The sequence below is a fragment of the Lepidochelys kempii genome, chromosome 11, assembly GCF_965140285.1.
Source record: "Lepidochelys kempii isolate rLepKem1 chromosome 11, rLepKem1.hap1, whole genome shotgun sequence".
NCBI classification, from domain to species: domain Eukaryota; kingdom Metazoa; phylum Chordata; order Testudines; family Cheloniidae; genus Lepidochelys; species Lepidochelys kempii.
Window position 1 is genome coordinate 20,289,573 of NC_136390.1, and position 133,010 is coordinate 20,422,582.

At 41.5% G+C, this 133,010-nt stretch overlaps 1 protein-coding gene across 3 annotated transcripts; it reads left to right on the plus strand.

Annotated features, from left to right (window-relative positions):
- Nucleotides 1-59,002: 59,002 nt before the first annotated feature.
- Nucleotides 59,003-121,436, plus strand: SPOPL (speckle type BTB/POZ protein like). 3 transcript variants are annotated; one of them, XM_073305372.2, is made up of 11 exons: nt 59,004-59,199; nt 87,798-87,934; nt 88,123-88,244; nt 88,521-88,672; nt 92,734-92,861; nt 101,849-102,026; nt 102,128-102,183; nt 105,714-105,836; nt 112,703-112,845; nt 112,947-113,000; nt 114,517-121,436. In XM_073305372.2, the coding sequence occupies exons 2-11, from the start codon at nt 87,857-87,859 to the stop codon at nt 114,659-114,661; spliced, it is 1,179 nt and encodes a 392-aa protein (XP_073161473.1). In that variant the 5' UTR covers nt 59,004-59,199; nt 87,798-87,856; the 3' UTR covers nt 114,662-121,436. The 3 variants fall into 3 exon arrangements, with proteins under 3 accessions (XP_073161475.1, XP_073161473.1, XP_073161474.1); XM_073305373.2 differs by lacking the exon at nt 59,004-59,199 and adding an exon at nt 76,532-76,583; XM_073305374.2 differs by lacking the exons at nt 101,849-102,026; nt 102,128-102,183 and having other exon boundaries at nt 59,003-59,199.
- Nucleotides 121,437-133,010: the final 11,574 nt, after the last annotated feature.

A 133,010-nucleotide genomic window follows, 5' to 3' on the forward strand; every position in this document is an offset into this window, starting at 1 on the left:
CATGTGATCATACGACACCATAAATCTCTCTAATTTATTTTCATGGAACAGACATTCAAACACAAGGGATATATTTTTTTTCATATTTTTCTATAGATGTTTCACAAGTACATTTGAAGAATAAAGATTCTTCAAGCTGAAGAATAAAGATTAATAAGTCCCTCAAGAAAATACCCATTGTCTCTAATTTACAAACAAAAGTTCCCAATTTATATGATTTATTTTCATTGCTACATTTCTTTTCTGTGCAGATGTTGCTGCAGGATCCCCTTCACCCTGTCCAAATTCCCTTCCTAAAAGTGTGTGCTCGCACATGCATGCAGTCAAATCTCCACCTTTGATGTAAGGAAACTCTATTAGCTGGCAGTAGTAATAAAGTTGATATTTCCTTTTCAGTACTCAAGCTACAAGAGGGCAAGAAAGAGAACAATTAGAAACTGATAATCCTCTTGATACAATAACAGTCCCTCCCTCAGACCATAAGGTTATATACAGTCTACCCCTTTGGTGTTGCTTTTGATGTTAAGACATGAACAAACCCCAAACTCAAGCTACCTTCAGGTGAAACCACTTGAGTCAGCCAAATCCATAAGAAAGCCACCGAATAAGTAAAAACAATAGTAACAGTAATTAGTAATAATAAAGATTTATATTTTTGTACCATCCAAAGGCCACCGTCAGGACTGGGGACCCATTATGCTGAGCAATGTACGCACAGAGATCTAAGGAAAATCCCTAGTTGCGTATGGTTTCCACCTGAAACCTTAACAGCTCATAGTCATAAGAATCTTTTCCCAGGTTTACTCCAAACATAGCCCCAGGTTGAGGAACAACAGCAAAGTCTGACGGAATTTCAGTAATTTAGTAAAACATGAAATAAGGTGAGATTTGCCTGGTTTTGGATTTCTTGCTGAAAATTTCCCCCTAGCATGATGACACCAGAGAGACTTTCTTAAAATAGATATGTCCTCACCTTTTCTTACTTTGTAGTTCATACGAGGAGTAATTGGTATTTTTAGGCTAAATTGCTACATTTCCAAATACTGAAAGATAAATTTCCTCTGACTGTCCAAAATGACTGAATGCCATGTCATTTTTAATAAATGTGTGGGAAGATGCTTAGAGTTGATATAAGAAGTACTTGTGGCACCTTAGAGACTAACCAATTTATTTGACCATAAGCTTTCGTGAGCTACAGCCCACTTCATCGGATTCATGCAGCTCACGAAAGCTTATGCTCAAATAAATTGGTTAGTCTCTAAGGTGCCACAAGTACTCCTTTTCTTTTTGCGAATACAGACTAACACGGCTGTTACTCTGAAACCTAGAGTTAATATAATGTCTACAATTAAAGTGTAACCCTACACAAAGTATAGATTTTTGGAATTCTGACAACTATACTTTGATATTTATGCAAATAAGCTCTTTATTGTACTGCATCTGTTGCCTCAGTCACATAAAGTGTTAGCTTGTTGCAGAAAAACATACGTAATTACATTAGGTTGGCTGCCAAGAAATAATAACTCTAAAAGTAAAACCTATTGATCAGACAACTGGTACATCATTCTGCATGTCATGTCACAGTTGCTGCTAGAGGCTCTGGGATCATTCCTTTGTTGTACTTCTAGTTTTTCATAGTTTCACGCACTGATTTCCTTCACTCCATATAGTAGTGTATCTTAATGAGGTAAAGAAAGCACCCTCATTTTTTCCACACTAATAATGACAATTGTTTAAAATCTTTCTTTCTCTCACTCTTTCATATATGTAAGTCTTCATATATAATACAGAAATATACAATCTCTGCAGTATCAAGTGGATTTTCAAATTTGGGTTTGGGTATACAGCAGGGAATTTGACCAATCCTAAATAAGGAAGGAAGGAAGGAAGGAAGGAAGGAAGGAAGGAAGGGCAGATGGTGTTAAAGTATTGAAAGTTTAGCCTGTAGTCATGGCACAAAAGATGACTGCATACTCAGCCACCAGGATTTTCAGAAGCCAGCTACCCCATAAGGTAATGGTAGCCAGCTATTGTTTTGCCACTGACTTTAAAGGATGCAGGATTTAATCTTAACTTCTCAATCATCAGATGAGATGTTCACGCTTCCACTTCCATTTAGTGAATGCAGAGAAAATTACATGTTACAAAAAGCAACTTGAAAAAGAGTACTTGTGGCACCTTAGAGACTAACAAATGTATCTGAGCATAAGCTGTAGCTCACGAAAGCTTATGCTCAAATAAATGTTTTAGTCTCTAAGGTGCCACAAGTACTCCTTTTCTTTTTGCGGATACAGATTAACATGGCTGCTACTCCAAAAAAAGCAACTTGTTTTCTTAATCCCTTCTTTGAATGGATGTTACAGTCAAAACATTCTCACCTTGCTTGCAAAGCTGCACAATTATCAGGTCAATGTCTCCATTTCAAAGATAGACAAGCAAAGACACAAACATAGATAAAAGTCAAAACAAAAAGGAAAAAGAAACAAGAACAGGAGCACTAAGGCTTTGTCTATACTGGAATTTCCTTGGCAAAACTTTTGTCGTTAAGGGGTATTAAAATAACACCCACCTCCCCCCAAAATGACAGACGTTTTACCAACGAAAAGCACCAGTGCGAACAGCCGCTGCCATTCATGGTGGGGTGGAAGTTTTTTGTCAGCAAGAGAGCTTTCTCCTGCTGACAAACAGCAGCTATACTGCACGCCTTCCAGCGGTACAGCTGTGTTGCCACAGCCGTGTCGCTAAAAGCGAGGTAGTGTAGACAAAGCCTTAGATACTACAGAGGTGGGTGCTATAGAACCCCTTAAAAGAGAAAGGCTTTTACAGGTTCCCAATCCACAACAGAGCCCTTATTTGTAGGAGAAAATATAGATAGATAGATAGATAGATAGATAGATAGATAGATAGATAGATAGATAGATAGATAGATGTACATAAAACAAATCAAGGTTACAGCCAAAGGGCTTATTCACAAGTATTGATTTTAAAGTAATGTAAGCCCTGTGGTCTGAATCTCTAGAAGGTAAAGAGTTCTCTGCTCCCATCTGTTGGTGAACAGGGGAAAGAACAGCCACAAAATTGCTTCATCTGCATAAGGAATTTACCCAGAACTCCAGATGGTCAGCAGCTCCACAGGGGAAGGAGCTCTCTTAACAGAGGAAGTTAACAGGGGAAGTATGGCTACTTAACAGAGAAGGCTACATTTGCATAAGATTTCTACCCAGAATTCCTCTAGAATATCTTGGGAGTCACCATACGGGTGCACAGACTCAGAATTGGTTGGGTAGTGGAAGTGAACAAGAAGCAAAAGGGATCTTACTTTGTGACAAGGATTTTACATAAGGGCTCTATAAACTAGTGGTGTGTCTTATCACTGAAAATTTTATGCTGTAGGGAGATAACGCAGAGGACAACAGTAAAGCTGAATGAACTCTGGTGAAATTCTTCTTTTCCATACACTAAATAAAGATGAAATCACTGTTGGTGGATTAGCTGGCAGACCTGCAGGACGAGAGCACTTAGTCCTTCCTGAGGGGCTGGAGACAGCCCTGACTTTGTGCACCTCAGGATTCTGGCCCTATACTACCCACTGATACCAAAGTGTAAATGGGGTTGAGCAGATGAGTAAGAGAGAATTTATGGGGATAAAGTAATATCTGCCTGCGGGTGAGGAACAGAGTTATCCTAGGGGAACGTTTTAGTTATCATTCATGTAAATATATTGTTATTGTGTTCCTTTTTTCATACACAGCCTCAGTGCTTGCAAGTGGGGTAATATTGCCTATTAGGGTGCCCAGGAAAGGTATTTAGTGATCCCAGAAATTATGAGTGGGGCTTGAGCCAGTGCTGTTTGTTAGTTTTAAGAGGGTCCTTTCTACCTAACAGAACCCAACTCTTGTTGCTGCCAACAACACAGAAAGGCTACAGTAGTGTGTCAAAGTGTATTTTCCAATAAAACAAAATATATTAGAAATCCATTTTATATTATTTTTTATTTTAAAATATTCTAAAAACAATTGTCTGAGTAATTAAGTCTGCCAACACCTCTAATTTGGAGAACACATCATATTTATGGTCATTCCTAAAAAGAAATGCAGAACCTTCCCCTTTTACATTATGCTCTGATGAATAAACCCGTTAAGATCTCATATTCCGATTTCATCTAGACAATACAGTGTTTAAAAGTAAACATGTTCTGCTAAATAAAGTACACGTGGTTTTTTAGGGCTTGATCCTGCAAGGTGCTGAGTACTCAACTCCCACTGACAACTGCGGATGCACAGGGTATCACTTCATTGCAGGATTAAGCCCCTAACAAATTATAAGTGTTGTGCTTTATTTTGTTCCATTCCATTTACTAGTAAAAGGAGCTTATTTAGATTGTATCTTTCTTTTATAGGAATCCTGACATTTCCGATGGAACTCAACACAATACAGCTTTTGGGCCTGATCCTCCAAAGATGCTACAGCTGAAATTCACTCTTCTGCAGAAGGTCAATGCAAGGCTGATGCACAACTTAAGCCTTATTTTAGTGCTTAAATGGGACTTACACCTTGAGTTGGTGCTCTGCACAAGGAAAATACCTCTCTACACACAGACTTTCCACTCAAGTCAATGGGAAGTCTGTGTCCAGAAGATTGGGGCTCTATTTTGCCTAGTATGTTTCATGCACATTCTATCCCAAAAGGCATCTAATAAAAAGGCCCCAATCCTGCAATGGGATCTGTATCAATGGATTCCTATCATTGCAAAGATTCCATTTCAAGTCCAGGGCACTGAAGCCCAAAATCAAAATTATCATTACTCAGAATAGTTCCCTTGACTTCATTGAGACTAATCACATATATAATTACTGTTCACAGGTAAGGTGTTGCAGAATCGGGCCATAAAGAAATGAGAGAAATGCAAAAGCAAGAGGAGTTTAGGTCTAGAACATGACTTACCTTGAAATGTTGCAGTTATGCACATGCTTAGCTTTTCTCATGAGAATCATTAAGTCAACAAAACTACTCACATGTTTTGTTAAGCATGTACCTAAGTATTTGCAGGATTGGGACTTAGTTTATATGTATTTTAAAATACCTGAGAAGCTAATATTTAGAAAATTTTAAAAAATAAACACTTTTCGTGAAAATCAGAGTTTTGTGCTCCCTCTGCTGGCTATTCAGAAGAAATTTACCAACAAACACTCTTCCCCAATGCTGATACCAGTGCACCAACAAAGATGATACTGCATTTGCCATGAGTTTGGGCAGATATTTCTAAGAAAGTGTTATAAACAGAAAGTACAAATAATGAACATTATACAAAATGACTTGACAGTGTCTTTATAAAATGTGGGTTTGTATGAAAGAAAATATAATCTTATTATGACTTTGTGCTAACCTGTAAATTAACAACAATTGAAACTGTTAGCTGGGAATTTACTCTGGCTTTCAAAAAAGAAAGAGCTGAGCTCTTTATCAAACATGGCTGACTCTTAGATAAGTCATTTTCTTCCATTAAAATAAAGGAAAAGTTTTCTAGAAAATTGTACATGACTTTCCTGTTTCCACTACTGTTTCTCCAAACCCCTCATACAAAAACTGAATATCCCTGCTCCTTTCCCCCAGCCCTTGACTCCTCCTCTCATCACCTGCTAAGCTCTTGTGTTGGATGAGCACTCTAGCTAACGGAGGTTGGATGGGGCTCATTCTGAACAGCAAGAGCACTGCAAATGGGTCAGCCAAAGGGAGTTGATATAAAGTAAGAGGAGATGTTTTCTTCCCACAGCAGCTGAATGCATTTTCTCAAATAGCAGCCCCTGCCAGCCTGAGAATGAAGGACTGAGCTTGAGTGTCTGGTGCATTGTACTACAGCTGAACTCTGGCCCAGACCCTGAATATTTTGTTCATATTTTTTGCATGGAACTTATTTTGTTAGCAAGGTTCAATATTTTTTGCCCAGTGTCCCCCACTCATTAGAATGCACAAGAGGAGTTTGGCTGCAATGTTGGTCAAGGTGCAGCCCCTGAGACAGATGCAGTCTACAGAGTATGGCCCATAGCAGCCCTCAGCTATAGTTAACATGGGGTGCAACTCTTGTAGCTGACAAGCTTGCAGAGCTCCAAAGTGATATTGATTAGAGGATGCCTGACCTTGCTGGGATCTGTTGTCTTAGCAGACCAGACCACCATATTAGAGATGTGTGTGGCTCCAATCTACTCCATTTCATTCAAATTATGTCCTCCCTTGGGTTTCTGGTATGTTGCCAGTGGGGCCTCATTCAAAGTTTGGATGCCTTATCCTACTGTATTTATCTTTAATTACATCTGATCATCTGCTTCCAGAACTAAATAATTACAACACAGCCCTCCAGGACTGACTGTTTCCTGCGATTCCTGAATTTGCTTTTTCAGCAGAAGACACATAAGGTATATGAGAAATAAAGCAGCTATTTAAGAACTACTTCCCCCTTTTGAAAGAAAGGCTTTAATAGGAAATGAAAACAAGTACCATATAATGTGCTGTTAAATAAAATCATGATGCCCACCAACATTAGAACTGAAGGGCAGTTTGCTAAATGAGAACATATTTAAACAAGCCTGATAGTTATACAAATATTAGTTCACTCTCTAAGGCAGATATGGAGCGTAAAACTAAAAAGATACAGTATCACTGAGCAACTATCCATGAGAAATTGATCATTATCAACAGTTAATGCCTACTTTATCAGCTAATGGACTGGGGAGAAATCAAGTGTGATTAATATTCCCCAAAACTAATCACAATCAAACTATGGCAACACTAATTATGCAAGGGGGTTACTACAATCTAAGAAGAAATAAATGTAAAACCATAGTTACCGCTTTAGGAACATTAACAAATACCTTTTTAAAAGTTGTTGGATGTGTCCTATTAAGTTAAAAAAGGATTGCCATTGTTACTCCAAACAGAGGCTCCTTTTTGTGCCTTCAGAACTACTGGGATTAATTTAATCTGTAAATTGAAGTAGCAGGCAGCCTCCTGACCTCAGTAGACCAGGGCAGGGCAATTAGCTACTTCTCTCTGATGACAGTGGTAGAATTAAAAAGAGGGAAGGTGGCTGATGACCCACTCCTCTTCTCTGAAAATAGCAATATTCTCCTGACTTCTCTTAAAACCAGATCTAAGTCTCATTTAAGTCCATGTAATGGCTCACACTGAACTTTAATAGGAATTGGATCAGGCCTTTATTCAGACATGCTTGCTTCTACTATGTGGCCCTGACTCAGTACAGCAGTACGCTCATATTTAAATCCATCTCTTCTCCAGAAATCACTTGGGCACATACTTAATTTAAACCTAGGCTAAAGTCTCATTGAACTCCTTGGGACTGAATGACATGCTTAAAGACAAGCATATGCCCAAGTGATTTCCTGGATGGGGTTGCTTTCCTGAACTGGGGCCAAGGTAATTTATCTTTTTGCACTGTGGTCGGTATTTTGACTTGAAATAATAGCATCTGAAAAAATGGTGCATTATTTTCTGTTTTCAGATTAATAACAGATCTGACTACTTCTTTTAAAAGATATTTTAATTTTACACAGAAAAAATAAGACAAGTACTGGAATAAATGGCAGTGCATCTGTTAATCCCACACGACTAAGAAAGAGGAAGGATGAGCCCAAATATATCAATTTTACTTTGAAGGACTTACTAAAACTTAGAATCTAAAGAAGCTTATTTCCCTTGGAGACTATTTTTTTATATAGTGATATCTGACATCAGTGTAACCAAGGACGTTTCCTCTGCCGATACAATGATGCGCTTCAAGTACTGTGCTAATTACAGATTTGGCAGAAAGTAAACTCCTCCACATTAGTGAGTACGTATTAGTCACTATGAAAAATCCAGAATACAGATCAACAATGTAGCCCAAATGCCACAAAGCAAAAGGAAGGGGGTCATATGACCACAGCCATCAATTGCAAAATGATCCGATCCCTCTGCAACTGGCGGGAGGAAATCTGCAAACGAAATGTCAAATCCTGCCTCTAAACTCCCTTGTCCCAAGAAGCCCCCATATTAATACAAACACTGTCAGGCCCCCACCCATTATTAAAAAGAAAATCTCTCTAAAGGAGAACTTTTCCCTATGCTCCCAGTGCACTTTTGTCTGTCTATTGTTAGTCCCCATCCTAAATCGTGTAAAATCTCTCTTTTTCTGTCTCTATTACAGAGCTAAGCAGGTTATTAGAGCTTAATATCTTTAACCACTAAACAAACACTTACCTTTGATGTAGGTCTTACGTCCACTCCTGTTCCCATATAAAGTAATAGGAGTTTTTTAAATCTTTGGAAGTAGGACTGGACCAGTAGAGAAGATGGTAAATATACTGAAAGCTGGTGGTTGTGGGGACTAATATCTTTTATAGGACTAATTTCTGTTGGTTAAAGAGACAAGCTTTTGAGCTTACACAGAAAGGTGACAGACAAGAACTGGTGCTACTTCTGCTGTGAGCTATGTGGTTGGATTTCATTGTACTTAGTTTAATGATTGCATTACAATTTAAAATGCTAGAAAATCCTATTATTAAGCCTAGTGCTCGACCTGAGATAACACAGAAACCTCTTTTCTTATTGGTGCCAACTTCTAAAATGTCAAATCATATTGATGCAAGTCTGATGCTCCAGAGAATAAAGTGAGAGTGCGAGAGAGAGACAGAACATGAAAAATCCTCATTTTGCTGCTTCTACCTCTTTAGGTACTTCCTAAAGCTCCTCCTCTACACAACCTGGGGCTCATGCATACTGTCATCCACATTTCTGTCTACATATTTTTATAGGGAACTGCAATATCTAAGAACCAAGGGGGGGGGGATCCTCTGGTGATGGGTTCATTAGTAATGCCCTAGATAGAAATGCTTTATTATTGTCTTTTACTGTTACAGTTAGGTAATGTCCAGATTCCCAGCCGGGTACATGGTCACATTGCACTTGACACTATTGTCATAACCGTACAGCTAAGCGTAGCTTAGAGTTCCTCCTTATCTGTAAGGGATTAAGAAGTTCAAATAACCTGGTTGGCACCTGACCAAAAGGACCAGTGGGGAAAGAAGATACTTTCAAATCTTGGGGAGCGGGGGAAGGCTTTGTTGGTGTGTTCTCTTTGGAAAGCGGAGAAGCATCAGGTCAAAAAACTCCTTTTCCTATAAACCATCCTGTACAAGTCTCTGATATTTTCAGAAAGGGGCAGTACATTGTTACCCGGGCATTATCTCTTGCCACAGGTAAACAAAGGCTACCCACGAAGTGATTATTGTTACCTGGCCAGACACCATCCACAAATGTACAGCTTTGCTGGTACAAAAGGTGGAAGACTTGTAAAGTCACATGAAACTGGACAGCTGGTTAGATATGTTTCAGAGTAGTAGCCATGTTAGTCTGTATCCGCAAAAAGAACAGGAGTACTTGTGGCACCTTAGAAACTAATAAATTTATTAGAGCATAAGCTTTCGTGGACTACAGCCTACTTTATTGGATGGAACATATAGTAAGAAGATATCTATATACATACAGAGAAGGTGGAAGTTGCCATACAAACTGTAAGAGGCTAATTAATTAAGATGAGCTATTATCAGCAGGAAAAAAAAAACTTTTGTAGTGATCATCAAGATGGTCTATTTAGACAGTTGACAAGAAGGTGTGAGAATACTTAACATGTGGAAATAGATTCAATATGTGTAATGACCCAGCCACTCCCACTCTCTATTCAAACCCAAGTTAATGGTATCTAGTTTGCATATTAATTCAAGCTCAGCAGTTTCTCATTGGAGTCTGTTTTTGAAGCTTTTCTGTTGCAAAATTGCCATTCTTAAATCTTTTACTGAGTGGCCACAGAGGTTGAAGTGTTCTCCTACCGGTTTTTGAATGTTATGATTCCTGATGTCAGATTTGTGCCCATTTATTCTTTTGCGTAAAGACTGTCTGGTTTGACCAATGTACATGGCAGAGGGGCATTGCTGGCACATGATGGCATATATTGCATTGGTAGATGTGCAGCTGAACGAGCCCCTGATGGTGTGGCTAATCTGATTAGGTCCTATGATGGTGTCACTTGAATAAATATGTGGACAGAGTTGGCATCAGGCTTTGTTGCAAGGATAGGTTCCTGGGTTAATGTTTTTGTTGTGTGGTGTGTGGTTGCTAGAGAGTATTTGCTTCAGGTTGGTTGGACAATGGAATAAAGGGGCTACAAGAAACACTCCTGGGCAGGGGACCAATATTTGCAGCAGTCCTATCAAAAAGAAAGTGACCGAACATTTCCATTATATAGCCAACCATTCTATTAGAGGGCAACTGTACGTGTACTGACACCTTGCTCCACTTTTCATAGGATTGTCTCCCTGCTTGCTATATCAAAGCATTTGCCCCCCAATCTATAGCTAGCGTGGAGCCCTCTGTCTTCTACCATAGTGTTAGCAACTGATCTAATCATTTTATTTATATTTCTTGCTGACCTGATTTTTCCCGATTTCATTTTTAAACCTCAAATGCCTTAAATTAATCTTGCACAGAGTTTGTAAGCCCGGGAAACTCATTAAGTTTGAAAGAGATTTCCTATAAACACAATGGATAGTAGTAGAAACAGTGAATGTCTTCTCCCAAGTCTATTTCCAGTGAATTTCAGAAGGTTAAATACCTCCTGACAAATGTAACTGACTGTTATCAAGTCAAAAACCAAGAATGGAATGAAAGATGGCTAAAGAAAAACTACACATGATCAGTAGTTTGAATTCAGGTGAAAACCTCCTTTTGGAGGTTACAGTATATTTGTTGCATGGGAAATTAACCACACACTTGTCTCTAAAATTAAGGGGTGTTGCAGAGCCCTATCCTTGTGTGTACAACTGATTTCCTTAAATAAACTCTTTTCTTACTTAGTGGTATGTTATGAAAGCAAAATAAATATTGTTTGTACATTTAAAGTGAGAGTAATACTTGTAATCATGAAAGTAATACTTAAGTTATAAGAATCTTTATTTATATGCTTAAGTTGTTTGCAGTGTGAAGCCATGCTAATATAATTGATCATAGTGGCGACATATGACTCCTCGTGTGATGTAAACAGTTCAGTCTGATGAGGACATCCCCTTTCTACTGCAGTGATATTAGAAGAGCGCCCACGGTATACAGGGGTTGCTCATGTTGTGTACCTAATGCAACCTTTTGGGCTTGCTGCGTACAATGCAATCAAGTCATGAGAGATCAGATTGTGAATTTAAGGTATTTCAGGCTGCTGCAATTACTTGTGGACTCCACACATCCATACAAAAGAGTCATTCACTTCCTAACTGCTTATCTGTCCTTCACTAAGTACACTAAAGGGGGAAGGCAAAGGGGTTTGGATTTAATGGAATGCACTGTGCATTGGTCATGTAGGAATCAGGACAACTCCTGAAGTGAAATTGTACAAACTGCAAGAGTACTCTGCCAAACAATGAAGGAATAAGCACATTCTCATGTGACTAAACGAAGACCTACCATGTGTGTGGAATGAACAGTATGGGACTGGATAAGAAGTAGCACCTACTGAAATACGATATAACTCTTTACATTTTTTCTTTAAATTTTGCAGTGAAGTAATATGCTATATTCCAAATACAATGGGGGCACTTACTGTTTCTACTACTATCCATTGTGTTTACAGGAAATCTCCTTCAAATTGGGATTGAGATACAGCAGTGTTTCTGTTCACAATACCAATGCCAGTGAATGTAGGGGCAATAGAGCTGTGATGTGAGCTTCTGATGAATATTGTAGTTGCATTTTATAGCCCTATTTTCTAGGGAAATGAATGATATTTATTGTACTGCAATAAATGTCTCAATTTCTTGCTGATTATGAAGAACCTCTATTCATAGTAATAACTCCTAACCTTTCCCTATGTCCTGTAGAGAATGAAGGTCCAGATACCCATGTGAACAGCTGGAAGTAAAAGGATTATAAAAAACGATCGGCTGTCTTTAAACCAGTGGGAAATGCTCTTGATCAACGGCACATAGTGTGTTATATATCAGTCAATAAACCCAGATGAGGGGCTGCCTACCAGTTTGCTAACTTTCTAAATAAATAGCTGCACATTCGTTCTGTAAAGCCAGGCAAGTCCAGTACAAGACTCATTGATTAAAGGGGTACTGAATGGATATTGAATTGAGGGAGAGAGGAGCACACAGATTTAGCCATTACACAGTATGTCATTTACATGTTCCGTTTCTTACCACCAATACGTTACCTGGAATATTCTGAGCTGAGGAACTCTACTGCTAATAAAAAAGGGGTGCCAGTCACCAAACTTCCCCCTATTCATTTTATGCTGATGTTAGCAGTGTTAGGGAACACAGAGTATAAACAGGCCTGTGCAGTAGTGTAATTAATTTCCATGTGTAAGCGGGGAAATAGTCCTCCTATTGTGGGGAACTTTCCTGGCTTCTGTACTAACCTGGTGAAGTGGGCTAGTGAAAGGATCTGAGTCCTCGCTCCCACTTCCTTTACCCAGTGGCCTCCCTGCCCTTGAGGACTCCCCTTCTACTCTCCTGTCTGGCAGAGTCCTCGGAACCCCAACAAGGCTCGGCCCAGGATTCCTGGGGGGCTCGACCCCCAACCCTGCTGTGGTCACCTAGGATGGGGCTAGGGTGTCCCCACTCCAGGGTACTCTCTCTGCACTGGGCACTTCTCTGACCCACTGACCATTACATACAAGTTAAAGCAAATGCAAGTTATTTAATTAACAATTAATTTTAAAAAGAATAAGGAAAAATGGGAAAGGTTAAAGGAAACACATCACCCCGCTCTGGGGCAGGGAACATCACAAACAGTGTCTCTGGAATGTCAGGGCAGTTCACAGTCTGCTCCTTGCAAGTCCCAGGCCTTCTTCTCAGGCCCTGGCTGTGCTGCAGGGATGCTGTGGGTTGGACACTCGCTCTGGTGGTGGCAACACGCTCTCAGGCTCTAAGTGGTAGGACCCTTCTGCCCAGTGTCGCCCCCGCCCTGTCAGGGTTACAATCCAAGCCTGACCTGCAGAGCCTCTTGAGGCGTCTCCCTGTACTGGGCCCGCTGCCCAGGGTCCCCCTCTCTCTCCCCAGCTCTGGACTGCTCCAGTCCCAGCTGCATCACTCTGTCTCTGCACTGCTGCTGCTCTGCCTCCAGCGCCCTGGGCTGCTTCTTTAGCCCCTCTGCCTCTGGTTGCTACAGCTCTGCTCCCAGGACAGGTCTGCTCTGCAGGCTGCTTCTGTGACTCTGCTCCCAGCACTGACCTGCTTCGTGGGCTGCTTTTCTGGCCCCTCTGGCTCTGGTTGCTGCAGCTCTGCTCCCAGGGCAAGTCTGCTCTCTCTGGATCTGGCACAGCTCTGCTCCCCAGCTTAGCTTGGGCCCCTGCTTTCCCCTTACCTCGGCCCCACTCTGTCTGACCCAGGCAAATCCAGCTCACACGGAGGATGGGACCTCCCTGGCCTCCTGATTCCCTGATTAGCCTGCCCGCCCTGTCATTCAGGCTGACCTGGAGCATTGGCCTCTCCCCATTGTTCCTGGGGACTATCAGTCTCAGGGTCCTGATTTCCCATAGACCCTTCCCCTTTTAGTACTGGGAGCTAGCCAACCAAATCACCCCCACTGACTGTTAGTAAGGGGGCAACAGTCCCCTTACACATGCAGGTTGAGCCAGCTTGAGCACCTGTTCCGGGTTGGCTGTTAACAGCAAGGTTCCACCTATTACACAGCTGCAAAAATTTGCCATGGAAATCACACCTTGTTTCAGAATTCTCCCTTGGAATCTCAGCTTTCACTTGTTAAAATAAATAAGCCTTGAGGCCTTATGGTTATGAAGAAAACAGTAATCTAGTGTAAATTGATGCAGTGGTGCCCACTGCCTAAGCCTCCAAAGAGCTGACACAATGGCTCCGAGTGGTGTAAACTGCTCCCATTCATCCCAGTCAGCACCACATGCACTGGGAGATCCTGTGGCTGCAGGACCACGCAATTCAGCATTCCTGTTTCCCATTTGACATTTTGCTGTAATCGGTGCCCAGCATTTTTTTCTTCTTCTTCCTGACCTGCTGGGATCTTCCTGCAGCTGCTCCTTGTTCTCCAGATTTCCTAACAAGGTAGAGTTCATTGGAGTGCAGCATATAGGCTCACTACAGTGTTCCATTGAGCCACAGAGCAGGATGGCTGCAGAGCTGAAGCTGGAGTCCAGCTTGCAGTCAGGGAGCAACGGAAGCCAGAAGTGTAGGCTGGCACATAGTGGATGCTCACCTACCGTGGCGATAGGTACAAGAAGGACCCAGATAGACTAGGTTCCAGCTGGCCTCTCTGGGATGGATAAGTGGGTCTTTACAAAGTATACCAACGACTTCTATAAAAAAACGTATGAGGATAGGCAATCTTGAAACTTTCTTCTGCATAGCACTTGAGATGTTAATTACAGTCTTATTAAAAGAGGCATTCTGGAGATTATGTACACTACCTCTTTTTCCTTCTTTGTTATTAGTAGTCTGACTCTGAAAGCTAGTTTAGACTCTTCTAACGATTATCTAGCTCTGTTTAAGTGTTTCTGTGCAGTACATACTGAGAAGACTACCAAATTTTTTTTAAAAAATCACTCATATTTAACTGCAACAGCAATCCTATAACCTTACTGCCGTTCTGACAAGGCATTAGGCTGAAAAGATTGTGCATATAAATTACATATCCATTTATTAGCTAAAAACTATTAAAATCATCTTGCAGCATGGACCTTTAAGAATTGAGACGTTAAAAGAAAGTAAATTATGCAGCTGTGCAGGAGGAACAAAAATGAATGTTTACTGATCTTAAAGTTGTATGGTGATTCAATTCATGCAATTTCACTCTACAAAAATGTTTCATTGTTTCAAATGCCATTAATATATCCATATTAGTTGAGAGTTTGTGTCTGTGAGATGTTTAATTTCTCCTTGTCAACTTTTCGATATTTGCACTAAATACATATCAAATTCACTTCCAAGATCTTCACTTCAGTCAACCCAATTATGTATATGGCTTGTTGTTTTTTCCACATCACAAATAATTTAAATGAGACCTTTCATAATAGGTATAAAACATCAATGTATTGCTTGCAAACAGCCTGAAATAAAGGTGCTAAATGGGCTCTATGGCTACAGAGGGATTTCAATCTAACCAAATTAACATGGGCCTGATCCTGCAGAGCTCTGAATGACCACAACTCCCAGCTATGTGCTAGAGGATGGACTCTAGAGTAGGTTCTTGTAGGAATGACACAATTGGGGTGGGCCTCTCCACCACGTCCAATCCCACTGAGGGTTACCCTCTGATCCCACTGAGAGTTACCAAAAGAAACTACACCATCTGCTCAAGAAACTCCCTGAAAAAGCACAAGAACAAATCTGCACAGACACACCCCTGGAACCCCGACCAGAGGTATTCTATCTACTACCCAAGATCCATAAACCTGGAAATCCTGGATGCCCCATCATCTCAGGCATTGGCACCCTGACAGCAGGATTGTCTGGCTATGTAGACTCCCTCCTCAGGCCCTACGCTACCAGCACTCCCAGCTATCTTCAAGACACCACTGACTTCCTGAGGAAACTACAATCCATCTGTGATCTTATTGAAAACACCATCCTAGCCACTATGGATGTAGAAGCCCTCTACATCAACATTCCACACAAAGGTGGACTACAAGCCGTCAGGAACAGTATCCCCAATAATGCCACAGCAAACCTGGTGGCTGAACTTTGTGACTTTGTCCTCACCCATAACTATTTCACATTTGGGAACAATGTATACCTTCAAATCAGCGGCACTGCTATGGGTACCCACATGGCCCCACAGTATGCCAACATTTTTATGGCTGACTTAGAACAATGCTTCCTCAGCTCTCGTCCCCTAACGCCCCTACTCTACTTGCGCTACATTGATGACATCATCATCTGGTCCCATGGAAAAGAAGCCCTTAAGGAATTCCACCATGATTTCAACAATTTCCATCCCACCATCAACCTCAGCCTGGACCAGTCCACACAAGAGATCCACCTCCTAGACACTACGGTGCTAATAAGCGATGGTCACATAAACACCACCCTATACCGGAAACCTACTGACCGCTATACTTACATACATGCCTCCAGCTCTCATCCAGACCACACCACACGATCCATTGTCTACAACCAAGCTCTACGATACAACTGCATTTGCTCCAACCCCTCAGACAGAGAAACACCTGCAAGATCTCTATTAAGCGTTCTTACAACTACAATACCCACCTGCTGAAGTGAAGAAACAGATTGACAGAGCCAGAAGAGTACCCAGAAGTTACCTACTACAGGACAGGCCCGACAAAGAAAATAACAGACCACCACAAGCCATCACCTTTATCCCCCAACTAAAACCTCTCCAACGCATCATCAAGGATCTACAACCTATCCTGAAGGACGACCCATCACTCTCACAGATCTTGGGTGACAGGCCAGTCCTCGCTTACAGACAGCCCCCCAACCTGCAGCAAATACTCACCAGCAACCACACACCACACAACAAAAACACTAACCCAGGAACCTATCCTTGCAACAAAGCCCGTTGCCAACTCTCTCCACATATCTATTGAGGGGACACCATCATAGGGCCTAATCACATCAGCCACACTATCAGAGGCTCATTCACCTGCACATCTACCAATGTGATATATGCCATCGTGTGCAAACAATGCCCCTCTGCCATGCACGTTGGCCAAACTGGACAGTCTCTACGTAAAAGAATAAATAGACACAAATCAGACGTCAAGAATTATAACATTCAAAAACCAGTCGGAGAACACTTCAATCTCTTTGGTCACTTGATTACAGACCTAAAAGTGGCAATTCTTCAACAAAAAACCTTCCAAAACAGACTCCAACGAGAGACTGCTGAATTGGAATTAATTTGCAAACTGGATACAATTAACTAAGGCTTGAATAAAGACTGGGAGTAGATGTGTCATTGCACAAAGTAAAACTATTTCCCCATATTAATTCCCAGAGGGGCAACTGGTAAGTACTCCATATTAAAAAATATCAATTTTTTAGTAGGACTGGCAAGAAAGAGAAAGGTTGCAAATAACCCAGGGCACAGTGGCTTAAGCAGTTACTCTTCAAGATAAAACAGTAGCAGTTCATAGTTTGACCCCTGGGGGCATCCAAAAGAGGGTAGGGCTCCTCAGGCCTAGTTCTAGAGGTGCCTGTTCCAGTCCATTTCTCTATTAAAGGCAAGTAAGTAACCCACAGGTCCTTTGTGTGTCTGCATTGGGGTGCTCTGTGTGGTCCCCCTGCTGCTGCAGTAGCGCTTCCTGCACAATTCCTAGAATGAAGTGGACGGAGATAGCTTATAAATAATGATCGCCCTGCCCCCATGTTAACCTGATCCAGTTGTTGTTGTTATTCATATCCATTTAAAGTCATTATAGTTAACCGAAGGCATGAAAGATTTACTGGATTCTGAAGACCTATCTTGGTCAAGATAAACACTCTCATATTCTAATCCAGACAATAGCTGAACTGCCAGAACTTCTTGCATCTAACAAACAGGGGTATAAATCTAGCCAAAGCCTATTTTCTTTTGAGATTTCATATGCTTCCTGGTTTTACTTGGTCTACAAAAACTGGGAGAAAGAATTACCTGGCTCCAGGTCAGAATCAGGAAGGGCAGAGGCACACAAGAATGGGAAATAATAAAATTCAATTAGATTCTAAAATGTTTGTCATTTGTTTTTTTTGAACTGGGTTGATTCAGATTAGGTCTGTTTTTGAAGGTCAGATCTGTTCTTCTTTTATCCTAACCACCTATCACTATTTAAACATATGCTTAAGACCTGGACCTATAAAAAACAAACATTTTAGATGACTCAGAAGCATAGTACTACTGTATATGCTGCACCTACATCCATTAATATTGTGTTTGATTTAGCACAGCCATGTTATAATTGTGTAAGTTCTGTATCATTAAAAATACTATTGACCAGCTTAGTTGAGCGTTCTAAGAATCCATATAAATTATCCTGATCATTGAAATAATACAAGAGAGCAATTTTTGCTGCCATAATAATATAGTCTCTGGAAGAATTGTCTTTTCATGGGTACATATTACATAATGAGATTCTGCTTGCATTTCAGAGTAAAAACTGAACTAGGTGAATGTCAGGAAAGAACCCAGCTATTTTAAAATCATAACTACCCATTCACAGCCAAACATAATTCACTTTCATTTGCTAAAGTGGCAAGAAAAAGATTTAAAATTTCCTAAAATGTCTTAGACCTATTTATCTTCTTCCTGGCTTAACACGCTTCCTCCCTTTGTAATGGGAGTTCTAACTATTATCTGCTCTTGTCTCTTATCCCATTATCTGGCACTTCTCCAGTGATATCAACCTCAACCACTTCCATTTGCCACTTCTTCCATTCCACTCCTCCCTGAAATGCCCTCCCTGAACTGATCCCTAACAACCACCACCCTTCAAATTGCTTCTCAAGGTCCACATTAACCATGACACTTGCAAGCTATGAGCCAGCTAATAATGGCTCAACAGAGGGGCAACTAGCAAGTACTCCATATTAAAAAAATATCAATTTTTTAAAAAGTCTTTGTATGGCTTATTCCTCTTCCCCTCACCATTCATATGTTGCCTGCCTAGAATACTGAGTCCTGCCATGAATGCAGGGGACTAGACTAGCTGACTTCTCAAGGTCCCTTCCAGTCCTATGATTCTTAGAGACCAAATCTGCAAATGCTCAAGAATGTAGTTAACTTTACTCATGAGACTAATCCCATTCAAGAGTTTAAGGGCTTGCTCCTGTGAAGTGCTAAGTACTCCTTAGGCGTTACTTAGGGCCCTAAACTCCCACTTCTCTTAACTTGCACCTTTTAGAATTAAGCACCAAATGCTTGCAGGGTTGGGCCAACAGATTGTAACATCTTTGGGTTAAAGGACTGAGTCTAACTATACATGGGCTGACAATGCCTAGCACATTGTAGGCCCTACCTTAATGGAAATAATGAACAATAATGACTTCTCACATCAGTCAAGATAGCTCATGTCACATGAGAGTGTATTTGCAGGATTGGGATTTGAATGTGTAATTGTACAAAAGAACTCAAGGCAAATGTTGCACAGTCTCAGAAAATGTAAACAATGTGCCGTAATTTACCAAAATCTTGTCCCTTTCCATCTTCACTCCTTCTACTCCTCCCCCGCCTCCCCCAAAAGAAAAGCCCCAAAGGAAGAAACAATGCCATGGGTTGGCAGAGGAGGATTGGCTCTTTAACACTATAATATTATGTGATTAAACAGTGTAGCTGGCACTGGAAAAACAGCAGCAGCAGCTTCCAAAATTAAAACAAGTAGCCTTTCAGATGGATGAGCCCTAGCACTTACAGGCCCAAATCTGCAAACATGCCTGTGAGTAGTCACAATGAAGCCAATGGGACTGCACATGTGAGTAAAGGTTTCAGAGTAACAGCCGTGTTAGTCTGTATTCGCAAAAAGAAAAGGAGTACTTGTGGAACCTTAGAAACTAACCAATTTATTTGAGCATGAGCTTTCGTGAGCTACAGCTCACTTCATCGGATGCATACCGTGGAAACTGCAGCAGACTTTATATATACACAGAGAATATGAAACAATACCTCCTCCCACCCCACTGTCCTGCTGGTAATAGCTTTTCTAAAGTGATCATCAGGTTGGGCCATTTCCAGCACAAATCCAGGTTTTCTCACCCTCCGCCCCTCTCCCCCACACAAACTCACTATCCTGCTGGTAATAACTCTTCCAAAGTGACCTGAGCTTTGGATGAGCTATTACCAGCAGGATAGTGAGTTTGTGTGTGTGGTTTTTGGGAGGGGGGTGAGGGGGTGAGAGAACCTGGATTTGTGCAGGAAATGGCCCAACTTGATTATCATGCACATTGTGTAAAGAGTTGTCACTTTGGATGGGCTATCACCAGCAGGAGAGTGAATTTGTGTTGGGAGGTGGAGGGTGAGAAAACCTGGATTTGTGCTGGAAATTGCCCAACCTGATGATCACTTTAGAAAAGCTATTACCAGCAGGACAGTGGGGTGGGAGGAGGTATTGTTTCATATTCTCTGTGTATATATAAAGTCTGCTGCAGTTTCCACGGTATGCATCCGATGAAGTGAGCTGTAGCTCACGAAAGCTCATGCTCAAATAAATTGGTTAGTCTCTAAGGTGCCACAAGTACTCCTTTTCTTCATGTGAGTAAAGGTACTCATATGCATGCTTGCAGAACCAGGCCCTGTAACTGCACATTGTACCACCAATGAAAATTAGCTCAACATAAACCTGTTTATAGGACTATGTCTCTCCATAGGCATGACTATAGTACGAATCTTAGAAGTATACCTGCAGTATGACTGTGGCTGTCCAGATGGCTGCTGCTCATGCTGTATTTTACAGGAAGAATGAGAAATGGCAAGTGTTGGAAAGAAAAGAAAGGCAATACAAATCTACTGCACATGACTTGGAATAGTGGTCTGAGGTCTGGTCTACACTAGAAAATTAGGTTGGTTTAACTTCAGTCAGAGGCGTTTAAAATCACCACCGCTGAGCAGTGTTGTTAAGCCAAACTAAGTCCCCATGTAGATAATGCTAGATAGCACCTCTTGGGAAGTGGATTACATACACCAATGGGAGAACCCATCCTGTCGGCATAGGTAGTGTCTACGTTGAAGCATTACAGCAGCAACACTGTAGCATTTTAAGTGTAGAGAGGCCCTAAGGATCTGCGTATTATGAGATCTACACACATCTGTAGGATAGAGAAACAATGTTTGCTCAGAACAAGTAGCTATAAAACTCATATTGCAGTAAAGGAAATCCACACAAGATCTGAATGTCACGGAATGTATAAAGCACAGGAGTAAGTGAGTTAGCCTCACATATAAATAGAATGTGGGATTATTTTCAGGAAATAATATCCTTGTATACAGAACTACATGATTAACTAATTGTTTATGCTAAAAATGATTTGCTTCTTAAGATCTAAAACCTTTAAAGATTTATAAACTATAGTGTGTGTGTGTACACACAGGTATGATATGTATGTAAATAAAATGTTAAGTATATGTTTAAAGTAAGTTATTTGTCAACATTATTGAATCTATGTCCATACAACCATTGAGGGCCAAATTTTGCCCTGAGGTGTGTGAATGCAACTCCCACTGAAGTCAGAAAAACTCATGTACATGGCTATCTATGTGAAGGCCATGAACTGTGGTACTCATTTTCCAGAGGCAGATTAGGGGTTTGTGGGGCCCTGGGCCAGAGCAAGTGGGGGCCCCTTCCTACCCCTTCCATGTGACCTGCAGGCCCCTCCACCCTCCCACCGGCGCTCCTGCCGGGGAAAAGTGGTCAGGGCACGGGGGCTTCCCCTGCCTGCCCGGCACTCCTGTTGGGGAGTGGGGTCGGGGCACAGGGGCTTCCCCTGCTCCCCGGCAGGAGTGCTGGGCAGGCGGGCAGAGCGGGGCAAGCCCCCCACGCCCTGTGCCTGCTCCCTGGCAGGAGTGCTGGGAGGGCAGGGGAAGCCCCCATGCCCTGACCACTTTTCCCCAGCAGAAGCACCAGTGGGAGGGCAGAGGGGCCTGCAGGTCAGGTAGAAAGAGTAGGGAGAGGCAGAGCAGGTCGGGGCAGCACCCATTTTTCCAGGGGCCTCCCACAAAGCCAGTGCTCCTGGGCACGGGCCCCACTGGCCCAGTGGCTAATCCGTCACTGCTGGTTTCCGCAAGCTCCTAGGCTGCTTTCCCCTTATTTTTCATTTGTAGTAAGAGAGGTTTTGAGATTGATCAGACACCTGAGCTTCAGTGTAACACTTCCTCTTGACATCTGTTTATTGCTTTTTCATACTAGAAAGTACAGGAATAAAAATATTATTTTAATTAAATGAGGGTTTGGTATTTGATTTTTAATAAAAATGTTTCACAGAAGTTTCAAAAATCTTTTTGTTTTTATTCACCTAAGGTGCAAACACATTTTAAAATACTTTAATATTTGTAGCTAAGCACATATTTTGAATGTCAACCTATCAAATACATATAAACAAAGGTACTTTGCCTCCGGATCAGGAAAAATATATATACTGAGTGTGTAATGTTGAATGAGATCAAGAAGGGAACTAAATCTAATAAAGCAGCAATAACGGTCCTATGTTGGGAAAAGGTTTAGGGAAGCAATTTCTCAACATCTTGAGACATTGCTTCTTGAAACAGCTACTTCTACAGCACAGTAGAGGAGAGACTATTCTCATTTTCATGCTTTGTCTACATTAAGGAAATTTGCACTAGGGTAAATTTAAGTCCTGTCTATATTAAGAAAAATATACTGGTATAAAAACATGCTTCTGTACGTTGCTGGCTAAAGGAAAACTGGTGTGTAAATCCCACTTTATGCCAATGCAGTGTATTTACATAAGGGCTTTGTATATATGTACGTTTCTGTCATGCAGATGTGGTCGTAGGATGCAAGGAATTTGGTTCAAAAAGTAACTATTTTCAAACACAACACCACAAGTATTAGTGACTACAATGCCATAAGCTATATAGCTGTAGTTGATACTCACTCCACAAAGGGATTTTAACCCATGCATCTGGCTGTTACCAGTCTCCCATCCCACTTACAAATTCCCCCTGTGAGGTCCTGCAGAGTTGAATACAGTAGAGCCTGGCTCTATTGCACACAGGAGGAGACTTTAGAGTTCCTCCACTAGGCCCTTTCATATCTCAGTTCTCTGAACAACCACCCTACGCAATACAATGAACTAGTCTTAATCTCATTGCTTGGTTTACACGAACGCCTCCTGAACTGCTCCATGCTGGGGGGCGGGAGGCAGTGACATCCTTTCGGTAAAGCAAACTTCTGTTTGGAGTCAAAAGGGCATCCAACCTAGTGAGGGGTAAGTTGGGTGGCTCCCCTGCTGGGAGAGCGCATTAAAGACAGCACAGGCCAAGTCCCTTTAAGATTTCCAGCTCCCATAAGACTTTGGTGGCAAGCCCGAGATCTCGCAGGATTTGGAACCATAACAGGAACCCTGCAGTCAGGGCCACTTTCTGTTTGACAGTTTGTCTAGCAGTCAGGAGGACCAGAGCATGCAGAGCAGCTCTGTTCGGCATGGGTCATAGGCAGCTGACTGGCAACAACCTAAATCTGCTCGATTGTGCTGGGCACATGGGCAGCACAATGTGTGCCAGGGCTAAGTAAGCATGAAAGGCAGCGATACCCTGTGATGCTACAAGACCAGGTGGGCACCAGGATGGGCTAACTGACACATTGCAGCTGCTTGATGCAGGGGGCCATTTGTTGCCTATCCCGGACCAGCTGGAAAGGTCAGGAAGGAGAGAGAAAAGAGCAAGAGGCCAGGAAGGGAGCCATGTCCTAAGCAGCCAGAGATGGGGCAACTTGTGAAGATGATGCAGTCCACTTCAGATCGGTTTGGAGCACTGGAAAACAAGGGTCAAGCGCAACAGAAGATACCCTGGCCCCTGCAGCAGGTTGAGTTCACAATCAGTCACAGTCCAGTGGGAGTGCATGGGAAAGATCCAGTGGTCCAGGTATTTGGGGTTCAGCATATTCCCCTAGTGTGGCTGCATGGTATCAGACAGGCAGTTCTGATGTGAGGAATGGGCGGGGTTCCGGATGGCTTCAGGCTCAGGCCTCTGGGGGTACATATGAACAGAGGGTCACAGAATAAGCCAGCTGCCTGCAGGTATACAGTGTGGGAGCACCCAATGCCCAGGCACTCTAGCTGACAGCCCTCCATCTGATGACTCCTCATTTGACAGCCTTACAGCTTCCAGCATCACAGCCATTTGCCCCACAGCCTCTGGTTTCCTTGTTCCTGGCCCTAAAGCCTCAGGATCCTCACTCCCTGTCCCACAGCCTTTATTGCAGCAACCCAGAGGGTCTACGAATGTTGGTCTGAATATGGGCTCATATGCAGCCGCTTCTGAGCCATTGGTGGCACATCTTCTCAAATCAAAACATGAGAAGATATGGTGGAGGGAGTATATGGATATATTTTCCCTGCTGTTCAGGGAACCTATAAATGGAGGAGAGGAATAGGGCCAAAAGGAAAAAGATAGGAAGAGGCACCCAACATAGAGAGGAACTGCAGCCTGCATCACCTACATGTGGGTGATGGTGTAGTTATGGTAGTCTATGGGCCTGTGCTAAAATATTTGCTTATTACATGTAGGTCATATAATTCATTTTCAGGCACTTCAGGGCTCTTGCATGATGAGCATGATAGAATGAGAGCCGCCCTGAATGCCTCCTTGCATTGGGATAAAATTGATCAGGAACTATGACAGGAGTGCATGGCTCAAGGGCACCCTTTAATAGGACCCTGCACCAATAGTAGACATATACGATAAAGTCAGGGCATGAGAAGGGTGACAAGTTTTAGCTTAAGGCATTGAAACCTGACCAGCCCAGGCCTTTGTGCTGGGAATACAATGAGAGAGGAAAAAATCTGTGCATATGGTAGGTTTCGGCATGAATGTGGGCATTGTGGAGGTAGGCACACATCTTCAGGTTTCTGGCATGTTAAGTGCATCTTCCCCAGGGAATGTGGGCAGCAGCCCAAGCCCATGCAGAGTGGGGCTTGAGGCAACATGGCTGAAAAAGGGATTATAGCCAACTAATTTGGATGTTTTAGCCCCCCTTTTAAGGCATAGTCCCAAAAAGGAGAAAGGGATATACTTGTAGGATGGTTTTGTTCATGATTATAGGATTCCCTATGAAGGGGAGAGGGTGTACGTCATGGCAAATAATCTCTGATCTGTTAAAGGCATAAGGAGCCCAGCTAGGGACAAGATCCAAAAAGGAGGCCAGATTGGGCAGGGATGCAGATCCTTTTGACAAATGCCTTTCTGACAAATCTCCAAATCTCCTTTTTTCTTAAGGAAGTAGCTGGTGAAGGTCACGTCATTCACCATCTCTCATACCCTAAATGTGGATCGGTAAACAATGATATTAACCCCAAGCAGTGCACCATGTGCTATGTGTCATTCAACACATTGATTCACATGATCAACTCATGTGGTCCTGTACTTTGCTATCAAAGACCGACATGAAGTTGGCCTTCTGCCTCCTGCTCTATCCAACAGACTTTCACCTCTTGGGCTTTTTTCCCCTGATCATCAGTTTTATGTAGACAAATGTCCAAGGGCTGTGCTATTTTATGGGTAGCCTTTGAAAAATTCAGTACAATAATGGACTAGGTGATCAGGAGGCACCCAGAGTACCCACAGGTAATTCACTACCTGGATAATTTTTTGTTTGTGGGGACGGCCAGATCAGATGAGTATGAAAACTGTTTGGGGTTTTTCAAGAGCTGTTGGGAGAATTTGGTGTCCTCTGACCGAATGAAAAAAACTGAAAGCCTTGCAACCACATGACATACTTAGGCACTGAGCTTGATACAGTCCATGGCAGTCCCGCCTTTCTAGGGACAAGCTCACAGCACAAAACCATATGGTTAGCCATAGCAGCAGGACCAAAGCGGTTTGTCTGAGAAGTCTCCAATCTCTGTTGGGCCATTTGAATTTTCCACACAAAGTCATAGTGCCCAGGCATGCCTTCTGCATGTGGTTTGCTACTGTGACAATTGGGGCAAAGGTCCCACACCATTTGCTATGGGTCATTCTGGAGATGAAGGAAGACCTGGTGACCTGGCACCATTTCCTCACGCACTGTAAAGGGATGTCCATCTGGAGGGATGTTTACATGTTAGAGGTTGACCTGCAGGTCCACTCAGACGCAACAGCTGTGAAAGCTTTTTTATTTCAGAGGCACTAGAGTGCCTGGGAGTGCATGGAAGCTGCAATTTTGAGGAACATCCTCATTCTGGTGGTAGTCATCTTCTGGGGTGGGGAGTTCAGGGACAAGATGATCAGGTTTTGGTGCCACAATCTAGAGGTTGTCCATATGCTAAAGCTGCCAGGGTAATGAGGTTGGTGAGGCCTTTCATTCTCCACTGGTCCAGTAAAAGATATTACCTCACCTACCTTGTCTCTCTAATATTAATTTCACTGTCAAGCATGTGCCTGGGCTGAACAATAGCATCGCCTATGGTTTTTCTCGTTTGCAGGTTGACAGATTCTGAGCACGGGAGTCTGAAGAGGTGCCTGAAAAAGATATCAGCAGCCCTATGGAATCTTGGTTGCTAGAAGCAGTATCCATGGCCAAGAGACCACTTAAACCACACACCTTTCTGGCTTACATGATGGTGTGTGAGGAGTTTCAGATATTCCAGGAGGTTGTGGGTCTATCCATGCCCTAGCCTATACCCCCAATTTGTTGGTTTGCGATCTCACTACCTATGCAGGGGCTTGCACCACTGACAATAGCTAACCAGTTAGTCAGGGTGCCTTTTGTAGAATATCAAGGTTGGAAGGGACCTCAGGAGGTCATCTAGTCCAACCCCCTGCTCAAAGCAGGGCCAATCCCCAACTAAATCATCCCAGTCAGGGCTTTGTCAAGCCTGACCTTAAAAATATCTAAAGAAGGAGATTCCACCACCTCCCTAGGTAACGCATTCCAGTGCTTTACCACCCTCCTAGTGAAAAAGTTTTTCCTAATATCCAACCTAAACCTCCCCCACTGCAACTTGAGACCATTACTCCTTGTTCTGTCATCTGCTACCACTGAGAACAGTCTAGAGCCATCCTCTTTGGAACCCCCTTTCAGGTAGTTGAAAGCAGCTATCAGATCCTCCCTCATTCTTCTCTTCCACAGACTAAACAATCCCAGTTCCCTCAGCCTCTCCTCATAAGTCATGTGTTCCAGTCCCCTAATCATTTTTGTTGCCCTCCGCTGGACTCTTTCCAATTTTTCCACATCCTTCTTGTAGTGTGGGGCCCAAAACTCCAGTACTCCAGATGAGGCCTCACCAATGTCAAACAGAGGGGAACAATCATGTCCTTGATCTGCTGGCAATGCCCCTACATATACATCCCAAAATGCCATTGGCCTTCTTGGCAACAAGGGTACACTGACTCATATCCAGCTTCTCGTCCAGTCACCCCTAGGTCATTTTCTGCAGAACTGCTGCCGAGCCACTTGGTCCCTAGTCTGTAGTGGTGCATGGGATTCTTCCGTCCTAAGTGCAGGACTCTGCACTTCTTGTTGAACCTCATCAGATTTCTTTTGGCCCAATCCTCTAATTTGTCTAGGGCCCTCTGTATCCTATCCCTACCCTCCAGCGTATCTACCTCTCCTCCCAGTTTAGTGTAATCTGCAAACTTGTTGAGGGTGCAGTCCACACCATCCTCCAGATCATTTATGAAGATATTGAACAAAACCGGTCCCAGGACCAACCCCTGGGGCATTCCACTTGATACCGGCTGCCAACTAGACATGGAGCCATTGATCACTACCCGTTGAGCCCGACGATCTAGCCAACTTTCTATCCACCTTATAGTCCATTCATCCAGCCCATACTACTTTAACTTGCTGGCAAGAATACTGTGGGAGACGGTGTCAAAAGCTTTGCTAAAGTCAAGGAACAACACAGCCACCGCTTCCCCTCATCCACGGAGCCAGTTATCTTGTCATAGAAGGCAATTAGTTTAGTCAGGCACGACTTGCCCTTGGTGAATCCATTCTGACTGTTCCTGATCACTTTCCTCTCCTTTAAGTGCTTCAGAATTGATTCCTTGAGGACCTGCTCCATGATTTTTCCAGGGACTGAGGTTAGGCTGACTGATCTGTAGTTCCCAGGATCCTCCTTCTTCCCTTTTTTAAAAGATGGGTACTACATTAGCCTTTTTCCAGTCGTCCAGGACTTTACTGCAGGTCTTTCAGATCGCTGTCAAGGATTCATGGTCTGCAGGATTCTGGAGGATTCAGATCAGGCTGTCAGGATGCTAATTACCTTGCACGTTCTTAGGAAATTAGTTAAGGTTCTTCCTCAGATCTGCTGTTTGGGGGTGGGGGATTAGGCTGGACTCTTCAAGGCAGCTTTTCTGTTGGCTTTCTCCAGTGCCTTCCAGGTCAGTGAGCTGGTCCCTTCAGCCAGGGGACACTCTTCTGGATGGGCTCTCAAACTAAAGAGCATGAAGTGGGAAGCAGACACCATCTGACTCACAGTCCACAGGTCAAGAACTGATCAAATTGGGGGTTGGCAAGGCTATTGCTCACTCCACTGTGGTGAAGGGGACCTGTGACCTGTTCTGGCACTGTGGGCATATGTGGCTCAATGGCCACCCAGTGGGGGTCCCCTGTTCCAGCATGGCAACTGTTTCTTCCTAACCAAATTCCAGTTTGTGGGAGAGTTTAGGAAGGGACTGTCATTTTGGAGCTTGCCACCCAGAGAGTATGGCTCCCACTCCCAAATAGGAGCTGCAAGAGTCACTACCCCATTGGGTCTGTATGCATGAGAGCTCCAGGCTCTAGAACATTGGCAATCCAGGGCCTATACGTCCGACACTCAGTTGCCTGATGGGAGGCCAACACTAGTGATGGGCTGTAAGTACCACAGCTTTTAACCATGTCTGCTTCCTTCCCCATGTCTATCATAGGACATAACAGTGTACACTCTAGGCTGAGAATATGGATTTGTGGGCACAGCATTTGCATGGGGCATAGAAGAGAGCATGTAATTCAGTTAGGCATTTGCAGCCTGGTCTTGGGCGGGATGCGATTTTGTCATTGTCCACTGTGGCAAGAACAACCTGGGAACATGCTCTGCATTCAAGATGATTCAGAGGAATATTGGACTGCTGGCAGATGTGTTTCATGGTGTGGGGACAGTTTGGTCGGAGATGCTGGTCTGCAGTCCACCCACAAAAGGTGGATAGGGCCGGGGGGTGGGGGTGGGGAAGTCCAACCAGAACGTGGTGGGCAACTGGCAGCCCGTGGACCACAAGTGGCCCATCAAGGTAATCCGCTGGCAGGCCACAAGACAGTTTGTTTACATTGACCATCCGCACGCACGGCTGTCTGCAGCTCCCAGTGGCCACGGTTCACCGTTTCCATTCCCAGCCAATGGGAGCTGTGGGAAGCAGCGGCCAGCACGGTCTCACGGCCCACCAGCAGATTACCCTGATGGGCCGCACGTTGCCCACCACTGAACAGAAGGTATCAGCATGGCTGGAGTCATGAGGTGGCTTGGTTATCTGGCATGACTGCATAGTCCAGAGTGCAGCCAAGCTTTATTGAGAGGGTGGCTAGTACCTCACTGGTATGGGTCCTGATTTGTTCCTGGATGATCTGGGTATTGGATTGGCCAGACTCCTAGATAGCCAGCATAAGCTTGGCTGCATAAGCATCTCCTTGTGGCAGGTGCCCTGTCAAGGTTCCTCCCCCACTCTGAACTCTAGGGTACAGATGTGGGGACCTGCATGAAAAACCTCCTAAGCTTATCTTTACCAGCTTAGGTCAAAACTTCCCCAAGGTACAAAATATTCCACCCGTTGTCCTTGGACTGGCCGCTACCACCACCAAACTAATACTGGTTACTGGGGAAGAGCTGTTTGGACGCGTCCTTCCCCCCAAAATACTTCCCAAAACCTTGCACCCCACTTCCTGGACAAGGTTTGGTAAAAAGCCTCACCAATTTGCCTAGGTGACTACAGACCCAGACCCTTGGATCTTAAGAACAATGAACAATCCTCCCAACACTTGCACTCCCCCTTTCTTGGGAAATGTTGGATAAAAAGCCTCACCAATTTGCATAGGTGACCACAGACCCAAACCCTTGGATCTGAGAACAATGAAAAAGCATTCAATGTTTTACAAGAAGACTTTTAATAAAAAATAGAAGTAAATGGAAATAAAGAAATCCCCCCTGTAAAATCAGGATGGTAGATATCTTACAGGGTAATTAGATTCAAAAACATAGAGAACCCCTCTAGGCAAAACCTTAAGTTACAAAAAAGATACACAGACAGAAATAGTTATTCTATTCAGCACAATTCTTTTCTCAGCCATTTAAAGAAATCATAATCTAACACATACCTAGCTAGATTACTTACTAAAAGTTCTAAGACTCCATTCCTGGTCTATCCCCGGCAAAGACCCAGCATACAGACAGACGCAGACCCTTTGTTTCTCTCCCTCCTCCCAGCTTTTGAAAGTATCTTGTCTCCTCATTGGTCATTTTGGTCAGGTGCCAGCGAGGTTACCTTTAGCTTCTTAACCCTTTACAGGTGAGAGGAGCTTTCCCCTGGTCAGGAGGGATTTCAAAGGGGTTTACCCTTCCCTTTATATTTATGACATGCCCAGTGCAGGAATTAACTGATTTAGGCTTCCTATCCAAAAAAGGTAACATAGTGAACGCTCCAAGGATATCTCCTTATGGCAGCAATGTGTCTAATTTCTTGGGGGTTAAGGCACACCATGGGCTGGGACGCTATCTGGGATGGGGGCAGGAACACCTTACTGATGTTGTTTACGGTGGTGCTGGCAGGGGTTGAAGTCCCCTCTTGCCTCAATGTCCCAAAAAGGGAGAGGAATGCTAGTGGATGGGTAGAGTAACCTAGAGAATTTCCTATTATGACGACTGGCACCCCAAGAATTGTCAAAGGATTGGTGCCCCAAGGATCAATGGAGTGCGAGTGACTGTAGGGGGCTGTCCCCTTATGGGAAACTTGGATATAATTTGACTAGTAAAGTTGCAGCCTGGTTAAAACTCACACCCTGGTGTCCTTACCTTCTTCCATGTCACGAGCACACCAACAAACAGATGGAAAGAGAAGAGTTCTTGTAACAGCTATATCTTCCTAGTGTGTTTTGACACGAGGCTATTACACTGCTGTTCCACTGCATTATGCGCCTTCTACAGCTCAAAGATTTCACATAGAGAGCTCAGTCAATTTGGTAAGAAAAGATTTTGGCTTGGGGCCTTTTACAGCTGTTGTGGTAGGCAACTGGCTAACTCTAAAAATTTAGAAAGAAAAAAAAAAAAGAGTACTAGTGGCATCTTAGAGATTAACCAATTTATCTGAGCATAAGCATCTGATGAAGTGAGCTGTAGCTCTTGAAAGCTTGTGCTCAAATAAATTGGTTAGTCTCTAAGGTGCCACTAGTGCTCCTCTTTTTATTTTGTGAATACAGACTAACACGGCTGCTACTCTGAAATCTAAAACTTTAGATCACAAACATCTCAGATGAGTGTCCTCCCTGTAATTTAGTTGGTCAGAATGCAGTTTAGAATTTCATTCTTCTTTTTTATGCAGTGTTGTAGCGGTGTTGGTCCCAGGATCTTAGAGAGACAAGGTGGGTGAAGTAATGTCTTTATTGGACCAAATTCTGTTAGCTCGAAAGTTTCTCTCTCACCATCCCACCTTCACAAAATACATTTTTCCTGGTGTGCTTGTTATTGGTATTCTGGCATCTAATTGTCCCGAGGTGGGTTGCCGGAAGATTGATGGAGTGCTCTGAAATGACTCATTCTGCATTAGTGTGATAACTGTCAGATGTCACTCATTCAAATAGATCCAGATGCCCACTTTTCCTCTCATGCTGGAGGCCCTACCTCATTGGTTGAATGTTGTATGAGAAACAAAGATAAGCGTTACCAGTAATTATAGAGATGCATTTACGCTATTCTAATTAAGGTGGTATCAGTGGTTTCATTAACCTTTAAGTTGCTGGTATTTTTCAATGTTGTCATCCAAATGAATAAATAACGTTTAAGAAAAAAAAAAAAAACACAACCAGTGGATTTAGTGCATATAAAGAAGCTAGAATTCAGAACACATCCCCAGTGCCAGAACAAGCATCTCCCCACAGTTCTCTTACCTGGAAAGACACAGAGCTCTTCCGGGACCAGATCCTCAGCTTGTGTAAATCGCTAGTGCTTCACTAGTGCTCCACTGTATTCAATGGCACTATGGCTGTAAGGCCAGATCAGTTTTTATTCCATTTCACTTCTTGGCCTCTCTGCTGAGACTAATAATCAGGATCTCAAAGTGAAGTTTTTGCGCAGTCGGCACCTGTCCAATAGAAGCTGATCAGAAATCTCCAACATATTTCCAATAGGCCATTGAAAGGAAATTGGATGATAGAAATTGCTACTGACATAGGCCCAAATAAATAAAAAACAAAACTAAACATTCAGGAATACAAAAATAGAAATTGTTTCCTTTTTTATGGTTCAACTTTTAGCTGTCATGAAGTTGCATTTTTTTAAAATCCAGCACAAAGCCTCCTATATTATTGCTGCAACTGACCTCTGAATGGAAAACTTGCTCACATTTAGAGAGGTTATGGAAAGGACATACATGACAGAAACAATGGTTTCTAGAGTAGAGGAACTAAATCTTCTGAAAATAATGTTTGCAGATGTAGCTGTGATTAAGCGAGGGAAGATTTTTGTGTCTCCATATTTCACAAACACTTCAAAAACCAAGATTCATTCTTCAGAGGCAGTCTGTGAAAACACTTCCCAAGAGCATATGAACATCCAGGAACAAAACAGAACTTCTGGTGATGTTGTGTTTTTTTAAGACTGTTTCTGCCAACAGCCAGCAGAGTACCCAGAAGTCACCTACTACAGGACAGGCCTAACAAAGAAAATAACAGAACACCACTAGCCATCACCTTCAGACCCCAACTAAAACTTCTCCAACGCATCAAGGATCTACAACCTATCCTGAAGGACAACCCATCGCTCACAAATCTTGGGAGACAGGCCAGTCCTTGCTTACAGACAGCCCCTCAACCTGAAGCAAATGCTCACCAGCAACCACACAACAAAAACACTAACCCAGGAACCTATCCTTGCAACAAAGCCCGTTGCCAACTGTGTCCACATATCTATTCAGGGGACACCATCATAGGGCCTAATCACATCAGCCACACTATCAGAGGCTTGTTCACCTGCACATCTACCAATGTGATATATGCCATCATGTGCCAGCAATGCCCGTCCGCTATGTACATTGGTCAAACTGGACAGTTTCTACGTAATCAAGAATTATAACATTAAAAAACCAGTCAGAGAACACTTCAATCTCCTGGTCCCTCAATTACAGACCTAAAAGTAGCAATTCTTGAACAAAAAAACCTTCCAAAACAGACTCCAAGGAGAGACTGCTGAATTGGAATTAATTTGAAAACTGGATACAATTAACTTAGGCTTGAGTAAAGACGGGGAGTGGATGTGTCATTACACAAAGTAAAACTCTTTCCCCACGTTATTTAACCCCCCCCCCCGGAACGTTCCTCACACGTTCTTGTCAACTGCTGGAAATGGCCCACCCTGATTATCACTACAAAAGGGTCCCCCCCCACCCTTGTAATAGCTCACCTTACCTGATCATTCTTGTTACAGTGTGTATGGTAACACCCATTGTTTCATGTTCTGTGTATATAAAATCTCCCCACTGTATTTTCCACTGTATGCATCCGATGAAGTGAGCTGTAGCTCACGAAAGCTTTTGCTCAAATAAATTGGTTAGTCTCTAAGGTGCCACAAGTACGCCTTTTCTTTTTGCGAATACAGACTAACATGGCTGCTACTCTGAAACCTAGTTTCTAAGGTAATTCCATGATATCATCCTTCAAAGTTTCCAAGCACATGGCTAAAATAGCAAACTATCACTCTTCCCTCTGTTTCCCCCTGTCACAGGTTCCACTCACCATGAGCGGCACCTCCTGCCAGCTGTCCTGGGGATTACTTCTGCCAGATTGCGCTCTCCCTCCCGTGTTTTCTTCTCCCATCTTGTCTCGCTCTGCCGCCCTGCTCAGTCCCGGGTCTGCAGCTTCCTCTCCATGGCTTGGCCCTCCTGCCAAGTTGCTAAAGTCCTCCCCTTCCAGGAAATTCAGACTTTCCAGACTGGCTGGCACCTCCAACATCCTTTGCCACTCCCCAGTGCCTGATAGGGGAGCCAAGGTCTTCCCTTTACACTGGGTTCCAGCCATAGGCCTCGACTTTCAGAAGTGCTGGGGGGTGCTAGACCCCTGGCTCTGCCCCAGATCCCACTCACACTCCACCCCTTCCCCCAAGAACCCACCCCACTCTGCCTCTTCCTGCCCCCACTCCACCTCCTCTCCCCTCCCAGTTCCACCCCTCCCCCTTCTTCCCACCCAGTTCCACCCCTTCCCCAAAGCATGCCACATCCTCACTCTTCCCCCCAGCCTCCTACACACCACAAAACAGCTGATTGTGGCAGGTGAGAAGCACTGGGAGGGAGGGGGAGGCACTGATCATCAGGGCCACCTGAGGTGCTGGGGGAAGGTGCTGATAGGGGGGCTGCTGGTGTTCAGCACCCACCATTTTTCCCCTGTGGTTTTCAAGCCCCAGAGCACCCATGGAGTTGGTGCCTGTGGTTCCAGCTCGGAGACCCTGTAACAAGCAGCCACAGTCCCTGTACAATCCTACCTCTTGCTACTGTTTTCCTGGCTTTCCTCCTCTCTGGGTTTGCCAGCTTCCAACTTCCTTCACTCAGGGAGTGACTGCAGCCTACATCCCAGCAACACCCCCTGCGGCCAGCTACTCCACTTTTTACAGGTCCTGCCTGTTCCAGCACAGATGAGCCTGTTCTTAATCAGCTGCCTCTAGCCTAAATCTCCCCTGCTTGCAGCCTAATTAGCTGATTGGGCCCACCTGGCCTAATTCAGGTCTTGCAGGGATAGGGTGAGGAATCCACCACATCACACATCTTCCCCCTTAAGACTGCACCCGGGGTGGGCAGGTATTCTCTAAATCACCTACTCCTTACCTCTCACAGCTGGGCTCTCAGGTCACCCCTTTGATGTTGTAGGTCCCTGACCATGAGCCACAGCCTGTTCTCTTCCTCCATTGCATCTCTACACTTTTTCTCCAGGGTCTGGGTCCTCACAGTAGCCTGTTTCACCTCCACTGTCGTTCCCATTTCAATCTGGGCCCCTTCTGTCCTAATCAATTTATCTAGCAACCCCCTTCTTCCTGTCTCACTGGGGTCCATGCCTTCCTCTTTCCTACTCTGCCCTTTTTTAAGAGGGGAATGCCTCTTTATATGGCCAACCTCACAGCACCGAAAACAAATCCTTTGCCTCCTGTTGGCTGTAGGTGTCCCTTTGGCCTATGACCAATTTACAACAAGTCACTTTTTTCATGGACTAGTTGACTTATATAACTGAACTCATGCTGAAAACCAAGAGCCAATAACAACGTAACTGGGGAACATGGGTGCTGAACTAAACTAGCTTCCCTGTGAACAGGCAAAATCCCTGCCTCCCTTCAGACACTGCACATACACATGCTAGGTTAGAGGTCAAAACTAATTCTTTTACTGGGGTTTTCTTTAGGTTTAATTATACCTAATCTAGCTATTTTTAGGGATTCCTCCCAAAAAGAGACCACAAAACCCTTATTTGTACCATAGATTAGAGCTCATGGATGGCACATGACTCCTGCATTTGGGGAGGCTGAGCATGAGCACGGAAGCTCCCTAGAAATGTGGGGGAGCCACCGGTGCCTGGACAGTGGCCCAGCACCCTGCTCCACCCCAAGGCCCACCCCTACTCAGCCTCCTCCCCCAAAGGTCCCGCCCACGCTTCACCCCCAGGCCCTGCTCCCACTTGGCCCTCTCTCCTGAGCCCTCCCTGCCCGTGCCTCTTCGCTCTCAGGTGACGAGGTGTCTGGTTTTCAACCAGAACACCTGGTTGAAAAGGGACCCTGGTGGCTCCAGTCAGCACCACTGACCGGGTCATTAAAAGTGCAGTCGGTGGTGGTGCTGCAGGGCTAAGGCAGGCTAGTCCCTACCTGTCCTGGCACTGCACTGGAAGCGGTCAGCAGGAAGCGGCCAGCAGGTCTGGCTCCTAGGCGGGGGGGCCACAGGGTTCTGCGCACTGCCCCGAGCACCTGCTTCGCACTCCCATTGAACAGTAACTGGCCTCTTCACCCCCTGCACCTAGGACCCGGACCTGCTGGCCGCTTCCGGGGTGCAGTGTGGTGCCAGGACAGACAGGGAGCCTGCCTTAGCCCTGTAGCACCACTGACTGGGAGCTACCTGAGGTAAGCCCATGCCCCAACCCCGAACCCCAATCCCCTTCCCCAGCCCTGAGCTCCCACCCCCAAAACCCGGATCCCTCTCCTGCACCACAAACTCCTCATCCCTGGCCCCACCCCAGAGGCTGCACCCCCAGCCCAGAGCCCTCACCGCCCTGCACCTCAACCCCATGCCTCAATCCACAACCCCCTCCTGCCTCCCAAACCCCTCATCCCCAGCCCCATCCCAGAGCCTGCACCCCAAGCTGGAGCCCTCACCCCCTCCCACACCCCAACTTCCTGCCCCAGTCTGGAGCCCCTCCCACACCCTGAACCCCTCATTTCTGGCCCCACCCTGGAGCCCACACCTCCAGTTAGAGCTCTCACCCCTCCCGCACCTTAACTCCTTGCCCCAGCCCAGTGAAAGTCAGTGAGGGTGTGGGACAGCGAGCCACCAAGGGAGGGGGAATGTAGTGAGCGGGGGCGGGGCCTTGGGGAAGGGGCGGGGTAGGGGGAATGGGCAGGTAGTTGGTAACCCTACTTTGCCTCCTCCCTCCCAGGCCCCCCCGCCTGCCGCTCACACCTCTTCACCCTCCCTCAAGCACCCCCACCCTCCACTTGCATCTCTTCGCCCCTCCCCTGAGGCTTCCCTACCCGCTGCTCATGCCTCTTCACCCCCTACCCCGAAGGGCCCCCTGCCCGACACTCGCACCTCTTTGCCTACGCCCCCGAGAAGACCCTCCCCCATCCCTCACAGAACTTTGAGCAAGTACAAAAACTGGGGGTTTGGGGGAGGATTCACTGCCCTCAGGCACCCCTAATTGCTGCCTGCTGCTTAGCAGAATGCTCTGAATGGCTCTGGGCCAGATGGAGGTGGCAGGGGATCACATTGTCCTGGCCATTGCAGTTGGTATTGCTCAGCCACCCAGCTTAACTGGCACTGGCCCATGAATGGCAGGGGGGAGGGGCCTCAGGGGAAGAGGTGGAGCGAGGGCGGGACCTCCGTGGAAAGAGGCAGACCCGGGGCGGGAAGAAGAACAGCATGGGCAGGGCCACGGGGAAAGAGCAAGATGCAAGAGGGGGGCCTTGGGGCGGAGCGTGGGCAGGGCCACGGCCTGCGCGCCTTTTCAGCGGCAGCACTCCAAAGGCAGCAGGCCGGTGGCATGCCTCCGAAGGGAGATGCGCTGCATCCCGATTGAGGAGGCTTAGATTCCCCTGGCCGCTTATGCCTGCCATCCATGTTGGAGCAAATGAGATCCATTGGGCTTGCATGAGTCAGCAGAATAGCCCTGCCTCTCTGTTCAGACTCCTAGTGTGTTCTTATCTCCTATCATGTTCTTCTATGGTGGGGGGAGTCACGTTACCCCTCCCTCTGCAGCAGCCAGTTTACCGTTTGCTGCACCTGCCGCTCTACCGTGCAGCATATGTCCCCTAGAGTCCGAAGAGAAATTTTGGTTGGGTCACCTGCACTTCAGTCTGGAGCATGGACATTTCTACACGCCAGTCCATTGGGGTGTTTCCAGGGCTTAAAGTCAGCTGGAGCCATCTGGAGCAGAGCTCCGTTAAATATTTTCAAACCCACCCTAGCTCTGGCCCCTCCTGCAGGGCTGAAAGTCCTGAGCCCCGGGCCCCCACGTGGGGCAGAAGCCCTGAGCACTGGCACCTCCCACAGGACTGAAGCCCCGAGTCCCAAATTGCGGGGGCAGGGAGGGGGTGGTTCCGGAAAATAATCTCTGAGATTTTAAGCCCTGGATGTTTCAGTTGTGGAGAGAGAAGTAGGAGATGTTTGAGATGGGAAAATACATAAATGTACAACTTGAGGTACTCCATCTTTGTTTGTTTGGATGGTTAGTTTGGTAATATGTACTGGGTCATGGTTGGGTGATGTGTTTCCGATATTGGGGGGGGGGGGACCCTGAACTAGCAGGATTTATGAATTCTAAGATAAAATGATATATGATTCATTCAGAAGCTTCTCTCAACATCTTAGAAGCTGTTCTCTACTATGACATATTGAGAGACTCCAGTACAATTTGTCTTTTCAAGCTGTCCCTGAAAGAAGATTCTGGTGGATATTTTTTAAGTGCAGAAATGTGTGCTGTCTTCTTAGCTTTCAGTTTATATCCAAGTTATAGAACAGAGAAAATTTTATATCCTGTCAGTTTTAATGGCATTGGGACTACTTTTATAATTGTGTCATTTGTGACATTTTGTGTGAGCAGAATCACGCTGGTTTGTAAAACTGTGACATGTGGAAGCCATTTGCAGCCATTTAAAGAGAATTTTCTTTCAGTAATCACTGAACAATGGGTCACAAGCCATCCCTGTGTAAGTTCTCCTATGGAGGGTCTTGGAAACTGTGAGTTTCCTCCATTTCTCCCATCTGGGAGATAGGATTTGCCCCCTAGCCCTGTAGCAAGGGGTTCTGCCCCCTAAATTTTCAGGTGTCCTGTGATCTGTGAATCTCAGGATACTTTCAGGAGTCAGAATAGAGGCCCAGTGCTTCCACGCAACTGCCTGGACTTTTTTCTTATGTGGTGTCTTCCAGTAACTGCTGCAGAATTCCTCTTTGGAGTGTAACCGCATGAGGGAGTTGCTGCTGGCTGAACCAACATTAAATCCTGGATTAAATTCTGTGTGAAAATTATCCGACACCCAAAAAGAGCATGCCATGTCCAGCAGCTGCTCTCTGGCTCTCTCTCCAACTCCTGCCCTGCCCACTCAGCATTGGAAAGCCCCACGCTCATGAAAGACTTTCCACAGAAATCAGACGTCAAGAATTCTAACATTCAAAAACCAGTCGGAGAACACTTCAATCTCTTTGGTCACTCGATTACAGATCTAAAAGTGGCAATTCTTCAACAAAAAAACTTCAAAAACGGACTCCAACGAGAGACTGCTGAATTGGAATTAATTTGCAAACTGGATACAATTAACTTAGGCTTGAATAAAGACTGGGAGTGGATGGGTCGTTACAAAAAGTAAAACTATTTCCCCCACCACCACCACTGTTCCTCACACGTTCTTGTCAACTGCTGGAAATGGCCCACCTTGATTATCACTACAGTCCCGTCCCCCGCGCTCTCCTGCTGGTAATAGCTCACCTTACCTGATCACTCTGGTTACAGTGTGTATGGTAACACCATTGTTTCATGTTCTCTGTGTATATAAAATCCCCCTACTGTATTTTCCACTGCATGCATCCGATGAAGTGAGCTGTAGCTCATGAAAGCTCATGCTCAAATAAATTTGTTAGTCTCTAAGGTGTCACAAGTACTCCTTTTCTTTCTTCACAGTGTGTAAGGTAAAGAAGAGCAAATGCTGCACAGTTGCTGCTCTCCTTCACTGCCAGCTTAAGCCTTCTCTACATTGCAACATTATGGCACTGCCAGCACTATTCCCTCTCCTAGCTTGCCTCTAATACATCATGCAGCCAGACACAAAAGTTAGCCGTGGCACACAACATGCACAACTCTTATGATTGCACTTGTTCTGAGTAAGCCCTTGTCTTCACTGCTAGGCTATGGCTACACTGTCACTTTACAGCACTGCAACTTTCTCGCTCAGGGGTGTGAAAAAACCTTCATGGAGGTGGAGTACCAGGAGTGCTGGGAGAGCTCTCTGCGAGAGAGCTGCCGCAGGAGTGCTTTGAAGTTTCGAGTGTCGCCATGCCCCTAAAAAGATGTATTTTTTACCTTGGGATAATTAATACACATGAGCTGCCCCAAGACCAAAAAACACAGTGAATATGAGGCATTTTAATCTTACCATGAGGCAGACTTGGTGAGGTCAGTGCTACGGGTCTGGTGTTTACCTTGTGGCAGGGATACAGAACTGATCTCACCAAATTTACCTTACGGTAAGACTAAAGTGTCATTTCTTCATTGTTTTGTCACTTGGGGTAGCTCACATGCATTAGTTTTGCCAAAGTAAAAAAAATACACGTTTTTTTTTTTAGCAAGGAAGTCAAGGCCTAGTGCTAAGCGTGGTGTTAACCAGCATGTCACACTACATAGCTGCAAAAAGAAAAGGAGGACTAGTGGCACCTTAGAGACTAACCAATTTATTTGAGCATAAGCTGTAGCTCACGAAAGCTTATGCTCAAATAAATTGGTTAGTCTCTAAGGTGCCACAAGTCCTCCTTTTCTTTTTGCGAATAACACGGCTGCTACTCTGAAACCTACATAGTTGCAGTATCACTGTAACCACAAATGCTGCTGTATGAGCTACATTGGCTCAAATTGATCCTTCCAGATCAGTCCCATGCTGCACCAGTCAACCTTTCAGGGCCTGTGTGTATTCTAATGGTATGAGGTCAAATCTTCTAGAAAGTCCCTCATCTGTACAAAAATAGCTGCACAAACCTTGCATAATGACAGGTTTCAGAGTAGTAGTCGTGTTAGTCTGTATTTGCAAAAAGAAAAGGAGTACTTGTGGCACCTTAGATTGGTTAGTCTCTAAGGTGCCACTAGTACTCCTTTTCTTTTTGCACAAACCTTAGCTCTCATTGTGGGCCCTTTTTTCTCCAGCATTTGCTACTGTGGGATGACTGCATTCCAGCCTACTTTGCTAAACTTTCCCACACAGATAATAGCATATGTCTCAATGATTGTAAAACACTCTGAGATCCTCTGATGAAAGGCGCTATTTAAATGCAAAGTACCATGATTAATAATACTTGTTATTTCAAGTAGATATTTTTATAGAATTGTCTTTTTAAATAAATCAACAAAAACACAATGCCCTTGAACCATAGTCTTTTCACAGGTAGAAACATCTGCCCCTGCTGAGAGAACATCACACACTAATTGCTTTCAATTTGCTATTGTGTGATTGTGTGCATTTGAAGAGAAAATAGCCAAACCTTTAACTTGAGGTGAAAGGGCCTGAGGTGTGGTACATATGCTTTTGAGATAAGGCCTATATACCTCTGTTTCCAGCTGATGTCCTTCTGGCAGCACATTAACACCTCCCTTACTCTTTGGGCACAATTATAGTTCCTATAAAGGCTTGCTCCTCAGATGACAGAAGGATGTCTAAAGGGAGAAATGATGCTCTAGAAACATGACTGGAATAGCTAACTAGGGTTTAAAACACATTTGGGAATTCTTCCTCTTGCCTAGGTCAGAGACCACATGGTTAATGATGGGGTTGGTTAATGTAAACTGGCATTGGAAATGACAGTTATTTTAAGTTGGCTTTAGAGAAAGCCTGCTTGTTAGAAGTTTGGTCAGCCTGGACTGGTTCAGAAGTGACAATTTGTCCTCCTAAAGGCACTCTATTGATGCTGTTTAATGGACAGTGTGTTGGAACTTCCACAACCTCTTTCAGGGTTTGGAAGTCAAGGATTAAACTCCTTCACTGGACTGAAGGAAGGGAATCAAAGATGTTTTCTGGGCTGTCAAATGGAGAGATTAGGACCTCAGTTGGGCAAGGCTATATAGAATCTAATGGCAGAAAAGAAGCAGCTGAATATAATAGGGTATACAAAGTGAAATTGGATTGTGTTGACCTTTCTGTTCACCAACTCAGAGGTGGAGGCTTATTTTTTCTAGTCAAGGAAACAATTGAAATCTGTATAAAGGACCCGTCTTTTTCAACTGATCATGTGAACAACCCTGAGAACATTGCTTGTGAAGATGCATAATGTGTGTGCACTTGTGCAATGGGGAAGTATAGCCTGAATGAAGCCTCTCTGCCTTTGGTCTTCAGTTTCAGTGAATGTTTCACCTTCCCAAACACAGCCAGGGATTTACTCTGTTCTCTGAGCATCAGTGCTGAGGGATTATCACAAAGATGAAGTTATGTCTTCAGGAAGGCACATCTTTGCAGGAAATTCTGGGGGTTGGTCATTCACAAGAGGCTTTTTCATCACTTGAAGTCTCTATGCCAAGAGTGGCGCACCTTCTAAAAGATGTGCACTAGCTCAACCAGAAGTTAGTCATGTTGATGCAGATATTACTGGTTTAGTGGCTAGGGCACTAGCCTAGCACTTGGGAGACTTAGGTTTACTTCTCGTCTGCTCTGCCACAGACTTCCTGTGTGATCCTAAGCAAGTCACTTAGTCTATGTCTCAGCTCCCCCTCTGTAAAATGGGGATAATAGTTCCCTACCTCACAAGGGTGTAGTAGAGATAAACTCACTAAAGATTGTGAAACACTTTGAAATCTAGTAATGAAAAGTGCTATATAAGAGTTAAGTATTATTACTCTGTGAAATTCTATGGACTATGTTGTGCAGGTCAGACTAGATGATCACATGGCCCTTTCTGGTCTTAAAGTCTATGCATATTCATCAAAAATGCATCTTCCTTTAGGCCAGAAGTGAGAACTAGGGGATGGGCACACGTTTTTTATAGGACTCACCATATCCATCAAAATTTACAACCATAGATTATGTTGCCAGAATGGCAGACAGGCAAATTGGGACCTAACAGTCCCTTTAAACTATAGGCTGGTTGATGTGATTTTTCTGTTGATACACTCTGACCACCTGTGCCCAGCTCCTTGAGAGCAGTTGCAGAGAAACCATATTGAAGAAAAGTCAGAGAAATTAAAAGGAGTACTTGTGTCACCTTAGAAACTAACAAATTTATTTGAGCATAAGCTTTCATGAACCACAGCTCACTTCATCGGATGCATTCATCTGAAGTGAGCTGTAGTTCACGAAAGCTTATGCTCAAATAAATTTGTTAGTCTCTAAGGTGACACAAGTACTCCTTTTCTTTTTGCGAATACAGACTAACACGGCTGCTACTCTGAAATCAGAGAAATTAATGTCCTTAATGGTTGATAAAGCCCAACTGGTCAAAAAAGAGAGGCTGATCAAAGTGTTAAAACCAGTGATCTTTACTATCACTCCAGTCACTACCAAATTATTTATTCTTTCATAGACTATTGGCTGAAAAATAAAAGCAGATGTCTACAACAGTCAGATACCAAAGCCACAAATCAAAATATTTTAAACAGACACTTTGATTAACTGAACTAAAGCTTTCTCTTGTGCCAATTCATCTCAGTTTCTTTTCTGCCAGGTATCACTGATGATCTATGCCTTGCCTCTCAAAACACACTGATCATATTCAGTAGTGTCCTTAAAATTATCATTAGCGAGACATGACTCAAAGAACCTTGGATTGCCTCAAGCTATACTATGTATCTGTGACTATTGCTTCCTTTCCATCTCTTTATTTTCAACCTGTTGTTATTGTATGCATCCAATGAAGTGAGCTGTAGCTCACGAAAGCTTATGCTCAAATAAATTGGTTAGTCTCTAAGGTGCCGCAAGTACTCCTTTTCTTTTTGCGAATACACACTAACACGGCTGTTACAAAGCCGTGTTAGTCTGTACTCGCAAAAAGAAAAGGAGTATTTGCAGCACCTTAGAGACTAACCAATTTATTTGAGCATAAGCTTTCGTGAGCTACAGCTCACTTCATTGGATGCATACTGTGGAAAGTGTAGAAGATCTTTTTATATACACCAGGGAGAAACTGTTGAATTGGAATTTATTTGCAAATTGGATACAATTAACTTAGGCTTGAATAGAGACTGGGAGTGGCTAAGTCATTATGCAAGGTAACCTATTTCCCCTTGTTTTTTCCTACCCACCCCCTCCTCGGACGTTCTTGTTAAGCCCTGGATTTGTGCTGGAAATGGCCCACCTTGATTATCATACACATTGTAAGGAGAGTGATCACTTTAGATAAGCTATTACCAGCAGGAGAGTGGTGTGGGAGGAGGTATTTTTTCATGCTTTGTGTGTATATAAAAAGATCTTCTACACTTTCCACAGTATGCATCCGATGAAGTGAGCTGTAGCTCACGAAAGCTTATGCTCAAATAAATTGGTTAGTCTCTAAGGTGCCACAAGTACTCCTTTTCTTTTTATCTTAGACCTTGTTATACCAAACAGATGTTTTGGATTACAAGCCTACTTTTTCACTGTGCAGTTTGAATGCATCTTTCAAAAGTTTCATTCATGGCTGTCAATGACTTTGAGATAACACACTTTATTTTCAAGACTGTTTTCAGGATCAAATGACAATTCTGTTCTTTACACAATAGCATAACCATCTTAATTTTAGGGGGAGAAAAACAGGAGTGATTAAAGGAAATTTATCCAAACTCCACTTGCTCTAAAAGAACACTATCAGGATCAATGTAGATTTTATTTTAACTAACTTCCTTATCTGTGTTAATAATACCAGCATAGAGTATTGAAGCTGAAATAACATAATATGTTAGCTCTTGATGGGGCAAAGACTTACCATGTTTTATGCATGTTAGTAGTTTCATTCTCATTGCCATAAAGTTAAGCATATGCTTAAGTACTTGTATTATCAAAGCCTAAATCTTTGCTTAGAGATCTGACAGAGAATTGGACTTGCAACTGTTGCTCTGGTGATGCTCAGCCACATTTGGAGAAGCAAGGGTATTGCTATGACGTTTAAAATGAAATTGCTGCAGTCTCTTGTCTTGAGCATGTTCCTATACGCATGCAAGACATGGTCTCTAAAGAAACAGGAGAGTAAGAGGCTTTCTGCTGTTGCAATGAAATACTACAGGTGATTGCGGGGTGTTAGCTATATGTCACACATGACTACTGAAAAGATAGTCACTTCAATTTACAACAAAACCATGGAGTGATACTTCATATCATCGAGGCAATCAGAAGTACAAACCCTGAGTTTGCAGGACATGTGGGTGACATGAGCAGGGAAAGGTTGCTGAAACAAGTTTTGCAGGGGATTGGGCAAGGTTCAACAAAGTGGCTGACTGGACTGAATGTGATATGGTGTACTTCTCAAGCCTATGTGAATACTGGCTAATGACTCCCACGTGTTGCGTTTACTGTTTGTTGTGATGCCACTTTATGGTGCTTTGCACTATGAGAATAATAATCAATTAGTCTGTGCAGGCCTGGGGCCTCAGATCTGCAGTTGGATCTGTTTGGATAGACCTTTGGATCTGCATGGAGCCCTTAGTTGGGGCTCCCTGTGAGAGCAAGCATTCACTAGTGTGGAGCCAATTGCAGGATCAGGGCCATAATGTCCTCTTTGCTATTTTTGCTGGCTGTTATTTACTTTTTATACTTCATTAGGCTTATACAACAAAAATACACTAGTCAGCTTGACATCCTGGCTAGCCCCATTCTCATCGTTTGGGTTGCAAATACTGCAGGGAAAGATTTAAATTCAAACAAAAACTGTTTTTCTTGAAATTAATTCTAATATATTTATTACTTATAATAATATATTATAAAAACTAACGTTAAGCCAAAACTACTTCTCAGGCTCTCTTTGAGAGAAAGAGAAATAATTCTTTATCAAACATATTTACCAAACAACTTTATCTGAGTCCATTATTCATTACATAACAAAAGATTATCACAAGCAGTAAGAAACTACTGTAAACCATATGGGGCCCACAATTGTCCCTGCAAATTAACCTATGTTTTAATTTTTTAAAGTTATTTTATAAAATTCATTAAAAAACCCCTCATCGTAAGTTGGCACTTGTGGAGTGTGAGGTACATATCGAACTGATCACATAGCTGAAATGAAATTCCTGGGTCAGGCAATGTAATCATAGAAGCAACAAAGAGAAGGATTCCTCCTGGAGACAGCAAAATGTGATGGCACCTGCTATCACTGACAGAGTGAAGGGCCTGAAAGTCTTTTTAATATAAATGCCTAGTTTCAGATTTTTATAACTGATCATAAAAACTCACTCTAAGCTGAAGGTCTCTGCCAGAGAGCATTTTTTTAAAACAAATGTTCACAAAAATATGTACGGCCATTTTTAGTCACCATGTAAGCAGAAAAAAATAGCAGAGTATTCGCCCTGTACACCTTTTCGAGGCATAAACACCTCACCTAAACACAACGTTCTTTTTTTAATTAAAAGCCCCAAACATATTGTAGATTTTAAGCGATGTAAATATGCAGCTTTGCTGAACAGCAATATGAAGAATTTATGTTCAGTTGTAAGTGCTGCACCTATAAAAGTGAATTAGTAAATCACATTCCTGCCAATAGGAAATGGGCTAATTAGTGGTTAAAGGAGGAGGGGGAGTGTGCCAATTTTGGTTTCACAGATCTCAGCAATGTGGCATTGCATCTTGTGGTAAACAGAGGCAGAACAAATGGAAGAGAATGGGGACGATCTTATCTAGGTTTTTAATACCATTGCCATGGTATCAGAGCACCTAGGGGACATCTGCACAGGGATAAAAGGCCCTCGGCATGGCCGTGGCTGACCTGGGTCAGCTGACTTGGGGTTGTGGGACTTGGGCTGTGGGGCTAAACATTGCTGTGCAGCCCACGCCTGAGCTCTAGAACCTGCCACCTTTCAGGGTCCCAGAGCTTGAGCTGAAGCCTGAGCCCGAATGCCTACACTTTTTTCCGCAATTTTTCCGCCCGAGCCCCGGGAGCCCGAATCAGCTGAGCCCGGCCAGCCAGGGTTTTTTTTACCCTTGTGTAGACATACCCTTAGAGAGAGAGAAAAAAAGAATTGTATTCAAAAAGAGTTTGTGTTCCCAAGCAGGCTCACTGTCAAGCAAGCAAAAGTGTATGTGTGTATATGTGTGTCCCGTGTCTAGTTACATAGGGGCACATTTCCCACTCCTGTTTTCATAAATACTACCACTTACAAGTGACTCGGTTAGAGAACATAGAATCATAGAATATCAGGGTGGGAAGGGACCTCAGGAGGTCATCTAGTCCAAACCCCTGCTCAAAGCAGGACCAATCCCCAATTTTTGCTCCATATCCCTAAATGGCCCCCTCAAGGTTGTATGTCTCTTTAAAAAACTCAAGGGGTCCTTTCCCAGAAAGTTTTGAATTATCTGGTGGGATTTCCTGCATGTTGGAAGATTTAAAAAATTTCAAGAGATTTTATACAAATTTTGTGTCATGAATCTGTAGGTCCGGTGAGCTGGAACAGCTCTGGAACTGTCCCTTCGGGTCTCACTCTTTCACTAAGGTAAGCCACTTGGCTTCACTGCCTTGGACCAAACTTTGGAGCCTTCAGCACCTCTGCATGACACCGTGAGCTCCCTTCAGCAAGTCCACCTGATCTGGACACCTGAGAGATACCCCCACCTTCAGCATTTGCAGTGACTCTCAGCCAGTGCTGTAAAAACAGTAGGATTGATTCAATGTCTGGAACACAGAGTAGAAAGTCCTTAGCACAGAGAAAAGAAAGTTACAGCCTGGGCTATTCTGATTACCCAGAGCCATAGCCAAGTGGTGTGCACCCTTTGCTTTGGCTCTGTCTCCCTCTCTGTCCTCTTTGCTGCAGTTCCTGGGACAGTCCCATCTAGCCCCTCTTCAGTCCTTTGTTGTCCAGCTGGTCAAACACAGCGGGCTTCCTGCAGAAGGGAAGGGCCATCCTGGTCATTAGTTGCTAGGTAGCAAATGTCCCCATGTTTGGCTTTTCCATTGTCTTCATGGACCTGGGCCTCAAATGCAAGACAGCTAGGCGTCAGTCACACCTGCCTCTCTGGGCCTCTGCAAAGAATAAAAAGCCCTCTTCCTTGCACCTAGTAAACAATGTAGCATATAGGGGAATCTGAGGCACTGCAGTATTCATACAAAATATTACATAAAATTCTCATTCCGTCACACTCTGTTCTGTATCATTTATCTGTCTCCACATTGCAAATGGGACCCCAAGGGGTGTGTGTGTGTATCTGTGTGGTCTGTCTTCCACTCTTGTCCTAGAGAAGAAGGGGAAGCATCAAGGGATTTCTCTTCCTTGTCCATCCTGGAGGGAAGGCAGAACCATCAGAGGGACAGATTGTCCTTTAAAGAAAGAAAGGGATGTAGGACTCCTGATTGGGACCTCACTTCTCCCAGCAGCTGCTGCTCTACCTACTAGCTCGAAAGGCTTGGAGCCCCAGAAACTCCTCAGCAAGGCATCAGATCCTCTAGCTGCTCCCACTTCAGGTTCCCTTGCCTATTGGGTCTTCACCTCACCAGCCAAGGAGGAGGGGAATACTGTGAGAGCAGCTTTCAGAGTAGCAGCCGTGTTAGTCTGTATTTGCAAAAAGAAAAGGAGTACTTGTGGCACCTTAGAGACTAACAAATTTATTTGAGCATAAGCTTTCGTGAGCATCCGATGAAGTGAGCTGTAGCTCACGAAAGCTTATCCTCAAATAAATTTGTTAGTCTTTAAGGTGCCACAAGTCCTCCTTTTTTTTTTGTGAGAGCAGGGCTCCCTCAAGCTGGGATAAGGAAGCAGGGGATGTTTCCTTAGTACTAAGTAATACAGCAGGCTAAGTTGCCGGGAAGAGATCTCTATTCAGTATGTTGAATGGCAGGTATTATGTGCTGAGGCTCTACAGTTAAAGAGAGAGCAAGAGCAGCTGCGTCCCCACCTACAATCCCGTGCCTCTGATGTCACACCAAACTAGGTCTCTTCTGAAACTTCTGTTCTGACCGTCTTTCTCCGGGTCTACTCATTGTACCACTCCTCTTTAATTTACGTTATCCTCTGAGGCTAGTTACCTGTGAGATCTGAACTGTATAAGTAATCAATCAACAACAGAAACGTGAATCATTCGTTAGAGATGGGTTTCAGAGTAAAAGGGACTCCAACGAAAGACGGCTGAATTGGAATTAATTTGCAAACTGGATATAATTAACTTAGGCTTGAATAAAGACTGGGAGTGGATGGGTCATTACACAAAGTAAAACTATTTCCCTATGTTTATTCCCCGCCCCACTGTTCCTCACAGGTTCTTGTCAACTGCTGGAAATGGCCCACCTTGATTATCACTACAAAAGGTCGTCCCGTCCATCCATCCGTCCCCCCGCTCTCCTGCTGGTAATAGCTCACCTTACCTGATCACTCTTCTTACAGTCTGTATGGTAACACCCATTGTTTCATGTTCTCTGTGTATATAAAATCTCCCCACTGTATTTTCCACTGCATGCATCCGATGAAGTGAGCTGTAGCTCACGAAAGCTTATGCTCAAATAAATTTGTTAGTCTCTAAGGTGCCACAAGTACTCCTATTCGTTAGAGAGTTCGTCTTACCAAATATAATAGGTACAATCATACTCTAGAGGCCCCCACAAATAGTGAGTGATCTTGCACACAGCACCCCATATGCTGGAATATCCAGGCTTAACGTAGTGAGTTACGAAAGATTTTCATACTTAAATCTGAATATCTGTGAGTTATTTAGATTTAATTCAGCCCTTAATGATATTTCTGAACCCAGTTTCCTATTAGGATGATTCTTTTAAACTGTAAACATGACGAAGGCTAGTACTTATTCTTCTTTGTAAGACTGTCACAGTGTTGAGAAGTCTCAGCCCCAGCACTAAGCTGTCTTGTATGTTCTCAAAGCAATATGTGGCCATTTAGCTGTATGACTCCTATTAACATCACTAGCAGCAGAGCGACAAAAGCACAGTATAGCACTTTGATAATTTAGGGGGAAGAGGGTAGGGTGGCCTACAAAATCATTTTGAACGGAAATATTTTTAACATACATAGGTTAATCTGACTGAGCAGAATCACAGAAACTCATCCTTTGATGGTAACTGGATAAGGCTAGTGTAGATTGGTTCAAACTATTAATCTTTGTTTAAATTATACAAAAATTCATTTTGCAATACCCTCTTGTTCAAAAGGGCTACAATATATTTCTTCAATGCATAGCTCAAATCATATCTTGGCATTGTTTCTCGAGTTGATCTGAAGTTAAAAACAGCTGAGCGTAGACCACGAATTAACTCATTAGAATTCAGTACCATTTTCATGGACAAAGATATCTATCTGGCACCCATAACCAGGTTATGCTACTGAACTATTATTTATAAGTAATTTATTTGAACAAAATAATGTGTTTTATGTTTAATTGTTTTATAGATAACTTCGGTTTTTTAAGATGTGACCATTGTAGAACCAGCAGGCCTGATTTTCTCTCATTTACACAGTCTAACTCTCTTGAAATCAGTGGAGTAACTCAGGTGCAAAACTGGCAAGAGAGAAGTTCAGACCCTAAACTCCTAGTATTTAGTGAAAAATGTTGAAAGACAATCAAGACGGAAATCAGTCAAAACAAGAAAAATGATTTATCTTTGAATTTTAAGAACCTGGGGCTTTTTATGGACTTAAATATGGAAATCTTAGTAATTCTAGCACTAAAATAAATACAGGGAGAAATTTGCATATGAGAAGATACAATACCATCCAGTGCAACTACTAGAGTCATGGCTTTCTTTTGTCCAAAAAAATCAAAAGTGTCAGTAGATTACTTCAGAAAAATATTCATTAATTTCACCTTTGATAAAAGTGTGTTTTTTACCTTATCTTAACATAGCATGAATGAGAGTTTACTGTTTAATTTTCCTCACCAATTAGCATTTATGTTATGTAAATTTGATGTAGCAGTTGAACATAAAATATCTAAAATATCAGATATACCATTCATCCAATTACAGTATTATAGAATGATTCATGGGGCAAACAGGAGCTGTCAGATCATTACACTTTATGTCTGTGAACAGAGTCTGACTCAAGAGGCCAGTGTCTGTTTTAATTCATTTCTCCTGACCACTAGTTTTAAACTTTCTATCTCGATGGCATATACAGTATTGAATGATGAATTCTACTTATATTACATTTTTCCTTTAAGCTACTTGAGTTAATGCTGTTGTTCTAGGAATCTGAATGTTCACATTCTGATCTATCAAACCCCAGAGTTAAAGGAAACTACCAGAGTTATGAATCACAATATGTCATGAGATTTAAAATGCTTGTCACCAACAGGACAAAAATTACAAGAAAACATAAGCAGTGGGATACCTCTTATTAATGAGAAATATAGAACTTACAACAACATTGAGCCGTAAGAAAGATATTAAATCTGGACTAGTGGCAGTAACAGTCTATGATAGGCATCAAACACTAGGGAGATATTTCCATTGTTTATGACTTCATAGCAGCATTCTAAGGTTTTCCACATGAAATTTCAATTTTATTGACTCCTTGAAATGTTAGCCCTATTTAAAAATGAATTTCAACAACACATTAGTGTATTTACTTAAAAATAGATATTTCAAATCCTGAAAGCATTTCTTGAGGATTAGACCCTCTCCATGGATGTGAATTTGTTTTATGGGCTTATGTGGGACTAAATTAGTGCATAGGACCTGTGCTGGCCTTCCACATGGGGTGAATTTCATTCTTAAAACTTCGGCTCAAAATAAACTACTTATAGATAAAACTTTCAAAAGTACTTAGGTAACTTAGGATCCTAAATCACTTCAGTGTTTTTGAAAATGTACCCTATGTCTTTTTAAAGTAGTAATTTTAGTCTGTGACAACATATTCTTCTGTCAGATACCTAAATCAAAACACTCAGGAATTCTTAACAGAACTTGGCATTGTCACTTGGCATTGTCACTTGGCATTGTCTTACTGTTTTACACTTATATTGTACTTTACAGAGTAATTTTTTTCTAATCCAAAGAATTTACAATTTGAGCCCAGTCCTGTGTGATCAATGGAGCATAAGGACACTGTGTCTCTCAGGACTGGGCCCAAAGTTAGCCAAGACATGGTGTAGAAGTTCAAGATAAGGTGAATGAGGGGCTTATTGATGAGAAGGTAGAAAGGATTCCTCCTGAAAGAAGTGCTGTGTGGGGGTGTTTCCACCCCACACAAGTATTGAAAGAGTTAAGGGAGCTTGAAAGTGCTAGTCACCTCACTGATTGCACCTGGAGAAGGGGTGGTCAGGTGAGGACGGATTTAACAGAGGAGAGAGAAGGTCACTAGAGAAGGAGACATAGAGGAGAGGATGTAGTGAGTGTCTGTTGCCTGTGAAGGGGCTGGCTGGCTGGAAGGGCAGAAAAGCAGAGGTCTACTCCCCAGATGACCCTGAAGCCTGAGGAAAGATCAGGGCCACTGAAGGGTGACGGCCTTCCTGATTACCTGGCAAGGTGGAGAAATGGGCCAGCCCAGGACACTGGATGGAGTGAGGCACAGGAGCCACAAGATAGAGGTGATGATATTGGGGTGTACCTGAGGCTTGCCTGAAAGGGAGAGTGCGTGGTCAGCAGAGTGAGAGCTGAGGACGAGAGAGATGTGAGAACACTGCATTAGAGATGAGGATCCTCTTGTGAGGGAGAGGGCTGGCCAGCTGACCCAAACAAGGGCTGAAGATTTAATGGCCTTCTACTTTTGTTGAGCTTATTAAAGGACTCTGTGGCCCTAGAAGTGGTCAGACTCTTGCAGGTGATTTGACCAGAGGGTCAGACCATGCCTATGGCTAGAATAGGCTGAAGAATGGCAGGGAAACTGAGGCACAGATGATGCAAGGTTACATCCAGCCACTGGAAGTGTGCTGGAACAGCAACTTTGGTACAACCACACTTATGGATATTGCTTAGGGCTAAAAACCATTTCAAGGGGTAACATGACAGAAGTCCCAATGTTCAAAATAACCTACTGCTGAAATACATATCCTTTCCTCTAAGGTGAGATGTATGTGGGGATTTTTGGTCTCCCCTAAACATTACTTTGGAGTACAACATGAAAGCTGGCAATAGGATCTTTGTTTAATGACCTAATACTTAGATGTCATCAATGCTATTTGTGATGTCACTAAGCCGTTCATAAGACGAAGGTCTAAACATAATTCTAGACATGTAAATGATGAAGCTTGTGTGCCCACAACAAATGACTTAGGCTTTGTTGTGGTAGTTTTGCATTTGCTTTCTTGGCTGAATGTGACTCAGACTTTAAACTGTTCATAGCTATAGCCAGTCTCTCTTGTCACTTGTATTGTGATGAATATGAAGTTTGAATTAGCAGAGTATATGATGAGCATATGCTCTGTTTACTTGGGCTCCAGTGTCAAGTCTTTTAACTGTAAACTAAATAAAGCTTGCACTCTTTACTGTTCCTTTCTGGTGTATGAAGTCTGCTTAAGTGTTCTCTAAAACAAAGTTTTTCCCTGCTTATATAGGGGTGGTGTTTGGTTTTTGTTTGTTTGTTTTTCACATTTAAAAATATCAGCTCTTGATTTCCATTTTCTTTAGGACTGGAAGGATATAGATATCACAACAAACTTAAAACTGAAATGTGGCTTTCTCACTCTTTAACTACAGGAGAAAGTTGAAGTGAGTTTATAAGACCAACAATAGACCTTGTCTCCTGTCCACTAGAGAATTTTCTAGACTTCCCCACCAAAATCAGGAATTTATTCTGTCTCAGGTGACTTCCACCAGGTGATTCCTTTCCTAAAGAATCAAGAGGTTGTTGTTCTTCTTCTGATAGTTCTGATTTGCAAGTCTTTCTTTTAACTTTATCTAGGGGGAGTGGTATTGACCCCCTGTATTTAGATTGCCTGCCACTTTTCATGATGAAAAATTTCCCCACTCTTTGTTTTTGTGGTTTGTTTGTTTGTTTTGGAAATACCTCCATGGTTTGCAGCAACAATTTGAAATTTGGCAGAGTGATAACACTGTGATCAAGGACTGCCCTTGCCTATTTCTGTGAATTTGTTCTGACTTGGCTGAGTTATAACTTTAAGATGCCAAATATTGCTGTGTGTAGTCTGCACTATGCTGCTACAAACTAAACATTCAAACTGCACAGAGCATGCTCCATCCCTAGGGAGTCTCCTCGTGGAGCCTATCATGTTAAGCTTCCTCCCTAGCACTTTCCTAAATAACCACATGGAACCATAGCCCCAAAACACAGGAGGGGTGGGATGGGAGTCACAAGACAACCTCCCCACAAATCTCGTTTTCTGGCAATACTCCCCAACCTCCACCTCCTCTTTCTGGGGAATTAGTATATATTCTCAAAAGATGTTGCCTGACTGCTTATCTCTAATGTTCCCTCAACCAAACCATTTTCTGTTTTCCCACCCTAGCTTAGAGCCTTTAGACAGAAGAGGATGCAAAATATTGCAGGAGTGTCCTGCAACAGATTCTCTGCCGATGCCTCCCAACGGCTAATAGCACTAGGAGCGCTAAAGGGGCGGGAGAGTAGAGAGAGTGTGGGCAGGAGGATGACAGAGCACAGCTGTATGGATTGTGGTGTGGATGACTGAGCTGTAGTAGATTCTGAGGTACTTGCATGTGTCTGAATATCTGCTTGATAGGATGTAGGGGAAAGGAAGGTATGCGAGACTTCAAGGGGTGGTGACAGGGAAAGACCATGTGCAATTTTGGGATGGGAGGCAGTAGAGTACATCTCCATTAGAGAAATTTTGAGGGGAGCAAAAGACAGCCTGTAATTTTTTGGGGGGAGCGAAGGGTGTGGAATTGCTGAAGAATGCATGTTATTTGTTGTAGCAGCCAAAGTCCCCAGTGAGGATTATGGCTCCATTGTGCTAAGCACTGTCCATACATGTACAGTAAGAAGAAACGACCCCTGCTTCAAAGAACCTGCTATATAATTTAAGACATAACCAGTGAGTAACAAACACAAAAATGGAAGGGAGGGGAGTTGCCCTGTAACCCTTTGTTACAATGTGTCAGTCACATTGAAACAAAGTGGCTGGGCCATAGAGGATAACTGCCTATTCCTGCTGCTAGCTAATGCTGTTCCCATATTCGCTCTAGTGGTACATTTCTTTATAGTGGTGAAGTCCCAGCATTTGAATGCAACTTGTATGCAAACTAATAACTCACGCATTACAGCAGAACTTTTTTCCCTTTCTTTTAGGAAGAAACCCTAGAAAATTACCCACAAACTGTTTAAAAGAAAAATATTCAGGTTGTACAGTCAAGCACGGAAAGTTGGGAAATGCCTTGATAGGATGTTCATGTTCATGCCCCAGGTAGCTGCAACTGAAGGCAGATGTGGCTCTTCTTGCAGTAAGGCAGTGTGGTCTGGAAAAATGGATGTGCAATTGGGAGTCAGGTGGTCCTGAGTTCTAAATCTGTTTCTGTCACTAACTCATTAGATGGCCTTTTGCAAATCACTTCACCTTCTCTCTCCATTTTCCCATCTATAAAACTGTAGTACTAAAACTTAACCACCTACTACTCAGAGGTGTTGGGAGGATTAATTTTTTAATGTCTGTTCAGTGACTTGAATATATAAAATGCTATGTATCCTAAAAAATGGCATAGGTGTCTCACATTGGGTGCCTAAACTCAGTGGAAACTTTCACAAGTTTAGGCTTTCATCTGTGTGCCTGAGTTATCTATCTGTTAAGAAGTTTTTCTTCACAATTCCACTCTGATATATGGGGATAAAGTATTTGTGAAGCACTCAGATATTATGGAGATAAGTGCCCCAGAAAATCTACTGAGGAAATGAATAATTCTGTGTAGATGGTGTGCAGTAAATAAGGTAAAGGACTACTTCCAGAATGATGAGGTTAAAAAGAAATATTGAACAGCTAGCTATCTCATGCCTTCAGCACTGTCACTGTGTATCCTGTACAGCAAGGCAGAGGTCCTGTGAAAACAGTATGCAAATACAATCAAAATACAGCCAAACAAGCAAGGTGAATAAAGGTTAAATTGCCTAATTTGAGTGTTTGACTTTGCAACCTTATTAACATTTCTTTATATTAACATTTCTTTATATGTAATTTATATTAATAGCATACAAATTGTCAACTCTGTTTTCTCAAGACTGCATTTAGAATAAATATTTCCCTTATTCACGAGTTTCTTTATAAAGAAACATACTAAATTTCACAGATCTGGAAAAAAATCATTAGGATACCCTAGCCTCTAAAATTCTGCTCCCACTGCAAAGCTGCATCATTATATAAAACTGAAAGTAGTTCAAGTGGAATTTCTTAGACTTTTGAAAGTGCTCATAAGACAGGGAAACTTGGTTGGGATTTTTCTGGGCCTCTTTTGCACAGATCAGGCTCTGCATTCAATCACAACAATGACAAACTCATGCATAGATCTGTCTGTGCTAACTATATTCATTTTCTTTCGAAAGTATATAGGGTGCAACAAAATAAGACATTTATGACGTACCACAGTGCTTCTATGAAATACTTCTTTTGGAGAACACAGGAAAAGGGATAAAGGTTCGTTATGGTATTTAGTAACTGCCACTGCTCAGGTACTCACTGAAAATGCTAAAAAATAATTTGCTTGAGAAACAGGAGATGAAATGACTACTTTCAAACTTGGCTGAGACTTTTTTAGATTATAGTTTATAAAATCTAGCAACAGAATGTGAAAAATGTTATTATAGCAACAACTCTTTATACTGGTAATATTACCTTTTTAGATACTGCCTTTCACCAAACAGGCTCCCAAAGAGCCTTACTGTATACAATTAATACATATAGTTTCACCTCTGAAATGCAGATAGCTATGGGGTAAAGAATGACAGCTGCTTACACCCTAATCCTGCAAATCATATATTGGTAGCAAGAAATCTGTTCCTTATCCACTTGAGAGCTTTGGTTAAAAAATACAATTGTGTTTGATAGTCAAATTTAAACCTAATTGAAACAGAACAGTTGATGTAAAACATCTTCTAGCTAAGGCAGAAGCCTAGACTACAGATTTGACTACATATGTGAAAATATCCCAATGGAGCATGACTGAATCTTGATGCCATGAGACAATATTTTAAGCACTGTGATGGCCTGCAGTATGGTCTAGGCCCTGGGAATAGGTGTACAAACTGTGGGGGGAGCCCCTCTGAGGAGGGAGGACACAAGGTGGTTAGCAGGGGCATGTGAGGACCTGATGAAGTAGAACAGTCCTGTATCCTTGCTATTTTCTGAGGACAAGGAGGCAGCACCTCTCCAAGCGCAGGAGCAGGTGCACGACGAGGAGAGGTTGGAGACCACACTACCTGTTTCTGGTCTGGTGTGGAGGGGTTGGAGCCTGAGCCTTGCCCCACACACCCTGCCCCAGATACTGGGCATAGGAGCAGGGCCTGGGCAGCAGCAATGCAGAGGAAGTGGCTGGACCGTGAAGTCAGCAGGTGCAGCCTGGTAGGGACTGTGGCCTGGGGAGGGGGAAAAAGGGGCTAGCTGTGGCTGCAAGAGGGGTCAGCATCCTGGGAGAGTGAGAGCAAGGGTGTGGCAGGAGTCAAAGCAGGTGTTTGGGGACAGGGCTGGACTTGGGAGGGGAGAAAGAAGGGGGTGGTCATGGGACATGAATCTTTAAAGTTGGGGTGCAGCAAAATAAGTCTTGGAACCTCTGGTTTAGGGCACTAGACTGGCAGGCAGGAGACTTGGCTTCTGTTCATACTCTGCCCCTGACCTGCTGAATGACCCTGGGCAAATTACTTCACCTTTTTCTGTGTTTCCCCTCCCACTATTGGTCTGTTTCATGTAATTAGACAGTAAACTCTTTGAGGAAGGGATTGTCTCCATTTTGTGTTCTGCACAATGTCATAAAGGGGCACTGATCTTGACTAGGGCCTCTAAGTGCTACTGTAATGCAAATAATATTGACGTGGGTCGGCATCATCCTGACACATCCTAACAATATTTCATTTCAATGTAATGACTATATTTTGGCATACACAGAGGACTTCCACACATGCCATGTCAATGATGTAATGGGATGATGTGCCAGGGACATAATGAGTGGATGAGATGTCATGCACTTTGATGTAGCACTGAGATGAGAGAGAAACTGGGAAATCTGAACTGGAATTGGAGAAGGCAAATGGGATGGTGGCTAAAGATCCCATTAAAACCAATAAGAGACCCTCAATCTTGCATGACATTCTTGGCCATCTTGTTACATTTTCCCATATATCAGGTAAAATATCATGCATATGGGGTGGGGAGAGAGAACTTCCAGTTATAGTTTGGGGGAAGGTGCACTGTATTAACAGCCAGGAGCCTCTAGATTGTAGTCTCACCTCTTCTATTGTCTGCTGTTAATATTTTGGTGTAGCTCACAACTCGTATTACTCATCACAGACCTTAACTTGACTAGGATTTAAAGGTGCAATGTTAACTAATGTGCTCTCAAGGTCTATTGTAGACTAGGCATGCAGCCTTTACAGTGTGAAAAATTGATCAAATTAAAACCTGGGCTGGTCAAATTAAAAGCTTATGCCTGGTTTACTACACGCAGAGCTGGGCCTAGAACACGTCTCTAATATGACAGTACTCCCCTCTAGGAGCAGGGTCAGGTATCAGCCTCAGACTAACACCCAGGGGCCTGCGCTGTGGAGCGGAAGATCTTGCATTCAAATCCTCCAGTTACTCATGCAGGAAAAAACCAGAATAATCTCATTACTCAAGGCTGTCTGCACAAGGGGGCAGAGCTAAGGTCACAGGGGAAACCTTAATTCTGGTGTTTGCTAACCCACAGGGTGTAAAAACGACCCTCTCTAAGGTGGCACTTTTGAGAGGTCTGGGCGCCTCCGGGTCTTGCTAAGGAGCCTTCAAGTTACAGGTCACCTCCTGCATGGACTGACGCTGGACTGGGCATGACAAGCAGTCCCCAGCGCCTGTGGCTGGGGAGGGCCCCTCAGCGAGCTGAGGCTGGTGGGCCCGAGTGGGAAGCTGAGTGGTAGGCGCCCCCGAGACACAACGCCGCCCACCCCGTGGATGTTACGGGAGCGGGGTGCCGGCTGCCTGGACATGGCCTCAGCCACAGAGGGTGAAGGCCGTAACAGGCGGGCTGTGTGCGGGTGGGACAAAGCTCAGGGGCTGGAGAATCGCAAGCGGCACCAGGCGCGTTGGGCCGGCCCCTCTCCTGCCGTCTGGCTGGCAGGGCATGCCCGGCTCTGACTGGGTTTCCTAGGCAGCGTTGCCAAGGAAACCGGGCAGAGACCGCCCCAAGCCGAGAGGCAACGCGACCCCCAGGCTCGTGACAAAGCCCCCGCTCGTCACACCTGCGGGCCCGGGGCGGACGCCGCGTTGCGGGCTCTGGCGCCGCCGTTAGACTGGCGGGCGGAGCGCGCGCGGGGAGCAGAGCCCTCGCCTGCGCAGCACGTGGCAGCGCCCGTCCCCCCGAGAACCCGGATGTGAGATCATCCCTGCACGCAGCGTGACCCCCTCCCTGCCCGGAAGTGAGGCGGCTGGGGCTGTACGGGAGCCGGGAGGTGTCGGGCAGGGGTGGGTTGGGGCGGGGGGTCTGGGCTTCGTCCCCGGCGCTCGTAGCAAGGAAGGTTGTGAGGGGGCGGAAATGTGGCTCCGTGACCGCCCTGCCTCGCCGCTCCCCCCTCCCACCGGGCACCAGTGACCGCCCGCCAGCATGAGACCCGCCGCCGAGCCGCTTAGCCCGCGCCGCGCTCCGGTAAGTTCCCGAGCCCCAGGGATCCTCAGTCTGCACCCGGGAGGTGGGGGGGGGGTCTCCGCCCTTGGCCTTTGCTAGCAGCCCGGGCTCTGTCGCCCGCGCCCCCCCCCCTCCCCCCCGCGCTCGGGCCGCCGGGGCACACGGGCTCCGCAGGCAGTAGGGAGGCCCCGCGTCCCGGGCCAGTGGCTCTCCGCGCCCCTCCGCCGGGGCGTGCCCGGGACTGCCGGGGGCAGGTCTACGCACCGCCCCCTCCCGGAGACCGCAGCCTTCCTCCCCGTGACAGCGCTCCTGCGGCAGCGAGCTCTGACTGTCCCCGTCCCGCCCCCAGGCCCCAGCGGAGGGGCCGCGATCTCGGCCCTTCTCTCATAGCGAGGCCTGGCACGCTGGACCCCAGAGGGGTAGGGTGCAGGGCCTGTGCCCTCCTTCCCTCTCTCCTCCCTCATCCCAACACTGACTGCCAGGCAGGGGAGTGAGGCCTTGCCCCCAGTCCTGCACACTGGCTGGGACTCCACTCCCCTTCCCCTAGCAGCTGCTCCCCAGGATGGGGGGATTGTGCAAGGAAAGCGTGTGGAGTTCAGCTTATTTGGGGGGGTGATGCAGGGTAGAGTCATAGAGAAGGGTCAGTGTCCCCCCGTTCCCCTACTTTTTCCATTACTTACACGTCCCCCAAGGAAAGCACGGGGGAGAGGGTCTTCTGGCTTTTCCTCAGATACCTCTTACATTTCTTTCTGCTTGTAATCTATCACATACCCAACCCTTTTCTCCTCTTATCTAGGGGTCTGAATAGGCAATGAAAACTGTGGACTCCTTGTTTCAAATGTGGAGCTTCTGTTCACATTGGGGTAGTAGCTTGGAAACAGGGCAGGAAGGTTCCTTGGTTCCTTTTGCTGAGCTCTTGATACTTGTGCACCTGAGTGCTGCAGCAGCTATTTGGTGAATGAGTTCTATTCTAACAGATGAGTTAATTTTGGGAATTTTTTTAATGAATAGTGACTGTAGAAAGCACTGGTCTGCGTCCTTCCTTACCCCCAAAACAAGTTGTATCAACCTGATCATTAACCTAGGAGGTAGAGCGCTGGGGGGGGGCTGAGAAAATTCCTCAGACATTCTTGTCAACTGTGGAAATGGCCCACCTTGACTATCGCTACATAAGGTTTTCTCTGCCAGCCCTCACCTCACCCCCACCACACACATACACACTGGTATTAGCTCATCTTAAGTGATCACTCTCCTTACAGTGTGTATGGTAACACCCATTGTTTCATTTTCTCTGTGTATATAAATCTCCCCACTGTATTTTCCACTGAATGCATCCGATGAAGTGAGCTGTAGCTCACGAAAGCTTATGCTCAAATAAATTGGATAGTCTCTAAGGTGTCACAACTACTCCTTTTCTTTTTACGAATACAGAGTAACACAGCTGCTACTCTGAAACATGATAGCTTAGTTTACTTTTAAAGTGCAGTTTTGCTCTGTAAGAGTATTTATATTTTTATTCCTATTAATGCCTAGCTCTTATATGGTGGTGTTCATCCATACGTATCCAAGGGTTAATTTAAAAAAAATCATTTGTCTGATGTTTGAGGGTCAGTGGCTTTCAAATTAAATGTGTTTACATGAAACAAAAGATGGAGTTTCTAGCTGTCAGCCATGCAAAGTCAATGTGGGATCTGATATCTAAGCTGGTTCTTTCCTACTCTTTATAACACTTCTGCAGAATAAATTATGCAGTCAGTGTTTCATGTGGTTTGAACAGTACAAAGGAATTCTTCTGGTGCTGGAATTGAAGTTGAGGTATCATGTGGGATAACATGGGGCTTTTTTAGTTAAAGTTTTCAGACAAAACCATCTATTTCTAAAGGCTTTTCTGAGATTGATTTGTTCCTATTTTCATAATTCTGGAAAGCAATCTGTTTTACTTAACTGTTCTGAAGGAATAAAACAGGGTGAGCATGTTAAGGGGGCACAGGAAATTTAGAAATCACACAGATGCCTGAAATTTACTTAATGTTCTTACAGCTAACTCCTAGGAGTCCTATACCTGAGAGTAGGGAAATACATTTTTTCTCTAATTCTTGATTTGTTCTTTGCATTTAACAGCGTGTTTGTATGACTGTTTCTGCTGCATAGTCATTTTTCTCTTTGTGTGGATCTTTCAGACAGCCATAGGGGAAAGAGAAACATTTTAAAATAATATTTGTAAAACCACAAAACACTGCAGGGACAAGTATAGTATCTGAAACTACTTCTGACTCAGTCCTTTGAAACTGACTAGATCTCAAGTTGACATATTTTTAAAATATCCAGAAATATTCTTCTTTGGTCTTCGTGCCACACTGAATAGCCATTAAACAGACTTCTACCAGATTTTAATTTCAACAACAAATAATTGATTTCAGAGTATGTAACTTGTTGAATTTTTAGTTACATAATCAAGGCCTTATTTAACTTGTGATATTGCAGAAATTGTAGATTCTGCAATATTAGGCTTCCACTGCAGTTATGATGGTGGGAGACCCGGGGCACCCCGCTCTCAGCCGTGGGCTGCCAACAGCGGGAGCCCCCACTCTCAGCCCCAGGTGGCCGACAGTGGAAAAGTGCAGAAAAGTAATAATGGACTTTATTACCGCAAATAATAAGGTTCATTATTACTTTTCCACAATTTTCCATCTCTTGTCTACAACTCAGCTGCAATTTTTTGATAATCATCCTGCAATTCAAGTAGGGCCATATGCATGATTATCCATGAAGACCATGGTCAATTAAACCTGTCGGTAGCTATCCATAAATTTATATGCCAGCAAAAAAAAAAAAGAAGAAACAATGGCAAAAATCTCCTGATTATTAAAAATAGGAAAAGCTTGTCTGTCTTTTAAAAGTCAATACATACTGATTACAGTTCTTAGAGGGATATCAGCTTGAAGGCTAGTTATTTTCAGAAAATTCAATAAAAGTAATTTCAGTTAAGTAAATCCCTTTGCTAATTTTTGTGGTTTTATGAGTATCTGAACTTTCTGAGCTGCAAATAAAAGAAACTGACTTATGCAGGGAGAATAGTTAAACCAGTTACTGTCAAATGCACAAAGTAAATGTTTTAAAAAATATTTTTTCAAATATGTTTTGTTTATTGAAATAATAGGCGTTGGATTCAGTTTTGAGTAACGTTTAAGTTGATGATTTCTCTTTCTACTGACTCTTGCTTGTTTTTGTTTTGTTTTGTTTTTTGTCTCCTGTTTGAGCTACAAGCTTTTTTAAAACCTCAGCCTTTTTGTATTGTACTTCACTTTTCTTTTTACATCCTGCACCCTTGCAGAACTTTGTATTCTGAAACTGTTTCTTACCATAGTGAGTTCTAGGTGCTCAGATGCTATGGTGATGGGCTCTATATAATAACACGAGTTACAAGTACCAAGATTCCTCATCATTTTCCCATTCTGTTTTTTCCACTGTACTGGTCAGAAGTAGATTTGGGATGGCTTTTCCTCTAGTAGCATTCTCTGACTGGATCATGCTATTGAGAAGCATTCATGTGTTTTTGGAAAAGGAAATTCTTAGGCAAAACTTCAATAACGTTAAGATTTTCTGCCAGAATAAGGCATTCTAACTGAGGCCATTAGATGTTAAACTAAGGTAACTGATTGCAAGCAATGTCAGACTAAGTATTGCTTTTGTAAAATACCCTGATTTTGTGGAGTATTTTTAAGAATCAATGTCTTTTTTTTAAGCCATCCTTCTTTGCTTTCTGGGTATCTTCTTAACTTATTTAAAATTTTATATATGCAGCTAAATATAAATGTATTTATTCATATGTATATAAATTACTTGGGAATTTTACCCAACACCCATGACCCAAGTCTAATCGCCAATCAAAACGTATGGAGCCCGGAGCCACGCCCTCTGCTGCTGCTTGAGTCCCTCCCTCACCACATGGGCAGAAGACCCTGGTAGAGGCCTGTGTGGGACTATGACTACACTGAACACTTTACAACAGTGCAGCTGTGCCACTGTAGCTGCACCGTTGTAAGGTGCACAGTGAAGCTGCTCTTTATTGATGGGAGCTCTCCCAGTGACAAAATAAAATCACCTCCAACGAGGGGCGGTAGCTTTGTCAGCGGGAGCACAGCTCCCGCTGATGAAGCTGTCCACACCAGCACTTTCCATCGTTAAAACTTTTGTCGTTCAGGGGTGTGTTTTTTCACACCACCGAGCGATAAGTTTTAACAATGGAAGTGCCATTGTAGACACAGCCTATTTTTTAAAATCCTGCTTCTGTCCTGCAATATCCACTCCCGCATTGTTTCTTGCAAGTTTATCCCATTCCCACCTGCAAAAACCTTAGATCCCGCAAATCCCACATGCTACAAAAAAAATAAAGTCAGTTAATATATAAAAGGAATTCAGGCACATTTTTTACTAGTAAAAGAATAAAACAAATCTTGCTTAAACCATGTAAAAATACTAACTCCTGTTATAATTTCACATCTCTTTCTATCCCTTGGTTAAATTTAAGTATTGAAACCTTTATTTTAAAAAAAACAAACAAACTTGCTTTACATTGCTGAAATTCTATTTATGACAAACTGATGAGAGATTTAGTGTTTTTCTGCGAATTTCTGCCCTCTGGTGAGTTTTTGTTTTTTTGCCCACCCAATACCATCCACAGCAAAGTACATTTTACCTGCTCCTGTGATTATGGCAGTGGATCTGGCTGGACCTGCAGGATTCCAGTGTTGCTGCAGGGCTCTAGACCCTGGCTTTCCACTGGCTGAACTCTGCATCCTGCTATTCCTGCCCAGCCCCACATACACCAATCAATTATGTTGCCCTTCCACACACACTATCAATTACTGATGTCGTGTCAACAATAAATTGATGGATTTACCCCCTCCCCTCAAATTAATTTATTCAGATTGCATTCAAATTAAGAGTCTTCTGCTGGTGTGGCACTAGTGGGGGTTGGTGGGGCTAAAGATTCGCTCCTACACCAGACCCCATTCTACCCAAAACTGAGCATCAGCTTGGAGGACTGCCAGACTAGCAGGTGTCTAACACCCCATTTTAAAGATGTTACGCATCTTGGACTGTACGGTCTTTGAGGCATGAACTGTCTTTGTTATATGTTTGTACAGCATCTAGCACAGTGGAATCCTAGTGCATGATGGGAGCTTCTAAGTAAGTGCTTGACTTACTGATTTATACCTCTTTATTCCACTCGGAACTTACGGCCTTCACTACTGCTTTTCGTGATCTCTTGGTGCAGTCCTAGCTTCTCCTCGTGTAATCTTAATGATGTTCAGTTCTACTTCTGTTGTGCATTTCCAAGTTGTGCTTGGTCTGTCTTGTTGCCTCTTGCCCTGGGAATTCTAGTCCAGTGCCTGTCTTATTATATTGTTTGGTTCCTTCCTCCATGTGTGCCCTAGCTATCTCAATTTCTGTTCCATAATTTTCTGTCTTCAACTGTCTGATATTATGGATTGTGTAAGGCAGCCGCTTATAAAAATTGGGAGTTTAGATCATAGCATCTTGATGAGCCTCCAAGTTTCATTGTCCTGTAGTAAAACAGATTTTTACAATGGTATTAAATATTCAACTTCAGTTTGGAGGACAAGATTTCTGTTTCTCCAGATTGGCTTTAGGGTTACAAAGGCATGTTTGGCTTTTCCTATTCTAGCTCTAATATCTTTCTGTTCCACATGTTTCGTTTACAGTGCTGCCAAGACGTGATGTCAGACCTGTTGTGCTAATTGAACCTACAAATTTACCCTAATTGTGAGCTCAGCTGTGAAAAGTGAAAGTTCATAAAGTGGACAGGGATGGTGTCCCTAGCCCTCTTTGCCAGAAGCTGGTAATGGGCAACACAGGATGGATCGCTTGATGATTACCTGTTCTGTTCATTCCCTCTGGGGTACCTGGCATTGGCCACTGTCGGAAGACAGGATACTGGGCTAGATGGACCTTTGGTCTGACCCAGTATGGCTGTTCTTGTGTTCTAATAACCTATGATAAATGTTGAAAGGAAAAGGTGAAAAAGGGGGGAGACAGACTGAATTAGTACAAGTGAAAAGGTTTACTGATATAATTCAAGGACTGTGTTAAGAATAATGGCTGGTAAACAAGAAAAGTGGGGACTGGAAATCCATAAACCAAAATTGGTATGTTGGAAATTAGGCCCAATTGGTAGCTGAAATAATTAAGAATGTTCCACCCATCGCTCACTTTTGAGATCCTTAAGAGGGGAATTTTTGGGGACAGATGTGAATTCTGGCTGACTGAAAAACAAGAGAAGGGGAAGGAGCAAGCTTCACCATCGTGACTGCCACCCCGGGCCTTCTTTGGTCAGGACATCTTTCAGAACTAGAACAATCTGGGCCAGAGCGAGGGACCTCAATGACATCTCCACTGGCTCTGGCTAAATCCCAGGATGTGAGACTTTGTCACAAACCTCCCTGCCCACTGTGTGTTCTTTTTCTTTCCCACCTTATTTCTTTTTTCCTATTCTTTTGCCTTCTGTTTGATAAGAATCTGGCTCAATTGGCCGAGACTATATTTTGCAACACTGCAGTAAGCCTGTGACCAAAGAGACAGCTAAAGGCAATGCCCTGAACAGCCAGATATTGGTGCAAGTTTGCCTGCTTTGGGAGTGGCTGATAAGACTATGTGCTCTGCTTGTATTTTTTCAGTCAACAAAGTTGCAAGTGAGAGTCAACACTAGAGACGGAAGCTGCATTTTCCATCTCTGTTGTTCTTTTCTTTCCCCTGTTGTGTGTTTGTCTTGTTTTGCCTTCTAGGAAACAGGATCAGACTTGAGCAGCAGCAGCAAAAATGTCCACTTCAGCCCATCTCCCCTAACTTCTTTTTGGGGAAAAGAAAAGGACAGTTATTACCATCTTTAATACCATCTAAGACAGGGGTCCCCAACGTGGTGCCCGCGGGTGCCATGGCATTTTTGTGCACCCGCAGGACACCCCGGTGCCGAAATGCTGCCGAGAAGTGTTGCTGTTTCTTGGCGGCATTTCAGCAGTAACGCTTATTGCCGTTGCCGCTTCTCGGCAGCGGGGTGTCTGGGGCCCTCCACAGTCTTCTGGGAATAGCAATATGCTATTTCCACAAGAAAGGTTGGGGACCACTGATCTAAGAGACTGACAGACCAGAGGGGTTTCTTTTTAAAAACTCGCTCCAGCTAAAGAGAAAATGAAAACCTTATTTAATATTTTTCGTTTCAAATGCTTTAACTGTTTTCCTTTATCTGTATCTTTAATAAAAGGTTAAAAAAATAATAGTGTGGTTTCTATGGTTCTAAGTAGATTGATGTCTCTATTACCAAACCCTGAACCCTGTTTAAAACTACGGTTTCAGGGTCATGCTCACACTTTTGACTCTTTGGGCCCATAGTCTCTCAGAATTAATATAACAGACCTCATCTATGTCAATTCCAGTAAGTGCCATTGGTGATTTTTGTTGTGTTGATTCTCATCATTTTTGTTTTCTTGGTGTTGATTCAGCCCTATTAGTTGTGCATAAGCCTGGAGATCGTTTGTTTTAGCTTGCCTGTCTCAGTGGGTATGGGACATCACATTGATGTCATCTGCAAAGACGAAGTCTTCTGGCTTCTCTGTGAAAGTCCATTGTATCTGTCTCGGTTGTTCTGTGGTTTTCTCAGTACCCCATCCGTTACTAATAGATGAAGGTCTTGAATTAGGTGACATAAGACATCCTTGTCTGACTCTGGTGGTTACTTCTAATGGCTTCGTCGATTTGCTGTTATGTATTACTTGACGTGTCATATTTTTCATAGAAGCTCTGAATGATCAGTGTCATTTTTGGAGGAATTCCATAGTGGCATAGTTACTTCCATAAGGTATGTCTAGCCACTGTGTGAAAGGCTTTTTGGAAATCTATGAAATTCATAGAGTGCGACTGATATTTGATCATCAACGGTTCTGAGATATGTAGGATTACTATTTGAGCTATGCATGATTTCTCCTGTTCAGCCCTGCCTGTTGTTGTCATAGCCTTGAATCTACAGCTTTCTTTGTTCTGTCTAGAATGATGCATGTAAATATTTTAATTGGGATGGACAGCAGTTGAATGCCTCTCCAGTTTTTACACTGACTGAGGTCCTTTTCTTTGGCAGCTTCACTGTATGACCATTGTTCCACTTGTTTCCTATTTTTTTCTTTTCCCCATATCTTTATAAGAGGCCTTTCAAAGTATCTTCTGCCTTCTTTGAGTCCTCCTTAAGCACTGCTGCAATAAAAATAATTAATCCCACCCAACGAATGATTCTGTGGCAAGTTCTTTTTGTTGGATCCTTTCACTGCCACCCCAGGAGACTCCTCTGCATGTTGGAGTGACAGAAACCTCTCTCGTCTCCTTTCCCCCTGTCCTATCCCACATATCCCATTGCTAAGTTGTCTGGGTTTCCCAGAATACTTTGTTTTCACAACAGTCCGTTTAAGGCACCTTACTTCCTGTGCAGTGGCTGTCCCCTTCAGCAGAGGCAGTGACACCACACTGCCGCAGCTAGTTGTGTACACATTGGGGCAGACATCACTGCTTTAATTTCCATTGATCCATGTTTGGAAGGTAATGTTTGCACCATAAAGGCTGGAAATATTTTTTAAATGAAAGCCTCAATTTGGTAGAAATTTTTCTTCATCCTGAGAAGATGACTACTCACTGTAGCTTAGTAGATTTTTTTAGTACTGTGCTTGCATGTGCATATAAGCAGAGTGTGAAGCTGTGCGTATATAATGCAGAAATGTCTGTTTTAGGGACAAGGTGGGTTAGGTAACATCTTTTTTTGGACTCACTTTTGTTGGTGAGAGAGACAAGCTTTTCAAGCTCTTCAGGCTCTCTCTGTAAGCTTGAAGGCTTGTCTCTGTCACCAACAGAAGTTGGTCCAATAAAAGATATTACCTCACCCACCTTGTCTCTCAAATATCCTGGGACTGACCCAGCTACAATAACACTGCACACAAAAATGGAAGATGATATTTTTAGGGGTCATTTTCAGTTATTTGTAACTTTGGCAATTTTTTTAACTGCAGTTTTATGCTCAGTTTGGGAGCAAACTTTTAAAAATTTTTTAACTTGGTTTGCCTATTTTTGAGAACATTTGACAGAGCAAAAGACCCTATGTTCAGTGACCTGGTAAAAGTCTCTTAAAAATGTACAAGATATAATGTATGTAAATTATTTTATGTAATCTGTTAACTGACTGCCAGTGTTCTTTGGATTTGTGTAGGCATGTGTCTCTTAGGAAACTTAGTAGCTAGTGTAATGCATTTCTCTTTGCTGATTCAGAAACTCATTGCTACTACAGGTTATAGAAAGATTGACTCTACGAGATTAGTGAATCTAGTTACTTATCTACATCACTGTACTGGCTTGTTTCTCTCAAAAAGTGACTTACACTTTCCTGTCAAAATGAACAGCTACCTTTCTGTATTTCTGTAAAAATACTTTGTTGCAGAAGTGGCCAAAGTAAAGTGGTGTAAAGCATGTTAACTAGATGCACAGTTTGATAATTTGACCTTTATTTTAATTTATCAATACTACTTCCTTTCCTGTGCTGTTTTTCCAGAGGCTGAGGCAAGGCTGTGTTGATTTCAAGTGTACTCTACACAAATTGAATTCCGGTTACCTGGACAGAAGGATTGCCAAACTGAGTTGCCTCAGATACATTGGGGGTAATCAGTGTGTTCTTCCCTGTTTTTGGTGTTGGAGTGGATAGTTCTAGGGAATGTAAATTGTGAGCTCGTGAAGGGTTAGAACATGTTAAACTTTTTTAAAAAGCATCCTTTTTAACAGACATTGTCAATGAGCTAATTATGTTTTGTTAAAACCAAGCCAGGAGTTTTGAGTGTTTCTGCTCTTTGTCTACACTAGAGCACTCAATTAATTGTGCTTCAGTTAATAGCATCATATATACCAAAATATCAACAACTGAGTGTTTCCACCATCAACTGGTGTAACATTTGTCTTTGCGTCCATCCTTGGGTTGCCCTACACCAATGTGAGGTGTGGGTTGTCATCTGGTATACAATTTAACCCAACGTTTTTACAGAGGTAAACTCTCAGCTCAATTGACTATGCAACATGCTGACACAACTAGGGCTCTGTCAATTCTGACAGATCAGATTGCTGCCTCAGTTGGCAAACCTCTACACAACAAAAAAATTCCCTGCAACAGCGAGACTCCAAGCCTGGGTCAACTGATTCAGGCTAACGCTATGGGGCTAAAAATAGAAGTACAGGTGTTCCTGCTGATGCTTGAGCCTGAGCTCTGAGACCCGTCCTCCTCTCTAGGTTTCACAGCCCAGGCTCCAGCCTGAGCAGGAAGTCTACACTGCTATTTTTAGCTCTGTAGCACAAGCCTGCATCAGTTGACCCAGGCTCTAAGACTCATTGCCACATTTGTTTTTTCTAGTGTAGATGTACCCATAGTTTACAGGCTGAGAATCCGCTCTCTGAACTACTGACACCATATCCCCTTCCCTCTCTCCTTTTCTGCAGAGGATCTCTGCCTGAGACTGCACTGTTTACCTCTTGGTCATGCCCTCTCACGTATGTCTTCTTTCCAGAGTTAGGGTTTCAGCTGGTAAACCACCATTAGCTGAAGATTTACAGCGTTGGGGCACGGGAGGAGGGGAATCATGGCTAGGGAACATTTCTGGGATAATGAGGGGGACTGAAGGGCCAGGCAAGGCAGAGAAATTGTCACTCTGTACATGGACAGCTGTCAGGGCAGACAGATTGTTCATTTGATGTTGACAGTACACCAGTTGTTCCTTTTGTATTGAGATAAAGCCGAGGACCCCGTTGTGCTAGGCACTGTGCAAACATAAAATAAAAAGACTGTTTCTGTCCCGAAAAGTTTAAAGGCTGTGTTCCAGTGTGGCTGCAGCTTAATCATTTAGTTTCTTAACTTTGAATGGACTAGTCATTGAACTGAAATAGTTGAGTAAACTGAAATGGAAGAAAATATTCTCTGTGCCTGCAGAAAAGGCTAATGGTATCTAAAACAGATTTAGCACTTCAACAAACTCTGGTTCCAGGTACTTAGCCACTGCCTGCCAGCAGCTCAGGGGTTTGACTTCTTCCTTTAAAACTTGACATCAAATATGTATTACTTCATTTTTTTGGATTAGTCCATTTCTATTTTAATTTTCAATAAGTTTAAATTAAATACAGGCTGATTTTTTTTAAACTTAAACTGATTTAAATTTTTTTAAAAATCTGATTTTTCTTTCTTTTTTAAAAAAACCTGTTTTTATCCACCCTGTTCAGAAGTTATATTTAAGTTTACAATCCATTTTTGTATGCCTTTAAAGATTTTTATAAGGTCACACAGTTTTGTTTTGTGTTTTTTTAAAAAACAAACAAATTCTTGCGAAAAAATCTGGAGTTGGCTTGCTTGACCATTAATTGTAACCTGAAGCAATCATTTACTGTTTTCACTGTAGAAAAGTGTATATCGCTACAAAATAAAATTGCAAATGATTTGTTTGAATCTGTCTGTACAATTTAAGAACTCTGTTAGATTTTGAACTCTGCATATATCTTTACCAAGTTGCAAACTCCACTTTGAAGGTGCATGCAGCCCATTGTCTTTACTGTTGTCCTTTTACCTCCATGTTGGACTGAAATTCCAACAGGAGTACTGGCAAAGGTGTAACAGTAGAGGATTGATAAACCTTGATGGTGTCCTATTCAAACAGGAAGCACTCTGGAAAAAAGGCTGACCCCTTCCTTTCACAGAGGAACTGTTTTCTGGGGAGAGGTCACCTAGCAATTAAATCACCTGGGGGTCACCTATTATGGCTGACCAGGGAGTCACCTGACAGAGGAGACTGACTAGAAGGTTATAAAGAGGCTGCTCTGTTTGTTTTCTCTTTGGCTATTTTTTTTACTGTCTTAAGATGAGGAAACATGTTGCAGGAGCCGAGTGAGTCGAGGGTGAAGGGGAGATGTGCTTTTATCTATGTGAGCATATGGTCCCGCAAGCACTTCTAAGGGAAGGATGAGCTAGAGAGGGAAAATGTACATAAGAGTTGGGTTTTTTCCCTTGTATTCTCTGTGATTCTCATTATTAAAGGGCAATGCTATATTTGAATCCTGTGCAAACTCTGTTCGTTCTATACCTACTATGTGCCCTTTGAAGAGATAAAACCAGAACGCTCACATTTGGATGGAATTCTAAGAAAGGGACTATTTAAATTATGAGGGGAGTCTGAGGAGCCCGTAATGGTTCCATGGGCTAGGCATGTGGGCGGTGTGGTAACCATTCTCACGAGGGAGTATTAGATGAAGGGTTTCACTCTGACAGTGCATCTATGACTCAAGAACTAAGACAGTGCCTGAGCCTGGGTTCTGTGCAGACTTTGAAGGCTTACACACCCATGAAAGCAGAGGCTGGGATTCCTTTCAGTCTGGTGGGCTGCCAGCAAGAGAAGCCCAACTAGGGCTGTGACATATTTGGCATATAGTTATAACTGAAGTAGAATGGACAGAATTCCGTTTATAGAACTTATTCTGTAGGAAGATGGATATATATCTCAGAGGTGGTTCTCCTATCTGTCTGAATGCATACATTTAACAAAACTTTTTTTCTTTCTGATTTTTGATAAGAAAGTAGTAGTAGTGGAAAGGGGCAGTATTTATAGTAATCAAACTTGTGGATGATTCATAGCTGGGAGAGACTGCAAATGCTGTGGAGGTTAGAATTTAAAAACTCTTTGAATAATACATTGGAGAAATCGCTGAAATGAAAAAAAAAGTCAATAAAGACATTTGAAGAATCAGTCAAAGCATTGGACGCTCTAAATGGCTACTAATTTCATGGACAATTACACTGCATTCTTACTAAAGACACCCCTTGCTCCTGGGGGCTGTAACTAATTGAGATGAGTTCTCTCTGTAAGAACTGCATGAATATAAGAGGTGGGAGGAAAACTACATTAGTAACACTACAGAAGAGGGTGAGTAAAGTTGATGAGTTAGCAGTATAGCTTTACAAAGAGCCAAATGTTATGTCGGGCTATGTTAATAGGATTATCATGTGACTTAAGCAAGGTAACTTGTATTCTTGCTCAGTAGTGGCTTGTCCTCAGTTTGGGTACTACATTCAATTTGGGTACTACATTCAATTCAATTAAAAATCTTTTTATTAAAGCAAAGTTACAATAAAATATTAACATACATCATACAATCCATATTTATTCAGGATCAGGTTAATATTCAAATAACCTGTCTAAAGATTAATAAGAAATTGAAGCAAACCACATAGCAAAAATTGCAGCAAGAAACAACCCCCCAAAATAATGAGTCACTCACTGCAGTTAATTGAATTTTGTGAGGGAAGTTATTTCAAATAGCTGCATCATCAAATATACTTTTATCAGATACCTGATAACTGTAGTTTGGATTTATCTATAAGTGTTTAGAATAATATACTGTAATACAGCAGTTTTAAACTGTGGTCTGCAGAGAGCCGGCTGGTCACATGATGTTGGCTCTCCTCTTGGTTTCCAACTACTAAATTACGTTAAACACTTCCCTATATTTTTTTATTAAAGCAATTTGCTGTAGTTGCCACAGGGATAGTACATGATCCACAGTGGGCGGGGTGGTGTTCCGTGAGACATTCTAGGAGTCGTCCACGCTGTGTTTCTTTGTCCATGCTATAGACATTCTTCTTTGCAGGTAAAGCTTGCAGATTCATTATGATGGGTCTTACCCCAGCATGCAAAACCTTGGAGGCAGAACCAGACCTATCAATCAAGGCAATAGTCACTCCTATGAAGACCCAGCCAGATCATTCTGCCTCCAACATTTGCAGGGAGGCTTTACCAGACCTCCTGCTCAGAGCAATAAGAAAATAGGGCAAAACAACCAAAAAGGGATCCTTTTTATTTTTCATCTGTGAGGGCTTCTTTGGTAAGGACATCTCTCAGGCGACCAGAGATATAAAGAAGCTGGCAGAACAGAGCACAAAAATGTCTGGCCTAACTGGATACAACTTGGTGTGGATCAGCTATGCTACACCTGCTGTGCTAACCAGAGCCTCAAACCATCCATTGACTATACCACCACTGCTTTCTCACTCTTCTCCAAACAGCCAGCTTTGGAGGGATGAGAGGGAGAGCAGTCCACACATGGAAGAACAAGTAGGGAATAAGGGGCCCCATTTCTCATGCCGCTCTTATGTAACTCTACCTTGCTCACTGAGAGATGATATTAAACAAAAGGGCTGTTTCATGTTCCTGCCCTTCCCTTGAGCAGGTGGTTAGGGAACATATGTAAAATTCAAGGCCACTTACGGAGTTATCTCAAGTGTTATCTCAAGTTATCTTTCAAGTGTAACACATACTTCTACAGCACAGCGGCAGATATGGTTCCCCCTTTCAATTCCTTTTTCTCAGGGCATAGAGGCCGTTCTCCCTCTATATTACAAAGAAGGGGTAAAAACCCTATAAAGAAAAGATGCATTCAGTGTTGGAATCCTGAGAGGTTAATTTCTCTCTCTGCCGCCCCCAAAAAATCTGAGAAATTGGGAAAGAAAATCAGAGGCATCAGGGAAGGACACTACAGATTCTGACCGTAGGGGCCACTCCTCCACAGAGGAAGGTTACTAAGGCTTAATATCCCCCCCCCCCCCCACAAACAAAAGTAACATAATATAAATCCTTCCACTGTACAGGCTCTAAGAAGGGACAAGAAAGGGCCAAGGGAGCACAAAGAATGTTCTTCATATTCATCTTCCTGTGAGCAAGGACCTCTCTTTTAGATTTGGAGCCAGAGCCTATGGAGGAGGAACCTTAAAAACGATATTTTTTAGGCAGGTTGTTTTGAAACCATTCTCAGGAGTACTTTGCAGACTCTGTGTTCCTCCAGTGGAGCCCTTGGAAAAGGAGTTAGTCCACCCACAAGTAAACTTTTCCTGATTGATGCTCCCAAAAGTCTCATTTAAAATAATGACAATAAAGAAAAAGAAAGTGAAGCTACATCAGCAGCCTTTAGTAGACATGCTGCCTGCATGTCTGGTGCTAGAACCATGTACGCATGGTCAGACTCCTTAGTGACTACTTAGTGCCATTCAAAATCAAAAGATCCTCTGGACTAGCAGATATTTTTTTAAAGCAAGAATTTCATAACAGTGGCTGTTGTGGGAGATGCTCCAACCCCAAAAAGCCTGAGATTTACAGTATGAGTAGCATGTAATACTTGATTCTGTGTGACAACACCAACTCCACCTGGTTAAGACCATGGAAAGCGAATCCATAGGCAATCAGGTACTAGGTACCTCTAAATATCCTGTCAGGTAGGCTCTCTTGTAAGTCTGTAGATAGCACTGTCGTGGAAACCACTTTTAAATTAAGCAAACAAAAAAAATCAAAGGATACCTTGGAGCGCAAAAGGAAATATAGACCCTATTATAGGTCTTGACACACATACCATCCAGATAATTATAGGAAGGCTATTCAACGAGCTGACCAAATATATCACTTGGCATAAGGAAGAAAGGAGATGTTTCCAGAAAGCCCCTTATATCGGGCAAGCATGACTACAGGATGACTCTATGATGTGGTGCTCCCCATGTAGGGATCAAGTAGCAGTGAATCTCAAAGTGTCGGATCAGTACTACATTGGAAAAATGGAAAATTCTACTTACTTGGATAATTCACCACTCCACCCCACCTGACATGGCAAACAGTGGGCAAATAAATTTGTGCACCTGAGCTGGTGTATTTTCATGACAATTTTGCGAAGTTGATTTAACCTAAGTTGAATCTGTGTCCAATCCATAATTAACTTCTCTGCCAAGACAGCCAACAAGAGTACCTCTCAGCCAAATGTGTGGTGATTGACACGGTCATAAATATAAAGGGAAGGGTAGCCACCTTTCTATATACAGTGCTATAAAATCCCTCCTGGCCAGAGGCAAAGTCCTTTTACCTGTAAAGGGTTAAGAAGCTCAGGTAACCTGGCTGGCACCTGACCCAAAATGACCAATGTGGGGATAAGATACTTTCAAATCTGGAGGGGGGGGGGAAAGGCTTTTGCCTGTCTGTGTGATACCTTTGCCAAGAACAGATCAAGGATGCAAGCCCTCCAGCTCCTATAAATTTAGTAAGTAATCTAGCTAGTAAATGTGTTAGGTTTTCTTTGTTTTGCCTTGTGAAATTCGCTGTGCTGGGGAAAATGTGTATTCCTGTTTTTGTGTCTTTTTGTAACTTAAGGTTTTGCCTAGAGGAATTCTCTATGTTTTGAATCTGACTGCCTGTAAGATTACCTTCCATTCTGATCTTAGAGTTGTTCTCATCTTTGTTGTTGTTGTTGTTGTTCTTCTAATAAAGTTCTGATTTTTAAGAATCTGATTGGGTTTTTTGGGTCTTAAAAATCCAAGGCTGGTTTGTGCTCATCTTGTTTATTCTCAAGCCTCCCCAGGAAAGGGGATGTAAGGGCTTTGGGGGATATTTTGGGGAAATAGGAACTCCAAGTGGTCCTTTCCCTGATTGTTGGTTAAATCACTTGGTAGTGGCAGCGTTTACCTAATCCAAGGGCAAAGACTTTGTGCCTTGGGGAAGTTTTAGCTAAGCTGGTAGAAATAAGCTTAGGGGGTCTTTCTTGTGGGTCCCCACATCTGTACCCTAGAGTTCAGAGAGGCAAAGGAACCCTGACAGACACTTATAGACTAGAAAGCTGAGACACATCCCTCAGGTTATATCCTGGATCCAGAAGTCATGTTTTTATACAAAGCAGCAGAGCATGGTAGAATAGTATTCACTGCCAGCAGCACCAGGGATAATGTCAACACAAGTAACACTGCTGACCTACGGCAGTTTTAGCTCAAATAAGGTCAGTTTCTTGGCCAAACAGTGTTAAATCACATTTCATCTTCAAAGCACTTAAGCTTCAACATCAAAACCTGTGAGTTATGATCCCTCTTCCAGATAGGGAAAATGAGACGGAAGTAAGGTTCCCAATACCACAGAACAAGTCTGTGTTAGAGACTAGATTGACATTCAGCGGTTTGTCTTGTACTTGGGTCAGAGATAAGACATGCTAATTTGTTGTGTTATGCTGTTAAACATCTGATGCACTTTAACTCAGTGATCTTTCAGATGGCATAATGTAGTCCCTCTCCCTTCTACTCATGTTTGTATATAAATTTGTAAACATTTCAGATATGGGGGCTACATAAATATGATTTTATCACATTTTGTACAGATTTCTGCAGGAGTAATCACTAACAAGATAACTGTCTGAACTTTATGATCTGATATAATGAGGCGGTGGAACATTCCCTACCTCTCTATGCCTCTCTCCTCATACTGCATCGGAGAAGAAAGGGGCAGGGGCAAAGCTTCACAATATTGGTAAACCACAGCGTTTTGTTTGCAGTGTGATAGACTAGCTAATGTCTGTTTGGTTAATAGTGTTTGGTTCTGCACAGAAACATGTCAGTGTGGTCATTTGCAAAATACCACCCCTAGTGAATGGGATTCATTTTGCTTTTGTAAAATATACTTGTAAATTATGCTTTATGCTGTTTCATTGTCTCTTCCCTTTGAACAACTGCTATACATCTGAACTATGTATATTTTATAATATCCTAAAAAAGGAGATGAGTCCTTTTGTGATCATAATAGAAACAGTATGTTCTTTGCACAACTTAGTCCTCAGGAGAAGTGTAGTAATTCTGTTCCCCGATAAGACCTTAACTCTGAAAAACTCCTTTCTGGTGGGATTGTACCCAGGACAGCCTTTAAAGATAGAAAAGTCCTAAAGGCACTTCTGATCAAAGGATCAACAGGATGCTTAATCTAGGGGTTTAGTACAAGAACTAGGTCCTCAGAGGGAGTTCTTCGCAACGCTACATGAATGAAAAGGTAGGCAGCTATAAGAAATCTTATGCCTCGGTAAGAGGACAATCCTGCACCTGCTTGCTGTCTAGTGAGCTAGAAATGTCCATCGCTTGGGTTTCAGAGTGTTGGGTTTGGGGCCAATGTTGAGACTTTACTGTAAGAACTTTTATCTCCCCACTCCTCGGGGGTGAGGGGGGAAGTTGCCTTACCTTCACCAAATCCATCCATGCTAGTGACAGAACGGTCGCCTACTCTACAGTAGTACGGCTACAGTGCTGTTGAGGGAAGGGGTTTTTCTCTTGATGTAGCTGAGAAATGAAATTTTTCACAGCCCTGAGCGATGGAGCTAGGTGATCTAATTTTTAGGTGTAGTCTAGGCCTTAGGCATTGTACACCAGGCCTCTGGATATGCCCAGTTTTGGGATACTTTCTCAAGGTGTTACCTGCACAAAATTTTCGGTTACCCGCATACTCTAGGGGCACCCACATTTAGCCTTCCATGGGCTCCAGGCTTAACCCTGTAAATTTAAGTACCCATCCTTACTCAATTCCTAGGAGCTCAGGGCGTCCTTTGTAGGACCTTTTATCAGTGAAAGAGCCTTACACAGTAATATCCTTATCCTCTATTTATTAACAATTACCAAGCAAAATACACAAGCTAAGCATACAATGCTATGCTCACCAATCCTGATCATTCAGGCAGACTTTACTGTTAGCCAGGCAAGGTCAGTCTCGTCTGGATTCTGGTTGCTGGATTCACAGTTGTGCAGAGGATTCTTAGCAGCTCTGATCTTAGGCTGTGTCTTAGAGGTGAGTTTGTCGTCTTCTCCTTCTCTCCCCCCCCCCCCCCCCCGTTTATATAGTGAAACTTGAGTCCTGCTTAGCTATACCTTAACTAATCATTTTACTACAATATTATTAAACAATTCTCTAACCAATCCTAACCTATTGTAAAACCATTCTTTAACCAATCATACCCCACCACATTCATTCATTTGCAGCTAGCAAAATTAATTGTGTAACAGAAACCATACAGATAAACAATAGAGTAATGGAGACCATAAAGACAAAACAATAAGGAAGTAGGGATTTCACTACCACAACTTTTTGATAAGTGATTGATGGCATTCTGTCTGGCAAGCGAACAAAGTTTTCTTTAACCATCTTAAGATCTGTTTCTTTATCTGGTGATGGTGGATACTATTAGGACAGGATCACCTTCTTAACAGACCGATATTACATTGTTTTTATATTCTCAAGAACATTATGAACAGGAGAAGGCAGTCATGCTTTTGGCAACGGGAGACAGTGCATGATACTAACTACAGCCTATTAATCTCTTCTTCTGATATAAGATCTCAGTACCTTTGCGGGATCCTGGATGCAAATAGGTCCGTTACTGGGGACAGGGTGAGCAATCCAGGGTCTAGCTCTCCACTTGACATCCCAAACTTGACGGGTGGTGCTGGCAGCGAATGCTGTTCCATCATGATCTGCTACTTTTGTGTTTGTATAAACCTGATTTCTGAAACCAGGATGTTACCTCTGAGCGGTTTCTCTCAGTTTCCTAGTATATAAGGGAAAGTCACATTTGGCACTGAGAGGTACTCTTGTTTGCTGTCTCGGCAGAGAAGCTAATTATAGAACGGGCATAGATTGAACCATAGGTTAAATTAGCCTTGCAAAATTGTCGTGAAAGTGTACTAGCCTCTGTACACAAATTTATTTGCCCACTGTTTGCCATATTGATAATGAGGGGAGGAAAAATACATTAACCAAGTAAGTAGAATTTTCCTAGGCTGGCACAAACTATTGGCCACTGAGCTTGAATGGAGATTAAAATATAATTAAAAATGCACAAAACCAGCATTTTAGTTTTATTAAATAGTACTCTTCAAAGTGCTGGATACATAAGAAGAAAAGTTTATCAGAACATGTTTGCATTTAAAACTCAGTAACTTATTAAAGAAAGTACTTAATTAGCAAATTGAACTAGTTGTTTCTGATCATCATTCTTTGAAGATTTTAGAAGTGGTAGACCTCATCCTCTCACATGTTCACACCTAGTTTTATTTATAGTTTGGAAGAGGAAAACAAACTCCTTTTTCAACTCCAATTGGGTTCTTAATTGTGAATGAAGTAGCCATTGAACTGAACTAGTTGAATAAACTGAACTGAAGAAGATTATTCTCTGTGCACTTGCAGAAGACACTACTGCAGTCAGAAGCTGGTTTAGCACTTCAGCAAACTCTGATTCCCATTGCATAGCCAGTGACTTTCTTTAAAAATTGGTACTGAACATGTACTGCTTAATATTTTTTGTATTTCATTTAAATGATTATAATAAGCTTAGACCTTAACATCGGCTGTCAATTTCAAATTTAATTTTAAATTGGTGTATTTTTCTATATTGAATTTAAATAAAACTAATTTTTAATTGAATTTTTATCCATCGTGTTATGAAATAATTGATGCAAGGATAATTCTGAGTTTTGCTAATCGGAATATATGTGAACCAAGAAAGGATACTACCATACTTTTTGCAGCAACTGAGGGAAATTCACTAAGTACAGCATCTAGTTTTGATCACCTCAAAAATAACAAAAATTAGAGAAAGTTCAGGGGACAGCACAAATGATAATTGGAAAATAAGAACTGATAAGATAGGTTAAGATAACTAGGATATTGGATTTCCTGTCTTTATTTGAAATGCATGCATGGTTGGAGGAAAGTGGTAATTTTTCCCTGTCCTCTAGCAATCCCTCTCTATAGCTATAGTATAATTTATTTAGAGCTGAGAATTTTTATCTCGCTCCTCCCCACCTTTCATTGTCATTGACTTCAGTGGATAGATGACCTCATTCTCCAATGCATGTTATGGAGCATAAAACTGAGTTATTGTGAGTTTAAACCCCCCAAAATGTAAGTTCATTTGTTTTACTAGTAGCAAAGAGAGACATGGAGAAGATGACATTTTATAAAAGGGGAAACTTACGATCAACCAGTTGTAATGAACTGCATCTCGATTAACAGTTCTGCTGTTTTTGATCTAACTTCATATTAAGGCTAGAAATATACTGGATTAGAAATGGAATATAATTGTTATAGTAAATTCACATGCTTAAAGCTTCTTGTATTAATGGGTATAATACACATTCAGTGTCACTAAAATAATGACTGTAAACTGTTGGTTTGAAAAGGAGGGTAAATGTAGTTGTGGGGTGGTTTTAAAACTCCTGTGTGTATTTCTGATTCCAATGCGAAGAGTCTTTAGATTAATATGCCCCACTCAGTTTCTGGTAACCCTTTTGATTAACTATTCATATGCTTATTGTCCAGAAATGGCAGTTTTCCAAAGGTACAAAAACTTGATGTGAACTTGCTCGCTTTCCCCTATTTGTACTACCCTTGGTGTAGTCAGACTTGAAAAAATCCTATTTCTTGGACAACAGACAGCTAGGATAGGTGACTTAGATGAAGAGTTATATTGCATGTAAGACCAACAAATTGAAGATCAGGCTGTTGTACGGTTTTGCTGGATAACCTGGGTCTTGACTAAAGCAGTTTCACTGTTAAAGTGCATAGAAATTTAACAAAACTCATGCTCTGCTGCTTTGATTTTAGAGCAGAAGTGAAAGTGAACCATCTTGTCAATTTCTTGCTGCTTCAGTGGGTGCTCTGATCAGGATCTGGGTCATTGGACACATCTGGGTGTTCAGAGTGGTATGGAGTCTGTAGCTCTAAATCTACCAAAAAAGAAACTACAATGATGGAAAGGAGGCAAAAGTAGGTAAGAGAGAGAGTGGGACTTGAGTGATGTAGAAACAGAGACTGGAAAATTGTCCTTGTCAACATCTGTTTTAAAGTGCTTAAGAGAGAATCTCCTTTTAAGAAGCTGACACTCTTGCTCCTCATACAAGTTATCCAACAAGTCCTCCAAAAAAAATAAAGAAAGCAAGACTTTATATTTCTAATAGTTCTAAGGTATAAACATCTAATTTAAAGATATACTTGGCCACAGAATATTTCTAACTGCATGGAAAAGTAACATATCTAACAAAAAATGCTTAGTAGTTTAAGTACAGTAATTGAATTAGCATATATTAGGTGCTTAGATACCAGTGCCAGAGTAGTGGATGTGATAAGAATTAGTAAATGTTAGGTAAATGCTATTTTGTATGCACTTTTCAGAATTATCTGTTACTTTCAACATCCTCTTCTAAGGAACAAATGGACAGATTGGCAAATTGCATAGCCTTTACTTTGCAGATACATATTGAGTGAATGCTGTGCATCCTCCAGTAGGAAATTTAGTCTCACATAGTTTGGTATACAGGGAATGCAGTTTGACCTTGGGAACAAAAGTGTACTTAATCTTTGTAATTAGATGTAATGATTATATTATTTTTATCATGTAATGTAGTTATTTACAGACAGAAGTCTGGATAAGGGTAACAGATTGTTCCTTTTAATTAGCTTTTTGACTGTCTTGTCTTGTCCTCAAATTCAGACTTTCTTTTCAATAACGGTTTATTAACTATTTCAAAGAACAAAATGGTCAGTTTACGAGACTAATATTTTGACAGAACAACGTAGTAAATAACACTTCTCGTGACTGAGGATTTTTTTTTTTTAAATATCTGTAGGATTTGGGGAGGAAGAAGATTGCCCTGATAAAGTGACGCTAAACCCATTTTAACCAGCCATAGGTATATTGCCCTAGTGTAAGAGACCTATATCTAATGACAGCTGGTACACTGCTCCTGCATGCACGCCGCTGTGATTAAGGGAAAGAGGACATTTAAGACAGTTTTGCATGCCCCTCATTCAGGGTTTGCTATGTGCTGGTTTGATACTGTGATACATCCTTCATCCTGAGTTGGGTTTTTGCACTGTGCTTTAGCCCAGGATTGGGAGTCAATGAGATTTTAAATAATCAGGTATTTGAAAACTTAATACTTCCTTCTCCCAAATAGTAAATGTCAAAAATTTATTGCATTGATTCCCATCACAGGAAACGAATAAATTAAAATCCAGCGAAACTGCTTTGATTATGGGGATTGGAATGGTATCACTGGAGCTAGACCACGTTCATTTGAATTACTTTGCAAACTCACTTCATTGTTTGGGAGGGGATTGTGTTGACTTCAGATTAACAAATCAAATGTTCATCCATGTAAACATGCACATTGGAGTCCACTTCATATCTGCTTTCTAAATTTATATATGTAATAGAAATGAAAGCAGGCATTACTAGAATTGATTCATATACACTAGCTGACCTTTGAGAAATAGTCTGCATTTTTAAAATTTCTGTCAGACAAAATTTGGGTAGATCTAAACTACAAAAGGTTAACTTGTTTGTCAGCTTCTTTAGGATGATAGTTGAAGCATGTTCAGTGCATCTAAATGCAGAAAAATATTATGACAACTCAAACATGTTGTAGAATACACATTTAATATCTGTTGCCAGTACTTTTGTTTTTATTATTAGTCTTTTCCTTAATATTTTCTTACTGCAATCGGTAATATTGTTACTAAGATCTAAAGACTCTTATCTTGGGGACTCAGTTGACTAAAGACAATATTGCATATTACAGTATTATTTTAGGTAATTTCTCTTGCCAAGTTACTGCTCCTGTTGTATTTCGGTAGGCTTCCAGGCTAATGTAAAGAAGAATTGCTCTGGTTATTAGTTGACGGTTGTCTATGTATTCAAATCAGTGTGGATAAAAATCAGTTATTTTTAAATAAAAATTTTGTGTTACTTAAATTGAATATTTTTGATTTAAACTAAAACCAGGTTCATTTAAAAAAACTACTTAAAATTAAATTTGAAAAAGCTGACCTATGTTAGGGCCTTAATGTATTATCTATTAGTCATTTAAATTAAATAAAAATTAAGCAGTACATGTTTACTGCCAAGTTTCAAAGAGAGTCAAACCACTGAACTGGTGGATGTCTGGAGCTTAAGCACCTGAAAATGGAGTTGTTTGAACTGGTAAACCAGCTTTTGATTGCATTAGCTTCTTCTGCAGGTACAGAAGAGAAGATTTTCTTCATTCCCATTTATTCTATTACTTCATTTCATTCAAAATTAAGAAACTAATTAGTAGCTGAAAAAGCAGGAAAGTTTTTGTTTTCATCTTTCAATCTGAATAAAAACTAGATGCAAGAGGATGAGGTGTGCTTGTTCCAAAATCTTGAGGGAATAGTGACTGGAAACAATCAGTTCAGTTAATTAATTATAAATTTCCTTTGTTTAATAAATTCAATTTTAAATGCAAAACATGTTTTGATAAACTTTTCTTCTTCCGTATCTAGCACATTTAAGATAGTTTTAGTAAATAAAAAGAATTGTGCATTTTTAATTGTATTTGAATTTTCATCCAAACACAGCTTGACACTAATCACAAGTAAAAAAATTAATTACCATCTAGTAAATAGTTAAGCTATATAATTGCTTAAAGAAATGTGTACTGATAGAGTATATACTCCTGGTTAGCAAGAAGAAGCTCCAAATTTAGTGTTAAATGTGCAAATCAGATATTTTAATGCTTACCAACCAATGAGAATATACCTGTCTTTAGGAAAATAACTCAAAAGTACAAATGCAAAAACTCGATTAAAATCATGCTTTCCTGCTCGCTACTTTAAATCATAATTAAAATTGGTAATTTAAATAGCTTTGATTTAAATCCACAGTCATTCAAAGTGTCTGGGAAAATGGCATTGTTTCCTTTGGCTAAATATTTATCTAATCTTTTCTATATTGGTTTTTTTAGATTAAAAAAAAGGAAATTTATTCTCACTGTACTATTCCTACAGCTAAAGTATGGAAGCACTATACTTAAGGTCAATATTAGTAGCTAAAAGCAATTAAAATATTAGTTGTATTGATAGGTGAGAGACACACCCAAGTGGTTTCAGACCAGAAGCTTTTTATAACTTACACACAGATATTTGTTCCAGAGTCTGTTCATTCATTTACTACGGAAGACACGTAAGAATTGCCAATAGTATAGTTTTAATTGTATGATGGTGGAATGGGAGAACAGGGTTTGCAGCCCACTGAAGAAACTTAGGCAGAGAAAAGGCTATCAAAGATAGTGAACTGAGCATTAGCAATCTACATTGCAAAATGGTGCTATGAGTATAAGTGTATTTTCTTTAACTGAAGCATTTTTCTTTAAGATGGAATGGTCTGATATGAAATACTTCAAAATTTATTTAGAATAGAGTAAGTTTTCATTGACTACATTTTTTTGCACTGAGTGTTGGAACAGATCTTACAGCATAACAGGTGTGGTCCTCAGCAGGCTTCCTAAATCATTCTTCACTGCTTAACTTTTGAGTAGAAAACGTAAGTAAACTTCAAATCATAGGTATTCAGTAAGCTTTATCCTGTGCTTAGGAGTGGCGTACGATCTGAATACACCTCTACCCCAATATAACGCGGGCTGCTCCTGGCCCCACACTAATCCCCCAGGCCACTCTGGGACTGTGGGACCCCCCAAAAGTGCCCCCCCAGAGCTTCTGCGTCCCAGACTCTGTGGGGGGAGCCCCTGACTGCCCCCGAGACCCTCTGCCTCTTATCCAACCCCTTGGCCCTGGCCCAGCACCCTTAACACGCTGCTCAGAGCAGCATGTCGGAGCTTTACCGAGTTGTATGCGAACCCGCGTTATATTGGATCATGTTATATCAGGGTAGAGGTGTAGTTAAAGGATAAATTATTGGAGGCCCATTATTTAAGTAGGTATCCATACATCTATTTTAAAACGTTATACTATTGCAATACAACTTTAGAAGGTCTAGCATGTAATCACATTTAGAACTATGTATAATAAAACTCTTTCCCATAAAAATTTCACGTGTGCTGTGACTCTTTTTAAGGTATTTACATCTGATACTTTAGGTTTTAGACTCCTATAAATGCTAACTAGACTTGTTTTGAGAGTTAAAAAGTATCTAAAATGAGTGACAGACATAGATGATCCTCTGATAGCTGAGCTACATCCAGCAGCCGAGGAAAACCCAAGTAAATATGTACTGCAGTAAAATTGAGATTGTATGCTGCATGTACAACTTAAAAAAAAAAAAATCTCATTAACACATTGATTTGGAAAAAGTTAACTGAAAGTCTGGCTTTGTGATAGGGAGGTGAAGATTATGTTGCTGCAGGAAAGCACGGCAGCATTTACTTTTTGCTGCTTTTGAGGTTAAAACTGTTGAATCAAGACTGATGCAGGCAGGAAGCTAGTTACTGGATCAAAGAATATGCATGTAATGCACTTTGACTTTCCTCTCATGGTGGCATGGTGGTAACAACATGTTTCCTGGAATCTTAAATTCTAGGAGTGTTTGTGGAAGATATTCCACCCCATTATACTGGGGCTCCAGTTTCCTATAGTGGATTACATAGGAAAGCTGCTTTGTCTCTGTGGCAAAGGATGATGGGGGTGGGGTAGTATGGGGGGCTTCTGTTGATGGCACTGCTGGCTGAGAAAATTAAACCAAGGCCAGGGGTCTTAGGAGAATGTGAAGGGGATGAAGATTCTACCACCACTTGTCCTCTGTGTGGTGAAGGAAAAATTTCTGGCTCTAGAAGCAGAGTAACTATTTGACCAGAGTTTGTCAGAGAGCACAGCTAAGGAAAATTGCTAAGGCTGAGAGGAAAGAAATCATTCAAAGGTCCACCGATCTGTTACAATGGGTACATCAGCCTGATTTTGGCTTGAGGACAGGACAGATCTATCTGCCGCTGGCGGGAGTGGAATGTCCTCTTCCCTGTCTTACCAACCTCCTGTGGTGATCTAGCCAGACCTTGTTGTTGTGAAATTTTTCTGAGGGGAAATTCCAAACTTTGTTCAAATTTCTAACAGTTTGGTAAACATTTGTCCATCTAATTCCTAGTTGTGCCCAAAGATAGCATTTGTGTTTAAGGAAGACTGTCTCCTCAGCACTGCTTCCCCTTTTCAGGCATTTCCAGCAGCTGGTGCCCCTTCAGGGAATGAACTAGGCTGGAAAAGGCCAGAGGCAAAAAGAAAATCTCTCTCTCTCTTTAATGGAGCTCAGCCTGCTCTATGGACAGGACATAGTTCCTCCTCACAGCCCAGTCTCAGTCGTGTCACCCAGTTCTTTGCTCTTGGGCAGAATTGGGAAAAACTGGCTCCAGGACAAGCAGCTCCTTCTCCTCATCACCATGGAAGGAGTGCTGCCAGTGTGCCTCTGGGAGGACCATGCTCATAATAAGTCCATAGAGCCTGCAACAGCAGCCATGCTCTTGACTGCTCACTCGCTGTCTCCCCTCAGGCTGCCAATGCAGCATGGACTACCTGCCACCACCATAGAGTGTGGTAAGAGGCCTTTTGGCCCAGCTCCCTCCCCCTAGTCCATCTCTGTACCAAACCTGCTGGGGTTCTCTATGATATCTCAGGCTGGGTCTTGCTGGGGAAATGCAGAGCCCTCTGGCTTTTGTGGCTCCCAAGTAGTAGAGAAGGGTTCAGTTTCTGCAGACTTCATTCTGAATTCCAGGCTAGTACCTTCTTGGAGAAACCAGTGAGGAGAGTATCTTTGAGGCTTGGGAGAGAACATACAAGCTTAGTTATAGGAAGACAGCTGTAGGAAGAAGAAAGAGAAGGGGACAGACCTTGGAGGTGGGGGGAGGAGAAGAAGGAAAAAAGCTATTTTGGTATGTTTAACCAAGTGGTGCAACTAATCAAATTTGTGTTTTTTAATTTGGTTGAAAGGATCGGCAAAACTAAAATTTAGTAGGAATGCAGGCGAACAATGGCCATGGAGGGAGGCAAAGGAAAATGTAATATTTATTGGTGGTGGTTTTTTCATTTTAGAAAGTTTCATGCATTTTTTTTCCTGTTTCAGTGCCATCTGCAAGACTGTGTTTTTTCCTTATTCAGTGTAATAATTGTCAATATAGGTGTGTGTAGTTACTTGTTAGACTCAAACATGAGTAAAATAAGATTTCAGAACTTAATCTGGATTGTAGCCAGTCATTACCATTTTAATACAAATATGTATGCTTTTTCTGTCATTAAGAGTTAGCTATGTTGCTTCATATATAAAGCATACTGAAACAATTTTTAAAAATTGACTTTGGGACAAAAGTGATAAAATATACTTAAAGTTAGGCAAAAATCCATATTTAGTGTGATTCATAAAATACTGGGGAAAATATGGTAGTCTTATTTAAGTCCCTTTTATCAGAAAATGTGAATTCTTATATATTGTTTGTGGTATTTAGTTAAATAATTTTTGTATTTATAGAAACAAAACTGTCCGTGGTTATCAAACCTATAGTATGGTGGTCACGTTCTAGTTTCAGTGATAGTTAGGGACTTGGTTAAAAGAGGCTTTGTGTGCTGGGAATTTTTCTAATATATTTTATTGTAGGAACATGCTTTACAATATTCCAGTTTGTCTCAACTTCTAGTATGTTGGAGAAAACATGATACTGAGATGTAAGAGTAAACCACAACAAGAATATTTTGGGCTAATGTAGATTTAAACACAAACTATTGCCTTCTCTGCTAGGTGTTGCTTTTGATACTTTCAGTAATTTACCGAATGGAATTTCAAAACTACACCGTTAAAACAATAGCTGGGGTACCAAAATGTAGTAATAGGCTTATTTCCTCCCCCCACCACCATTGAACTATTCTTTGGTCACTCCATTTTATTAAATATAATAATCTTATTTTTTGTAGGAAAATTGCTGAAGTGTGGACTGCTGCCGTGACACTGTAAATCTGCAATAAAGGTGGCAATGTCGAGAGTCCCCACCCCTCCACCACCTGGAGAGATGTCCAGTGGACCTGTGGCCGAAAGCTGGTGTTACACACAGGTAACTTATACAAACGTCAGTGACTGGGTTTTTCTTTTCACAAGATCAGTCTAGGCAAATGTTTTTCTGATAACAATTTGAACAGTGCTGACAATTGAACTATTCTCATTGGTAGCAGTTACCTATATGACAAGTGATTTAAAAACTGAAGTATCAATTTGAAGTAATTTTCTACATCTTTTGTTCAGGTGAAAGTAGTAAAATTTTCCTACATGTGGACCATTAATAACTTCAGTTTTTGCCGAGAAGAAATGGGTGAAGTTTTAAAGAGTTCTACATTTTCATCAGGGCCAAATGACAAAATGAAGTGGTAAGATCTCTTCTTTTTATCAGTTGTTTGTGATCTTTTTAACTTAAAGGGTTGAAAAGTTAAATAACATACTGAATCAAGAGAAGATTCTGAAAGGCTTATAATACTAAGTATCTAGTGTTTTTCGGATAAGTCATGGTTATAGCAATCATAGAGGGAGAGGGGAATACAAGGGAAACATTTACTTGTTGGTGTACATCATCATGATGTATTATCAAAATGTTTCTAAATTTATTCTGTCCAATTTAAAATTTAGTCCTTTACATTTTGTTTCAGGTGCCTGAGAGTAAACCCAAAGGGTTTAGATGATGAAAGCAAAGACTACCTGTCATTATATTTGCTTTTAGTCAGTTGTCCAAAAAGTGAAGTCAGAGCAAAATTCAAATTTTCCCTTCTGAATGCTAAAAGAGAAGAAACAAAAGCAATGGGTAAGTGGAATTACAAATGGTGTAATGCAGGATTTTAAGGAAATCCCCATGAAATTAAACTCTGAAATGAATTTACTTTTACTTTTAAAATAGAGGATTTAACTCTGAGGCAAACTTTAAAGTATCTAATGTTTAAGGTCCTCATATGATCTTCATTCAATTTAAAAAAAAAATCTTATTTCATATTTTCCACCTTTATGAACATTGAGCTAATCTCATAAATTGTAATTGCTAACCATAGTCATTTCAGATTCAATCTTTATTCTGTTATCTGGCTCTTACAGTGGGTTCTGTTTTATGTTACCCCAATTTTGCTTATTTTTTAGTGGATTTATTTACTTATTGTTGATCATACGCTGATACTTGCTGATTGATTGCCATATTAATTACGTTAAGTTGAAATACTTTTTATTGACATCTCTTTACACATGTGTAAAAACTCTAAACTTTGATCTACTTCTTCCCAGTTTGCAGTACAGTCAATCCATATATATATCCATATATACGTTCGGGTTCTTTGTATGTATGCTGTCATAAAAATAAAGGGAAGGGTAAACACCTTTAAATCCTTCCTGGCCAGAGGAAAAACCCTTTCACCTGTAAAGGCTTAAGAAGCTAAGACAACTTCGATGGCACCTGACCAAAATGACTGATGAGGAGACAAGATACTTTCAAAGCTGGAGGGGGGGGGAGAAACAAAGGTTCTCTCTGTCTGTGTGTTGCTTTTGCGGGGACCAGAGCAGGAATGCAGGTCAGAACTCCTGTAAAGGGCTAATAAGCAATCTAGTTAGATATGCGTTAGATTCTGTTTTGTTTAAATGGCTGATAAAATAAGTTGTGCTGAATGGAATGTATGTTCCTGTTTTTGTGTCTTTTTGTAACTTAAGGTTTTGCCTAAAGGGATTCTCTGTGTTTTGAATCTGATTACCCTGTAAGGTATTTACCTTCCTGATTTTACAGAGGTGATTCTTTTACTTTTTTCTGATCTTTTAAGAACCTGATTGCTTTTTCATGTTCTTAAGATCCAAGGGTTTGGGTCTGCGTTCACCTATGCAAATTGGTGAGGATTTTTATCAAGCCTTCCCCAGGAAAGGAGGTGTCGGGTTTGGGAGGATTTTGGGGGGAAAGACGTTTCCAAGCGGGCTCTTTCCCTGTTATATATTTGTTAGACGCTTGGTGGTGGCAGCAATAAAGTCCAGGGGCAAAAGGTAAAATAGTTTGTACCTTGGGGAAGTTTTAACCTAAGCTGGTAAAAATAAGCTTAGGGGGGGTTTCATGCAGGTCCCCGCATCTGTATCCTAGAGTTCAGAGTGGGGAAGGAACCTTGACATATGCCTTCTTGCTTTTGAGCCTTTGGTTTCATGTTTTCAAATTTTTCTCTCACAGGATGAGGTCTAGAAACTTTTTTTTTTAACATGACATTTCAGATTCTCCTGTAACTACATGATTCAAGGGGCTGGAGTGCTTAAGAAAAACACCAAATATGATGAGACTGTACAGCAATGCAGTTAGTTAACTGTTTAAATGTTCAGACACTCAAAATGATGCCTGCACAAGTTGGCAGATCTCTGGATGGGAAATTCAGAGCACACCATAGGAACCACTGGGCTTCCTTGAGTTTTTGGGTCCTTATTGCTTTCTATCTCAGGATGACCCAGACTCCTCAGGGTATACCGCCTGTAATTTCTCCCTTTACATAACTACACCTATGTGCATTACTTAAATTATTTCCATAAACAGAACACAGGTCCCAAATAATACAATATAGAATCCTGTACAGATGTGTCTTGGGCTAACATTATAATATGCAAATTCTATGTCTGCCAAAATTAGTTCTTCCTCTCCTGTCTACCATAGATGGAAACAACATATTCCATCCCTTTAAGCCTTCTCGTTTACTCCTGTATGTGTTGACAGGAAAACATCCTTTATTTAGTTTAATACAATCTCCCTATCCATTCATGCAATTAATTAAAGGTGTGGTGCATGATGTCTAATATACATGTCCATTTCATATAAGACGTGAAGAGGGATCGTATATTGTGAGAGAGCTATTACTTTTTCATTCATTTTTTATTTTAAACACTGACTAGCAAGAAATGCTGAAACCAGTGTTTTGGGTTGTTTACTCTAGTTTGAAAATCAGAAATCACAAATAAGCAAACATCACACCTTGCAGTTTTTGTAGTGGCAACTCTTAAGTTTTGAGTCACTTTTGGGCCCTATGGTTGAATACCTGTACTCTTGAATCTTATTTTCATTGCCTTTCCAATTATTTTATTTAGGTTCCTATTGACTCCTGAATCTGGAGCTGCTTTATTTTTATTTAGACTTAAATACAACACAAAAGGATGGCTATCCAAGCTCTAGGATGTTGACTAAAGATGCAGAGCTCTGTCCACAGTTCTCCTTGATGTGAAGGGAGTTGTGTGTGGAATGGATAAAGACTGATCCTTTTAATTGTTTAAATTCTAGTGTAGTAACTATTTTCATGTTGCTTCACTTCTCTGGTATTGTAAACCCCTAACAAACTGTTGTTTTCAGTTTAATTTTGGTTGCTGCTTTTTTCTAGATAGCTTTCTAATTTTAACACATGAAGGTGGAGGTTATTGCTAGGCTAATTCTAGAGATAGTGAATTTGAACACCCATTGTTTTGTTTCCTTTTTCTGGAAGTTATTTTGTGATTGAAGTTTTACAGTGTTATGCGTTTTGAGATGTTGGTCAAGAAGAATCAAAAACATGCCCCTAGATGCCTTAAAGTTGAGTGGATTGACTCTAATCAAAGCAATATAACATTATTGATTTAAATTATTTAATCAGCAAGCAGCAAACCTTGATTTAAATGACTTTAATCTTATTTTTCATCTGTATTTCTTTGTATTTCCCTAAAGAGAGGGTGAGTTTCATTGGTTGATATCCATTAAAACATGGTTGACTTAGACTAAATGTAGCCATTACACTAAACTTGGTACTTTTTGCTAACCAGGAGGATATATGATATTTATATAAACTTATTTAGGCAATTTTATAGCTTGACATACTCATTTAGATTTTTGATATTTACATTTTTTTATTATGGTGAATGGTTCAAGCTCTCTTTGTATGAAAATTCATTGAAATGCACAAGAACAGCATTTTAAAATCTTTTAGTTAAATAAAGCTATTTTAAAATGTGCTGGATATACAAGAAAAAGTTTATTAAAATACATTTTGCATTTAAAACTAACTGATTTACTAAAGAAAGGGAGTATTTTCTGTAGTTACTGAATAGAACTCCTAGACTGTAAGTCCAGAAGGGACAATTGTGATATGATTGTTCTGGTCACGGTGTCCTTCAGGATTTTAGAACTAGTACATCTCTTCCTCCGACCTAGTTTTTTATTAATAGATTTTGAAAAAATTTCCTGACCCAAAAGGGACTGAGTTGAAATCTTGAAAACTCATTAACCAAAATCTAAAAAATTCAAATGACATCAGTTGAGACATCAAAATCAAAACAACTGCTTTTATTGTTTTATATTTTATCATAAAATAATTTTAAAATATCTAAAGAGAGGTCATTTTGACCTGAAAAACAGGACTTTGGGGGGGGGTTTTTTTGTCAAAACAAATTGACAATTTCAAAACTTTTTTTCAAAAAATTAATCAGAACCAACCCTTTCTCACAAACAATTTTGCTTTTGAATAATCAGAGTTGTCTGGTTAAAAAATTTTTCCCAACCAGCTTGGGTGACTATACAAATTAGCTTGTAGCTAGAGAGGAAATATCTAAATGAATAGTCCTTGATTTAGTACAAATAAGATTATCCTAGACAATTCTAGAGAACAATATAGAGAAAATTATTCTGGACAAGTCTTTTAAAAACAAAGTAAATATTGTTTAGGATTTTCTAAGAAATGACACAATATATGAAGTTTGTTAAATTGATTTAACTAAAGTCAGTTTAACTGTTAAGCTTTCTCAGTATTGTTTTTTTTAAGCTCAGTTACCCCATATCTTTCTGTTTAACAAAATGTTTTGCTTGAGCATACCTATTCTGTTTCTTTTGTCTTTTACCAGAAAGCCAAAGAGCATATCGATTTGTGCAAGGCAAGGATTGGGGTTTTAAAAAATTTATCCGAAGAGATTTTTTACTTGATGAAGCTAATGGTTTGTTACCAGATGACAAGCTTACATTATTTTGTGAGGTATGGGTTTTTAACTAATTAAGATAGCTTTTAAAAATCAAAGCAAAAAGATTCTGTTTAATAAAATTATGTACTTTTTTGCAAATATAGTAAATTAGCAAGTTTAAAACCATAATGTGAATATGGTGTGTTGAGTATTTCCTTCCTTGATATATGTGTGTGTGTACTAAATACCAAAACGGGTGTGATCTTATGACAGTGAACCTATTGGACTTCTCCGAGTGACTAGGGAATGAGCTGTAGAGCTTCTTTTACAAATGGTGGTTGATAAATCCCATAGATGGAAACTCAAGTATAGTGAGGTTGCTCTTTTCAGTAAAAATCTATTTAGAAGAACAATCAAACTGTTCTCCACTAGCTCAGGAATTCATTTTTATCCTAGACTGCTATTACAAAATAAGCTAAATGTCTATAGGAAAGAATACTACAATCATAACTAGTACATTTTAGCAAGTGAGCAAGTTTCTCAAGTAAAATGGACATCAGTTCTTTAATAAATAGCTGTCTTAATTTCTCAGCCAGTGGCAAGATTCCTACAGCAACTTCTGCTCATGAGAGGGAATTTAAAAATTGATATATTTAAATTCTTAAAATCAAACTACTGTAGGTGTACTGCTCTGACTTATATTTTGGATTTTAGCCTGAAGGCTAGTTGTATAACTTATTACCTTTATAACCCTACAGTGTGAACAAACATGCAGGTTACTTAAAGCAGAACAGAATAAATACCTGTATACTTAGTGTATATCATGGAGTTAATTTTAGCCTCATGGAGAAATATATGAGGAAATAAAATGTAAATCATAATAAATCATGCCAGTAACCTAAACGGTCATACTAAAATCCAGTAAGACAGCTTATGACTTTTTAAAAATGGAACCCAGAGAACAGTTGTGATCTTAGTGCATCTGGTATTAAATAGACATTGGCAGGTTATCACTGCTGCCATGGACTGATTAGTGGCTTAGGGGGATGATAGATGCTTTAACTGCTAATAAGTTTGCTTTGATCTGCGTATTTACAGGAAATGTGTAAAATTGTCTTGGCAAGATTACAACTTAATTATATGTCATTATGCTGTGTAGGAAGAATAATTGAAATGTGGCCCCTGAGACAAGATGGTGCAAATATAGTGCATCTTATTTTCACTTAGACAAACTAGTTAAATTAGTTGCATGATGAATTTATTCTGAATACAATTATTTGGTTGATAAAAGCAAATGTAGAAAATACTTGATGGTTATGCGAGGATGCTCATGAGCTCTTTTTAAAACCTGCCCAGCATCAAATAATTTACACCAAACTAGCTTTACCTGATAGCATTTATGTTTGAAAATGACTTGCACTACATAAGTTTAAAGATAAAATACATATATAATTTTGAACATAGGAGACTTATCTATTCTATTAAGAAATTAGTATTCCTACTAATTAATTCAAACATATTCAATCTCAAAACAAATATTTCTTTCCTATTAAAATTCTCTGTATTTTCAAAATATCATTGGCTAATATTAAGTGTTAGAGATATTCTGCCTCTAAAGGCAGAAAGAAGCATTATATTTAGTAGTTTACAATAAATTTGTTAAAATAACTTCTGGCTTAACACCCAAGCAAAGGCTATATAATTAAGGTTGAAATCCTGCTTAAACTGCACTTATTCCACTATTCTGTTGTAGCTTTTAGGCTGCTATGTGAAAGACTTTACACAGTTTTGAGGCACTATGACAAAGGAACCCACCTACAAATGACAATATTTTTTCAGCTTTAATTCTGAATCCCTGTTTTTACATCACTTATACACAGGTCTGGAGACAGTTCCTAGCCAAAAATCAGTAATTACTACTTTTTTAAATTATAATGTTATACTGTGGAAGCTGCTTTGTAGCAATCCTGATATTGACAACTTCTGGTAAATAGCAATGTTTTGCCAGGAACCAATCCCATCCCTTTCACTTTGATGTTAGTGGGATTTGGATATTGGAAATGGCATGCCATATATTGAGAACTTTTTCGGGGGAAGGAAGCCCCTGGCCCTAGGTAGATTAGCAGGGCTACAGTCAAGGAAAGACGTGCCAGTGCTTGGCACATCCCAGTGCTTCCTTCCCTGACTGCAGCCCTGCAAACCTGCCTCCACCTGGTGACCATACAGGAACTAAGGGGCTGGATAACCCGCATCCCCTGCTGGAGTCTTGGTGCTGTGGCTGGGTGGGGAAGCTGTGGGCAGAGCAGCATTGGGGAGGGAGGCTGCGGTGTAGGTACTAGGGCTTTCCTCAGGGAGGCAAGGGTGTTTTGGGGCCTGCCGAGCTACATGGTTTCTCTCCCCACTGTTGCCCTCCCCACAGCCTCCCACTCTAGCTCACAGGGACAAGTATATTGCATGGCTCAATGGGCCCTCATGATCCCCTGTTGCTGCCTCCCACAACCTCCCCTCCCACCGCACAGGGAGAGGTGACAAATCTGAGGAACTGTCCCAGATTGAGATGTCAATAGAATGGGTTTTGGAACAAATTGATAAATTTAACAGTTATTAAGTCAGAAGGTATTCCCCCAAGAGTTCTGAAGGAGCTCAAGTATGAAATTGCAGAACTGCTAACTGTGGTATGTAACCTATCACTTAAATCAGCCTCTGTACCAAATTACTGGATGATAGCTAATGCTGATTTTTTTGTTTTAAAAAAATAAAAAGGCTCTAGAGGTGATCCTGGCAATTAAAGGCCAGTAAGCATAACTTCAATATCTGGCAAATTGGTTGGAACTATAGTAAAGAACAGAATTATCAGGCACCTAGCTAAACACAATATGTTGGGGAAGTGTCAACATGGCTTTGGTAAAGCATGATTTCCCTTTACAAATCTGCAGCCAGAGAAGGCACGTTCCCAGCACTTCCTTCCCTGGCTAGAACCCCACAAACCTGCCTGCTGCTTATGAATAACTGCTGAATAATGGCAACTTTTTTGCTGGCAACAAAGAGGTTACTAATAAGTGAATCTACCTGTATGCACAGTTTGGAAAAAAAAAAAGTAGATACACCTAGCCCTGGTTTTCAGGGGGAGTCACTTAATGGGGTTCCAGAACTCCAAGTCAAGGAGGCAGAACCTTGCACTCTTTTTCCTTCTATGCAGGGTGAAGGGGGATTATTCAGTCTGCCTCAGATTTAATATAGAGTGCTGCACATGAGACTGTCTTTTGTAATATGCTGCTAGTGTTCCTGTGGCCAGCAGGATATGGTGATATGGTTATGCTTTCAGTCACAGCAAAGACTGGAGTGCCAAACAGCCAAGCAGGGTTATGCTCAGCTGCTTAAGAAGATGAGTCACCACTGAGAAGTAGCAGGATGGATAAAAAGCATGATTTTTAATCAATTTTCAATTTCAATTTATTTTTTAAGGTTAACCTTTTTATTTACATGTTGCTAGTTCTTTACTTTTTCCCCATTTTATAATCTTAAAGTACTAATGTAGATATATTGTATTTATTACTTTATTAGTAGTATAATTTTTAATTTTGTATAGTTTTCTTTTCTCCTGAGAAGTTTAGAATTTTAATTGTGACTCTGTTGTGAAAGAGGCAAGTCCAGGGCCTCATTAACATCCTTACTGTGAGAACAACAAAACTCAAACACAACAACTAGCCAGTGCTATATGTGCAACCAACACCATCCTCTGACACATTGATTTTTCACAAGTCAAGGAATCCATCAGGATTTTAGTTTGATCACAATGGGACTTGTGCCAGTGAGTCGTGCAGGTGCTTTTGAAAATCCTATTTGCCTAAATATGCGTTTAGGAGAGAGAGAATCTTAAAAAGTCCTGACCTGTACATATAAAAAAGGTCATAGTGACTTTGTTTACATATTGAAAGTCTAAATAACTTTTCATTGTTAACATTGGAGCAACTTTGTTTGGAAATGACACCGATATTATCATTGAGTTCAAGAAAAAAAAATTGCAAATATTTGTGTATTCTTAACCTTAAGCAAGAGTAGGCCCACTGAAGTCAATGGGATTATTCCTCTGAGTAATTTTATATACCTTTTGAAGCGTTTACAGGATTATTGCCTTAGTTTTCATTATTGCAGGATATTCTATCACAAATAGAAAATAATCTATTCAGGATATTTTCAATATTTTGGTTTTTGCCTATGCCAGTTTTGTAGAATTTAAATAGGAAACTTAACCTTCAGTGGCATTTTAAAAAACAAACAAACAAAAAAAAAAAACTCTTACAGTTTAATTCATATAAATTTATGGTTGCTAATAATAAAGTTGGGAGGTATTGCCAAAATGGAGGAGGACCGGAATATCATACAGGAAGATCTGGATGACCTTGAAAAGTGGAGTGATAAAAATTGGATGAAATTAAATAGTGCAAAGTGCGAGGTCATGCACTTAGGGACTAACAACAAGAATTTTTACTATAAACTGGGGATTTATCAGTTGGAAGCAGCAGAGAGGAGAAATACCTAGGTGTATTAGTTGATCACAGGATAACTTTGAGCCACCAATGTGATGCAGCCATGAAACAGCCTAATGTGATCTTAGGATGTATCAGGCGAGGTATTTCCAATAGAGATAGGAAAGTGTTAGTACCATTATACAAGGCACTGGTAACACCTCGTCTGGAATACTTGTGTGCAATTCCGGTCTCCCATGTTACAAGATTGGCAGAGATCCTAGGGTTATTTTTACCTTCCTCTACAGCAGTGTTTCTCAACCTGAGGGGGTCATGGGATGGGTTTAGGGGGTCATAAGTGCAAGACTGGCATTCGGGGGTGGCAAGCAGAGCTCTACGCCACAGAGGGCCGCTTGAAACTAAGTTACGTGCTTCAGCCCCAGACGGTGAGGCTCAAGTCAAAGCCTGAGCCTCGCCACCCGGGGCTCAAGCCCAAGCCCTGCAGCCCAGAGCTGAGGCATGTAACTTAGCTTCGCAGGGCCCGCTTTGGCATGGGGCCCTGGGCAGTTGACGTGCTTGCCACCCTCTCATGCCAGTCCCTGAGTATTATTAATAATTTTCTTAATGATATTTAGGGTAGGGCGTTGACATTTTTTCAAGTGTTAGTATGGGATGGAAGTGGTACAATTTTTTGAGCCCAAAGGGGGTCGCCAGCACAAAAAGTTTGAGAAACACTGCTCTGCAGCATAGGGAATGGGTCACTTGCAGGTTTAAACTACAGTAGAACCTCAGTATTACAAACACCAGAGTTACCAAACTGACTGGTCAAGCACACACCTCATTTGGAACTGGAAGTACACAATCAGGCAGCAACAAAACCGCCCCTCCGGCTCCCGCAACACATGTGCACGCACGCAAATGCAGTATAGTACTGTGTTTAAAAGTAAACCACTAAAAAAATAAAGGGAAAGTTTATAAAAAATGATTTGACAAGATAAGAAAACTGTTTCTGTGCTTGTTTCATTTAAATTAAGATGGTTAAAAGCAGCATTTTTCTTCTGCATAATAGTTTCAAAGCTGTATTAAGTCAGTGTTCAGTTGGAAACTTTTGAAAGAACAACCATAACAATTCTGTTCAGAAAAAAGAACAGGAGTGCTTGTGGCAACTTCGAGACTAACAAATTCATTTGAGCATAAGCTTTCGTGGAGTTATGAACATTTCAGAGTTATGAACAGCCTCCATTCCCCATGTGTTCAAAACTCTGAGGTTCTATTGTAGTAAATGGTTGAATCTCTGTAACATGAAGTCTTTAAATCATGATTTGAGGACTTCAGTAATTCAGCCAGAGGTTATGGGTCTATGACAGGAGTGGGTGGGCGAGTTCTGTGGTCTCAATGTGCAGGAGGTCAGACTAGATGATCACGATGATACTTTCTGGCCTTAAACTTTCTTCATTCTTATAGGCTCATAAAAAAGGGACTAAGGAAAAGGGGACAGGAGGATGGAAGAGTGGGAGAAGACAAAGATAAACCTAACATAAGAAATGAGGGGCGTAGTGGGGATGGTGTGATCGTTGGAGAAAGGAATGTAGAGTGAGATTGCTTGGGATTATGTGGACTGTTACCAAATTGCACCATTTATGTACATATTAGCATGCAGATTAGCTGTGGCCCTCCACTTTGTTGCATGTTGCCATTGGTGGTCTTTTCAGTACTACTAAAGCCCAATATGCTGTGTTTTCACTAGGAAAATATGTGGTAGTTGAAAATTTCTGCCCTGAGAAGTTTTTAATGGTTGAGTTATAAACTTGTGATAATGAGGATTTATAAGCGGGGGGAGGGGGTGAGAACATAGTTCAGGGTTGTTTTAAAACAGCCACAGAAAAAAATGCCAATGTAACAGGCATCCAAAAACTGACACTAATCATTATGGCTGTAGCAGAGATTGTGAAACTTAGCTTTTGGGGTCAGTATGTAATATTTAAGTAGCTAATTCATTATCCCTTACTGTAATAAAATGTGTAGCCTAACATTAAAATTGTGCAGATGAAAAAAATTATATAATATCCTGTTAACTTAAGCTAATGTCATAGACCTTTTCTGGATCGTGATCTAGATCACTTAGGTACTTGTATGGCCTTTCTTATCATAATATCAGAGTATCACAGTCTTTAAAGTTTTTATCATCTCAACATCCCTGTGAGATAGGAAAGTACTATTGTACCCCATTTTACAGAGGGGGAACTGAAGCAGAAGGACATGCTCGGGTCTTGAATACACTACAGAGCTGTGGCTGTTGTCCCTATATTGACAGAACTCCCTTGTGTAGATACAATGTAAACTAGCAGAAAGAGTTCTGCTAGCATAGCTACATCACCTTCCTGAATGACATTAGCTATGCCAACAGAAACACACCTCTGCTAGGTTTCAGAGTAGCAGCCGTGTTAGTCTGTATTCACAAAAAGAAAAGGAGTACTTGTGGCACCTTAGGACGAACCAATTTATTTGAGCATAAGCTTTCATGAGCATCCGATGAAGTGAGCTGTAGCTCACGAAAGCTTATGCTCAAATAAATTGGTTCGTCCTAAGGTGCCACAAGTACTCCTTTTCTTTTTACACCTCTGCTAGTATCGTTGCATCTACAGCGAGGTGGCCAGAATAACCCTATCACTTAGGATGTGTGAAGTGTGCGCGCCCCCCCCCCCCCCCCCCCCCGTAGATTGACAACTAAACTGGCAGCATTTCGTAGTACAGACCTAGGCCTCAGGAATTGCCCAAAGTCACGCATGAAGTCTGTGGCGAGGCAGGGAATTGAACCCAAGTTCTACATTAGTGTTTTAACCACTGGACCATCCTTCCTTTCCTTATCTGACATTTAGACTGCTCAGATGAAGTTTAGGTTGTTCAACTCAGACATGTCCATGGGGCTTGGCCACATCCTTCTGCCTTTGAACCATGTTCTCTGGCTCTGGAACTCCAAACAGAGCAGTCAGTTGAGTGCTCTCACCTTATCTATTCCACTTCTAAATTTCTATAGCTTAATTTGGAGAATCACAGATCAAGATCCTTTAGCTCAATGTTTCTCAATCTCTTTGATACCAGGGACCAGCATGCTACCTTCCTAAACTGTGTCAAGGAGATTTCGGGGACTGGCAGCAGTCCATGGTTTCTCAAGACTGCTTTGGCTCACTTTAAGCTCCCTAAAGGAGAGTAGAATTTCCAGGTATTTTCACCAGATCAGGCCCCCTGTTCAGCTGTTCCTCATTTGTTTCCCCATCACCATAGAGCAAAAAGATGGTGTTCAGTCTGTGAGCAGACTCGCAAGGTATATCTACACTTAAATTAAAAACTTGCCGCTGGTCCATGCCAGGTGGCTCAGGCATGGGCTAAGGGGCTGTTTCATTGTGGTATAGAGGTTGGGGCTTGGGCTGCAGCCTGCATTCTCAGGCTGTCCCACCTCAAAGGGTCCTAGAGCCTGGGTAGCAGCCCAACCCCAAGTGTTTACTCTGGAATTAAACAGCCCCTATAGCCTGATCCCTGCAAGCCTGAGTCAGCTGGCATGGGCCAGCCGCAGGTTTTTAGTTGCAGTGTAGACATACCCTCAAAAACACCACTATCATCTTTCCATTCCTTCCCAAAGACAGAAAAAGCTAGCAAAATACAGGGAGGGGAAATAAAAGTCAAGAACCACTTCAGATGCACATCTTTCACAATCTTCTTGGTTTAATTTAATTTAAAACCAAATTTAACATCTTATGCACAAACATTTGAGTTTATATGGTGCCTCTATGCTACATTACAGACTCATTTTTTCTAGAAGAACCACTTTAAAACTCTTTAAGAGGAAAGTATCCACATTTAATTTGTGCTCCTGTGGGGCAAAGGCAAACTGAATAATGAAAGAGCTGTATTTTACTGGTACCTAGTTCATTTGCTTTATCAGTCTACCATTTTAAATAAAGTTGTACAAGTTCATTTTGACTAATTGGGGTAATTTACTGATAAGAACTACCCAGGATCACTTTTATGAAACTCTGCTTCTTCTGTGCTCACTTAATCAGTTTGGGTTCAGTAAAGGTAGAGCCTTTAAACCAACAACACTTACTGATATGTGTTCTGTTTCTCAGGTGTGTGGAGGGTCTTATATTTTGTTGATTGTCTCCGAAATAGCAATAATTTTTAATTAGAGATTCCATTTCTCTCCCAAGAATAGTTTCTGCCTTTCATTTAATCTCTGGCCTTTTTATCATGCTGTTTGTGGCATCATGCTCTTGATTTTTGTCTTGGTCAGATAACTGCACTAAATGAACAGAGTTTGTATCCTTGAAAAGAAAAAGCTTATTTCTCTTACACGCCTTAAAAAGTTTGTTTCTTTGGCTCTAGTATTGTTCCATAAAACCTAGCCTCTTTGAAATGTAGTCTTTTCCACTATTGCATTTTGACTGGTTTAGGGTTGTGGGGGAGAGGCAGAACCACCAATCATATTCTTGCTTTGTCTAAGAATTACTCAAGTTCTAGTGTAGGTGCTAAAATTTAATGATCATTGGCATCAGTTATGAAGGAGTTTCTATCTTACTGTGATTTTCTGTTAGGTAAGCGTGGTCCAAGATTCAGTAAATATATCAGGACAGTCTAATACAAACACTCTGAAGGTACCTGAATGTCGACTAGCAGAAGATTTAGGGAATCTCTGGGAAACCACAAGATTTACAGATTGCAGTTTTTGTGTAGGAGGACAAGAATTCAAAGCTCATAAGTCTGTCCTTGCAGGTACTTTTTTACTTTTGTATTGTAACATATTTTTTTTATTAAATAAAAATGTTAAAATTCGGCTATTTAATTGTATTTAATGCTTAATTCTTTTGCTACAGCTCGTTCACCAGTTTTTAATGCAATGTTTGAACATGAAATGGAGGAAAGCAAAAAGGTAAGCGGGACTGAAAGTTTAAGGTGCCATTCTCGTTCTGATTCCAAAGAAAAGGAAAAATTTATAGAAAACTCAATTGTACTTCATGGATTGAGAAAGATAAAAGGGAGTACTTAATATGGAAAAAGTTATATCAACCAGGTAGATATCTCAAGATATCATTGAGTTGACGCCACCCTATGTCAGTAACTCAAGCTATCTTCTCTCAAACTAGCGTAGCTCAAATGAGAGTGGCCACATTGTGAAATTACACTTGAGCTGCTCTGTCCATGCTGATGGTTCACTCATCTTTGTGTGGCACTAAGACTTTTGGGGTGTATCCCCTGGTTCTTTGTGCTGCAGTAAGATGAGCCAAGGAGGCTTCAGTGAATTGTGAACATTTGTCTGTCGTTTCTGAGCACACAAGGAGAATTGTGGTAAGATACTGCAGAACTAGTGGCATTCAAGTGGAGCTATGCCATGTCCACAATAGAGTAGTTGTATTAGCAGCTGGCAAGTTGCACTCACATCAGCTGTAGCCTATACCTCTTATGAGCCAGCCAACTAGAGTTAAAAGCATCACCCCACTTGAGTTAAGGGATTTATGTGTACATGTCTAGAGTTAGGGTTAGAGTTGTAACTCAGATTAACTTCGCAGTGAAGCCTTGAGGGGAGACTGAGATCCTTCTCTTAACCACAGATTCCACAAACACTTCATGCATACAACTGGTCTACAGGGATAGTAGTTTAATAAGTCCAGATTGCTTCATGCTCTTTATATCTCCTACAGTGAGGAGCCATCTACCTATGTAATGGAAAAGAATACTTCAAATTCTAGAAAAAAAGAAAAGGAGTACTTGTGGCACCTTAGAGACTAACCAGTTTATTTGAGCATAAGCTTTTGTGAGCTACAGCTCACTTCATCGGATGCATACTGTAGCTCATGAAAGCTTATGCTCAGATAAATTGGTTAGTCTCTAAGGTGCCACAAGTACTCCTTTTCTTTTTGCGAATACAGACTAACATGGCTGTTACTCCGAAACCTTTCAAATTCTAGCAATTTCTCCAGTACTATAGAATTGGGGAGCTACTGCAGAATAGGTAACTGTACTGCTTGCTCTGACTGGATTTGGGCTAGCTTTGCAAGCCCTGGTTCTAAAAGCATTGAAGTAAATCAGTGCCACTTCATGCAAACTTGACTCTTTCTCCTCTTGGTTAGTGAAAGCTAGCTCTCAGTGATTGGGGCCACCACATGAATGTCATCACCTCCTTGAGAGATGGGGCAACCTAACAAATTTTGAAACTCTAGGAAGGACATACAGTCTCAAGAAACTATCACATGCTAGTTATCCCAAAATCTCTAATATCTCCTCCTTGGGCACAGTTATCCAATAGACAATGGCTAAACTATTCCAGTTGTACTTTAGCTGTAACATAGAATCATAGAATATCAGGGTTGGAAGGGACCTCAGGAGGTCATGTAGTCCAACCCCCTGCTCAAAGCAGGACCAATTCCCAACTAAATCATCCCAGCCAGGGCTTTGTCAAGCCTGACCTTAAAAACTTCTAAGGAAGGAGATTCCACCACCTCCCTAGGTAACCCATTCCAGTGTTTCACCACCCTCCTAGTGAAAAAGTTTTTCCTAATATCCAACCTAAACCTCCCCCACCGCAACTTGAGACCATTACTCCTCGTCTTGGAGCCCTTGTAAACCCCTATTAGATCTGGAGATGACATTCATCTGAATTGTTCTAGGCCTGAATCTGTGTATTCCATAGTTCTGAAGCTATAGAACTTGCCATGGATTTCAGCCCTTGGAATCTTGGTTCTCTTTCTAGCCTTTATGGGTGTGAAGATAACATTGAAAATATGAACAAAGCATTAAATGATGCAGTATATTTTTCCTGGGTTTGCAGGTACTCTTCATCACAATTAGTGACCGATGGGCCATGAAATCATTGAGTCTAAAGTTTGGTATTTTTCCAAGATGACATGGAATTCACCATTTTGCTGCACTCAGGCGCCTGAAAGGCTTTTTTCTGTCTCTCTGTTGGGACTTCCTGCAGCTCTATTACAGGGCTTACTCACTATCCTGTTCCACGTAGCTAGGCAGCAGCAAGATAGACTCCAGCTTGCAGCCAAGGAGTATAGGGAACCATAAATGTAGACTGGGCAGCTGGATTGTCTGGTGAAAATCACAGCAGCTCAAGCCTGTGAAGCTCAGAAACTGAGCTGGTGTAGTTGGTTGCAAGCTTCCTCCTTCCTTAGCATACATAGGAAGTAAGATTTTGAAGCAGGCCACCTGGATAACAATGCAACTATGAAAGCCCATAGATCTGGATCACCTGCAGAACCTAGCAAAAAAATAAATAAATCAAAATAAAAATCCATAGTTGAATATCACTGACTAACTTTAATGTTCATGAGGATTTTCAACTAAACAATCATTGGGTGTGTTTGGAGAGTGAGAAATGGAACATCAAGTCCATTTCATGAAGATACAAGTTAAATTCTATGGCAATATTAGGATTGCTTGCAAAAGAATTTTGTCCCATTGAGCCTTGGTGAACATGAGTCTGTGATTATAGGGCTATGCAGAGCTCAAACATATGTGTATATATTAACTCAGTTCTTAACAGTGTGCTGCTAAGAGCTTGCCTGGTGCAGCAGCAGCAGTAGGTGGAATTTCATTAATGTGGATTCACACTTTGCTCTTGGGTAGATCCCAAAGGATTTTTAGTGGACAGTTCTCATTTTCACTGAAGGTTCTCAGTTGGAGTCCAATGATGGGTACAATGATGTTTCCTCTTGTAAGTGAATCCCATAGGTGAGGAGGACCCTGTACTAAAAACTACAGCTACTTCAAAATGCATAATGGCCTTCCAATTCTGTATGCATTTCAAGATCCTGGTCCTTGTCTTTTTACGGCCTGTGTCTCAACACGCTATCCTACTGCAACAGCTGTATTTAGGGATGCTGGTGAAATTCAGGTTCTAACTTGCAAAGACCAGGGCCAGGCATTTCTTAATGGAGAGTCCTAAACTGTAGAATTCAGGTGAGGTACAAATACAGTCTTTGCCGGGCCTCCTTTGAGAATCACTTTCAGAACAAATTGGCCCTATTAAACTGAGCAAATTAAAGCTAACTCTCTTGTTTGCTGCTGGCTAACTTTTTGCTCTCTCCAGTACTTAGTCTCTTCTGTTCAAAGAAATGTTGATGGATTTAAATCCAGGCCAGGATGTATTTTTAAAAATTCCATAGACCATATTTAGGATTCTCTGTATATACTTTTGCACTGCAGATTCCATACAAATCCAGCCATGTCTAAAAGGAGCTATGATGTCCGTCTGACTAACTTATAAAGCTGCTGGCAAAGGAGGAGCTTGACTCTAGGTCTATAGTTGAATCTAGAAGTGCCAACTTAACCTTGTAAGGTTCTATATGATGGATATGAAATAAAAACTTGTAATAAGCAAACCAGGTGATCTTAAATTTTTACTCCAAAATTTATAGATGTTATGGTTTTCCTTTTTTTGTTTTTATTCAATAGAATCGTGTAGAAATAAATGATGTAGACCCTGAGGTTTTTAAAGAAATGATGAGATTCATTTACACAGGGAAAGCGCCAAACCTTGACAAAATGGCTGACAACCTGTTGGCAGCTGCAGACAAAGTAAGTAATTAGCTCTTAAAGTCCTCAGAATTGTTGTTTTAGAAATCCCTGTTCTAAAAACATATATTTTCAGTTGTTTAAATACACAATTGATGTCGAAGAAAAATAAACAGATGCACCAACAGATATAAGAAATGGAGTGGCTTGGAGGGAGAAAGATTTATTTTTTTTTAAATGGTGGGAAGATTAGAAAAATATAAAACTTTCCATGGCTGCTGGGAGTATGTACTACCAAGATTTTTCTGAAGAAATTGGAGGAGCATTAAATATCCTTTAGAAGATCAGTAATGACAAAAGTGTGTTCTTGATCTTTGTATTATGAGACAGGATAAATAACAGGGCTTTAATGACTGCCTTCTCTAAACCATTACTACTTCTATAACTTTGTCATCTTTCTGTCTCCTCAGTACCCTAAATAGTTCAAATCTGTTCTTGTACCTAATTCTTGCCTTTAAATATTTACCCTTTAAGCCTACCCTTTAAATACTTTCACTGTTCCTCTGAAATGTTCCTCCTTCTGTTCTGCCCTTCTTGAAAAGGGGGACTTCAACAACAACAACACAGTATTCAAGGTGATCTAATTCCATTTCATATTTTAACATACTATTCCAAAATCTTTTAAAAATACTGTACAAATGTAATATCTTTTGCTCTTTCCACTGCTGTTGCACATTGAGCTGAAATTTCATCTAGCTGTCCACTATGAAGTCTAAGGGTATGTCTACACTACGAAATTAGGTTGATTTTATAGAAGTCAGTTTTTAGAAATCGATTTTATACAGTCAATTGTGTATGTCCCCACTAAGTGCATTAAGTCAGCGGAGTGTGTCCTCAATACTGTGGCTAGCATTGACTTATGGAGCAGTGCACTGTGGGTAGCTATCCCACAGTTCCCGCAGTCTCCGCTGCCCATTGGAATTCTGGGTTAAGCTCCCAATGCCTGATGGGGCAAAAGCATTGTCGAGGGTGGTTTTGGGTACATGTCGTCAGTCGCCCCTCCCTTCCTTCCTTCCTTCCTCCCTCCCTCCCTCCCTCCCTCCATGAAAGCAACAACAGACAATAGTTTCGCACCTTTTTTCCTGGGTTACCTGTGCAGACGCCATACCTTGGCAGGCATGGAGCCTGCTCAGCTCACCACTGCTGTTGCGCAAGGTGTTTACAATGTTCACATTATCCTGACGTATGTGCAGAACTGGGCTAAGAGATGCCAGCACGATGATGCTTGTGATGAGGACATGGACACAGACGTTGCTGAAGCATGGGCTACGGCAATTGGGACATCATGGCGGCAGTACAGCTGGTTGCTACAGTGGAACGCCGATTCTGGGTCCTGCAAACAAGCATAGACTGGGGGGACTGCATAGTGTTGCAGGTACGGGATGATTCACAGTGGCTCCGAAACTTTCGCATCCGTAAGGCCACTTTCCTTGAACTTTGTGAGTTGCTTTCACCTGCTCTGAAGTGTAGGAATACCAAGATGAGAGCTGCTCTGACTGTTGAGAAGCAAGCAGCGATAGCTCTTGGAAGCTTGCAACGCCTGACTGCTACCGATCAGTCAGGAATCAATTTGGAGCGGGCAAGTCTACTGTGGGGACTGCTGTGATCCAAGTAGCCAGTGCAATCACTGACCTTCTGCTATCAAGGGTAGTGACTCTGGGAAATGCACAGGTCATACTGGATGGTTTTGCTGCAATGGGGTTCCCTAACTGTGGTGGGGCGATAGACGGAACACATATCCCTATCTTGGCACTGGACCACCTTGCCAACCAGTACGTAAACCACAAGGGGTACTTCTCAATGGTGCTGCAAGCACTAGTGGATCACAAGGGACGTTTCACTAACATCAACGTGGGATGGCCAGGAAAGGTGCATGACGCTCACATCTTTAGGAACTCGGGGCTGTTCGAGCAGTTGCAAGAAGGGGCTTACTTCCCAGACCAGAAAATTACCGTCAGGGATGTTGAAATGCCAATAGTTACCCTTTGGGACCCAGCTTACCCCTTGCTCCCATGTCTCATGTAGCCGTACACAGGCAGCCTGGACAGTAGTAAGGAGCAGTGCAACTACAGTCTGAGCAAGTGCAGAACGGTAGTAAAATGTGCCTTTGGACGTTTAAAAGCTCGCTGGTGCTGTTTGCTGACTAGGTTAAACCTCAGCGCAACCAGCATTCCCATTGTTATTGCTACTTGCTGTGTGCTCCAAAATATCTGTGAGAGTAAGGGGGAGACGTTTATGGCGGGGTGGGAGGTTGAGGCAAATAGCCTGGCAGCTGATTCTGAGCAGCCAGACACTCGGGTGATTAGAAGAGCATGGCTAGGTATGCTGCGCATTAGAGAGGCTTTGAAAACCAGTTTTATGACTGGCCAGGCTACGGTGTGACAGGTGTGTGTGTGTGTGTGTGTTCTTGGGCAAACCCACCCCCTTTGTTGATTTTAATTCCCTATAAGCTAACCACCCCCCTCTTTCAATCACAGCTGGCAAAGGAAATTAAGTAACTACTGTTTTGAAACCATGCCTTCTTTCTTTATTAATTTTAAAAAAGTGAGATAACTGACAAGGTAGCCCGGGTGGGGTGGGGTGGGGTGCAGGAGGAGCGAAGGACAAGGCCCCATTGCTTACTGTAGCCACACTACAAATCAAAACTGTTTGAATGACAGCCTTCTGTTCTTTGGGCCATTCTGTGGAGTGGAGTGGAGTGGCTGGGTGCCTAGAGCTCTCCCCCCCCCCCCGGCATTCTTGGGCATCTGGGTGAGGAGGATATGGAACTTGGGGAGAAGGGCAGGCAGTTGTACAATGGATGCAACGGGGGGTCTGTGCTCTTGTTGGCTTTCCTGCAGCTCCAACGGACATTTCATCATGTCTGTTTGCTCCCCCATTAGCCTCAGCATCACCTCCTGCCTCTGCTCATCGTGCTCACTTAATGCTTTCCTGGCCTCTGCTACTGAATGCCTCCATGCATTAAGCTGTGCCCTATCAGTGCGGGAGGACTGCAGGAGCTCGGAAAACATGTCATCGCAAGTGCGTTTTTTTTTCGCCTTCTGATCTGCGATAACCTCAGATGATAGGGGGAGCATAGAAACATTTGCACTGGGGGGAGTGGAGATAAAAAGGGAGAGTAAAATTTAAGATACATTTCAGAGAACAAAAGGGAGACTCTTTCACAGTGAATCAAGCAATTCACAGCACATGTGCTTTAGGTATAAGGTCACATTTTGCCTTTTATATTTGAGCGCCTGCTGGTGTGGTGACACATCACACACATTTGGGCATCAGAATTTGGTTTCCAGGCAGCCATGGTAAGCCTTTTGGTACCCGGGGTTGACTTCTTCCGTCTTCATAACATGTGGGAATGGTTTCAAACTGCAGCACCATCCTTTCCCATAGCAAGCAATGCCGGTTGGGTTTCACATTTTAAAAGGAGGGGCTGTGGTTTTTGTGTGGATGTGCAGCACACACCTCCCCCCACCCCACCACATGGCTGTTCTCTGGGATGATCCCTTTTAGTCAAGTGCAAACAACCCAGCAACAACGGGGTCCTTTTATTGTTCCCTTACAAAAATTCCCCTATTTCAACCAGGTGACCATGAATGATATCACTCTCCCGAGGCTAACACAGAAAGATAAAGACCGAATGTCGCTTGAATGCAACCAAAACCCAGGACCATTCGCTGCCATGCTTTGTGCTGCAATGATTCCAGACTACTTGCTACTGGCTTGGAGTGGTAAAGTGTCCTACCGTGGAGGACGAAAAAAAGCAGTCCTCCCAGGAAACCTTCTGCAAAGGCTTTCAGAGTACCTCCAGGAGAGCTTCATGGAGATGTCCCTGGAGGATTCCCGCTCCATCCCCAGACACGTTAACAGACTTTTCCAGTAGCTGTACTGGCCCCGAATGCATCCCAATTCTTCAGGGCAAATCAAACATTAAACAGCAAACATATTGCTTTTAAACCCTGTACTGAAGTTACAAATGTGCACTCACCTGAGCTGCCTTCTCCGGCTTCTGGACGGGGATCCCGCCTTGGGAGGGTATTGGCTCCAGGTGATGAAAAGGTCCTGGCTGCCGGGGAGAACGGATTCACCACTTGCCTGCTGCGCATTCTCCTCTTCCTCATCCACAAAATCCTCCTCCCTGTTGTGTGAGACTCCCCCCTTGCAGGTGTCCACGGACAGTGGTGGGGTAGTGCTAGGGTCTCCCTCCTAGAATGCCATGCAGCTGATCATAGAAGCGGCATGTATGTGGCTCTGACCCGGAGCGACCATTTGCCTCCTTTGTCTTTTGGTAGGCTTGCCTGAGCTCCTAAACTTTCACGCGGCACTGCTGTGTGTCCCTGTTGTAGCCTCTCTCCATCATGCCTTGTGCGATTTTGGCATATATGTTAGCATTTCTCCTTTTTGATCGGAGTTTGGCCTGCACAGATTCTTCTCCCCATACAGCAGTCAGAACCAGTGTCTCCCTTTCGGTCCATGCTGAAGCTCATTTGTGATTCTGGGGGGACTGCATCGTCACCTGTGCTGCTGAGCTCTCCACGCTAACCAAATAGGAAATGAAATTCAAAATTTCCCGGGTCTTTTACTCTGTACCTGGCTAGTGCATTGGAGTTCAAAGTACTGTCCAGAGCAGTCACATTGGAGCACTCTGGGATAGCTTCCGGAGGCCAATACTGTCCAATTGCATCTGTACTACCCTAAATCTGACCCAGCAAGGTTGATTTTGGCTCTACTCTTCTCGCCAGGGAGGAGTACAGAAGTTGATTTTAAGAGCCGTTTAGGTCGACGGAACGGGCTTGGTTGTGTAGACGCATTCATTTTAAAATCGACCTAACATGGCTAAATTCGACCTAACCCCGTAGTGTAGACCAGAGCTTAGTTATCTTCTTCTAAGTGGGTATAAATAATTTAAAAGCCAGCCATATGTGAACTGTTAGCTTTGTTCCTTTCAAGGTGCATTACCTTAGACTTGTCTACATTTTATCTGATATCATGCCCAATAGTGTAGCTGTGTTACCAGGTCCTTCTCCAACTGTTTAGTTGACTTTGCATATAGACTCCTACTAGGTTAGAGAAGCAGATTTTTTTTATGGAATCTGTACTGGTTTGTTTATTATAGTAACCTGAAATTATATTTTGAAGTAATTTTTCTGGTACTGAAGTAAGGTTTGTAGCTCCCATGATCAACCCTAGCACCTTCTTTAACATACACACAGCACTGATTTGCCCCTTCATGGCTAAATCTGTCAAAAACTTTATGCCTTCTGAACTATTGGATTAGTGCTATCCAGGCTTGGATGATGCAGTAGTTTAGTTCTCTCCTCATACTCTCTCTGACAGTGCCTCATCTTCAAGATCTCATTGAGTCTGAGACAGATGTAAAAGGCACTCAAGTGTGGAGAGAACTGGAGAAGTAGTGTTTCTGTATGAATGAAGACTTTTATCCAAGGCATGATTGCTAAATACAGAGAATGTAATAACTAGAAACTGCCAAAGGCTGCTTGCTCTGCCTTTCTCATGAATGAAAAATAATAGTCTGAAAAAGTAGTTCTGCAATGTTACAAAAGCAACTCTATTAAACTTCTGTCTTGTCTGCTAGGGATGGCTTTATCATAACTGGCTTTTACTTATATAATCCAAATAGAAGCACCCTAGAAAACAGTACAACAATACATCTAAAATAAAATAAAGTGGTAGAGTTTTCCTTTGTGCAGATAAATATTAATATAAATAAAATGCAAATAAAAAGTAACAAATACATGTGGCAGCTTCGCTATTTTGTGCAGCGATTCTTTCTAAATTTGTCATGGAAACTTTGGAATTACTTTTACAAATGATGGATTCTAAAGTAAGTAACCACACAGAAAAAAGATCTGGGTGGTGGTATGTACAGCTTAATGAAAACCTGCTCAATGTTCAGCAGTGGTCAAAAAGCAAACTGTACGAAAGAGAATACACAAAATGATTCCTTTACATATCAATAGCATACCTTTACCTAGATTGCTGGGTTCACTTCTGGTCACCCTATCTCAATAATATAGCAGATATATGAGAGGTGCAGAGATGGGAAAACTAAATGATTTGAGGCATGGAAAAAATGCTGTATTATGTGACTCAAGTTTGGAATTCTTTAAATTAAGGACAAAGATTGTGATACTTTATTTACATAGTACCTATCAGTTTCTCCCTGAAAGAGTGGGTGATACTATAAAGGTATACAAAAAAAGCTTTCAATGGGGAAATTATTCACCCTTTTTCTTTGTACAAGAATTATTGAACATATATAATGAAATACAACAAATTTATAACTGACCAGGGTTTTTTGGGGACTCATGTATACCTTTGGAATTTACCTTCAATGGTATATTGTGGCAATAATAAGGTTAGGAGGAGTTTAAAAGAGTTATGTCTAATAATGCAATTATGGATGTTCTAGCTAGGGAATAAGCAAATCACTGGCAAGGGTTAGGAAGAACCTTCCCCTCCAGTGGAATTTTATATAATTTTCCTCTGAGGCTTCTTGCACTTTTATCTGAAATTTCTGAGACTGGACACTGTGAAATATTTTACTGGATTATTGAGCCATTGGTCTGATCTGATATTGCAGTTCCTATAATCCTAATATTTAAATAATATTATTATTTATGGCTTCTCTTCAGCTTTTCTTCGTTAGTGCAGGGGGAGGGGGGGAATAAATTAATTTTAAGGTAGCAGTTTTAATAAGTCTCTCCTGTGAGGAACACTAGTCAATCATCAGGAATGGTGCTAAGCACGTCACAGGAGTGGGGCAAATTGTGTTTTAGATTTGTTGTACTTTACAGATTACAGCAGAAAGAATAAGTGTGAAGAATGATTAGTATAGTTTTTTCTTTCATTAGTATGCACTGGAACGGCTGAAGGTCATGTGTGAGGAGGCACTCTGTAGTAACCTCTCAGTAGAAAACGTTGCTGACATTCTTATCCTCGCAGATTTGCACAGCGCAGAACAGTTGAAAGCACAAGCAATAGATTTTATTAACAGGCAAGTAATGTTCCTTTATTACACTTGAAATAATGCCTTAAATATCTGTACTTAAATATCCTTTCCTTCTAAATGTTTTTGTATAACTTCCCCTGTCATAGGTGCAGTGTTCTTAGACAACTTGGGTGTAAAGATGGGAAAAACTGGAATAGCAAGTAAGTAAAATGATTCACAAAGTTTAAAGTTACTTTTTCCTACACAAGAGTATATCCCAAATTACCCACTAATACAAGAGAGCAACACTCTGCTTTGACTTCCATGGGAGTAAAGACAAACCTGTTATAGTCTGTTTAGCAGTGGAAGGCATCCTTTGTAAATGTCAATGCCACCTTCATTCTCTCATGATTGAGACAATTGCTGATTGCAAGTGAAGTAAAGCTGCTGCAACAGAAGCCTTGCTTTCTGGGGGATACTTCCCCACAGTTCTTCCCCCACTTTATTTTCCCTTCCACAAAGGGGAAGAGCTGAGGCTAGTCTGTCCTCTGCCAGAAGATGACAACAGCAGCCAGTCTGTCCTCTGCCAGAAGATGACAACAGCAGCCAACATTAGCTTTTACTTACTCACTTCAGTACAGTTTGCTGCTGCGGGGAGCAGTGAGAGAGCAGCAGCAAACTGTGCAAATGCATCTTTTCCTCCCTTTATATATAAACCTGCCAAGTTTCTCTTTGTGCCCATGAAGGCTGCAGCAAAGTAAGAGGCCCTACTCCAGAGCAGATGGAACAGAGAGCAACTACGGCTGGCTGGAACATAGATGTGGGGAGTGGGGCTACTATTTTGTATTATGACAATGTACAAAGGCTCCAGCCAGGATCAGGACTCTCTTGTATTAGACGCTCTGCACATACACAGGCAGACAGAGTTCTCATTCTAATATGAAAGAAGAGGCAGCAAATAAGCGAGACAAGCAGGAAGGGGAGGTAGAAATAAGGTGACAAACATATTTCCAGTGCTGGGCATCCGTATAAGAATCTAGATAGATAAGATCACACAGTTAGCTAGGTTAGCTGGTACATAGTTTGACTGTTCCAAATCATTTTAACTTTTAAAAACAAAGATTTAAAAATCAGCTATCCTCTGCTGTTGTACAACCTAGCTCTCTGTGGTTGCCTGCTTTCCTGTAAGTGTTGTAACTGAAGTGCGTCTTGAGGAGAGAGTTGGCCTGGCCTGACAATTCTTGCGTTCTCCCAAAGTGTGCACAGGGGAGCTGGAACTTCTGAACAGTTTCTTAGGGTACCTTTCCTTTACTCACCTGCAACAAAAGGTTTTCATATCCATATGTCTCTCAGGATACAGCATGTACTGCCACAGTGTCAGTGAGCTCAGTAGTGAAGATTTATAACTGGCATATAAAATATGTTGATACTCTTCTTACAGACTGCCACACAATTAGTGTATAGTCTTGGCTGAAGGCATGGCATAGATCATTTCACTCTGGGGAAAATTTCAGCTACAGAACAATGCTAAATATATTTCTTCCAGTTAATCTGTAGTTTCACTAAAGTATAAGCGAATACAGTGTTGGTTACAAATAAAATACAACTATACTCAAATACAATATTCCACATGTCAAATCATTCTAGGTATTTTCCGGCTTCAGCTTTTAGAGGATTCAGCATTATATGGACATAAATAATTTTAACTGTGATTATTCTTAAACCTTTTGTTTTCAGCCAAGCAACAGACATAATGGAAACAGCAGGCTGGAAGTCCATGATCCACTCTCATCCTCACTTAGTGGCAGAGGCCTTTCGAGCATTAGCATCTGCACAGTGTCCACAGTTTGGCATTCCACGCAAACGACTAAAGCAGTCATGAAATCTTCCATGAACTTTAGAGAAACTGAAATGACTCTACTCCTCCATGTCCAGAGGTGTTTTCACAAACCATAACAAGAATTTTCGTTATCCTTGTCCACAGAACAGAAGCTGAAAAAGCCTATTGTTTGCTTTTCAGTTGGATAATTTATGGTTTAATCCTCAGCTTTAAATTAGACTGATTGCTCTCTAATTCACTGAAAGGCCTTAAATTATCTTCAATGACTCTCTAGTCCATATAGTCTAATGTATCTTGATTTTTTTTTTTATTGTGCCTTGTCTTTCTGACTAGGCTATGCAGGATTGCACTAGCTCCATAATGCAGTAAAGCTGATAACTGAAGATTAACTTTTGAAAGGGATCTTCCATTATTTTCAAAAAAAAAAAAAAAAATGAAGATTATAGTTTGGTTCTGTGCTAACTGGAAGGTTTCAACTAGACTCTCTTTAAAAGGACTTGAACTGGAGGCACATAATGTGCCCCCAATCCAAGTACAATACATAGGGAGAACCAGTTTACTTTCAGAGGATGCCAACAGGCTATTAATGGCAATATACTGCTTTGAACATAATTTATTTTTCATTGTGGGGGCAAATATGCAATGGTTTGGCCCAAAAATGTATTTTCAATATAGTTTGTAATGCCTATTGTGTGTATGTCAAAGCTGTCCAACGAACGTTAAAAAAGAAACACATAATAAACCTTTTGCCTGTGTTTCTTCATGGTCCATCACTAGTTTACATTTAATGGAGAATAGGGTGAGAGGTTAAAGATTTTTCTGTGAAGAAAGAATAGTATTGTATTTGAAGAAAAATTATTTATATCCCACATGTATGGTTACATAGAAAAGTAAAGGATGCATAGAATGACCAAATGTAAATTTAAGAAATGGGCCAAATGGATTCTGATTATGCACTTTTAATGCGTAACTTTTGTATGTTGTGTGGTACATATATATTTTGCTTTTGATGAATTAATGAGGTACCGGTAATTGTGGCGTAACTTTTTAAATACATTTTAAGATGCCCACAGCCACATGGGATTTAGTTTTCTTATTACGAACAAGAAAAGCATGTCTTTGAAGACTTAATTGAACGTGACTATTGTAAGCTCTCATGTTCTATGTTGAATATTTTCACATTTTTGAGAAAGGCATGTGAATGACGAAACAAAACTTTGGAAGAGGGTCTGTTCTCCACTCAACATGTGTGCACAATTTCCATTCATACCAGTGGAAGTAACGTATAGTAGGAAGAATAGGTACCTGAAATGTCAGATGGTATTTGCAAGCATAGACTTGCTTTTTCTAGCATTTCAGTTGTTGTACTAGCATTGTGGATGGTATTGAAATTCTGCATAATGTGAAAAGGATGAAACATTTGTAAAGTGCTTATCATGGGCCAGTTCTTTATTATATGAACTTTAGCTTTAATACCAACATTTTCAGTGTTTGATAGCTTTGTTTACAATTGCGGGGGAAATCTGCAGTAGTGCACATTCTAAATGTTTCCTGAGTTATAACATTGAATTTACTGTAAGGGTGGTAATATGCTATATTTTTTGTTTGGCAAGATTGCATTTAACAGTGGGAAATGAGAGGAGATCTCACTGTAATCTATAAACATATTAAGATAAAGACTTCAGTTTGCCTATAGACTTACATGAAAAATGAAATTTAAGATTTACCTTCTGAAAAGATATCTCCTTCCTAAGTTCTTTAAGATTTCTCAGAATTAATGCTAATGAAGTTTTAGGAGGGTAAAGTATATATGCTTTTATATTTTGTTACCAAGTAAACCTTTAGCATAGACCAAGCAGAAATAAGTGCCCAGTCCAGTTTTTAAAAAACAAACCTCCAAATGCTTGCACACACTGTGTTTGAACTAAATCTTAATGTGGCTTAAATATAAAATCTTCTTAGACAAGTATCTGAACGGTACAGGGGGCATCTTACCTGACTCTATTTATGGAGCAATTTACCTTTTTTTTATTTAAATATTCATCTAAATTAAGATTTTGTAAGCATTCTTCATAATAGGGTTTATAAGGATCCTTGTTCCCTCCAAAATAGTGACATTTTTGCTGCAGTGCGTATTACAAATTAGAACTAATATATTCGTACTCATCATGAACAAGCTCACTGTTGAAACTTGCAGCTCTAATATACAAAGTGACTTGAATATTTAATACTGTAATTATGATTGTCCAGTTCAGCTTGTTCTAAATTACATACAGCTATCATACATACAGCTATCTAATGCGAAGCTTAAGGATTTTGTTCTGAAGATTTTTTTAAAAAGCTTAATGGCACACTTTGTACCAAAAAATGTCAAACACTGTGCTGTAAGTATATCTACATTTGTAGAAATATCCATTTTTCCAGTAAGGCAGTGCACACCATGTACAGTAATGGAAAATCACAACAATTGATCTGCTTGTATTTGATTTATTATGTATAATTTTAAGTTTGTCAGCTCTTAAGAAAAAGGTAAAACAATTGCTGTATTCTTCAGTGTGCACTAATTATTCACCTTCTCATTCTTGGTTGAACCACATGCAGTGTTCTCACCCAAATAAATAGCTGGTCAGAACAATTTTCTCCTTTAGATTCAGCCCCTTGTTTTTATTCCCCACATCTCAAGAGTGTGTCCTTTAAAAACACAATGACCAGTTTTAAGTTCAGCAGATGTAAAACTCTCTCTAGTATAAAAGTACAGTTTTTCCGGGCCAGTATACAGAAATCCTGAAAATTTAGTCTGTTTAAAGGATTTGGAGCACAAAATGTAACGGTGTCTTGTTTTTGCTTTCTAACACTAGTCTCTTAAATATACAATAGCTACCACTTTCAAACTTTTTTAGGGAGAACCCTGCATGTGTGTGTGTGTGTGTGTATCTGCAATTGTGTGTGGTGCTTTTTTTTTTTTTAAATGACTTTCTAAAAATAAGCACTCAGTTCACTGTTGGAATGATGGTAGAGCTGATTACATCACTTTTCCATTTGGACCTTTTCTGGGGAGGTGTTTTGAATGAAGTTTTAAAAAAATCCTTGTTTTATAGTCCATTTACTGCATTCTGAAGTATGAACACAGCGTGCCTTTTCTAGTATACCTTTGCAATGAATACAAGATTAATAGGATATTAAATCTTTTAAAAAGGTATTTCACAAGCTCTTAAGGAGAATGCTGTTTGGTACAAAAAATAACTAGAGTTGAGTAGATACAAGTTATGGAATACTGATTTGAACTCCACCATGTTTTGCTTGGTTCTTATTTGGTTCTTAAATTCAGATTACTGTCTGGATAATAAATATTAAAACTTTTAACAAGGTTTACAGACTTGTGTATTAGATAATGGTCTCCTGCAAAAATATAATACTGGTTGTATGATTACAGACTGATTTTTTTGTTTTGTTTTGTTTGTAATTTCTTAAATGTGGAAATTGCAAACACAAAGGAAGGTTTAAGTTATCTAGGGTGATTTGGGTCTTACACTTCAAGTATTTGATTCTCATAGTGATTTAAATATTTAGAGTGAAACTCACCACTGTGTTTAGGGACAGTGTAAGGCTTACGTACCACCTACCCTCATAGAATAATCCACCCTCATGGAATAAGACTACTGTTATAGAAGATACTAGCGTGCAAGCTGAGATACAACTAATGGCTATCAAAACTAACGTTAAAATCTAGTTTGCCCAAATTAAATATTCTTAATTTTAATTTACACTAAAATTCACTATTAACTTTTCTCTCAAATGGCATTAATCTCACGGTAGGTGTGTAGTTTATAGTCTATTTTAATTAGTCTCGCAACTTGGCTTTTGTTTGCAGTAAATGGACTTAGTTTGGAAGGGGAATTCATTTTTTTAAGTGTCTGCATTGGTAGACTTCATCATTCTCTGTAACCTAGCTAATCCTGGTTTTTGAGACTTCAAAAAAGAAGGCTTAACATAAATGAGTCCTATTTTAGAAATGAAACAAATGAAATGATTTAGACCTGTTTTGAAGTGGAAATGATTAAGAGAATTCAGATATGTGAACACTTGCATCAAACCATCCAGCATTTTTATCAGCTGATGTTAATGGTGAAATACTTTTTGTATCTTGTTGCTGAAAATATTTTTTGCATTTCAGCACATCAAGTTACAATAAAGTTGTTACTTATACAGAATTCTTCTGTGCCAGTTGTATTTTCTTTTGGATTTGGAACTCACTGTAGTTACCAATGCTTCTTCTCTTGAGATAAGAGTATTTTAATGACATATATACATAAGACGATTAAGAAATTTAAAATGGTGTAGAATGTTGTTGGTGGCTTTTCCAGTAGAGAGCATATTGCAAACTTGTTCCACAACCTTCACTGGCTTTTGATTAGTCTTCAGGCTGGTGTTTAAATGTTTTGACCTATAAAACTCTAAATATTTTGATACCTGCCTACCTGAGAGACCAACTTCTCCCCATGCAATACCTCCAAAGTGGTGATCATTGGGGGAGGTATCCAAGCTAAAATCCTTTGGTTTAAAAATGAGGGGGTAGTGGAGGCTCTATAAAATACCCTTGTGTGTCTTCCATTTCCACCACAGAACCAAGACCTTAAAAGAATAGTACGAGACTCATTGAAAGCCTAAGAAAATTAATGAGTGGACATAGATATATGAGGGGCAGATGTGCTGGTGACATCATTAACGTTTGTTTCAAGAAAATGTTTGGTTTTAACCTGTATTGATAGCTTGTTTATTTAATGTATTGTAGATATTTTGTATCCTGTTTTTTTTTTTTTAATATTTGCAAAAATGCATACAACTATTTGGATTGCTGATTTAAAGAAAATAAATCACATTGGATCTGGAGGAAAACATAAAACTTTTAAAAAAAGATAAACTTTCAGAAATGGACACTATTGAGCTAAGTTACTACATCAATTAACAAGGACCAAAAGGTAATCTAGTAAACCAGTGTAACAAAAAGAAAGATCCTGTGTAGCAATGCCTAGGCAACTTAAAATACATCTGTTTTCCTGACACCAGTCAGCACCGAATGCCCTTTTTACCCCCTTTGCTTATGACTAGGGTCTTAAGCAGTTACCTCACTCTGGAGTCAACCTAGTGAGCTCAATTAACTTCCTTCTTTCTGAGGTCCATGCCAACAGTTAATAACAATGTCCCCACCCAGTTAACTTCAAAGCAACCCTTATTGATCTGGCACAGAAAACAAACGTACCATGAAATTTAGCTTATACTATGCAGGTCATTACAAAAAAATTCTTTAACTAGGCAGTACATTTTAGTTGATAAAGAAAACTCTTTCTTCTGGTTAAGTCGTCTGACTCTGCCTGCTTGAGACGTACTGTATTTTTATCAAGGAGCACCTTATAAGTCATCTTTCCTTCTGTGGAGATGAGGCATTTATTTTGTCATCTCACAATAATTCCTTGCTTTGTGCAGCTTACTAGATTTAAATTTAGCATTGAGACAAAATTGTTTTCTTCTTGTTCTAAAGTCTAGTGAGTCACTTCCTGTTTCATATTGGGAAACTGATGGGCATCTAAGAAAGCTTTTCCTCACCGAATACTTTAGGTCATAAATATTCTACAGTAAAGATATAACAGGATCTTATCTCTGTGCAAGTCTCATTAGCAACATTTATTGTCTTCAGCAACTTTTGGGGAACAGTTTACTTGTTTCAACATGTTTATTTCAACTTCATAATTTCAGAGAAAAAATAGAGTAGCAAATCTTGATGGGGCTGGTAGGATAAGTCATGGAAATAAGACACTTTCCCTACTACACAGAATGCCAAGCGTGCAACAGTCTAGACAATTGGCTAGATATGGGAAGTGGCAGTATATTTTGATGCTACTCCCTTGGATTTTATAACTTGCTCTTGTAGTTGTTTAATAGCCATGATAACCTACACTGGTTTTAGAAGCTTAATTTAACTATCTAAAATGTTGATTTGTTTTTAGATTGTAATGTAACTTATTGTAGCCTTTATTTTAAACCAAGTATACAGTGCACTCGGTTATGCTCTTTATTGAAAACATTTAATTTTGAGGTTTTCTATCTGTCAGTCTGAACTTCCATTACAAAGGATGGAGTTGTTTGCAGTGCATGTCACAAGGTTATTGGACAATTAAATTCCAATACAAATATTACTGGATGAGTTTATTTCTAACAGATTGTATTAAAGATAAAACTGACTGTGCATCATGCAGAAATGACTTTATATTTAAAATTATGATCGTGCAGGAATTGAGGAGACTGCTCAAATTGTACCAGATTTTTGTAGGCTCTTTTGTAATTTTCCACTGTCTACCCTGAGTAGCTTATTTTATTGTTGCATCATCTATTTTGAAGATTCATTCTTCTGCTAGAGAAAGCTGGAAGAAATACAAGCACAGAAATGGAATAAAGCAGTTCAGATCTATTGTGCAAGGGACTTCCTTTTCTACTGCTACCACAAAAGACAGATTCTGCTGACAATATTCCTGAGTGTTCTGGAAAAGAGGGGATGGCATTGCAACTACAGGCAAACAAGTTATCTCAATCCAATATTTTAAATTGACAGGTTTATGTGAAGCCATGTTTTCAGTTATGCACAATTAAGGTTGCCAGTTTTGGTTGGACATATTCTGGAGGTTTTCTCACATGACAATCTTTAATTAAAGATTAATTTTTAATTCCTGGATACTCCAGGACAATCCTGGAGGGTTGACAACCCAATGCACAATGTACCACTGAATTTTTCATTGTTTAAATATTAAAAATGACAGATAAGTGACTTTGCAATTTGGAACTCCTGGGAGGGAAAAACAAGACTGCAAAATTTCTGTTTTGGCAAGACTTTATACAAAGAGTAGAAAGGCTTTTTGGTTTTGAGTCAGTACTAAAGTATTCCACTGCAGATTAGGTTAGTATCCTTCAAAATACATTCTAAATCCTGTGGAGTAAAGAGAATTTACCTTGCTTTGAAAGATTCTATTCCAAAATAAGGTATAGGGGCCTGACACTGGTATTTGTTTTGGATTCTGGCTAGACTTTTGGAACACAGTGAAACAAACTATTTTTATGTAGCTAATTTTTATTGCAATAAACTATGAATTGTAATATGGCACCAACTGATCAGAATGGTGGCAGTCAATTAAGTCAGTGGCAGTTTAAGTATGTTACTATTCTTTCTTCCTACTGACTCTGCAGAGTCCACACTCATACAAGTGTGGGAGCTGGATTCTGTTATGCATTGTGAATCAACAAAATTGTTAGATTGCTCTAACAGAATTTACTTATTACTAGTGATGAAGAACAAGCCAAAAAAACAGCTTGACTTTTAATTTGCTGTCCCAGCAGTTAGAACATTTTGTGGAAGTCCTTGAAAGACACACACACTTTTTATGGCCTTGATCCTGCAAAAACATATGCACGTGCTTAACTTTATGCACCGAGAGCAGCCCCAGGGAAGTTAATATGACTACTCACAGTTCATAAAGTTAAGCAAATATGTAACTCTGGAGAATATGGACCTAGGCCATTTTTAGTCCTTCTTCAAAGGGTAACTATAGTGTAAGATGAGTTTAAAATTCTCAGTTATTTTGCCGTCTGACATGACGACATCATTGTTCAGTTATTTTTAAATTTCAATTGTTGAATAATTTTTAGGCTCACAAAAACACATTGTTGATAGTTCTGTCTAGACTGTAATGGGATAGACAGATACTGTGCAAGTTCCCTTGCAAAATCTTTCATCCTGATATATCTAAAAACTTTCCCAAGGTCACATAGTAAGTCGGTGGCAGCACTGGGAGTAGCACCCATATGTCCCAATGCAGCACCTTGTGGCCTGGAACTTGAAGTTCTTTCCTTGTGTGTATTTACATATATGAATATTGTGTAACTTCATTGCTAAATGTTTTTGCAATACCGTATCACTCCATGTAGCTAACTGATTACTAATAACAGCTAAAAGCACATTTTAGAAGTATTTGCGAAGACTGGTGTGTTTAAGATGTCTTGACAACTAAAAGTTTTTGGGAGCCAGGATATTTTGACCTTTTTCCCAAGTAAATCATTTTGACTTTTAAAATGGTAACTCTGAAAGCTTTAAGGTTAATTTGTATGTATTAGGTGCACATAATTTTCCAACCCAGTTCAGTTATATTTATCGGACCTTGAAATTCAAAAACAAATTACCTGCTACTGAAGCATGCAATTTAAGTGCCTGCCCACAGCAGGCAACAAGAACTAGTCTGTAGCATCATTGTGCCACCACCACCCTACCACTACCAAATTTAAGACCTGAGTGATGTTTCCAGACACACCATGCAATGCGTTGTAGAAAGTAAGATGTACATTAATTGTTGCTAATCTCATGCTGCTATGTTGTCTGTATGTCTTCGCACACAAAATAAAAGCCTGAAGGAAATAACCTGTGAGGAAAGATGGAAAGTACTGAGGCTCAATTCTCTCCTGTCTTTGGCCTGCTATGGATTATGCTGGCTCAAACTGGCCCTTAGAACCAGGATAGCCAACCATGAGAGTATCACCCAAGTGTAGGGGGGCCTCTTTCAGTGGCATATGCCTGGAGTAGTGGCTCCTCTTATTCCTTTGCCTACAACTGGCATAAGGGCCCACAGCTGGGAGAAAGAGGGAACATGACCCTGACTGCCATAACTGCTCCTGGAGGTTCATTGACAACTAGTGTAATTTTGAATAGCCATCTCGTGAGTTGTGTTGTGCGTTTCTTGGCTGAAGCTGGTGATCTGCACGTAAATGTGTGTAGAGCTTGGCTAAGCTATCGTGAGGATAGGGAGAAGATACAAATGCCAGAAAAGTGTGTGGTGTGGGGGGAAAAGGGGGAAGAGCTTTGGGTGGTACAAGCATGTGAAGTAGGAGAATTGGAATGAAAGTCCAAAATTAAATTCTAGGCTCAACGTAAACAAGTCTGTGAATTAGGCTGTGAAGGGATAGTATAGAATAGATCTAAAAATTCTACTCTCCCCTCCTGCAAGTCCTCTACTATAGAAAAGCTTTCATAACATCACCTTTACCCTTACACTATAGGAGGAGTAATGGATGAGACTCCCATCAGATCAGTCACCAATCCTTTATTATTGTTTAATAAGAGAGTCAGATCCCATGTCAGGAAATAAGTATGCTGCCTTTGCAGATTACAGCCCCTGCCAATTCAGGCAAAAGTCTGAGACCACAACTCTAAAAGACCATTAATGATACTTGGAACAGTTTAAAGTGCCCAATGAGCTTCTTCGGGGATTATGTCCTTGGGTTCTATTTAGGTGGTGTTGTGTAATATTTGCTGACCTGACTAAGTGGCCGTTTTAATTGGTGGTGCTGATTTTGAAGTCCCATATTGAGAAGCTATCAGAACTGTTTTAATTATATGCAGGAGCAGGCTTGTAAACTAATTTTTTATTGTAATTTTAAATATTGAAGTGATGTTATCCAAATTCTCCTTAGCTGTTTGAGTAAATGGTATTTGAAAGGTGCTGCATATTCACAGACTTCTCTATTCAAGGTGAATTGGTGTAGGGTGTAGATATAGAGCAACATAAATGCTTTGTTATGGACCTTATGGGCCAATTATTCCACTTGCATATGTGGCATATTTATATGATGTCACCTTCCAAGTCAATTGTAACAATACAGGATACTTAATCTAGCAAACTCGTTAAGTTAACGAATATGCAGTGTTTGTAGCAGTGTTGGTCCCAGGATATTAGAGAGGCAAAGTGGATGAGGCAATATCTTTTATTGGACCAACTTCTGTTGGTGAGCAAGAGCTTGTCTCTCTCACCAATAAAGGTATCACTCCCCTTGTCCCTCAAAGCTCCGGAAGAGTGAGGATCACACCTAATTAACAGAGAGGCTTGTAAAGCATTGTCTTTAAGAAACTTAATCTTGTTATATTGCCCATTAAATAGAAAATGTACCATGCCAGATCTAGTTAACTTCAAAGCAAATTATAAGGAGAGCTAAATGGTACACCCATTTAGGGGGTGGGAAACAAAATGTTTAAACCAATAATGCCGGAGTAGCAGACATCTACTTTTGACAAGCTGACAGAACAAGAGAATTGAAACTTGATGAATCTTAATGCGTTCTGTCACGTACTTCAATTTTCTCAAATTATTTCTCCAATTACTTCTAGTCTTTGTGAAGGAATGACTAATGATAATTAATACATTCTTATCATTTGCATATTCAGGCTCCAGTATTTCTGAAAAAATGCAGATTTGTTGTGAGGACAAGCCAAGTATTTTCTTGGGAGATCAAAACACTTTAAATGCACTGCTGCAGTATATTTTCAAATGAACAGGAATCTAGTAGTTAGATTAGAATGAGTTTAACCTATTTTTTCCTGGGAAATAGATTGCGTATAGGCATGGACCCATTTGTGTTTTTGGTGGGGGTTTTTTGGTCTGTAAAGCATCTGTTGTCTCTTGGGTGCTGCCCTTTACTTTGTTTGGGCAGAGGGGAAGGGCTCTCTCTACCAACTTGGCCATTTAGTGCACCCACAAGAGGAAGGCTAAATTTAGTGTTCAAAAATAGTTTGTTCAAGATTCAGAAGAAAACTGTCCACATAAGTTACAGAAAAGTCAATACGAGTGCAAGCTTCTTTATGTTGGCTCTGACAGTGTGCCTCAACTGTGACTCTGAAGGGCCACCTTTTAGGAGTGGGTAGTACAGCTGGGCAGAAATGATTTTCCTGTCCTGCATCAGGACAAAACCAAGACTGTATGAAGTTTGTGAAAAACCAGAGCCAGACAGATCCCAGAATACCCAACAGCCCGGTGGTTAGGGCACTCACCTAGGATATGGGAGACCTTGGTTTGAGACCCTGCTCCAGTGAATATTTAAGTGCAATGGGTCCAACAGGAGATGTTGAAAGACACTGCTCTCCCTCTCTCCCACCCCCCCCAACCCCCCCCGCCATCCCAGAACAGCCAACACTTTCGTGGTTAGGATTTTTATCCTGCATGTGGAAGATCCAAGTTCAAGTTCCGGGTCTGAATGAGGCAGACCTTCAGTTTTATATGCCCCCTAGAATAACCAGGTGGGATAGCACTCTCTCCATACGGTTTTGACCAGAGTCTATCTTGGACCTGGGAAACCTTTCTTAGCAAAAGGTTTTGTTGAAACTGGTAACTTCCTAGAAAAAAAAGTTTCCTTTTGACAAATCTGAATTTTCTTATTAAAAGATAGTTGTTAAAAAAATTCCCACTAGATCTAGTGAAGTAGTCTGGTTTGTGTGTCTACTCAATCTTGCCATCTCTACTGATATGGTCATCAAGAGAGCCTTTTCTGATACGGACACGTATACTTGCAGCTGAACTAAACTGAGACAAAAAACCACAATCTGTTAAAGCCTGTAGCAAAAAGATCAGGAAGGCAACATTAAAGCTGGGACTGAGTAATGGACGAAATTAAAATGAGATTCAACTTACTTAATATTTGGCAGAATGGCTCACTGAAATGGATTCAATGGAAGGGAGATACTTCAATTCCAATAATGCAGGAAAAATGCCAAGAGGAGATAATGAACAACACAAGATGAAAGTTTGCAAAAAAGACAATGCAATTCAATGAGACATGGAGGCATCACACCAAAGTCTGAGGAGGTGACATTCCCTCTGATTCAGCTCTCGACTTAGGCAAGTCTGTCAGTCTTTTCCAGACCACGTCAGTATCAAAATGTTGTTGCCTTGGGCATGGGGGAGCAGGAGGAATAGCAGGATTCAGATAAGGGTGACAAAACTCTGTGGCAGACCCCTGCCGGCGAATGGACAGAGAGGAAGTATTTTGTCCCTGCTAAACGGTTTGAATACTTTTATTGACACCCGCCACCAAACTCTTTAGTGATGGCAGCAGCGGCGAACAAACAAGAACATCAAGGGCACCAAGGTCCATCACCTAAAGCCCAAGATGTGAAGAAGCTGAACCTCTTCATGAGAAAAGTCTATTCTAACGGGGGGCTCCAGCTTTGGATTTCAAACCACCAGGTGATTCTTAGCCCTGCAGGAATTGATAAACCACAATCACTATCATTTCACAGTCCTCCCCTTCAGCCTGTCAGCAGCACCTCAGGTGTTCACCAAGTGCATGGCAGCTATGTCCGCTTTCATATGGAAGCACCAATGAGGGTGTTTCCATACCTCAACGACTGGCTGATCAAGGGCCGCTCCAAAACACAAGTGGAGGCGCATGTAAGCCTGATAAGAGCAACTTTTGATGACCTTGGCCTTCTACTAAATGTGTAGAAATCAACCCTGTCCCCCATTCAGCGGATAGAGTTCATAGGGGCAGTGTTGGACTCAAAACAGGTGAGAGCATTTTTACCAGAGTCACGGTTTCAGACCTTTTATGATACCATAAAAGATCTCCTATGATTCCCTACCACCACAGTGAGGAATTGCCTGAAGCTCCTCGGCCAAATGGCTGCCTGTACTTATGTAGTGCAGCATACCAGACTGAGGCTCCAGCCCCTTCAGGTGTGGCTAGCCTCAGTGTATCGACCAAACCGGGACAGTCTAGACAAGGTAGTCACTCGTTCCCAGCCAGCTCTCGAATCTCTCCTATGGTGGCTCAACTCACAAGCCATGCATGCGGGGATTCCCTTCTCCAGACCTCAACATTCTCTTTCCCTAGTCAGAAATGCGTCAGTGATGGGATGAGGCGCACATCTGGGGGAGCTCAGGGTCTCTGGTCCCAAGCAGAGCTTTTACATCACATCAATGTCAGGGAGCTGAGGGCATGTCCAGACGTGCTACGATATGGCAAAAATACCTGTCCCTGCGCTGACAGCGCACTCCATTCGGTTGCAGGCATCTTCAGTGACATTCCTGGCCCAAGGTCTGACCCAGGAAATTTTCTGGGCTGTGATGTGGTCCCCAATCCACACTTGTACCTCACCCTACACCATTACCCAGCAGGCAAGAGATGATGCAACCTTTGGCAGAGCGGTGCTCCAATTAGCAAACCCATGAGCTCTGACCCCGCCTCAGAGTTCCTGCTTGGAAGCCACCTGATTGGAATTGACATGAGCAAGCACTCAAAGAAGAAAAAACGGTTACCTACCTTTCATACCTGTTCTTCGAGATGTCTTGCTCATGTCCATTCCAAGACCTACCCCCTCCCAACCCCTTTGTTGGAGTAATGCCGGCAAGAAGGAACTGAAGTGGCGGTGGGTTGGCAGGGTCCTATGTATGGCACCATGGAGGCGTGACTCGAGGGGGCGTCTGAGCCGACCCGACCCGACAGGTACTGTTGGGGAAAAACCTTCTGGCTACTTTTCACGCAGCACGCACACACCTAATTGGAATGGACATGAGCAACACATCTCAAAGAACAACAGTTACAAAATGTAGATAACTGTATTTTCCCAGAAATGTTTGTACTCTTTCACAGTGCCCAGACATTGGGACTTGCTAGCTCCTTTTTGCTGGAAGCTCACCAGAGAGAGACCCTAGCTCACTAGGAAGTTAAATGATGGTAAAGCCAAAAACTTACCAGTTGGTCTTAGCTAATATTTACGGTGCTGTGACATGAACACAGGAGAAAAACAGAGCTAACAAGATGCCATATATCAGTGCAGCAAATGGATCGTTATTATTTTTATCACTTTTTCAGTAGTTAACAATAAGCTGGGAAACTACAGAACGTCAGGAAGTTGTAAAGGGAATCCTTATTGCTTACATAATCTATATATAGCAATAAAGAACCTCTGGCACAACCCTGGAGGAAAAGGGTGCAAAAAGACCAGTAATCCTAGTAAAAACAGGACCAGGAAGTCAGAGTGTAGAAGATCTAAACTTGATGACATTGGCCCAGATTCTTGTGGGTGGTGCCATACCATCATTCGGGTCTGGCTGTAAAGCTGTCATAAGTAGTTTTGGGAGGATCACTGCAGTGCAGAGGGGCTTCTCCAGAGGCTCCTTTGCTTCACTTTTCCTGCTGCCTGCATAGGGAGCAGAATTGCAGCTCCAGTATTCCCTGTCAATCACCTAGGTTTGTTCAGGGCTGGTGAAACAGGCCATTCTTGTGCCTGAGGAGTAGGTTCTGTCTATAGCTGGCCCAGCATCTGGGTAGTGCGAAAGTGAGCTTCGTGTGAGAGGAAGAATGGTCCAGTGGATAGGACACTACCCTGGGACTTGGGAGATCTGGTATCAGAAACCAAGGCCTGCAGGTAAGCCTGGGACTAACTAACTCAGTCTCCAGACAGACTAATGAATGCACATGAGCTACAGCAGAACCACCTGATTCGCCAACACACCTGTTCGGCTGAAGGAAGTCAGCAGGGGTGCTCTTAAGCCCAGCAGCGGGTCCCTGGCTGCTCAATGCTTATGCCAGCCCCCATGATCACTCCTGTGCTTGACTTGTGCTCAATCCTACTCCAGCCTTGTTCCTGCTTCTGGGCATGCTCCCCTTCTCAATTCCTGAATCTGGCTTTGACCCTCGACTCTGACTGCTTGTTCCTGACCCCATCTCCAACATTATCTTCAGACCCCCATGTCCTGGTTGCTGGCACCTTGGTTCAATTTCCTGCTCCACCACAGACTTCCTGTGTGACTTTGCGCAAGTCACTGTGTCTCGGTTCCCATCCGTAAAATGGGGATAATAGTAATCCCCTACCTCATGGGGTGTTGTGAGGTGATATACACTAAAGCTCGTGAAGCACTTTGATATTATGGTATTGAGGATCACATAAGCACCTAGGTGAAATATTTATCTCTTTTTGCATCCAACCCCCATCCCTTGGTATGTGCACCTCTGCATAGCCAAGGATCTGGCCCCCAGACTGAAGTAGAGATGACTGATCTCTTAGCTGCACTGGAGGAGGTGAGTGGACTGGAAGAGGCTCTACTGCTAAAAGGTAAAAGGTGACGTGGGAATGGGCAGGAGGTTGAGAGTCTGTGACCACCATTATGAGAGCTCAGGAAATTTGTAAAAATCACGAAGACTTGTGAAAGAATCATGTATCCAAATTTAGCCTCTCTGCTCCTAGAATTTCTACCAGCAGATTTCAATGTATTCATTCATTTTCAATTTTTGTTAATTTTTCAGCTAATTTATCTCTGCAAGTGTTCGCATTACAGTTCTGTTGATCGTTTGGTTGGTCAGTTAAGTCACATGCTATAGTTTCAGTGCTCTGAACGGGTGAGTGTACAACTACTTCCATGAATGCTTTGTGCAATTTTTTTTAAAGGCTAAAATTTGCTTTCTAAAAACATTTATGCAGGGGGAATATTTGTTCATATGGATGTTTGGGGAGACACAAAGAGGGGGTGAATGTGAATAAGTCGAATGTGCTGTTGGGATTTTCAAAGTAGACTAAAGGAGTTACCTGTCCATATTCCATGAAAAGGCAACTGAAACTAAGTGCCTAATTCCTTACGGTACTTTGAAAATCACAGCCTGAGTGAACTCAAAGAAAATCTGGTAATATTTTCCCGTCTTCCATTATTGTAGCTCTCCATTTGAGTGACTTACATTTCTAGAAGCCGAAGTGCTGATATTGAATGCCTTGTTCTTTCTCGAATTCCCTTTGCTAGTCCATTCTTGTCTCACGTTTTGAAGCCTATACTTTGGAAACTTTTGGTGTTAAGAGCCATTTAAAATATGGTTGGGGTAAATATATTCTTTGTAGTCCTGAATGGCAGAGTTACTGTGAGAATTAAAAGCATAGCTTCAGCTAAGTTAACCATGAAATACAAAGCTTGATATTACTGTTCTAGACCACTGTCCACTGGCTGTTAGGTTATATTTTGGGTGTTTAGGAAAGAAATGAAGAGGTAATATTGATTCATCCTGATGACTGTTCCATTTAGGAATTGGTGCTAGCTTAAATGTCATGTACTGCTTCTTAAGAATTGTAAAGGTAGTGCTGTGAAAACTGGTGGATCAATCAGCTGTTTAAGATAGCCCGCTTGGGATAAGATCAAGTGTGAGTCCAAGCCAGTTGCCTGTATTGTGTAAATTAGAGGAAAAATAATTATCTTTGCATTCTGATTCCTTTTAGGACATAGACTGTCTTATCTTTAAGTTGGTGCTATCAGCAAAACGGTGACATTCCCCCTTTACTTGTTTGCAGAGTTCTCACTAATCTCGTCCTCCTGGTGCTGCTTCATAAAAGTGTATAAAGAGGTAAATCTTAGTGCACGGAAGTTATCTTTAAAATATAATTCTTCTTTTTTAATGGAATTTAACAAAGAAGAAAGCAAACTTTTCCTGAGATGAACCGATTTTTCCCTCTCAATTGACTCATTAAAGAATAAAAATAATTTGTTCAGATCTGTGGCAGCTCATTAACTTAACATTCAATGCCATTTGAAGTCAGGCTTCAAATACGTGAAATACGTTGATGATCTAGTCATATACAGTATGCCTGCCACAGAAGCATCATCACAGTTGGCACTGGTTAGCATCCTTGTTGGCATTTTACAAGCCAAAAACTATGAATGGTCACAAAGACTGAATCACTTTTCACTCTTCGGGGGTAGGGGAGCTTAATTTACACTGATAAGATAAGGGGGAAATTGTATTTCTGCAGCTTTTGCACTGTGCCTGTTGAGTAGAAGAATGGACTTCAGTCTCCAGAACTGTCATGGTGGCACCTTTCACCAATGGTATAACACTGGCTTACAATTTAAAAAAGCTGTAAGATAAACCATTCTGGTGTGCACCAGGAGGAAAAGATTTGTGTAAAAAGTCATTAAAGTTCTAGTTTAGCCTACTGTTGGCTTGTGCGCCAATATTGAGTTAATGTCTCTGAATTATGCCGTATGCAAAGCAAGAATTGAATGAATGGATGTTCCTATGGCTGTGTAATAGAATTGAGAGACAGAATCCTAGAACTGGAAGGGACCTCAAAAGGTCATCTAGTCCAGTCCCCTGCACTCACAGCTGGACTAAGTATTATCTAGACCATCCCTGACAGGGGTTTGTCCAACCTGCTCTTAAAAATCACCAATGATGGAGGTTCCACAACCTCCCTAGGCAATTTATTCCAGTGCTTAACCACTCTGGCAGTTAGGAAGTTTTTCCTAATGTCCAACCTAAACTGCCCTTGCTGCAATTTTAAGCCCATTGTTTCTTGTCTTATCCTCGGAGATTAAGAACAATTTTTCTCCCTCCTCCTTGTAACAACCTTTTATGAACTTGAAAACGGTTATGTCCCCTCTCAGTCTTCTCTTCTCCAGACTAAACAAACCCAATTTTTTCAATCTTCTCTCATCTGTCATGTTTTCCAGAACTTTAATGATTTTTGTTGCTCTTCTCTGGACTTTCTCCGATTTGTCCACATCTTTCCTGAAATGTGGTGCCCAGAACTGGACACAGTACTCCAGTTGAGGCCTAATCAGCACGGAGTACAGCGGAAGAATTAAATCTCATGTCTTGCTTACAACACTCCTGCTAATACATCCCAGAATGATGTTTGCTTTTTTTGCAACAGCGTTACACTGTTCACTCGTATTTAGCTTGTGATCCACTATGACCCCCAGATCCCTTTCCGCAGTACTCCTTCCTAGGCAGTCATTTCCCATTTTGTATGTGTGCAACTGATTGTTCCTAAGTGGAGTACTTTGCATTTGTCCTTATTGAATTTCATCCTATTTACTTCAGATCATTTCTCCAGTTTGTCCAGATAATTTTGAATTTTAATCCTATCCTCCAAAGCACTTGCAACCCCTCCCAGCTTGGTATTGTCCGCAAACTTTATAAGTGTACTCTCTATGCCATTATCTAAATCATTGATGGAAGATACTGAACAGAACCAGACCCAGAACGGATTCCTGCAGGACCCCTCTCGCTATGCCTTTCCAGCATGACTGTGAACCACTGATGATTACTCTCTGGGAACGATTTTCCAACCAGTTATGCACCCACCTAATAGTAGCGCCATCTAGGTTGTATTTCCCTAGTTTGTTCTATAAGAAGGTCATGCGAGACAATATCAAAAGCCTTACTAAAGTCAAGATATACCACATCTACCACTTCTCCCCCCATCTACAAGGCTTGTTACCCTGTCAGAGAAAGCTGTCTGGTTGGTTTGACGTGATTTGTTCTTGACAAATCCATGCTGACTGTTACTTATCACCTCATTATCTTCTAGGTGTTTGTAAATTGATTTCTTAATTTGCTCCATTATCCTTCTGGGTACAGAAGTTAAGCTGACTGGTCTGTAATTCCCCGGGTTGTCCTTATTTCCCTTTTTATAGATAGGCACGATATTTGCCCTTTTCCAGTCCTTCTGGAATGTCTCCCGTCTTCCATGACTTTTTGAAGGTAATCGCTAATAGCTCAGATATCTCTTCAGTCAGCTCCTTGAGTATTTTAGGAT

Excerpts from the sequence above, each read along its gene's own strand:
- SPOPL (XM_073305372.2), top strand. The coding sequence starts at position 87,857 with ATGTCGAGAGTCCCCACCCCTCCACCACCTGGAGAGATGTCCAGTGGA. Across the intron at positions 102,184-105,713 it reads AAATGGAGGAAAGCAAAAAG|AATCGTGTAGAAATAAATGA; the intron begins GTAAGCGGGACT and ends TTTATTCAATAG. Across the intron at positions 105,837-112,702 it reads TGTTGGCAGCTGCAGACAAA|TATGCACTGGAACGGCTGAA; the intron begins GTAAGTAATTAG and ends TTCTTTCATTAG.